A 144,179-nucleotide genomic window follows, 5' to 3' on the forward strand; every position below is an offset into this window, starting at 1 on the left:
AGACACCCTGCTGCGTCGTCAGACACGGGGCTTCGGTGTCGCGTTCGGGTCGGTAGGCTGCTAGGACACTGACCGCTACTGAGAATGTATGTAACGAGTTTTTAATAGAAGTTAAAGTAACTTATTCGACCGTGTTCAAATGCTGATCACCGGCTCGCCCTAAGACCCTCACGCCCACCCGCCATCATCCTGACCAGTCAAATACCTTATAGAAGGCTACTCTCAAGTGCTTATCTGTGGTTGTGTAGGTCATACCTCAAAGGATTGCACGAGTAATATCAGATGCAAGACTTGTGGGAAATTAGGCCATTTAATGCGAGACTGCCGACCTCAGAAACGGATTCGCAAAGTCGAATCGGCACAAGCGTGTCGAGAATCAGAGACGTCAAAAACAGTTAGATGTGAAAGTTGCAATTTATTTTGACACCGAAATCCCTGCAAGGAAGTGAAATCAGTTTTGTGTTTTGCGTGTCATAGGCCAGGACACATGGCTAGAGAATGTACTGAGAACTAAGGGGCACCTGTGAAAAGTAAGAAGCAGGGAAATGACCGGAAAGCATAAGATCACAGTCGCCTTATGCTGAACTAGGGAAGGTATTTAAAGTCGACTGTGACAGTAAAAATGACTTTGCACAATTAAAGTGCCCCTGGAGTACAGAAAGTCCGTTAAAATTGCTCCTAGATAATGGAGCTCAGATTAGTTAATTTAATATTAAGTACCTGCAATACCAGGTCGGGTATAGACCTGAGGAAAGTACACTCCTGGAAATTGAAATAAGAACACCGTGAATTCATTGTCCCAGGAAGGGGAAACTTTATTGACACATTCCTGGGGTCAGATAAATCACATGATCACACTGACAGAACCGCAGGCACATAGACACAGGCAACAGAGCATGCACAATGTCGGCACTAGTACATTGTATATCCACCTTTCGCAGCAATGCAGGCTGCTATTCTCCCATGGAGACGATCGTAGAGATGCTGGATGTAGTCCTGTGGAACGGCTTGCCATGCCATTTCCACCTGGCGCCTCAGTTGGACCAGCGTTCGTGCTGGACGTGCTGCACGACGCTTCATCCAGTCCCAAACATGCTCAATGGGGGACAGATCCAGAGATCTTGCTGGCCAGGGTAGTTGACTTACACCTTCTAGAGCACGTTGGGTGGCACGGGATACATGCGGACGTGCATTGTCCTGTTGGAACAGCAAATTCCCTTGCCGGTCTAGGAATGGTAGAACGATGGGTTCGATGACGGTTTGGATGTACCGTGCACTATTCAGTGTCCCCTCGACGATCACCAGAGGTGTACGGCCAGTGTAGGAGATCGCTCCCCACACCATGATGCCGAGTGTTGGCCCTGTGTGCCTCGGTCGTATGCAGTCCTGATTGTGGCGCTCACCTGCACGGCGCCAAACACGCATACGACCATCATTGGCACCAAGGCAGAAGCGACTCTCATCGCTGAAGATGACACGTCTCCATTCGTCCCTCCATTCACGCCTGTCGCGACACCACTGGAGGCGGGCTGCACGATGTTGGGGCGTGAGCGGAAGACGGCCTAACGGTGTGCGGGACCGTAGCCCAGCTTCATGGAGACGGTTGCGAATGGTCCTCGCCTATACCCCAGGAGCAACAGTGTCCCTAATTTGCTGGGAAGTGGCGGTGCGGTCCCCTACGGCACTGCGTAGGATCCTACGGTCTTGGCGTGCATCCGTGCGTCGCTGCGATCCGATCCCAGGTAGACGGGCACGTGCACCTTCCGCCTACCACTGGCGACAACATCGATGTACTGTGGACACCTCACGTCCCACATGTTGAGCAATTCGGCGGTACGTCCACCCGGCCTCCCGCATGCCCACTATACACCCTCGCTCAAAGTCCGTCAACTGCACATACGGTTCACTTCCACGCTGTCGCGGCATGCTACCAGTGTTAAAGACTGCGATGGAGCTCCGTATGCCACAGCAAACTGGCTGACACTGACGGCGGCGGTGCACTAATGCTGCGCAGCTAGCGCCATTCGACGGCCAACACCGCGGTTCCTGGTGTGTCCGCTGTGCCGTGCGTGTGATCATTGCTTGTACAGCCCTCTCGCAGCGTCCGGAGCAACTATGGTGGGTCTGACACACCGGTGTCAATGTGTTCTTTTTTCCATTTCCAGGAGTGTATAATGATTAAAGGTATTACGAACCCAGCCATGCACACGTATGGGACAGCAGTCTTAGATTTTGAAATAGATAGCGAGTTAAGAGTGAAACATAAGTTTCATCTGGTAAGAGGCGAATTGGATATTCCCTATGCTGTTTTAATTTGAAGAGACTTCTTTACGAAATATGGAGTAGCGACTGACACATTGGAACATTGTGGATTAAGGGCAGATCCGTTAAACTGTGTACGGAGAAGGAGACACCAAGTCCACGTACTCAAGAGCTGGGGCTTAAGGTGTCGTCAATGGAATATGAAACTACAGAGAGAGAATGCAGTACACAGGATACCGGTAGACAGAAGTGTTGCCGACAAGAAAGTGTCGTTAGACCTGCAATCCTTGAATGTGTGACCTATTCTTTCACAATTAGTGCATTGAGGTTGTCTGCAGTATTTTGCTATATGTCCCTGTCGATCGCACCTAAAACATCCTACTCCTGCTGAAAATATTCTTCGCTTCTCCTTGTATCTGTTGGCGGCGGCTTTCGAAGAAATAGGCGTTGCTACCAGGTACAAAGAGAAGCGAAATGTATTTTCAGCAGGAGTACCACGTTTTAGGTGCGATCGACAGAGACATATTGCAAAAAACTGCAGACAACCTCAATGCACTAATTGTTAAAGAATAGGTCACACATTCAAGGAATGCAGGTCTAAGAAAGTTTTTGGAAATAGAAATCAGTTAAACTCAAATGGGAATGTCGGAGCCGCCGCCGAGCGTTCCCAATAAAATTTCATGCCATCTGCTACCATACAGGATAAAGAGGCAAGAACACTGGTAGATACAGGCGCAAACGTATCAATAGTGAGTAATGAATGCATTGGAGAAAAGAAACATGACCCTCCAAGATATAGATTGAATGGGGTAGGAGGAGGTACAGGGAAGTCATTAGGATGTACATCATTGATTTCTATATTCACGGTGTACAATTTCAAGAAGAGGTAGAAGTGGTAATAAAGGTAACTGATAGGTACGACGCGATCCTAGGGCTGGATTTCCTGAATAAACATCACGCTAAAATCGACCTCAGACAGCAAACTGTAGAACTTATCGGAATAATGTTTCAGCTGGGTGACACCGCTGCAAAGGGCCCGCTGCCGCAACATTTCTCCAATCGGAAGGCGAAATCAACTACACTGCGTGCAACGTCCTTGAAGGTCGATTCGCGGAATGAGATACCATTTGACTCAGGAAAACTTTTCTGGATGACAGTTGACTCCGAGGTACCTACAGATATAATGTGTCTAATAGAGCCATTAGAGGAAAATGATGAATGAAATGTATCACATAGTTTTGTACGTAGAAGTGTTGTACGGGTTCAAGACGTCGAGGGAGAAAGAAAAGTACTGGTACATATTGACAATTTCGGAGTGGAGGACAAAGAGTTGCATAAGGGAATATTAGTAGCTACAGTCAGTACTTCTGAAGAAGAAGATTTCGTTTGGTCAGATATTACTGATGGTCAGAAACCAGACGCCTATAAAACCGTATTACGCCAGAGGATTGAGCATTTGAAAGGAAATGATAGAAACACGATAGAAGCAGTTTTAGTTGAGTTCCAAGATTTGTTGAATGCAGGAGGTCCAATGCCAGCAACAGATATCACACAGCATAGGATCCCAACAGGAAATAGCCCCCAGTTTATAGGAAGCCTTATAGAGTTCCGCATCACTTACAGCCAGTACTGGATGAATTTTTAGAACAGCATCTAAAAGATGGAATTATAGAATATTCTGATTCGCTTTATAATTCAAATATTGTAATTATTCCAAAGAAGTCTCCCGCCGATACGAAACGATATAGATTTTGTTATGACTACAGACACCTTAACAAACAAACTATCTCAGATGTTTATCCTCTTCCAAACATTACAGATATCAAAAATGGTTCAAATGGCTCTGAGCACTATGGGACTTAACATCTATGGTCATCAGTCCCCTAGAACTTAGAACTACTTAAACCTAACTAACCTAAGGACATCACACAACACTACAGATATCATTGACAGTTTGGGTAAACGTAAATACTTTTCAACAATCGATTTACGTAGCGGATATCATTAATTGGAAGTTGCACCTGAAGATAGGCATAAAACAGCATTTTCTACCCCTGGAGGCCACTGGCAATTTAAAAGAATGCCTTTCGGTTTGCAAAACGCACCAGCAACTTTTCAGAGACTACTCGATGGAGTATTGCGAAGACTTAAATCTCAGCAATGTTGTGTATATCTAGACGATATTAATGTATTCTACAAAGACATCAATTAACATGCCGTGAGTCTGCGTAACTCTTTTAAGAGACTTATAAAAGCTAAATTAACAGTAAGTATGAAAAAAATCTAGTTTGGCATTGACAGAGGTTACATACCTAGGGCATGCATTTAGTGAAAAAGGAATTAAAACAGATCCTCGATTAATTTCGGCAGTTAAGGACTTCCCAACACCACCACGCGGTAAGGAAGTACAAAGTTTCATTGGTCTCGCATCGTATTACCGAAAATATGTTCATAATTTTGCTAAAATTGCCCGACCCTTAACCCAATTATTGAAAAAGGGTGCAAAATTTCATTGGTCTGAATACTGTAAATCAGCATTTCAAACCCTAAAGATAAGTTAACACACAGTCCAGTATTGGCCTACCCAGATTATAACAAAGAATTTATTTTGTCCTATAACGCAAGTGGTCATTCAGTAGGAGCTGTTTTGAGTCAGAATATTAATAGCGCGGGACACCCCATAGGATACGCTTCGAGACAACTAACAACGGCAGAAAGAAATTATTCCACAAGGGAGAAAGAATTGTTAAGTGTTATTTATGGCATCAGACACTTTAAATGCTATTTATATGGTAGGAAATTCAAGGTTATTACAGACCACGCATCTTTAAAATGGTTGCTTGGGTTAAAGGATCCATCTAGTCGTCTCACCTGTTGGGCTCTATGTCTTTCCGAAATGGATTTCGAAGTTATCCATAAAGAGGCAAAAACTACACGAATGCAGATTACCTAAGTCGGAAAAAAACAGTTTTGGAAGTAACAGGCCGAGATAATGAGGACTGGAGAAAGGCACAAGATGAGGATACAGAATGCAAAAAATACGCAACTCAAAGACAATTTTGCTTTGAAGATGGTGTATTATGCCGTAAAACAAAACTTGGACCGCGAATTGTTGTTTCCCAACACCTTAGACAAGAAATAATGGCAGAGGCCCACGATCATATCCTTGCAGGACACAGTGGACAGCGGACAACCGAAAGACACGTAGCAAAGCGATTTTGGTGGCAAACCAGAAAGCAGGATGTTGCGCAGTACGTTCGTAATTGCATGGCGTGAGCAGAACGAGCTGAACTTTCTCGTTTAAAAATACCCTTACAGAGGCTTCCCGAGGCTTCATGCCCATTTCAAAACTGTGGATTAGATATTTAACGGATCATTCTATGAAACACCTGCTGGTAATAAGTATGTTCTTACGGTTATAGATCACATTTCACGCTACCTAGCTATTGCGACTCTCCCAGATCAGCAAGAAAAAACAGTTACCCAAGCCTTAGTTAACAACTGGATACTTAAATTTGGCGTACATAAAGCTATTATCACAGGTCAGGGATCTAATTTTATGTCTGAATTAATGAAACAGCTATGCCACTTACTAAAAATACTTAAATTACGCACAACTCCGTTACACCCTCAGTGCAACGGACGCACAGAAAGAGTTCATCGGACAATTGGCAAGATGCGTAGTTATTATATTAACGAACAACATTCTAACTGGGATGCGTATTTACCAATAATCGTGTCGGTATACAACGCCAAAACGCATGAAGCAACTGGCATGTCACCTTATGAAGTGGTCTATGGGAGAAAAATGCCGACCCCTTTTGATGTAATCAGGCAGAAAAACGGAAAATTGGGAGAAACAGTAAAATATTTCTGTCGAATGATGAAGGATGTATGGAAAAAGGTTCAAAAATCTAATACAAAGGCTTTGGAACGACAAGAAAGATTTGGTAATGCCAAAGGTAAATATCCAAATTACAAAATCGGTAAGTGGGTGATGCTGTCAACCCCATATATTGCGAAAGGAAAAACGAAGAAATTAGTAACAAACTACAGAGGTCCTTATCAAATTATTGAGATCACGTCACCAGTCAACGTTAAACTGCAACTGCCCACCCGAATTACTACTGTCCATGCAAGTCGTTGAAAACCTATTAAGGGCGCTCCAGATGTAATTCGTTCAACAATAGTGTCTGCTTTTACGAAGGGTGGAGGAATTGCCCGAAAAGGTAAAAGAGTGGCCACGCCAGCACAACATACAGACATGACACTATACAATCTTCGACCGAGGGTGCTAATGTCGTAGTTGAATCATAGTAGACTGTGGATCTCCTTTTAAATGCGTGTGCAATGTGTGAACCTCCCTTCATACTCCACTGCGCTGAGTTCCAGTGGACGGGCCTGGCCACCGTCACGCCCCCTCCTAGTAGACTGTGGATAGTATACAAATGTAATTAATTAATAAATGATAATAGTTTGTTTTTAAGAAAAAAAAGTAAAACCTAGGAACATGTAGCTCTTGTAGTTGACAATGTATTCCTTCTTTTCTTTGTTTTTGTTTTTACTAGGTTGGTAGGTCTATAACCATGTTGTTTGCTTTTTTCAGGGAACGCCTCTAGCATAATGGAAAACTACATTGTGACTGTACTGCTTATCATAATTGCATTATTGGCTAATACGAACAACGGACTACAGATCAACCAGTCGATGAGTGGTGTAATTTTTGTAAAACAGGGTACTGTAATTCTGACCAATCACAAGTGCAGTGTTTCATTAGAGTATAGTTTACGGGCCTAGCGTAATGAACTTAGGAACCTTGAATAAGAATCTGATACACTACATGAAAAGGCAGGTTCACCAGAGATATTTGAGGAAATAGCCAGTGAATTTAAAACACTACACTACTCATACGAACAATTGAGAAGACAGTTGCGTCAGTTACAAGATATACTTCCGCAGAACGTTGATGGGTGGACACAGAACGTAAACCCCTAAGGACCATTTTTGGTACAGCGGATATCGAAGATATTAATCCGTTAAATAATTCATTACAGAACGTAGAGGGTACCGCGGAATTAAATAGAGGCACTGTAGAATGGCACACAACAAGATTAAGCGGACTGGAGCAAACAGTTTTTGCTAATACCAAGGTCATCAGGAACCTCACCCAAGAATTAAACATTATCTTCTAGCTACTACTGCTGCACTGAATGAAGACTTGAAAGTCATACAAACAAGACTCGATATTGTGGATAAGAAACTTGCAGTAGGAAGATCGCTTAGGCTACTCACTGATCAAGTGATAGATGCACGGCTAGCAGCGGAGGAATTAAAAGGAAGCCATCCACTATGCAGTACAGGGACATTTGTCAGCCACGTTATTATCGCGGGTTACATTCATCTCATTATTAGTTAAAATTGAAAAACAATTGCCAGAATCACTAAAGTTAATATTTTATGCACATAATAAATATTTACCGCAGTATTACCACTTAGCTACAGTACTAGTGGACACACAGTGCAAGAATACGAGTTCCTATATCTTTCTCTTTTACAGATAAAATGGGTATATATGACTGTTACAGAGTACACTCATTTCCGGTAAAATGGGGCAAACTATACAAATTTGTACAGTTCCGAACACACCAAGTATTTTTAATCTCTCAAACAACCAATACCAGCATGGAAATGACAAATTCGGAATTAAATAGTTGCCTATACGAACACGTTATTATATGTCCAACTCGGGCAATCGAATTACATACCAATAGTTGTGAATCGCAATTAATTTTCGAACAATCTGACGCCACCAATTGTCCACGCGATATATTAACTACTACGTCATGTTTTTTCGAGCAAGTAGAAAATCACTGGTTATATGCAGTCATTAAACCAACTGATATTTTTGCGCAATGTTACGAGAACGGTGTAGCTACAACATTACAACATTTTGAACTTCATGGAAGCGGACAAATAATTAACGGCACGTTTTGTCCCATCTCAGGAGCGAATTTTCATTTACCTACAACAGTCACTGGTACAACTAATGTTAATTCATCCTTTCCTCTAATTTATTGGCCAGAAAACGCCATGCAAGCACTTCCTACACAAAAACTATCCTACCTCAATGACTCCCTTGCCAGTTCCCTACTGAAGTCATTAGATATGTTCATAGCAAGGCAAGGCAAAATGGATGCCAATATTATGATGCAACATGCCTTAAAGTTAAAAAGTGAACACAAAAACAAATTATAATGCTAGGAACGGGTATATTTGGAACCTTTGTGTTGATGTTTCTGCTTTGTACAGTTTTGTTTTATTTAAGACGAAAAAATAAGCCAAATAATAATACACCACTTCATCAAAGGTCAATCTCACATCCTATTGGATGGTTTCGAAGGGCGGTCTCACGGCACATGAAATTATGAACATGTATGCATTCATGCAACTGATTTTGGGACATTGTAGTATACTTTTGGCGATCCGGACTAATGATGAGAATGTCCAGTGTATATACTGTCTGGTTGCTGACCAAGCAACAGGGAACACATATATCCTGTAACACTCGAATTGACACCTCCGCTTGACAGTGAAGCAGAGCCTGCTACACAAGTAGCCAAGGAGAAAAGACAGAAAGTAGTGCAGCCGCGTATCTTGGAAACAGTTATGACCATCCCCTCCAATAGTTCAAGTACCCCGGCCTCATGGCGAAAGTCGCCCATGATTCGAAAGAAAAGCCTATCAAGGCATGTGCTCTCCTTTTGTTTTAAGAGACCATCTGTGTTATTATCTAATGTGAAAACTGGTGCAGCATAGTGAAGTGCTCCCCTAGTGTTAATCCCCTTTTAAATGGGTGTGCAATGTGTGAACCTCCCTTCATACTCCACTGCGCTGAGTTCCAGTGGACGGGCCTGGCCACCGTCACGCCCCCTCCTAGTCGGCAGCTTGTGCCCTGAACGCCAAGGACAACGCAACGCACTGTGTCGTGCCAGTCAGACTTGCGTGTAGCTTCAGTGGGGATACATATACGCTTCTAAATTCATTTAAGAAACAAAGACGTTTGTTGTGTACTGCTGATTCAAACTATTACCTTCCAATTTGTTTTATTCACACTTCTTAACTGATGTAATTTTGTTTTGATATTTAATAATATTTATTCCTCTTGTAAACATAATATTGTTGAAGTGTGTAAGCCCCTTTGTGACCCCTAAACGGTGTCCAAAGTCTCTACGCCCACCCATAGTTTAAGGTCCCAGTCATCTTCCGTGGGAACCTTTAACAAACAAATAATGTCTATTTTGTCTTCGCCATCTAAAATAGTCAACATTTAAATAAGTATCACGGTCGGCGAAATCACATACGCTTCCCACTTCTACGGAAGGGGGAGGAGTGTAAGGTTGAGCCAGATAGTAGCGGATTCTGTCTTTATTTTCTTTCAAAAGGTTTGTTTCATTTTCTTGTTACGGTCAAGCAATAGCCAGTAACTTCAGCTGCCTGTAATTTTCTCATCCCATGGTCTGGCAGCAGCAAGTCAGCACCGAGGTGGGAAATTTCGATCATGTGTCCCCCTCGTGTGCTGATGAGGTAATGCCGCTTAGACGGAGCTGACCTGGCCACGCTTCAGAACTTTCCATGCAACCCCCGCAGTTTTCTCGGCTCCTGCCCAAACTGAGCGGAGTAGATATAGTGGCCGTGATGGAGGTACCCTGCCGCCTGCCAGCCGAAAACGGTCTCTCTGCCGCTCGCCCAGAGGGTGTGAACATCATCTTCTCTTCCCGGTGCTGCGGCGCTGAGGACTTTGTTTCTGTAGCTGCCACACCATTTGGACTTGTCCAAATGGCAGCCACCACTTTTCTTTAACTTCCCCTAAGTCTGCAGCGAACTATGTTTCGCCCACCACTACATATTGGCTCACCCTCGCCTGACTTAAAGTGCCCGTTTGAATTCACGTCTGTTGGTTTTTTTGCCAATAAATGGCGTCATCTCAAGAAAAGGTGTCAGAACAGTTTCTTTCAACCCATTCACCCACCACCTTACCCACTCCTAACACAGCCGTTTCTGCACACAAGGAAAGTATGTATTTTCCTCAGGGGTTCATTACTTCACATGCGATCGGCAGGGACACATTGCGAAAAACTGTCGCCAACCACAGTGTACAAATTGTCAAAGGATGGACCATACGTATCATGAGAGTAGTAGAACAGGGAATTTTGCACACAGGGGTCCGTTAAACAGGAGCGGGAACCCTGGAACCACCACCAGGCATTCCCATGAAACTTCTATGCTATTAAAAGAAGCAAGCACTACGTCTTCAGGCCACGACTGGCCTACCGGGACCATCCGACCGCCGTGTCATCCTCAGGGAGGGATGCAGATAGGAGGGCAAGGAGTCAGCACACCGCTCTCCCGGTCGTTATGATGGTATTCTTGACCGAAGCCGCTACTATTCGGTCGAGTAGCTCCTCAATTGGCATCATGAGGCTGAGTGCACCCCGAAAAATGGCAACAGCGCATGGCGGCTGGATGGTCACCCATCCAAGTGCCGGCCACGCATAACAGCGCTTAACTTCGGTGATCGCACGGGAACCGGTGTACCCACTGCGGCAAGGCCGTTGCCTCTATGCTATTAGAGTGCATGCAAAGGCGGAGTGCCGGTTACCAGGCACTATTAATGGTATAACACGTAGACCGTTTGTTGCCACTGGGGCTCATATGTCCGTCATAAGCAAACAGTGCAATGAGGTTAGAAGATATGATCCTCCAAGATGTAAGTTAATTGCTATAGTCTGAGATGACATTCGTTAAGTAGGCTATACGTCAGAGAGATTTCACACTGAGCGCGTAAGATTCCCGGATGTTGTGGAAGTCGTATCAAGGGTGTGAGTTAATGAGCTTTCACTTAAGTATATGGCCGAAAGAGTCAACCCTCAGGAAGTGTGAAATGAATTCTATTGTCCAGGACCGTGTGCCACAAAGAGTGCAGATTCGCCACGGCACTGGGAAATTCACAGATATCTCTTGTGCTGAATGTGGCCTAAGCAGTGCGAGTGAGACAGACGAGACCCTACATCGTAGGGAAACCCAGTAGAAGCCGTTTGTGGCCAGGGAGATTTAGCAGTGTTAAATATGGTGGACCTAAGATCAGCCATAGAGGGAAACATTTATGAAAACTATTTAATTCTGCAGTAATTCAGGGAATGAAGCCACAGTAATTTTAATCTGTCATCCTCCATAAATTTTCATGGTGATCCAAATAAAACTTGGATATTGATCATAACTATAATAGTTCAAGATTAGTTGTTCAAGTGAAATTAACAAGTTTTGTAACAAAGAACTCAATGCAAAAATCTGAACGCTATGGTCGATCTTAACGATCGACATTTTATATAGAAGCGCATCATTAAAATGACAAATGTTGAAAATATCGACTCTCTAACGTTATTTGTTTAAAAAATATAGTAAATTTTAATTATCAGTGTTTTCAGTTTAGCATCAGATCATCATTTGCACCACACAAAACAAATTGAACGATGACAGCATGACACCTTATTGAATCATTAGGTAATAGAATATTTGTTGTAAAGTTTAGTGCATAATAGTTACTTTTGTTCTGTAAGGGAACGGTGAAGTAGACAAGCGATCATTCACCCTCCAGCGCTGTACACATATTTCCGTCACCGCTGATTCCGCATTTCCGGGTCGCTGTCTGCACGAGTCAGTTAGCAAAGCAGAATAAAAGAGGGTCTTTCTGTCGGCCGTGCGGCTGTTGTCATCAGACACCCTGCTGCGTCATCAGACACAGGGCTTCCCCGTCGCGTTCGGGTCGGTAGGCTGCGAGGACACTGACCACTTCTGAGTATGTATGTAACGAGTTTTTCATAAAAGTTAAAGGAAATTATTCGACCGTGTTCAAATGCTGATCACCGGCTCGCCCTAAGACCCTCACGCTCACCTGCCATCATCCTGACCGGTCAAATACCTTATATTTCTTTATTTATTTATCAGAAAGCACATCGGTGCACGCCCACTGGCCATGACTTTCAAAGTTAGGAAGGAAATTGTATTGGTTTTATGTAAAAGAATTTAGTACTTATTATGTAGTGGATATTAGTGTTACTTTATTTAGAATGTGAAAGTGGTCAAGGATTGATTATTTAAATATGTTAAAATGTGAAAGAATGTAGAATAAGCTGTAGCCAATCAGATGGACGGCTTGAGGAAAGAAAACTGCCCTAGTCAGTTGAGCGACGATGTTCAGCATGCGGGGGACGCGGCCGGAGAAGAGCGAAGAGACAGTTCTGGTCTAGACACCAAAGGGTAGAGTGCTTGTGGAGACGCAAAGGCGGGCGGTTGGTCTTCAGCTTGCTAGGAAGTGAAACGACTTAGAAAATTTCGCGTTGTATGCTACCGCGGGACTTTGAGCGGTAAGCAGCCGCTCGCCTGGTGTGAACTCGCGATGAGATGTGAATCATTGAACTGTGTCAAATGGATGGCTGCTAGAGTGTAACAGTAACTCTAAATACGTCCACTTTCGCTATTAGTTTGCTTTCTGAATAAACATTATTCTAAACAAATCGTAGGTGTGTGGCCAAAATCATTTATGGGTGGTTAATTTAGCTCTCGATATTTTTATTACTGTTGTTGTATGTTATATTATCTTTGAATAGTTCATACAATTTAGTAAATTTGCCATCAGCCAGACAATTTAACCAAAAGGTCACAAGCCTAATTTTGGACGTGTAATGCGACACGTGTTGTTCAACCCCTAGATGAGTTTGAGCCTAGACATTTCGTCGAAAGAGGAACCACATGTGAGTCCGAACATCTTTGGGAAGTTAGCTCGCAAGAGTAAGCGACGATTATGATTTCCTGAGTAAATGCAATGACATAATCAACCTCAGGCAGCAGATAGTGATGCTTAGCGGGACATTGTTTCGATGAGGGGATACAGCTGCCCTCTCCCCAAATAGAGGGAGTAGTGTCCTAGATGGTAAATTCACGGGATAAAATACCATTCGGTACAGTAAAGCTACTTTTGGTTGTCCACTATTCTGCTTTACCCGCAATCACACTATGCTTAGTGGAATTGTTAGAGGAAAATGATGAATTAGGCACAGCAAATTAGTTTGTGCATAGGAGTATAGTTCGTGCCACAAAACATGACGGAGTACAGAAGATAACGGTGCACACAGATAATTCTCGGACAGAGGACAAGGATTTGTGAACGGGAACGTTAATAGCTAACATAAGTGTCTAAGAGGAAGATGATTTTGATTAGTCAGAAGTAGACAATTGCGACAAATCATCTGCCTACAAAACTGCAATGCCCCAGCGGATATCACACTTAAAAGACAACTAACGGGACATGATAGAAGCAGTGTGGGACCAGTTTCAGGATCTTTTTACTACACGAGGACATCACACAAAATATGATTCCAGCAAGACATAACACCGCAATTTATAGAAGACAATGCAGAGTTCCCCACCAATTACAATTACACTCCTGGAAATGGAAAAAAGAACACATTGACACCGGTGTGTCAGACCGACCATACTTGCTCCGGACACTGCGAGAGGGCTGTACAAGCAATGATCACACGCACGGCACAACGGACACACCAGCAACCGCGGTGTTGGCCGTCGAATGGCGCTAGCTGCGCAGCATTTGTGTACCGCCACCGTCAGTGTCAGCCAGTTTGCCGTGGCATACGGAGCTCCATCGCAGTCTTTAACACTGGTAGCATGCCGCGACAGCGTGGAAGTGAACCGTATGTGCAGTTGACGGACTTTGAGCGAGGGTGTATAGTGGGCATGCGGGAGGCCGGGTGGACGTACCGCCGAATTGCTCAACATGTGGGACGTGAGGTGTCCACAGTACATCGATGTTGTCGCCAGTGGTAGGCGGAAGGTGCACGTGCCCGTCGACCTGGGACCGGACCGCAGCGACGCACGGATGCACGCCAAGACCGTAGGATCCTACGCAGTGCCGTAGGGGACCGCACCGCCACTTCCAGGAAATTAGGGACACTGTTGCTCCTGGGGTATCGGCGAGGACCATTCGCAACCGTCTCCATGAAGCTGGGCTACGGTCCCGCACACTGTTAGGCCGTCTTCCGCTCACGCCCCAACATCGTGCAGCCCGCCTCCAGTGGTGTCGCGACAGGCGTGAATGGAGGGACGAATGGAGACGTGTCGTCTTCAGCGATGAGAGTCGCTTCTGCCTTGGTGCCAATGATGGTCGTATGCGTGTTTGGTGCCGTGCAGGTGAGCGCCACAATCAGGACTGCATACGACCGAGGCACACAGGGCCAACACCCGGCATCATGGTGTGGGGAGCGATCTCCTACACTGGCCGTACACCTGTGGTGATCGTCGAGGGACACTGAATAGTGCACGGTACATCCAAACCGTCATCGAACCCATCGTTCTACCATTCCTAGACCGGCAAGGGAACTTGCTGTTCCAACAGGAGAATGCACGTCCGCATGTATCCCGTGCCACCCAACGTGCTCTAGAAGGTGTAAGTCAACTACCCTGGCCAGCAAGATCTCCGGATCTGTCTCCCATTGAGCATGTTTGGGACTGGATGAAGCGTCGTCTCAGGCGATCTGCACGTCCAGCACGAACGCTGGTCCAACTGAGGCGCCAGGTGGAAATGGCATGGCAAGCCGTTCCACAGGACTACATCCAGCATCTCTACGATCGTCTCCATGGGAGAATAGCAGCCTGCATTGCTGCGAAAGGTGGATATACACTGTACTAGTGCCGACATTGTGCATGCTCTGTTGCCTGTGTCTATGTGCCTGTGGTTCTGTCAATGTGATCATGTGATGTATCTGACCCCTGGAATGTGTCAATAAAGTTTCCCCTTCCTGGGACAATGAATTCACGGTGTTCTTATTTCAATTTCCAGGAGTGTATTACTTAATGAGCTCGTAGATCAGCGATTAAAGCATGTTATAATAGAGTGTTCTGACTCGCCATACAGCACTAATGTTGAAACTGTGCCAATGAAATTTGCTGATGGTGCTAAACGTTACTGTTGTGATTACATGAATTTAAGTAGCAAAACACTTTAGGATGTGCATCCATTACCGAATATCTCAGATGCCATTGTCCATGTCCGCAAAGGCGAATATTTCTCCACAATTGACTTGAGGAACAGGTACCATCAAATAGAAGTTGCACGAGAGGACAGACATAAAACAACAGTCTCTACCCCTTCAGGTCATTAGCAGTTCTTAAGGATGCCTTTCGGATTAAAAATTGCGAACAAAACATTCCAAAGATTGCTAGATATTGTATTACTTTGAGTAAAACCTTCACAATGCATGATATACCTTGATGATATAACCCTATTCGGAAAAGACATAAAGGAGCATGTGATTCGCTTCCGAGAAATTTTCCAACGTCTCAGGGATGCTAAATGAACATGAAATTTAGAAAACTCTAACTTTTCACTAAAGGATGTAACACAAAGCCATGTTATCAGCGTACACGGAATCAATACCGGTCCATGGCTAATAGCTGCAGTTAAAAGTTTTGCAACATCACACTCTATCAAGGAAGCACAGCAATTTCTAGTTCTCTCAAATTATTATTGAAAATTTGTGGAAGACTATGCAGAAATAGCATGACCTCACACACAGTTGTTAAAAAAAGGTATTAATTTCACTGGACAACAGAATGTGACACAGCATTTCAATCATTGCAATACAAATGAACAAATAGTCCTGTATTAATCTATTCCAGATGTCGGCAAAGAATTCATCCCATCCTGTGATGAATCTGGACATGCTATCAGAGCAGTTTTGAGTCAAACCATTTGTGGAGAACGTCCAGTTGCCTATACGTTCTGACAATTAAATATGACAGAAAAGACTGACTCAACAACGGAAAGGGAGTTACTGAGTGTCAACTATGGTACAAAATATTTCAGGTGCTATCTGTCTGGGAATAAATTCTAGGCAATCGAGGACCATGCTGCTGTCCAGTGGTTACTTGGGCTAAGAGCCCCATCAAGTCGTTTGATAAGTTGGTCCCTATGCGTTTCCGAAATGGATTTTGAAGTCATTCATAAGCTGTGGAAGAAACATTCCAACGCAGATTGTCTTAGTAGGAATTTAGAGGTAATTGAAGCAGTAGATTGAGATGCAGAAGAATGGCAAAAAGCACAGGCTTTATATGCAGATTGCAAAAGATATGGGACACGATGGCGGTTTCGCCTACAGGATGAGGTCCTGTGCTGAACAACTGGACTTGGACCGTGAATCGTGAAAGTCATGCAGGAGGCCCATGATCACATTCTTGCACATCATGGTGGTCACAGAACTGTGGAAAGAAGAAACTGTTGCCTAACGTTTCTGGTGGAAGGCACGAAAACATGATTTAGCAAAAAACTCAACATGCAAATTGCATAACATGCATCCAGTGAGCAGAGACTATTGCCATCAACTTATACCGTTACACTGACCCCAAGAAGAATCACACCCATTTTAAATAGTAGGAATGAACTTTAATGGTTCCGTTAATAAAACACCGGTTTGGAATAGTTGCATACTAACGATTGTAGATGATTTCCCAAGATATTTAACCATTGTGAGTCTCCCTGATCAACAAGTAAGCATCATTGCAGAGGCTGTGGTCAATAACTAGATCTTAAAATTCGGCGTATCACAAGCACTTACAACCGACCAAGGTATAACTTCATGCCGCACCTCACGAAACAAGTTTTCCATTTGCTGAAAGTACATAAATTGTGCACCACTCCATTACATCCACAACCAAATGAACAGGCAGAATTTGGCCACCGCACTGTAGGAAGATGCTTAGTTATTTATCAACGACCTGTACAACAACTGGGATAGTGTCATTTAATACTGTATAAATCCTTACAATGCCAAAACACACAGAAGAACGGGGGTGTCGCCTTATGAATTTGTTTATGGGAGGATGATGCCATTGGCATTCAATGTTATAAAGCTTGTCGTGATCAGCGAGTGCGCTACGTGCACGGATACCTGTACCTATTACATGTACCAACTGCGAATTTGAATATTACCACTTACACCCATGACCTTAAGTCTTGTCCACATACTAATTACTACATGTATCCTACTTTATCACTCAACACTAGAGTAAAGGGCTGTGAATGTACACTATTTCTAGAAGAAACTACCACCCCTTCTTGCCCTCGTGTTGTTCTGACAATACATGGACCTTGGTTCGCCCCGTGGCCAATAGTCTAATATATTCCATGCACCAACCAACTACAATATTTTTAACTTGTTACCACCCCTTGGCCATGTCTCAGATCTAACATATCACCTTAGCAGGCAGCGGTCTTTAACTTAATATTTTTTGTTTCATACAATTGCCCCAAGTATTAAATTTTCTTCTCATTTGATTTATACACATAACGTTAGTCTTAGGCCACTCCTGCTGTACCTTCATGAAGTACCAGTACCCTTACCACAATTGCACTACAATCTGTCGTTATCCAACACATATCGGAGACACCTCTTAGAGTCCATAAACGAACCCCTGGTCAAGGAGCATGGACAAATTACTCTTGACCGCACTACCGCGCACATTGCTGAATGGCACATTCCGATTTATTCCACTAGAGTGGTCATTCCAAGCGTTAATTCTGTGCATGTAGCTCAAATTATCACTGGTATCACTGTATGGATTTTTTATAAATATGGTTACTGTAAATCCCGCGAGCCACCACCACAGGATGTACCACACCCCCAGCCAAACGGTGAATGACGTCTGAACAGTCGCACTACGTCACACGCATGGCCCTCCCAATAAGATTGGTTTCAGAATCTTATATAAATGTCTATTCAAGTTTTATACAAATTTGTAACAAAAAATTTATGGAAAAGTAGTTTCCAGATGCCAGGACTTAAAGTAAACTGACTATTTGTAATGAAAATATTGGATACGATTTCTTCAAGTGCCAATTACGCCTCTTACAGGCTCATTCTGTTTTCGCATTATCACTTATTGTTAGTTTACCTCCTGTTTATTGTGAGTCACTTGAGCGTCCATTGAAACGATTCCCGCCTGCGAGTGTTGTAGTCACTGGTACTTGACACGCTCTCCTTCATCCAGGTGGCCCTTTAACCATCTCAACTCGATCCGTATTACGGCGTCCAGGTGACAATGCACATCATCTCAGGTGCAGCCCAGCAGGTCGCCGCCACCGACACCGACGGCTTTGCAAAGTCTGTAGAGAAAGGCATTATATTACCAGATACTTCCAGGTATGAACGACTCAAGTGGCAGCAATGGATAATCGTAATGTAATGTAAGAACACAAACTTTGTACCCCCTGCGCCTGTTGCATATTTCAAGATCAATTTTTTAAAATGAGAATTCGAACCCCCATTAGTTTTAAGATCTCTTTTTAAATAAAAAACACTAAATGTCGATCGTCATCCATGTAAGTCACAACAAAAACTTTTTGTATTTTGAATTGGTCGTTAAGAGTGATTAGTGTCAGCCAGTGTAAGAGTCAAAGACCCCTAACCAGCTCTCATGGGAAGGGGAAGGAATTGTACATGGTAACAGATAATAATGCAAAACATGTTTATGTTATTCTACTTCCAACGTATTGACTTAGCCTCGGGCAGTGGCGTGAGCAGTTACGTACTGTAGTCTACTCCGCAGTACTTTTGGCTGGCTCCCACGCTATTATGCTGAACTACGGACGCCACCACAGTATTGCTGAGTGAGAGACGCCAAGTTTCAGGCACAAATACCCCCAATGGGTACCCGTGAGGTACGAAACAACGGGTCGTTGTCTTGCCTGCCAGCTTATTTACCCTCTTGACTTATCCACCAGTCCTTCATGTATAGGGCGTAAAGGTCTTTCCGTGCCATGTGCCGTTTACTCCACGGACATTGACAGTCTTCGTGAAGATGTGTCCCGTAGTTGTAGTTGTTAGGAATAAAACCCATTTTTTCCCTGAATCTGGGTTTTCATCATTTTAGGTGTAGCAAAAACACCCCAGAAGACCAGCTGCTACCATCCTGACGCGTACATAACACAAGAATTGAAAAGCATCTCTAACGTATTACTGCAGCATAGAATACCATTTAAAAAAAAATACAAACCAGACTAGATATAGAGCATAAGACGATCTCAGTAGCGAGGTTGTATTATATTGTATTGTTTGGAACCGAAGACCTAGAAACGACTGAGAAGCTACGTCCCCACCGCAGCCGTCAGTGGTACACAATCCGACAACAGTTTACAGCAGTCCACTCACCCCACCGCCGCTCCACACAGAGCCCAGGGCTACTGTGCGGATTCGTGCCGGGCACCGGCATGCCTTCCCGCCCATAAAGCAGTGCGTTAGACCGACGGCTAACCGGGTGGAGTAGCGAGTTTACTTCGATTATTCATATACCGATATTAGTGAATGTACGGCTGACAGCAGAGGATCTAAAAGAAGCCATCCATCATGCAGTATTTGTCGCCAACTTTACTGTCGCTAACAAACTTTATATTCGTATTAATTCGGATCCATAAACAGTTACTGAAGTCACTACAATTAATCTTTCTTACAGATAAGGAACCCTTGCCGTAATACTGCCAATTAGCTAAGGTACTAGTGGACCCAGATGTCTCAATATTACGAACTCTTATTTCCTTCCTGGTGACTAGATAAACACATGTCTGTGATTGTAATACACTGCACTCCCGCCCATTGAAATGGGGCCAACTTAATGAATTTGTACAACGTCGAAAACGTCAAGTTTCCCTAATCTCCAAAACATCGAATGATATTGCAGTAATAACAGCTCCGGAAATAAGTAATTCCGGCTGATTATATGTCCATCATGTGTCACTGAAGTGAACACCGATAAATGTGAATCCTAGCTATTTTTTGAGCGAAAGAAAGTCTCAAATGTCCCGCGTGACATACTAACTACTACACCATATATTTTCAAGCCGGTAGGACACAAGCTTTACACAGTTAACCAGCCGCCCGATATCTTTGTACACTGTTTCGACAACGGTGCCGCTACTACAAACGAATGTGTTGAACTCCGTGGTAATGGTCTGACAGTTAATGGCATAGTATGTTCTCTCTCAGGCGTGAAATTGCACTTACCCTCAACCGTAATTGGTTCGACCATTGTCACGTTATCGTACCCATTAATTTACTGGCCAGAAACACCTATGCACCTATCAGCTCCTCAAAATTTGTCTTACCTAAACAACTCTCTTGGTTCCTCCATCCTGAGGTCATTAGATGCTCTTATCACTGCACAAGAAGACAAGATTCATGTCAACGCTCTGTGGTTGTTGTTGTTGTGGTCTTTAGTCCAGACACTGGTTTGATGCAGCTCTCCATGCTACTCTATCCTGTGCAAGCTTCTTCATCTCCCAGTACCTACTGCAGCCTACATTCTTCTGAATCTGCTTAGTGTATTCATCTCTTGGTCTCCGTCTACGATTTTCACCCTCCACGCTGCCCTCCAATACTAAATTGGTGATCACTCGATGTCTCAGAACATGTCCTACCAACCGATCCCTTCTTCTAGTCAAGTTGTGCCACAAGCTCCTCTTCTCCTCAATTCTATCCAATACCTCCTCATTAGTTATGTGATCTACCCATCTAATCTCCAGCATTCTTCTGTAGAACCACATTTCGAAAGCTTCTATTCTCTTCTTGTCTAAAGTATTTATCGTTCACGTTTCACTTCCATACATGGCTACACTCCATACAAATACTTTCAGAAACGACTTACTGACATTTAAATCTATACTCGATGTCAACGCTATGATGCAGCATATTGTACAGCTGAAAGAGGAAAACTAAACGTGAATTATGATATTGGGCACAGATATTTCTGGAACCTTCTTGTTCAGAATTACTCATTGTACTTCTTTCCTGTGTATCAGACGAAAACCTAAGACAACCGATGGTGTATCATTACATCAAATTCTGGTTGAATGGTTACAAAAATTCTGGGCATACACGTGTACTGCCGAAATATACATAGAGGTAATTTTGGCTTCCCACTTCATTGTGTTGTTACTGATCGTTATTCTACAATATTTCTAATATTACTTTTAGAATTTTTGTTAATGCTGATGCTTTGCAAGCAGTTACGGAATGAATTTATTATATAATTTCCTGAGAGACTGAGGTTTCCACTCTCTTTCTGCTTCTTGTTTGTTAGTTATTTGTAGATGGACACAGTAGAAAAATTCAAGGAAGCATTTATCATGGCAGGGAAGGAATGTAGGATGTATAATAATTATGTATAATAATTACGTGTTATTTATGGTTGTATATAATAATTATGTGATATTTGGGATTGTTATAGCAGACATCCGGCAGTAAGATAACTAAAGACTTATTGTACGTTAAGTGAACATTTTAGAGACTTTGAAACGTTAAACCACAATATTCGGAAGTGGCATCAGTCTGAAGCAAAGTAAGTGCTGTATCATGTGTGAGATACAGAGGCGAGCGTGTGTGCTATTTCTTATCCCAGTTCACTGCTAGTAGCGCCACGTCACCTTAACGCGTCTGCGCGTAGCGCGCAAGTATTGCACCACAATTGAGTATGAAAGTAAAAATCGAAATTAACGTTTAAAACTTTGTTAAAATATAGTTCAGTGTTATAATGTTCCAAATACCAAGTCGTTATGCTCTAAACTTCATAGTTTACGTAGAAATGCCGTTTTAAGAGAAAAATAATGTAGCTAGAAAGCCATAATTTGATTAGAAGGTCCAGTTAGAGCTCATAAATAAGTGGTGCAGGTTTCCAAAACCATAAAACAAAAATTAACACCGAAATCCACGTTCTTAGGAAAAATCAGACGCGCTAAATAATGGACAAAGAAACATGAAAATTTGTTTTATGCTTATTTCACCTCAAAAATAACAACTGAGAGGCCACGTTAAGCTAAGTCTTATAATTTTTGACTAATTGAGTAAAAACCAGTTTTCTAACTGAAGTATACCCAATTATTGTTGATTAAGTTCAAAATGTTTCAAATGGTTCTGAGCACTATGAGACTGAACATCTGAGGTCATCAGTCCCCTACAACGTAGAACTACTTAAACCTAACTAACCTAAGGACATCACACACATCCATGCCCGAGGCAGGATTGGAACCTGCGACCGTAGCGGTCGCGCGGTTCCAGACTGAAGCGCCTAGAACTGCTTGGCCACAACGGCCGGCTGTTGATTAAGTACCTGTGATTTTAACGGTAGGGAATTTTGGTTTAAGTGGGCGATAGAGCTATACCAAATTTGAGTGTTGTAGTATTAATATCTGCTGACGTAAGTTCTAGTAAAGATATGGTTAATAGGTAACGATCTATCGATAGTTCCACTATAAAAATTCTAGAAGGCAAAGTCTTCATTCTAGCGAGCTGAAACTTTTTGAGTGATTTCAAAGAACTTAACTGAATACAAATAAAAATTAAGAGGTTTCTTAAATAATTTGTAACTATATTATTAAAGTTAATGTGATGGGGAAAGTGGTCTTTCGGAGGCTGCTGCAGTATGCAGGTATCTGTAGACAACAGATGTTCTCTCGGCCGTCCGCTCCGGAGCTATATAAATACAGCTCGAGAGGCAGAGTTCACTGTCCTCGGTACCCCCGCCCCAAGGGCAGGGACCGCCAAATATCTGGGGGTCACCCTGGATAGGGCCGTCAACTGGTGACCCCACATTGAGGACATCCGGTGTAAGGCCTCAGACAGCTCTATCCTTTCATCAATCCGACTTGCTCCCTTCCCCAGCATCTTGGCGTCCTCCTTTACACGTCCCTGATCCGCCCCATCTTCGAATATGCTTTGGTTGTGTGGGGCAATGCCGCCCCTACACATCTCCACCATCTCCAGACGGTGCAGAACCGTGCTCTCCGGCTTGCCCTCCTCCTCCCGCACAGTTTCGCCATCCGCGAACTTCACTTGCTTGTTGGTATCCCCCTCCTTCACGACCGTGTATGCTCCTCTGCTGTTTCCTTTTACCACCACTCCCGCCAATCTGAGAATCCTCTCATCTCTTCCCTTGGCACCCGCCTCCATCGCCTGGCCACCACCCGATGGCCTGACCTCCTTGCCTACTGATCCGTGTTCGCCCCTTCTCCCCTCCCCTCCTCGCTCACCATGTTCCCTTCCTTTCTTTCTCCCCCCCCCCCCCCCCTTCCGGCTGCTTCACGCCTCTTCCACGTTCTTTCGTCCTTCTCCCCCTCCTCGTTCTAGTCCTCCACTCTCTCCATAGACCCTCCCCCCCCCCCCCAGGACCGCTCCCGTCCCACTTATTCGTTTCTACCACCCCTCCTTCTGCTCGTGTCTGCCTCACCGTCAGTTGTCAGCGACCAGCTAGGTTGGCCTTCGTTTTTCTGATCTTTCTTCTCCTCTCATTCTCTCTTCTGCATCTTCTCTCCAATCTCATTCAAAGACCTTCCTGTCAATTGAGTCATTCGTTTTCCTGCTTCTCTTACTGTCCCTTCTACTATCCTCTTTTCTTTCCACAAAAAAAAGAAATACCCACCACTGGGATCAGCCACATGAGGCCTTTCATTTTCCTCCACTTCTACTGTCTCTCTCTCACTCTCCTGTCATCTTTGGGTATTAAAAAAAGAAAGCATATGCACTCCGTCATGCCATTCCATACCGCCACAATTCCACTCGCCACACCGCCACGAGGAACGCGAAGCGCACCAGCGCTAGAATTTCCTACTCACGTCGAGGGTCCACCCTCGCCTGTGCAGCGTCAGCGTCAGCAGTAGTAAGGTTACGGACGATGAAGTCGCGCAACAGAAGGGTGCGACAACATCAGCAGTGAGGTGCTGAAGATGCTGCCGCCGAGCGCCGTGCGGCAGCTTACGAAGATCTTCAACTCCGTGCACGGGACTTGCAGCTCCCCTTCTGCGTGGAAACGTTGCAGAAGCTGTAGTTATCCCCAAGGCCGGAAAAGACCTGCGGCTGCCGCAAAACCACAGGCCTGTTGCACGGTGTTTCGAAGATCTCCGAGAGGCTGTATGTTAGGAGGTTAGGAGGCTGTAGCGACACGTCGGGGAGGAAGGCCTGCTCCCTGGCGAACAGTTCGGCTTCAGGAGGGGCCACTCCACGCAGCAGCAACTGCTTCGACTGGTAGAGCAGGCGATGGGGCGCTGGAACGTCGCGAGTATCTTGGGGCGGTACTCCTGGACGTTTCCAGAGCCTTCGACAGCGTGTGACACGACGGCCTTGTGTATAAACCACTTACACAAGGCCTACCGGTGTCGCACGCCCGCCTGCTCAAATCCTCCTTGACTGGGCGCACCTTCCACGTGCGCGCCGACGACGGGACGTCGACAGCACGCCCCATAGCATCTGGAGTACTGCAAGGGTCCGTCATCGGCCCCTTGCTCTACTCACTGTGCACCGCAGACATTCCGAGGAGGCAGGGCGTACACGTTGCGCTCTGCGCGGACGATATGGCGCTCTAGGGCAGAAGCATCAACGCCAGGCTGATGCGTCACCGCCTGCAATTGGCTTGCGACGTCCTCGGAGCTTGGGCCACCAAATGGCGGCTCAAGGTTAAAGCAGCCAAAAGTCAGGCAGTGATATTCGCCAGAAAGGAGATTCCTGCCGACCTCCAGCCACTCAGCATCATGGGAGGCTCTATCCCACGGTCGAACACCGGACGCTACCTAAGCGTCACTCTGGGCCGGCGCCTGACGTGGAAGGTGCACATCAGGGAAATAAGGGGTAAAGCGCTTGGCAGATTGCGCTTGTTGAACCCCTTACTCAACCCAGCGACGACCCTGCCCCCACACTGTGGCATAACTCTGCACCTGACAGTGTTAGAGTACGCTGCTGTGGTGTGGGGCAACGCGGACGACTCGTCCATCGAAAGCTGGAGACTGTACAGGACAAGGCGCTTAGGTTAGCGCTTCACCTGCCACGAGACTTCAGCACCGGAGAACTCCACAGAGTAGCGGGAGTCCCGCTGCTCAAACACCGATTCCAGCAGGCGGCGCATCGTTTTTACGCGGCCGCCCGGATGTCGGAAACGACCTTATACGCAGCTTGGGAAACCAAGTGCACTGGCGCCCGACGACCAGGTGGCCAGACCTGTTGCTGGAGTGAAGGCACGCCTCAACATGAGCCAGATGAAGTAAAAGAAGAAACGCAACCGTGACGAAGATTCCGACGAGAGAGCAACTTCCAACACACCAAGGCAGAAGTAGGAAAGGCGTGATCCGCTCATCCTACAACACACGGAGTACGAAGCTTCGTGAATTTGCGTAGCGTAGCAGTAGGAAGGTTCACTTCGCACTCAGCTTCGGTAAGATCCACGTCTGCCAAATGTCGGCTCGCCCTCTGCCTCGGATGACGTCATAGCCGAACTGTGTCAAAGCGCGTACTTTGCGGTAAAAACGGATAGTGAACTCGTGAGGACTGTACATCGTCCTGGGTCGCTTAGAATTCGCTAGAGTAACTGTTAGTGTACTGTTCGTGTGAATTACAAATCCGCTTGGATAGTGCTGACTTTATTTCCACTTTTATGGCGAGCATTAATTTGGAACATTTATTGCAAACTTTCATTGAGTAATTTTAGTCAGGGCGAAAGACAATCGGGTAGAAACATACCGTAGAGGTCACTTCTGAAGTGCTAAATGTGCTGTTATAATAGAAAGACTTGCTTTCAATTGCCAATAGTGAATTTCTAAGGGTTGTCTGCGAGAAACTTTACGTAATATAAATTTTGACTGGAAATTTATTCTTCTATTTAAAAGCATAGTCCTGATCCCGCAGAGAAATAGGAGACTAGAAACTTTTCTTTCAGTGAGCTGCACCAGAATGTGGCCGTGTAGACTGAAAACTAAGGTCAGTACGTTCTCCTTCGCATTCTGGCAGACCACAAAATTAGTTGCCAGGCTCGCGTGAATAAGACGGCATAATTAATAATTTTTACCCGCCGCCCCACAAGTCGAACGAGTAGGCCGATGACCAGCGGAGTTAGCGCAGCAGGAGCCATCACTTCGACAGATCAACGGCCGAGCAGATGTGCAGTGCTTCCAAGGAGAACAACGACCAACGCAGTTTGCATATCAGCTGCCAATGCTCCAGGAACTGTCATCATACTGAACTCATGTGCGTGACGTATCTGGCGATGCGGAGGGGGACTACAAGACAATGCCCGACCACGCCAGCGTAGATGTATGACAAGGGAAGCCAGCATGTATGTCGACATTGGTCACGTTTGTGCGCAACCTGTGCGGTACCGTTCTCGCTTCCCGCGCCCGGATTCCCGGGCTCCATTCCCGGCGGGGTCAGGGATTTTCTCTGCCTCGTGATGACTGGGTGTTGTGTGATGTCCTTAGGTTAGTTAGGGTTAAGTAGTTTTAGGTTCTAGGGGACTGATGACCATAGATGTTAAGTCCCATAGTACTCAGAGCCATTTGAACCATTTTTTGTGCGCAACCTGACAAACATAGGTCAGTGATTGTAGAGTCAGTCACCACCATAGAAACTTGGCAACGTTGGCAAAAACACTAGAAAAATACCTCCGACAAACGGGCATGAGGGTCCTTTGAGGGCAGGAAGAAGAGACGAAGCAATGTCGCGTGGACAGATGGGCTGATTGTTAACCAGCGAACGTTATACTTTGCTGCAACGACTTATCCACTATGCTGCTCGACAGAAGAGGATGTTGGTACCGCGCCAATCGGTCAGTTCAGAAGATGCCATCCGCGATGTTACCAAAAACCGTTCGTGTGGCACTTACCTAGGCGACCTCACGAAATGGGTCACCCGTGAGCCTAGAGTTTGATGAACTCTGCCAGAAGACGCCGAACTTGAGGGTCGCTGGTCCGATTCCGGGACGGAGCACTCCGCGACACGCCGTAGCCGCTTGATAATAACGCAATTAGTGAATTCGCAATTCGAAGACCGTGCTGCGGTCGCAGTGAGTCATAGGTACTGTAATGAATGGAAGAAGCCTGGCACTCTGCTGCAACACAAACCGTCGCCGCATTAGCGGTCACTAGAACTTGCACCGCTTCCGCTAGGAATTGATCGAGTTAATACACAAAGTATTACTCAGTTTATTTAAAGGGTCCTTTGCGTCAGCGAATGACTGATAGTGGAATCACCAATGATTCACTCACACCTCACTCAATGAGCCAAGGAAAGGATCAGTCCCACAGCTCACAAAACGTCGCTTTCTCTCTCGCCATCCCTGACAAAATAATGATCTTCGCTCCCCTTTGTCTCTGACGTTCAATATCTAGTTTCATAAAACACAGACCTGCTCCACAGATTTACGAGGGTGAGTCAAATGAAAACCTTAAATATTTTTTAAATATTATTTATTGTGCAGAAGTGTTACAAAGTAGTATCACTTTTCAACATAATCTCCCCCACGCTCAATGCAAGTCCTCCAGCACTTAAAAAGAGCATAAACTGCTTTAGAAAAAAAAATATTTTGGTAGTCTGCGCAACCACTCATGCACCGCGTGACATACATCTTCATCAGAACGGAACTTCTTTCCTCCCATTGCGTCTTGTGGTGGTCCAAACATATGGATATCACTTGGGGCAAGGTCTGGTGAGTATGGTGGATGAGGAAGACACTCAAAATGCATGTCTGTGATTCTTGCAACTGTTGTACGGGCGGTGTGGGGCCTTGCATTGTCGTGTTGCAAAAGGACACCTGCTGACAGCAGGCCGCAGATGATTTTTTAGGAGATCTGTGTATGATGCACTGGTGACAGTGGTCCCTCTAGGCATGTAATGCTCCAAAACGACACCTTTTTCGTCCCAAAAGGGAGTCAGCATAACCTTCCCTGCTGATAGGTCTGTTCGAAACCTCTTTGGTTTTGGTGATGAGGAATGGCGCCATTCCTTGCTCGCTCTCTTCGTTTCCGGTTGGTGGAAGTGAACCCAGCTTCCGTCCCCAGTAACGATTCTTGCAAGGAAGCCATCACCTTCTCGTTCAAAGCGCCTAAGAAGTTCATCACAAGTATCAACACGTCGTTCTTTCATTTCAGGAGTCAGCTGCCGTGGCATCCATTTTGCAAACACTTTGTGAAACTGGAGCAAATCATGCACAATGTAGTGTGCTGACCCTTGACTAATCTGTAAACATGCTGCCGTGTGCCGGCCGAAGTGGCCGTGCGGTTCTAGGCGTTGCAGTCTGGAACCGCGAGACAGGTTCAAATCCTGCCTTGGGCATGGATGTGTGTGATGTCCTTAGGTTAGCTAGGTTTAACTATTTCTAAGTTCTAGGGGACTAATGACCTCAGAAGTTGAGTCCCATAGAGTTCAGAACCATTCTTTTGCTGCGGTGTCATTCAGTGTCACTCGGCGGTTTTCCTTCACTATGGCTTCAACTGCTGCAGTGTTCTGTGGAGTCACAACTCGTTTGCCTGACTTGGACGAGAAGCATCTTCCACTAAATTCACACCATTTGCGAACTTCCCACTCCATTCGTAGACTTGCTGCTGTGATAAACATGCACCACCGTACTGAACCTTCATTCGTCGATGAATTTCAGTAGGTTTCACACCTCCACTACGCAAAAACCTAATAACAGAACGTTGTTCCTCCCTGGTGCAAGTCGCAAGTGAGGCGGTCATATTTATACTGATACTGCGACGGTATGTGTGCATATGCACTATGCTACCACCTACAGGCCATTCTGCGCGCTGTTTGTAGCACGCTTATCAACTTACAGGATAACGGCGCGAAATTTCGATTTGTTATTACAAATTTAAGGTTTTCATTTGACTCACCCTTTCAGTAACCCTTACTGAATGTTACAACGCACAGATAGTATTAGGAACGGAAAGCTGGTTGACAAAGGACGTTAACGACAAGGAAATCCTAACTTCGGATTGGAACACTTATTGCAAGAATAGGTTAGTCGCAAATGGTGGCGCCGTGTTTATTTGCAGTAAAAAATTCTATAAATTCTAACGAGGTTATCACGAATTCCAATTAAGAATTAATCTGGTTGAAGTTAAGTATCAAAGATCAGTAAAATATGGTGAGAGAAGCGCTCAATGACTTCGAAAGTAAAATTTTGTCAACCGATCCGTGTAAAAACCGTAAGAAGTTTTGGTCGTATGTAAAATCAGTAAGTGAGTCAAATTCTTCTATGAATTCACTCAGTGACCACACTGGCACCGAAACAGAAGATGATACAGAGAAGGCCGAAATACTGAATTCGGTCTTCGAAAATTATTTCACCGCGTAAGATCGTTACGACAGTCCCTTCTTTCAACCGTCGTAACAATGTCAAAATAGCTGGTATTGAGATAACGGATTGCCGACTAGTGAAACAACTACAGTCGCTTAGTAGTGGAAAGGCGTCAGGACCGGATGAAATACCTACAAGATTCTACAAAGATCATGTGAAAGAACTTGCTCCGCTTCTGGCAGTAATTTATCGTCGATTGCTTGAGCCACGAAGGGTACCTAGCGACAGGAAGAAAGCGCAGTTTATTCTCGTTTTTGAGAAGGGCCGTAGGACAGGTGCACACAATCATAGACCTGTATTGTAGATGTCAATTTGTTGTAGAATTATGGAACATGTTTTATGATCAAGAATTATGACGTTATTGGAGAAGGAAAATCTCCTCAATAAAAGTCAACATGGATTCCGCAAACAGAGACCTGCGAAACTCAGCTCGCTCTGTTCCTCCATGACATCCACAATGCCGTAGACAATGGCACTCAGGTTCCTGCCGTGTTCTGCGACTTCAGGAAGGCATTTGACACCGTCACTGCCGTTTAGTGAAAAAAAAGGACGAACGTACTGGGTATCGGTGCAGATTTGTGACTGGATTTAAGACTTCCTTGCAGACAGAACTCAACACGTCGCTCTTAAAGGAACAACATCGACAGGTAATTTCCGGTGTACCCCAAGGAAGTGTCCCACGCGGGGTAGCCGTGCGGTCTCAGGCGCCTTGCCACGGTCCGAGGGCTCCCCCTGTCGGAGGTTCGAGTCCTCCCTGTGGCATGGGTGTGTGTTATTGTCCTTGGCATAAGTTAAATTAAGTTAGATTAAGTAGTGCGTAAGCTTAGGGACTGATGACCTCAACAATTTGTTCCCATAAGACCTTACCACAAACTTCCAATTTTTTTATGTAAGTGTGATAGGACTGTTACTATTTACAAAACGTATAAATAATCTAGTAGAAATCATAAGATACCTATTAAGGCTGATCGCAGATGATGCGGTTGTCTACAACAAACTAGCAACAGCAGATATAGTAATGATTTTCAGAATGACCTCCAGAGAATTAATGAATGGTGCAGGCTCTGGCAGTTGACCCTGAACGTAAATAAGTGTAACATATTGCGTATACATAGGAAAAGAAATTCAATACTGTATATTTACACTATTGACGACACACCGCAGGAAACAGTATTTTCTGTAAAATGCCTAGGGGTAACCATCTGGAGGGACCTAGGAATCACAATATGAAACAAGTAGTGGAGAAAGCAGATGCCAGACTCAAATTCACAAGAATTATCTTAAAGAAATGTTACTCATCCACGATGAAATTGGCTTATCAGGCATTTGTTCGACACATTCTTCTGTATCGTTCACTTATCTGTGATCTCTACCAGATAGGATTGATAGAAGAGATAGAAGATCCAACGAAGAGCGGCATGTTTCGTCAAGGGATCGTTTAGTCGGCACGAGAGCGTTACAGATATGCTCTACAAACTCCACTGACAGATGTTACAAGAGCGGCCTTGTGCATCACCGAGAGATTTACTTTTGAAATTGGGAGAGAGCACTTTTCAGGTAGATTCGGACAACATATTACTTCCCCCTATATACGCATCGCTCAATGACCATGAGGAGAAAATTGGAGAAATTAGAGCCAATACAGAGACTTCCCACGCGCTATTCGCTGGGTTGAAGACATCAGTTAGTGGTACAGACGGTACCTTCTGCCACACTCCATTAGGTACCTTGAGGAGTATGATGTAGGTGGACTTCAGCAGCTGAATAATATTGAGATAAAGTGAATTTCCAAATGGGGTAAGACAATGGTATTGGCGGTATCAAGCGGAACGAGATATTATTTAGGCCTAACTCAATAGTAGTATGTAGAGTACTGATATGCAGTTGAAGTGCATGTATATTGCATAGAAAGATTTGCATAATTTTGGTAATTTCCAAAGATGATGTTATATTCATTAAGTCTTGGTGTACAGTGACTAATTAATATAGTATTGGATTCTTAAATTTTTCATATTGTTCAGCGGCTACGTTACGAATCTTTTGAGTGGTGGATAAGAGAGTATCTGCAGCGCCTTCAAGACGGACCTGTTGGCGTACAAGTATCTCGTGATTTTGCTTCGAAAGAGACGTGGTTTCTGTTGACCCAACGATCAGCATCAGTCGGTCAGAATACCGTACATTTATTTTCATTACGGTGCCATCTGATTTATACCAGACTCGTTTTGCGCGACCGCGTGGCACCGCATCTGCAAAGCTTCTTACTGATCGTGTGATGCAGTAGGTATCCGTTTCGCGTCGCACATGGTACGAAAGGTTTTGTTATGGCCTAGGCTGTGTAACGTTGATTCATAAGAGATTGAGCAGCTAGTAATTTGTTGCAAAGCTGTTTCTTCTTCCTTTAACGCCATTAGATTCAGACAGGCTACTATGGACATCTGAAGTGGAGTATACAATTAATTGTTAACTAGTTTGAACGTCATGCCTCACGGTGAGGGATGATGGACAATTCCGAAAGAGTGGGCTACCCATGGCATTACCATGGTATTAATAAGCACCATGAATACAACAAAGCACCGCACGATTTAGAGGGTGTAGTGATTAAAAATCTTTTGGCAAATACTGTAATCCGGGCCGGTTCTATAAAACAGCGGTACTGGCCGGACAACTAGGTACCTAAAACGCATCAATAAATACATAATCACAAAGTAGAAACAGTCCTTCTTTTATAAGATATATTCAATATAAGTGAGAACAATGCTGGTATGTAGTTACGTTGTAGAAATGGCAAGTGAGTAGTGTCTAGATAATTACTGATGTCGTCGATGCGACTGTTGTAACCAGCAAAAAGAATGTTTCAAGTCCCGGAGAGCAATGACACAAAGTGCTTGTCACAAGACAGTAACTTCACAAATTTCAGAGAATGAGAGCGTACTAGTTGAAGTTCGTAGCGTCCTCGCAAATAAGTGATTCAGCTAGAGAGGTGAAGGAACCAAGGCTTTCCTTGGTACCGAAGATATGTTGATCACAGCGTCAGCCATCGAACGAAGACACGTGTAAGTTGATGCCAGAAGAATGGTTCCTGGGCTGAGTAGCTCCGTCAGCAAAGCAATGTGTGTGCCGCTAGCGGTCTGCGATGACGATGAACGAAGATCAACTTGCACCTTGAATAGAAATTTTTTGTGACGAAGAATCTACATTATGTTCGTTCTCACCAATAATGGTTAAATGTATGGCGGTTGTTGTTGTAATAGTTGAGACTAGTTGCGTTTATCTTAATAAAACAATGTGTAGTAAATGAATGTGTAAGTTTATTAGTAGATAATTTTAAGTGTATGTACATCATAATCCTGTTATGAGCAACGAACTATCGGTGCCTCAGTCATTAAGGTCAGCGTGGCCTCATCAAGGATATGCGTTTCCTTTAGTATTGTTCCTCAAGGCAACCTAGACAGTTTGCCACAGATAACAGATGTTGTTAGATTTTTTCCGCTCCATATAGAGTTTGTCTTTGAAGCAGTTCCCACTCGAACAGTGGAAATGACTGCCAGTTGCTACTAGTTACTTCTGCTTGCAACATTAAGAGCCTGGTATTTCTACATTAAAGTTTTTGTCAGAGTCTGAGGAAACGTTTTCATAATAGTGCATATCTGAAGAGTAACAAAGACAATGAGACTTTAGTCATTTGGTAAACTGGGTTGACCAGATTACTCATACCAAGTTAGGTGTAGTTTAAAATGTGAGGCAATTCGTTAAAATTAGCGATCATTCAGTATTTGCTTGAACATGGAGATTGGGGACTTGTTATCGATCGAGCAGTGGCAATCATTTAAAGTGGATCCATAAAGGCACACAGTACGTATTAATGCTAAGTGTTTCTATATGAACATTATTTCGAAATGTGTTTCGATTTTGTTATGTGAGTATGAGGTTCATTGTAGTGTCGGAACTAAGTTGTTGTGGTGCACATTCGTTTGCTCATGGAATGGTAACAACACAATTGGTAAGTAGAAAGAAGTGATAGACTGTGTAATAGACGGTGTGAAATGATTAGTGATTCCGTTATTTGTTTGTATTTGCGAAGTGTACCGGCTCTGATCCCGCAGGGGGTAGAGTGATGGTGTAACCAACATGATAATGAGTATACCGATAATATGCGCCCAGTTCAAGGATCCTAACTGAATAACAGAGTGACTGCTCTAGTGTTATTATTACGAAAAAGAGGACAAGCGTAGGTTAGCTGCTGGGTAGAATCGAGAACACGGCTAAGGAAAACAGGCGAAAGCTAGACAAATAGATTTTAGTATCAAGTTACCCCTGACGAAGTCCGTCATCTAGCATCTAGTGCGACCTTGGCACGACAACAAAACAGGTAAGTATTTTGGTTTTCTAAGGATGGAGGAAACATTTTTTACTCTAAGCTATATGCTTATAAAACATATGGCAATAACAATGAGGTACGTGCATACACAACAAGTTACAACGAAACCATAGTTCATTATTACTTATCGATCCATTATGTCTGAATACAAAACTGGCGATATTAGGTAAATAACGTATGCTTCGATGTTTCGCGACTGAAGTTAACAGAGTAACAGTAGCATGTCAGAAAGTGACACATGTCAGAAAAGAGTAGCGAAAGAACAAATATGTTTGGGAACATCAGCAAGGAAAAAATGTGAGTCCCATCTAGTAACGCCATCCGGTCTGCCCACTGCAGAACTTTGGGCGCCGAGAACACCTAGCCACTAGTGTTATCAGCATAGTGTCGGAGTAGGAGGCAAGCAGTGGCTTCTCTAATCCGATATAGATAGGTGTGAGTTATCCGGTTTCTCTTCCTTTAAGCGAAGCTAGTGTGCCTGACTGGGCCGGCCGTTGTGGCCGAGCGGTTCTAGGCGCTTCAGTCTGGAACTGCGCGGCCGCTACGGTCGCAGGTTCGAATCCTGCCTCGGGCATGGATGTGTGTGATGTCCTTAGGTTAGTTAGATTTAAGTAGTTCTAAGTTCTAGGGGACTTGTGACTTCACATGTTGAGTCCTATAGTGCTCAAAGCCATTTGAACCATTTTTTTGCCTGACTGGCTCTTAGAGTGGCTTCTGGTATCTCGAGATTAGGTCTGATTGAAATAATATGGATACAGTCTGCAACAAGCGAGGAGTCATACATTGATATTAAATTGCTGGGAAACGATGCAACAGTACTGATACTGTCGGAGGGCTTAGTCCCGATTAATCCGACTAGTTCATCATTGACCAAAGAAAGAAGCACGGAATAAAGCTGGCAACACGGCAGAAGCGTAGGTGATAAAAGCGGGACGGTCAAAAAATTAACTACAGCGCCAATGTGGCCGTGGGCGCCTACTAGTCAACCCCAGCAGAACGGACGCACATATTCCACGTCTCACCAGTGGTGTGAAGGAACCCGGTGAACAGGTTGCTCCAAATTTACTCAGTCTAACGCGGAAACCGTCCAGTTCATATCTTGCATTAATTAACAGAACTACGGAGTGCTAAGTTACCGTTTGCTTGTGGGCACGGAAGCGATGCTACTTGTGCGTGATATTTAGTATGCCTTAGTTCAAGTGCGAGACAGAGCTTGTGGTATCAGCAAGGTGAACAAAAGTTCTAGGGGTGTGTTCCACAAATAACTACTGCAAATGCTTGTGGTATTCATCCTTTGTAATCCGAATGCTCATACAGAGCATCAAGTCGCGCACGAGAAACGTCCGTAATTTTCGGAACGAAGAGGTGTGAGTCTCTTTATGAGAACGGTAATGCACTACAATATTAAATGCAAGAGGGGTTAGGTACATGATGCTACGGTATTTCCCACAGATATCGCTTACAAATAAAGGTAGTTGCTATCACATGTACTAAATACATTTATTTCCAAAGGCTCGTGCTTAGCCACATGTAGCTGAATTGAAAAATTTACTCATGTTGACATCATAAAATTAAACACATCTTCAAATGGTTGTCAAGCTCAGAGAGAGAAGGGATAGACTGTCAAGCGAAATGTATGAACATCTTACATGAAATACACTCCTGGAAATTGAAATAAGAACACCGTGAATTCATTGTCCCAGGAAGGGGAAACTTTATTGACACATTCCTGGGGTCAGATACATCACATGATCACACTGACAGAACAACAGGCACATAGACACAGGCAACAGAGCATGCACAATGTCGGCACTAGTACAGTGTATATCCACCTTTCGCAGCAATGCAGGCTGCTATTCTCCCATGGAGACGATTGTAGAGATGCTGGATGTAGTCCTGTGGAACGTCTTGCCATGCCATTTCCACCTGGCGCCTCAGTTGGACCAGCGTTCGTGCTGGACGGGCAGACCGCGTGCGACGACGCTTCGTCCAGTCCCAAACAAGCTCAATGGGGGACAGACCCGGAGATCTTGCTGGCCAGGGTAGTTGACTTACACCTTCTAGAGCACGTTCGGTGGCACGGGATACATGCGGACGTGCACTGTCCTGTTGGAACAGCAAGTTCCCTTGCCGGTCTAGGAATGGTAGAACGATGGGTTCGATGACGGTTTGGATGTACCGTGCACTATTCAGTGTCCCCTCGACGATCACCAGAGGTGTACGGCCAGTGTAGGAGATCGCTCCCCACACCATGATGCCGGGTGTTGGCCCTGTGTGCGTCGGTCGTATGCAGTCCTGATTGTGGCGCTCACCTGCACGGCGCCAAACACGCATACGACTATCATTGGCACCAAGGCAGAAGCGACTCTCATCGCTGAAGACGACACGTCTCCATTCGTCCCTCCATTCACGCCTGTCGCGACACCACTGGAGGCGGGCTGCACGATGTTGGAGCGTGAGCGGAAGACGGCCTAACCGTGTGCGGGACCGTAGCCCAGCTTCATGGAGACGGTTGCGAATGGTCCTCGCCGATACCCCAGGAGCGACAGTGTCCCTAATTTGCTGGGAAGTGGCGGTGCGGTCCCCTACGGCACTGCGTAGGATCCTACGGTCTTGGCGTGCATCCGTGCGTCGCTGCGGTCCGGTCCCAGGTCGACGGGCACGTGCACCTTCCGCCGACCACCGGCGACAACATCGATGTACTGTGGAGACCTGACGCCCCACGTGTTGAGCAATTCGGCGGTACGTCCACCCGGCCTCCCGCATGCCCACTATACGCCCTCGCTCAAAGTCCGTCAACTGCACATACGGTTCACGTCCACGCTGTCGCGGCATGCTACCAGTGTTAAAGACTGCGATGGAGCTCCGTATGCCACGGAAAACTGGCTGACACTGACGGCGGCGGTGCACAAATGCTGCGCAGCTAGCGCCATTCGACGGCCAACACCGCGGTTCCTGGTGTGTCCGCTGTGCCGTGCGTGTGATCATTGCTTGTACCGCCCTCTCGCAGTGTCCGGAGCAAGTATGGTGGGTCTGACACACCGGTGTCAATGTGTTCTTTTTTCCATTTCCAGGAGTGTACAACACTTTAAGGCTGAATATATACTGGGTGTCCCAGCTATCTTGTCCACCCAAAATATCTCTGGAACAATAACAGCTATTGGAAAACGACTTTCACCGGTATGAATGTACGGCTGGGGCCCATGAATGTACATATTTGGAAACATTCTAAAACGATAGCAAATGTGTTTTTTAACACAAGCTCATGTTTTTTTAAATGGACCTCCTATATTTGTTCTTCAGCAATCCATAGCATGACAAAGCACATACACAATGGCGTTGATTGCATCGCAATATTGTCATTACATCCAGAGATATTAAGACGCGAAGTTGACGCGTGAAACACCCGACATGCGCTGCTAGCGCACGTCCTGAGACTCAGGCGTGGACCCCATGCTGCCCGTTATCGAGATGTGATTGACATGCGTAATCACACTTCCATATTTATCAAGAGGTCCGAAACGAATAATACGGTCTGCTGCCATGCTGCATTAACGTTGTACATTCCAGCAGGTATTTATCCCATTGGCTAGGGGTGATGCGGTTCGGTAACATATCTGTGTACCGCAACGTTAGTCACAAAGCTAATTTCGCTTATCGTTAATCCGTTACTAAAAAGGTAATGCCGTTCAACGTTAAAAATTTACTGTAGATCTAGCTCAAGTGACAGTTAATCATTCACTCGTAATAGTAAAATTCATGTAGATGGTTTTAGTGAAACGAGCAAGTGGATTAAAAGTTATACCGTTGTTTAGGTAAAAATATTTTGATTTGGGAAGTTCAGGTAGGACATAGAAGATAAATATAAACATAATTAACCAATTAGCTTTATTATCACATAATGTTATGTTTATCTAATGCGTTAAATGACAAATTGTTGCGAACAAATGTTTCTTAACAACACTGGGTAAAATGGCCCTTTGTAGAAACTTCCACTGTGATACCAGCACTACATACTAAACATAGCGTTCACATCTCATGCTCAAAGTGATGCCCATTGGCTTGCATAAATAGGGTCACTCTGTGGATGAAGGATGCCCTACTTCGTGCTACTGTTTCCTCTTTGATGGCTGTACAAGCATCAATAATGCGTTGCTTCATGTCCTCTGGTGTTGTTGGTTCATGTTGGTAAACAGCATCCTTCACTGCTCCCCAAAGAAAATAATCCAGCGGTGTAAGGTTCGGAGATCGGGCAGGCCACCTAACTCGGCCACCTCGTCCAATCCACCTACCAGGGAACTTACGGTTCAGAAGTCGCCGTGCTCGTAAGACGTTATGTGCAGGGCATCCGTCATGCTGATACCACATAACCATTCTCCGGTTCAGATGTACGGTGTCCAAGAGAACAGGAAGATTGTGTCGTATAAATCTGGAGTATTGTCTGCCATTTTGGATGCCATTTATATAGAAAGGTCCGATAATGGTATCTCCAGTAATCCCACACCAAACATTAACTTTCCACGGACGTTGATGCTCTACCTGACGGAGCCATTTTGGATTGTCTGCGGACCAATAATGCATATTCCTCATATTGACAATTCTTTTATTGGAGAATGATGCCTCGTCTGTAAAGAGAACATCTGCAAAAAATTTTGGATTAGTCAGAAGTTTTTGTTGAGCCCACCGACAAAATGTTACGCTATGGCGGAAGTCATTTCCATGAAGATCCTGGTGTAAATGAACATGGTAAGGATGAAATTTATGACGTTTAAGAATACGCTGTGCACTTGATTTCGACACACCAACTTCACGTTCAATTTGATGTGTGCTGATTTGAGGATTCACAGCTGTGGTAGCGAGCACAGCAACTTCAGCACGTTCATCTGTGTGTGTTCTAGGACGATGTCGAGGTCTTGAATTTAAGCTTCCCGTTTCACGTAGACGAGATGTGAGACGACCAAACATCCGGCGCGAGGGCGATGGCTTGTCAGGGAATCGTCTTCTGTACAGTCGTTCTGCCTGAACAGAATTTCGTCCACCTACAACAGGGTACAGTACAGGTATGTAGAGTAGGGTAGAAAACAGACATATTAACTTAATAATCATAACGTTCGCTAACAGTACTATCAACAAACAAGCAATCTCATAACGTATTTCCCGTCAACGTACATTCTCCATAGATCAACAGCACTTCTACATCTTCATGTGTGTACATTATACTGTACAGTATAAGTTCCACAACACAACGTTTATTCACCATGTGTACTACCTTCGTGCCGTCAATAGATTACTCTGATGCACGACTACACTGGCAAGCGGTGTACTGCACGCCAAAGCAACAACAAATGGGATGCTCGGAGGGTGGTGGAGTACAGGAGTTTGCATGGGTCGCAAATCATAAACAAAGCGAAGTGGTAACTGTGGCAGTAGTAGGAACTACGTTGGACACTTGACTAGGTAGAGCCAGGCCTTGCGCGACAGGCACAATGGGTCATATATCGCATTAGATAAACCTTATTTTGGGTGTGCAGGATAAATAAGACAACCTGACGTATGTACACCGATCGGTACTGGTTCATATTGTTTACGTAGATACGTAAAACGTGCAAGAGGGAAACCATTATGTGCTTATGAGAGTTGATGGCAGCAGACCGTATTATTCGTTTCGGACCTCTTGATAAGTATGGAGGTGTGATTACACATGTCAATCACATCGCGAATACGGGCAGCATGGGGTTCACGCCTGAGCCTCAGGACGTGCGCTAGCACCGCATGTTTCAAACGTCAACGTCGCGTCTTAATATCTCTGGATATAATGGGAATATTGCAATGGAATCAAAGCCATTGTGTATGTGCTTTGTCATGCTATGGATTGCTGAAGAACAAATACAGGAGATCCATTTGAAAAACATAAGTTTGTGTTAAAAAACACATATGCTTTCGTTTTAGAATGTTTCCAAATATGTACCTTCATGGGCCCCAGCCCTATATTCATACCTGTGAAAGTCGTTTTCCAATAGCTGTTATTGTTCCAGAGATATTTTGGGTGGACAAGATAGCTGGGACATCCCGTATATACAGGGTGGTCCACTGATAGTGACCGGCCAAATATCTCACGAAATAAGCATCAAACGAAAAAATAACAAAGAACAAACTTGTCTAGCTTGAAGGGGGAAACCAGAGGACGCTATGGTTGGCCCGCTAGATGGCGCTGCCATAGGTCAAACGGATATCAACTGTTTTTTTGTTTTAAATAGATGGCTGTGAGCGCTATGGGACTTAACTGCTTAGGTCATCAGTCCCCTAGAACGTAGAACAACTTAAACCTAACTAACCTAAGGACATCACACACATCCATGCCCAAGGCAGGATTCGAACCTGCGACCGTAGCGGTCGCGTGGTTCCAGAATGTAGCGCCTAGAACCGCTCGCCCACCACGGCCGGCGTTACTGAGATAAATAGAAGATTTTCGTAGACGGCGACTGCTGATTCTGTGGTGATGAACTTAGCTTGATGCATGTAGCTTGGTCGTCGGCGCAGTGTCTCTTGAATACATTACTTACAGCGTAATTCATTTGTTTCATAACGTCGTGGAGAATCTGATAGATGAAAAAATGTAATTGAGATTAAATTGGATGTTTGTATCAAAATTATTGTTCACATTAGTCTAGACGGTTACGTACGATGTTATTGTGGTTTGAATGTAGAGAGAGGAAATGTCATTTTCACTCAAAATCTGTAACTGCGTTATTTACGCTATTGAGGATTACAGAGTGGCTCGCTGCGGCGGGTCTGCTGTTCAGCGCCTGTCACCAGTGCTGTGCGAGATTCAGCAGGTCGGGTGTCTTTCTTGTGGCATGGTTGATTTAGGGGATCAGGTTACTCCATTTCAATTACAGCCATTAATGAATCACAAATTTTGTCTTGACTGAGTGAAACGTGACTGCATATTGTTAATATTAAGTGTGATTCACGTTGTGTGCAAAGTAATATTTCACGATCTTGGATTTCCATTAGAAATCACTGCTTGGCCTGAAATCTGTTCTAGACATCGATCTACCTGGAATTCTATTGCCTCTCTCTCACGTAACGAGAACTTTTCCTAAATTCATGCTGTGGTGGCGCCTGCTGAAACATGCATCTCCGTTAAACGTCTCGGCTACGGCCACAGATAGGACGACCAAATTTGCCAGCAATCAGTAACAGGTCTGGAATAATCCCGTTTATTCAAGGTCATTAGTATTAATATCCTAAGTTTGCAATCACACAGTGCAGTTAACGTGCGTGAGAGGTTTCCAATGTGCCTAGTTTTCCCCCGAAAGGGACTCAACATTTGCTTGCTATGCAGGAATTCTACCTAATTACCGGGGCGAGCATTGTACCTTGCATAACTGGTTTTGTTCAAGCTATTAGTCGAATGCGTAACTATTTATGCGACGAGTGAGTTTCATTTTCTATTTCCTGTTTTAAAATGTAATTGTTAAAGTACGATACAACTTACAAACTTGGTGAGAAGAATTCATCTTTCGATATTCGAGAAGTTATCTGAAGGTCGCACTTGTGCATCCTTGCAGGAGTCACCGCCTTAACGAAACACTATCCGTGTGGGCGAGGGGGTTTGTGTGATCCAATGAAGTGGAGGGCTATGACGGGGGTGGTGTAACTACCAGCAGGGCCTCCCAAGCCGGACAGGTCTCCATAGAGGATCCAGACAAAGTGTGTCTCACAACGTCCACAACGTCCCGTCTAGTGTCCTGTCCTATCCTATTCTGTTCTGTCCTATCCTATACATTCCCTTCCTTTCCTTTTCCTCCTTGTGATTGTGTGGCAGCAGACACAGTCCCCTAACGTGGACAGCGCAAGATCCTTAGAAACCAGGACAACGTTGATGCACATAGACCTTACTGCGAAGGGATGGATAGCGTTCTGTAGTCGTGGTGAAGACAAGCTATCTAAGGGGTTAGGCCCTGAAATAAAACCTAGGCAGGTGTCCAGGCCATGAGGTGGCAGCCCCACCAGGACACTCGGGGGCTGTGGGCTGATAACCCGCACCACCAAAAAACACGTATCACAGAAACTAAAAGGAGAAACAGCCGGATGGATCTTAAGGATATGACCTTTGGCCTGTAAAGGAAAACCCGTATCGGTTTTTGGAATGTAAGGACGTTGAGAGAGGCACGGAGGCTAAGACAGGTTGAAAAAGAGATGGAGAACTATCGACTAGATATATTGGGACTATGTGAAGTAAGGTGGCCAGAATCTAGGGAAATCCAAACACAAAATGGTGGAGTGTTGCTCTATGCGGGTCAGACAGGTGAGGACGCGATGCATAGGAATGGTGTAGGGATCTTACTGTCTAAAAGCAGCAAGAAGAGCTTACTGGAGTGGAAACCAGTCTCAGAACGGATAATAACCGCATGCTTTAAAACAAATGTACGATATGTCACTGTAATTCAATGCTATGCACCTACTGAAATAGCTAAAGGAGAATTAAAAGACGCATTTTATACAGAGTTTAACGGTGTCCTTAGACAAACAAATTCTAGGGACATAAAAATTTTAATGGGTGATTGAACGCAAAAGTTGGTTCAGAAAATGAAGGGCTTGAACATATCATTGGCGTGCATGGCATGGGGATCAGGAATGTAAATGGTGAACTGTTGATAAATACTTGCGCTGAACATGACCTAGTCATTGGAGGCACATTGTTTCCACATCGTAAGTGCCATAAGATAACGTGGGTTTCTCCAGACCACGTTACCGAAAATCAAATAGACCACATAGTCATAAGCCGCAAGTTCCGACACTCTCTGTTAGATGTCAGAAATAGAAGAGGGGCAGACGTTGGAAGTGATTACCACCTAGTTTTGGCGGATTTCAAACTGAAGATAGTGGCAAATAGAACCAAGCTCAATCGAAGGTGGAAGAAAATAGAGGTGGCAAGATTAAAAGACCAACAGATAAAAGAAACATTTGCCCTTGAACTACAAAACAGGTTCCACGTCCTCTCTGAAGAAAACTTTATGGAAGAGGGAATTGAAACATGCTGGTAAAAAATCAACAAGATGTCGAATGGACCGATCAGGATTGGCATCACATTCTCTTCACGGATGAGTGTGGCATATGCCTTCAACCAGACAATCGTCGGAGACGGGTTTGTAGACAACTCGGTCAGACACACTGTCCAGGGAGTACAGCGAGGTGGAGGTTCCCTGCTGCCTTGGAATAGCATTATGTGGGGCCGACGTACGCCGCTGGTGGTCATGGAAGGCGCCGTAACGGCTCTACGATACTTGAATGCCATCCTCCGAACGATAATGCAACCATATCGGCAGCATGTTGCCGAGGCATTCGTCTTTATGGACGACTATTCGCACCCCTTGTGGATGACTTCCTTCAGGATAACGATATCGCTTGTCTAGAGTGCCCAGCATGTTCTCCTGACATGAAATCTATCGAGCATGCCTGGGATAGATTGTAAAGGGCTGTTTATGGACGACCTGACCCACTAACCACTCTGAGGGATCTACGCCGAATCACCGTTGAGGAGTGGGACAATCTGGACCAACAGTGCCTTGCTGAACTTGTGGATACAGGCATGTATCAATGCAGGAGGACGTGCTACTGGGTATTATAGGTACCAGTATGTATAGCAATGTGGACAACCACCTCTGAAGGTCTCACTGTATGGTGGTGCAACATGCAATGTGTGGTTTTTACGAGCAATAAAAAGGGCGGAAATGATGTTTATGTTGATCTCCATTGCAGTTTTCTGTACAGGTTCCGGAACTATCGGAACCAAGGCGATGCAAACTTTTTTTATGTGTGTATTTCACTGGGGGCGAAGGTGGGTGGCAGAACGTGCCCCACGCTCGTTTCCTCGTTATTAGTACTCCTGGTTTGCGGACAACGATCCTGTTCGTGTGCGGCGGTATGGCTGTCTTACAACAGGAAGGACAACAGTGCTCAACCTTATGGTTGGACCTCCCCCATCTTCGCCAATTCGTATCATTAATGAACACATGTCGCTCTTTTCTGGCGCGCGCGGGGTGGATACAAATCTTCCCGCTTCCTCGCGTAATAGAGCAAGACTGACTGCTTCATGCAAGGATGTGGGGGTGGCTACCTTTGCCTCGCTCCCTATTTGTGGATTGATTCCACGTATGAATACACTGATTATTCACGCTTCAGCTTCTTGAATTAACACTTCGTTTCATGTATTGTCTCTTCCTATGGTGTATGTGCGAGAAGATACTGCCCTTGATTCTGTCCACAGATAGTTCAAAGACCTTCCCGCTTTTCTGTCTAAGGATGGACAACCGATCATGGTAATAGCCAATACCACACTTGTCGGAATAGCGGTCTGCTAACCCCTTTGCCGAGAATTCGAAAGTGGGTGTTTCCCACAAAGCGTCTACTGGGTCAACATTAAGTTCCCACGTCGCCCGAAAGCTTTAGCTTTGTGACATTTAGCAAAAAATGGTCTGGCCATGTGCATGTACATTCCACGTCTCTCAAGTTTTACAAAAAAGAACTTCAGAGGAACACAAACAAGGCAAATTAATTTAAGTTTTGTAAGAAAATATTGTATTGAATCAAAGATGAATTGATCGTGTAGTAGCGTCGCTGCTCAACAGTGATATCTGATTCAAGGTGTTATGGGTAATGTGTTAGAGTAACTTTAGGTCAAGGTATTGAGTGCTCTCAAGTCTAGAGACGCGTTGTATCAGACGTGTGCTGGATATATACTTACTCGCTACAGAAAGTAATTTTTTTTTTGCAAGATACTATGATGTAAAGAAAGCTGTTTTATTACTAACGCAATGCTCGTATTCATAAGTGTGTACCACGCACATCCGATGATTTTTAAAGCTGATTGTTAATGTATAATCAGTTAATTGAGTGTGTTAATTGTGAGTAATATTACTTTGCAAAGAGTCAAAATACAAGTTTTGAAGTTAGTGCCATGTCGTTACTCACCCCAAGTCAATACCAGTTCCCAGATCCATATCAAGAATTTATTGTCTCAGCCATATTAGATTTAATTAAAATGTATGCTAAGCAACGTCCTTGGATAACAGCTGTTTGCCAACTATGCAATTTGAAGTATTTAACAGAGAGCAGTGGGAAGAGCGTTACTACTGCACAGATAAAGGTAAGAGATTTTGTTATTTCACGGATAGCTTTCATTAAGCACAGGGACCATTATATTTAGATTTATCAAGTTTTGTTTTATTACCAGAGCCAATTACAAATCAATAGTGTTGCATCAGATTCAGTTTTTGTGTTACGTAAATTCCTGCAGTTATTGTTTGTTTTAAAGTTATTAACAGTTTACATTCTCGCAGCTAAATTAAATTTTCATCCTCGCATTCAGAAACGCTCAGTACAGGACCAAGCGCTTAAGCGACGAGATAAAACACGCGTTCACATGCCTTTCCCATTCCAACAGTTGTATTTCAGGCTACCTGTCAGTTACGTAATTTCAATCGTATTACAAACATACATCTTTCAAATGTTGTTACATTTTCGGCTCACTTTCGAGCAAAATAAGATACGAAAGTAACAGCTGGAAGCCTACTGGCGGAATCTGGTACTAGTTTTTCAAGTTCAACGTTTCGGGCTCTTGAAGAGCACGCAGTCGCTGCATTTTCTGCAGCTCTGGTTTAACGTTAAGCGTTCTTGTAGCTCTATTTTGTCAAGTGCCAGGGTGCTAACTGTCTGTTGCAATAAAGAAACGCTATCAGGCTCGTCCGTGGCCGCAGTTGCTGCATCGGGTGCCGATTCAGTCCTTTCTACTAGTTGGCAAGGACGTAATTCAGACATGGTTACAAAACTGGGACCGAGACCAAAAAATGGTTCAAATGGCTCCAATCACTATGAGACTTAACATCTGAGGTCATCAGTCCCCTAGACATAGAACTACACTACTGGCCATTAAAATTGCTACACCACGAAGATGACGTGCTATAGACGCGAAATTTAACCGACAGGAAAAAGATGCTGTGATATGCAAATGATTAGCTTTTCAGAGCACTCACACAAGGTTGGCGCCGGTGGCGATACCTACAACGTGCTGACATGACGAAAGTTTCCAACCGATTTCTCATGCAAAAACAGCAGTTGACCGGCGTTGCCTGGTGAAACGTTGTTGTGATGCCTCGTGTAAGGAGGAGAAATGCGTATCATCACCTTTCCGACTTTGATAAAGGTCGGGTTGTAGCCTATCGCGATTGCAGTTTATCGTATTGCGACGTTGCTGCTCTCGTTGGTCGCGATCCAATGACTGTTAGCAGAATATGGAATAGGTGGGTTCAGGAGGGTAATACGGGACTCCGTGCTGCATCCCAAGGGACTCGTAGCATTATGTAGCAGTCGATATGACAGGCATCTTATCCGCATGGTTGTAACGGATCGTGCAGCCACGTCTCGATGCCTGAGTCAACAGATGGGGACGTTTGAAAGACAACAACCATGTACGTGATCAGTTCGACGACGTTTGCAGTAGCATGGACTATCAGATCGGAGACCATGGCTGCGGTTACCCTTGAAGCTGCATCACAGACAGGAGCGCCTGCGGTGGTCTACTCAACGACGAACCTGGGTGCACGAATGGCAAAACATCATTTTTTCAGATGAATCTAGGTTCTGTTTACAGCATCATGATGGCTGCATCCGTGTTTGGTGACACCGCGGTGAACGCACATTGGAAGCGGGTATTCGTCATGGCCAAACTGGCGTATCACCCGGCGTAATGGTATGGGGTGCCACTTGTGTCACGTCTCGGTCACCTCTTGTTCGCATTGACGGCACTTTGAACAGTGGACGTTACATTTCAGATGTGTTACGACCCGTGGCCCTACCCTTCATTCGATCCCTGCGAAACCCTACATTTCAGCAGGACAATGCACGACCGCATGTTGCAGGTCCTGTAAGGGCCATTTTGGATACAAAAAATGTTCTCCTAATCTCTCACCAATTGAAAACGTCTGGTCAATGGTGGCCGAGCAACTGGCTCGTCACAATACGACAGTCACTACTCTTGATGAACTGTGGTATCGTGTTGAAGCTGCATGGGCAGCTGTACCTGTACACGCCATCCAAGCTCTGTTTGACTCAATGCCCAGGCGCATCAATGCCGTTACTACGGCCAGAGTTTATTGTTCTGGGTACTGATTTCTCAGGATCTATGCACCCAAATTGCGTGAAATTGTAGTCACATGTCAGTTCTAGTATAATATATTTGTCCAATGAATACACGTTTATCATCAGCATTTCTTCTTGGTGTAGCAATTTTAATGGCCAGTAGTGTATTTAATCCTAAATGACCTAAAGACATCACACATATACATACGGGGTTCGTACCTGCGATCGTATCATGATCGCGGTTCCGGACTGAAGCGCCTAGAACCGCACGGCCACAGCTGCCGGCAGACTGAGACTCAACAGGTGTAAACAAAAAGAGGTCTCGCTCTATTTTAGGTGATTGAAGATCCCTAGACGGTATTCGCCGGAGTTGTTAACTAGCAGAATGCATTGCAGCGACACTCACGCCACGCGACGGTGGGAGCGGCGTCGGCGTCGGTATCAGTATCAGGTGCGGCGGAGGCGGCGTCGGCGTCAGCAGCGACACGGCGCCATCGTAGGCGGCTACGAATGCGATGAAAGCATTGGAGGCGGGCCGGGGCGGCGCGCTGCGTCAGTCGAAGGGGTCAGCAGCTGCCTCTGCATGGATCGGGCGGCGGTGGAGCTCGGCTGGTAGCGCGCTCGGCGGTGTTACTTAGCCGTCCCGGCTAGCTGCTGTGGCAGGTGCGCTCAGCACGCAAACTTATGCATGAGCACTCCGGGCAAGCGTCCGGCGCAGCGGACGTGTAACCTGCGGCAAGGTATCACGTGGTACGTCTGTGTCGACCAGCTCATGTGAAAAAATGGTTCAAATGGCTCTGAGCACTATGGGACTTAACATCTGAGGTCATCAGTCCCCTAGAACTTAGAACTACTTAAACCTAACTAACCTAAGAACATCACACACATCCATGTCCGAGGCAGGATTCGACCGTAGCGGTCGCGCGGTTCCAGACTGAAGCGCCTAGGACCGCTCGGCCACTCCGGCCAGGAAAACTCACGTGAGAGGACAGGAATATGTCAGGGCGAACTAACGGTGGTGATCCCACTTCAGTGCACCACTTGTACGTGTCAGGATGGGTATCCAGGACTGATCCTGTTCACTCTATCTTATGGAATGAAGAAGAGAGTAGCCAAGGAATGGAGATCTATTCGGCTTCCCCTACTGTACGGGGTACATTTGCTCTATCGTCTGCTGCGACCGCGGAGGTGTACATAGTGGTGGAGAGTATTTCGCCCTCAATAGGAGAGGCAGGCGGACACATCCGTAGGGTAGGAAGGTTCGTAGACAGGAGAGCGGTCTGCTGCTGCGGGCACTGTCTTACCAGCCAACGGACACACTTCACGTGACCGATCTCTGCTCTCAGAGACCTCTCACTGACCTTAACTGCCCTGTGTCATTGGAAACTCAAGATATTAATGCCAACAACCTCGAATAAATGGAATTATTCTAGCTCTGTTTATTTACTCATTGCCGACAGATTTGACCATCCTATTTGTAACCGGAGCCGAGGCGATTTACAGTGATTCATGTTTTAGCAAGCATTTTCGAAACGTTCTCGCTACGTGAGAGAGAGGCAATAGAATGCACTATAGTGTAGTCAGATTTTGCCAGGTAGATCGGTATCTAAAACAGAATTTAGGCCAAACAGTGGTTTCTAATGGAAATGCAAAATCGTGAAGCTTGCTGTGCAGACGATGTGAATGATACTTAATATTAACAATATGCAGTAACGTCTCACTCAATCAAGAAACATTTGTCATTCGTTAATAGCTGTAACTGAAATTTGACAGCTTGATCCTCTGAAGCAACCATGCGTAACCAGTCTACTGAAATGTCATTCTTACTTGCATTTCGTCTCCCTTGGGTAACTTACGTTAAGGTAATTGCATGTTATTTGCACGCAGAATTAACGACGCTAAAGCCATGGGAAAGACACACGTTCTGCTGAGTCTTGCATGGCGCTGCTGACAGGCGCTCAGCAGCAGACCAGCCGATCCGAACGTAGCTTCGCTGCACTCCTCAACAGGGTACGCAACGCATTTAAAAACTTTTGAGTGAAAATGACATTTCGTTTGTCTACATTCAAACCGCAGTAACATCATCATACGTAACTATCTACACAAATGTGAACAATAAATTTGATACAAGCATCAAAGTTAACCTCAATTAATTTTATTTCATATATTAGATGCTACACGATGTTCTGAAACAAATAAATTACGCTATAAGCAGTTTATTTACGATATACTGCGCAAACGATCAACCTACACGCATCAAGGTAAGTTCATTATTCGAGAATCTGAGGCCGCAGTCTACGAGAATCTTCGACTTACTTCAGTAATTGACTGGACAGTGGAAGTAAGACAAAAACCACCGCAAACATCACTGACGAGTAAGCAATCAAGGATAACTTGGCAGCAAAGGCTACATAATGAAGAAAGCGGACGCACGGAATAAAAATACGCACAGACGACAAACACTGATGAGTAGACCACGCAGTTCTTAACGCACTTCAGAGATTCGGAAATTGCTAGGAATACGTAAGAAAGATCACGTCTTTCTTTTATACAACGAGAATAATATTGAAATATACGAACATAATAGACCATGAGACAAGCTGTTAGACACACACTGCTCCGCCTTGAAGTGTTGTATTACGTGTAATGTGTTCGTGCATTTCGCTTGACAGTTTACCCCTTTTCTCTGAGCTTGACTGTGATTTGAAGAAGTGTTTTAATTTTGTCACGTCAACATATGTGAATAATTTCAATGCCGATAGATATTGCTAAACACGAGCCTTTGGGAATTAACAAATGTAGTTAGTCCATGGGATAGCAATTTCGTTAATTTGTAAGTGATATCTAAAGGAAATGCCTAGCTTCAGAAACATATCTCTTCTTGGATTTAATACTGTAATGCATTACTGTTCTCATAAACAGACTTAAACATATTCGATCCGCAAATTACGGACGTTTCTCGTGCCTGACATGATACTCAATATGCGCATTCAGACGCATTTAATTTATATTTGGATTACGGTAATAATCTCCATCTTACGGATTACAACGGATGACTCTCTTAAGAACTGGCAGTAGTTACCTGTGTAACACAGCTATAGAAATTTTGTTCACCATGCCGATACCACAAGCTCTGTCTCGTAATTCAACTAAGGCATACTAAATATCGCGCACAAGTACCATCGCTTCCGCGCCCGTAAGCAAACGGGAACTTATCACTCCGTAGTTCTGTCAATCAATGCAAGATAGGCAGTGTACGGTTTCCGCATTAGACTGAGTAAGTTTGGAACAACTCTGATAACCGGGCTCCTTCATACCACTGGCGGGACGCCGAACGTGTGCGTCCGTTATGCTGGGATTGACCAGTGGGCGCCCACTGGCTCATTGTCACTGCAGTTAACTTTTGACCCTCCCGCTTTTATCACTTATCCTATTGCCGTGTTACCAGCTTTATTCCGTATTTCTTTCTTCGGTGGATGATGAACTAGCCGGACTAATCGGAAGTAAGCCCTCCGACAGTACGAAAACTAACGTATTCTTTCCCCGCCATTTTATATCGATGTATCGCTCCTCGCTCGTTGCACACAGTACCCATACTATTTCACTCAGACCTAATCGCGAGATAGCAACAGACACTATAACAGCACTAGCTCCGCTTAAAGGAAGAGAAAGAGGATAAGTCACGCCTATCTTTAACGAACAATATCGGGTTAGAGAGGCCAATGAACGCCCCTACTCTTTGTGCCGATAACACTAGGAGCTAGGTTTGCTCCGATCGCGACTAGTGCACCGGATGGCGCATCCAGCGTGGACAAATGTTTCTGCCTTGCTGATGTCCCCAAACATTATGGTTCATTCGCTACTCTTTTCTGACTTGTGTCACTTTCTGACATCCTGCTGTTACTCTGTTTACTTCAGTCATGAAACACTGAAGCATACGTTAGCTACCTAACATCTTTAGTTTCGTATTCAGACATAATGGATCGATAAGTAGTAATTAACTATGGTTACATTGTAACTAATTGTGTAGACACATTGCTAAGTGTGAATGCCAACCATATGTGTTATAAGCACATAGCTTGGGATACAAAATGTATCCTCGATCCTTAGCGGATCAAAATACATAGCTGTTTGGTTCTCCTCCCAAGAGCGTACCAGAGGACGGACTTCTTCAGGGGTAACCTGTACATTAAAATATATTTGTCTAGCTTTCACCTTTTTCTCATAGCCGTGGTCTCGAGTCTACCCAACATCTCACCTAAGCTTTCGTCTGCTTCTCTCAATTGTGAGCTGGCAACATCACCTAACCCGCACACAAATGCGGCCTGATGGTTCAAATGGTTCAAATGGCTCTGAGCACTATGGGACTCAATATCTTAGATCATAAGTTCCCTAGAACTTAGAACTACTTAAACCTAACTAACCTAAGGACATCACACACACACCCATGCCCGAGGCAGGATTGGAACCTGCGACAGTAGCAGTCCCGCGGTTCCGGACTGCAGCGCCAGAACCGCACGGCCACCGCGGCCGGCAGCCTGATGGTGACAGTTCTGCCCGTACATTATGATCTACAGACATACAGCCTCGTTCACAATTCACATTACAATTTTTATGCCCTACATTTTTCACTTATTACTGCACATGGCTGTTAAACGATTTCAGTCTAGTTTGTAATACTTATCGTAATAATAACACTAGAAATGCCAGTCTCTGATTCAGTAAAGATCTTTGAACTAGACGCGTATTATCGGCGTACTCATTATCATGTGTAATATACCATCATGATATGCCCTGAGGGAGCAGAGCCGGTATACTTTGCCAATATAAGCAAATAACTCAAATCATTCCACACCTTCTATTAAACTTATTTCTTCTTACCGATTGTGTTGTTACTATTCCACGCGAAAATGTAAGTGCACTACAGCAACTTCGTTCCGACTCTACAATGACCCTCTTACGCACATAACAAAATGAAAAGGCAGATGGTTCCTTAACATCGGAAGTCATCAGTCCCCTAGAATTTAGAACTACTTAAACCTAGCTAACCGAAGGATATCACACACATCCATGCCCGAGGCAGGATTCGAACCTGCGACGGTAGCAGCAGCGCGGTTCCGGACTGAAGCGCCTAGAACCGCAAGGCCACCGCGCCCGGCAAATGAAAAGGCATTTCGAAATAATGGTCACATAGAACCACTTAGCATTAATACGTTATGTGCGCCTGTATGGCCACACATACATGATTGTAGCAATCATGTACTCGATGGATAACAGACACTCACGTTCAAGCAAATGGTGAATGATTATTAATTTTAACGAATCCCCTCACATGTACAACTATACACAATACACGCCACAACACTTTACATTAACTTGTGTTTAACCCCTTATTTTAATATTAGCTTCTTATCGCCACAAGAGTCTGTCAAGTACTAACTCGCTCTCTCCTGAGTCCTTTTGAAATTTTCCTCAGGATATTCGTTCTTTCCAATCCTACCTACACCTCCTACATGTTTTGTAGAAGTCCCGTCAGATTTCCTTTGTAACAGCATATATAAATTTAGGTAAAGAAGCCATCTCAAAGTAATTAGTTTACACTTGAGTGTATGGGTCCGAAGTAACTTGTTACGAAACTGGCCATTCCAGTTTACCATATGACTATGGTCTCATAGTCTTTGTTATTCGACTATGCCGTGTAATCAAAACCCTTCCCCATACGCAGACGAAAATTCTGATGCTAAAATTCCACTCGTTTAGCTTTCATCAGGCGCTTTATGTTGCTAACAGAGGCAACTGGCCGCATTTGGCAGTCATTTCCACTGGTCTAGTGGTAAGTGCTTCAGATACAAATGCGATATAAAGTGAAAGAAAATCTAATAACATCTAGTTTCCGTGACAAACTGTCTACTTTGTTATGAGGAACAATACTCGTACTAAGGGAAACACATATGCTTGATCAAGCCTTGCTGACCTTAATGACAGTGGCACTGATACCTCGGCGCTAATAATATAATGATGTTGTACTAACACTTCGAATGATCCACTAGTAAACTTACACATAGTAAGCAATCTCAAAGTAATTACTTTACACTTGAGTGTATGGGTCCGAAGTAACTTGTTACGAAACTGGCCATTCCAGTTTACCATATGACTGTGGTCTCATAGTCTTTGTTATTCTTCGACTATGCCGTGTAATCAAAACCCTTCCCCATACGCAGACGAAAATTCTGATGCTAAAATTCCACTCGTTTAGCTTTCATCAGGCGCTTTATGTTGCTAACAGAGGCAACTGGCAGCATTTGGCAGTCATTTCCACTGGTCTAGTGGTAAGTGCTTCAGATACAAATGCGATAGTGAAAGAAAATCTAATAACATCTAGTTTCCGTGACAAACTGTCTACTTTGTTATGAGGAACAATACTAAGGGAAACACATATGCTTCCCGCGGTGGTCTAGCGGTTCTAGGCGCTCAGTCAGGAACCGCGCGGCTGCTACGGTCGCAGGTTCGAATCCTGCCTCGGGCATGGATGTGTGTGATGTCCTTAGGTTAGTTAGGTTTAAGTAGTTCTAAGTTCTAGGGGACTAATGACCTAAGATGTTAAGTCCCATAGTGCTCAGAGCCATTTTTTTTTGAAACACATATGCTTGATCAAGCCTTGCTGACCTTAATGACAGTGGCACTGATACCTCGTCGCTAATAATATAATGACGTTGTACTTACATTTCGAATGATCCACTAATAAACTTACACATAGTATGACGACAACTTACACATTCACTTGTTACACATTGCTTTGTTAATATAGACGCATTCTCCCAACTGTTATAACAACAATAGCTATACTATTAACTATTCTAGGTGTGAAAGGAAATAAAGTAGCTTCTTCGTCACATCTTATCTACGCAATATGCGACTTCATCATCGTTCATCGCGGTCGCAAACTGGTGACGGCACACACACACACATACACACCGTTACTTTGCTGACGGAGCCCCACAGCCCCAGCCATCACTGACGCTGTGATCAGCATATATTCGGAACTAAGGAATGCCTTTGTTCATTCATTTCTCGAGCCGAATCGCTTATTTGCGAGGACGCTACGAACTTCATCTATTATGCTCTCATACTTCGTACTTTGTGAAACTACCGTCTTGCGACAAGCACTTTGTTTCATTGCAGTCCGGGACTTGAAAGACTGTTTCCGCCATTGACAACAGTTGCATCGACGATATCAGTCATTATCTAGACTCTACTCACTTGCCGTAGCAGCATAGTAACTACATACCAGCATTATGGTCAGCTGCCAGTTTACTTGTGTGGAATATATCTGTATAATTAAGGGCCGTTTTATCTTCGTAGAAATCAGTGTATCGATGCATTTTAGGTACCCGACTGTTCAACCAATACTGCTGTTTTATAAAACCAACTAGAAATATCGTGTTTGCCAAGGGAGTTTTAATCACTACACCCTCCTAATCGTGAGACGCTGTGTCGTATTCGTACTGTTTATTAATGCTAAGTGTGCCCCACACATTCAGAACCATCCCTTATCTTCAGGAATAATGTTCGAATGCCTATTGTATACTCGGCATCAGGTGTCCATAGCGGCCGATCTGAATCTAATGGTTTTAAACTAGGAAGAAACAGCTTTGCAGCAAATTACTGACTACTTAATCACTCATGATTAAATGCTATGCAGCCTAGGCCATACCGAAACCTTTCGTACCTTAAGGGACATGAAACGGATACTTACTATATGACACGAACAAATAAGAAGGTGGCAAATGCTGCACCTCTCGGTCGCCCAGAACGAGCCTGATTTCAATGCAGGCGGCACCAGAATGAAAACAGTATTCGGTACCCCTGACCAGACTGATACTAATCGTTGAGAGAACGCTTCAAACCAAGCCAGGTCTCTTTTGAAGCAAAATCATGAGACTTTTGAACGGCCACAGGTCCTTCTTGAACACGTTGCAGATAGTCTCTTATCCACCACACTGCACATCTGTAACGTAGTCACCGAAACGAGTTCAACACATCGTGACTTAGGCGCTGTACACCATCACTTAATGTATGACTAGAACTGTGCAAATCTTACAATACAATAAAGATGCTCTTCAACCGGATATCCGTACTCTACACAATATTGTCCAGTTGAGCCTACAACAAAAACTCAGTCCATACTCACCACCCGCAAAGATGTTTTTGCGCACACTGAATGATATCTCATTCCACTTGATACCTCCGATGCATATGATTTAGACCATTTACCCCAATTGGGAATCCAATTTATCTCAATATTATTCAGATGCTCAAATACATTTGTCTTGTTCCACTAGCATACTCCATGCCCAGATATCATTACCAGTTACCTGCGCCAAATGCGAGAAATACGTTCTCTGGAAAACTAGTGATATTCTGATACTCAGTAAAGATTGTCAATCGCACACCACTATTCATTTTACTGAATTTCAGTCCTGTTCACATAACAGTTACTGCATGTGTCCTACATTGTCACTCATCATCATTCAAATGGTTCAAATGGCTCTAAGCACTATGGGACTTAACATCTGAGGTCATCAGTCCCCTAGACTCAGAACTACTTAAACATAACTAAACTAAGGACACCACACACATCCATGACCGAGGTAGGATTGGAACCTGCGACCGTATCAGCAGCGTGGTTCCAGACTGAAGCGCCTAGAACCGCTCGGCCACACTGGCAGGCAGTTTCATTATTCCCAGAAAGAGAGCCGTACTTCACCTTGCCCTCGTATTGTTCCTGGAGTGTACGAAGCGTGGTTCGCCCCCGTGCCCAACAGCTTATTGTATTCCGTACACCAGCCCACTACTGTATTTTCGATTTGTTAGCAACTCATTTCCATGTCCAGGACCTTTCAGATCGCTTTAGTGGGCAGTGGTTCTTTGTTCAATGTTTCTTCGTGTGACACAACCGCTCCTACTGTTATGCTCCCAGCACATTTAGTGTATACTCATAAAGTTAGCCTTAGGCCTTTCCTGCTGTACCTACCTGAAGTGCCAGTCCCCTTACCACAACTATTAAGTCTCTGACTTCATCGAACACGTCTCAGAATCACCTCTTTGAATCCACCATCGAACTCCTACCCAAGGAACATGGACAAATTTTTCTTGATAGTACTACCGCATACCTTGCCGAATGGCACACTCAAAATTATTCCAATCGAGTGGTCATTCACAACGCTACGTACGTGCCTTTAAATCTACTTGTCATTGGCTGTATTGTATGGACTTTATATAGGTATGGCTGCGGTAAAATACGTTAGGTAGCACCGCAGGTTCAACCAGATCCGCAACCAGCTGGTGAATACCTCCACGTCTACATCTGCATCTACATGGTTACTCTGCAATTCACACTTAACTGCCTGGAAGAGGGTTCATCGACCCATTTTCATACTACTTCTCTACCATTTCACTTTCGGATGGCACGTAAGAAAAAGGAACACCTAAATCTTTCCGTTTGAGCTCTGATTTCTCTTATTTTATTATGATAATCATATCTCCGGGATTAAAAATGTCACTTCATAGGCATGGCCCTCTTTTAAGTTAAGATATAAATTCTGTTTCTACTAATAAGCCCAGCTCTTCTGCACGTCTAATCAGACCAGATTTGTAAAGGGAAAGTCCACACTTATTTGTTAACTTCAAATATCAAGCGTTTCATAATTATTATGAGATATGTAGAGTTTCTTTTTTCGTTTCTAGTCGAACCCCCACTGATGTAACTCCTGTCCGCGAGTTTTGCAGTCTCTGGTAGCAGACCCACTTGCTGCACGTTAGATCTGACACCGGAACTTTATCACGGAGCCCGTGTGACAATGCGCCAGCTCAGTTACAGCCCGGATGACAACCGGCAGCATCGCACATCTGGGAAGTAACATTTGAAACAAAACTGTTGCGCAAGACGCTTCAAGAACTAATATTTGTGAACATGATTTGTTGCAATACTTTATTTTGTACCCCCAGCCCTTAGTAAGTTTTTATCATTCGATTTACAGCTCCACTAGTATAAGTCACCTTTTCCTAAAACATTAAATGTTGAAAAATTTCTTGATCGTCAAAATTGATGTAAATCAATTAACGACCCTCTACCGTCTCTCATGGAGCGGGGATGGGAATTGTGCAGCCAAAGTGGTGCTAAGGGTAAAGAAGAGTATTATTTTCTTTTTCAAATTTTGCAGTATTTTTCGCGTGCCTACCATTGCGCCGCAATGGCTGATGTAGGTTATGTAAGCAGCTCCGAAGCACCGAGGATGGATCCTAGCCTCGGTTTCGCTGAGCTAGGGACGCTATCAACGGATATGCTGGGCAAGCAACGCTTTCAGAAGGTTCAAAAGCAATCAGTTGGATAGCAGAGGTTGGTCAAGGAAGTGTGCGGGTTGGCCGGCGAGACAGTGGCTGCAGCAGAGGATCTCTCTTGTCTACCAGCCCTCCTACCCTGCACACCTGTTGGCCTGTTTCTCCATTCGAGGGCGAAATCCTCCCCACCACTATGCGCGGTGCCCTCTGTGGTCGTAGCAGACGATAGGCCAAATGTACCCCGTACAGTAGGAGAAGTAGAATAGATCTCTAGTGCTGGCAACTCTGTTTTCCATTGCATACGCTAGAGTGAACAGGATCAGTCCTGGATGCCTACTTACTCTCGTTAACTCATCTTGACATGTAAAATATGTTTTTTTATTGCTAGTTTCATTACTTTCAGTTGATGCCTGTTTTGTTCAAAAATGGTTCAAATGGCTCTAAGCACTATGGAACTGACATCTGAGGTCATGAGTCCCCTAGACTTAGAACTACTTAAACATAACTAAGGACATGACACTCATCCATGACCGAGGTAGAATTGGAACCTGAGACCGTAGCAGCAGCGCGCTTCGACACTGAAGCGTCTAGAAGCGCTCGGCCACAGTAGCCGGCCGCCTGTTTTGTAACTGTTACACCACTTTCTATGTGTTGCGTTCTTGTTCATCAGTGTCATGAGGACCGTGGAGCTTCCTATGTGCTACGCTGAATCAGTCTCTCACAGTATCATGTTTGAATACTGTTTTTTAGAATATAGTACATAATTTTATTTAGTAACAAATATCGTTCTCTGTATGATTTAGAGTTCTGTGCTACTGTGGAACTGTATTTTTTTAACCTTTCCATAAATGTAACTTGTAATTGAGTTGTTCCTTTTGCCAGTTTTGTTTAATTTTATGGGCTGTATTTTTTTATGGAGCCTCAGACGTATTTTCCTGAACTTTTACACGTTGACAGGCAATGATTAACATAGCTGTAGCAACGTCTTCACATTATGTAGTCCTGTTGTTCTGAGTTGCGTATGCTGATCGTTTTTACTTTTGGACTATCTACAACTGAATGAAACACCATTTTCGTGACATACACGTTTCGCGTTTATTCTTTGCAAGACTCTTCAGTGATACCACAAAAATATACTGAGTGGTTGGTAGTAACAATAGATCTTTGGAAATAACATTCGACAGTTGGCAACACCAACCGAAACATAACGTCAAAACAAGTGCTCAGCTCCTAGTGCTGTGAAGTGTGAAAAAGAAAATGTCAAAGGACAATTATAAGAAGAAGAAGATGAAGAAGCAGAACAGCGCCAAAAATGAAACAAAAACACAACATGTAGGACAACATCCACGAAGATCTTTAAATTATTACTACAATTTAGAAAAGTAAACTGCCAGAACTATTTGTAACGCCTATATATATCGTCACAAATTTTTAACTAAATAGTATAAACAAGAATATGCAAACACTCCAGGCCGCTGAAGATGTCTTGCAAGGAATAAAGGGGAACCCATAAGGCACGAAAATTGTGTTTCATTCAGCTGTAATTAGGTATTCCAAAAGTAAACAGTGTCAACAATCGTAATATTTTACGCAACTGAGGATGATAGGAATACAAAAAAACTTTTGTTTTGATTTACTCACACTCTCCGGGTTGCTCCATCGCAGCTTCATTATCTCTGAGTGACACGATATCCCCGTCATCATAATCATCGGACTCATCATGATGAGCTGTAAAATAACAAACAGTGTCGTTAAACATGTAATATAGACACCTTATGTAGTTACCTACTAATTTCAAGCACAGATGAGAGGGTCGTCATGAAACTCGGTGTGTATGTGCTATTGTTGCAATGGAGTAAAATAACAGCAAACCGAGGCATACATCTCTATGATGAAATCCGGTAATTTTCGGGATGCAAACATAAGAGTCTTGACTGAAACAGCAGAATCAACTCATAATTACATCCAATTAGGGGAATAATGCAGTGATGCAGCCATTTATGTGACATATTTTCGTCATCAAGCCCCATAGATGTAATTATGTACATAATGAAGTCTCGCCAGGTTTCAGCTCTGGGAAAACATATTATGTGTATGGAGCCTTTTTGACCACAACGTTATTCTAGCAACTGTATGGCGATAAAATGTAAAATATTTCCACAAAATTAATAATGACTTATTGTGAGACCCATGCACATTGTTAAAATTACACCTCCATCGTTTCATGCTGTAGCTAAGTTACGTATAAGTTGTAATTATGTTCTAGCTACGTGTTAAAAGTGAGCTGACATGTAGTGTGTGTTATTTTTTGGTTCTATATGTCTGAATTCGTAAGGGACCAAACTGATGAAGTCATAGGTCCCTAGACTTACACACTACTTAAACTAACTTAACGCTATGGACAACACACACAACCATGCCCGTGGGATGACTCGAACCTCAGGCGGTAAGGGCCGCACAGTTAGTGACATGGCGCCTCTAACCGCGCGGCCACTACGTTCGTTTTGGTTACAAAAATTATTTTAACACAAAATATTCACTTACTACGCACTACGTAACAGTACTGTCACTACACAGCGCAACAGAATTAGAGGATAATTATTTCGAAATCTCTTAATTCCCACGCTTAAGTGAGGCAAGTGCGTGGCGTCCCCGTGCCCATGTCCCGTGTCCCGTGCACTGCTACGTATCCCTCGGGCTCAGCGACGCTTCAAACTACGGTAGTTTATGTGACGTGAAGCGTGAGTTACTGATGTCACATGGACACCCCTTACTTAAACTCCTCTGCGATGGAGGTCAGAACCGCGAAGCCCAGAGATCAACCCTCGGTATTTACTTATGATTCGTCGAGGAAAACACTGCAGATACACCGCTGCTCAGAATCGGCAAGAAAGTGCCGCAAGGGGGGACATAAAGGTGTTATTGAAGCCACCCTTTCGTCTGCGGTGATGATCTCCATAGACAGTTCGTAGCGCAGTGAGCGAAAGAAAGGTGTTCTTCAAACTTTTCATATTGCTGGCATCCTCTGGCGTTAGTACCGTTCTCTAAGGACATTGTGGGGCTGACTCGAAAATGATCGAACCGCTTGGAGCGCAGCGCTACCGCAGTTTTTCGTTTAGTGCACACTTTTGAACCACTAGGGACAATTCAAAGGGATTAGACGAAATTTGAAAGTGATGTGAAGTAGCTACGGGTGCTTATTCCTTTGCGGAGCACCTATTTTTGCCCTCTTGCGGCATGAAAATGAGGGAGCGTGACATTGACTCATGCGTGAATAAACGGCAAAGGGTGTATCTAAGACCTTCTAGTACGGCAAAGGCCTCGGTTGCACCTGCTCACCTCTATTGAGACTTTTGAAAATGTACAAGTACGCTACTGACCATTAAAATTGCTACACCACGAAGATGACGTGCTACAGACGCGAAATTTAACCGACAGGGAGAAGATGCTGTGATACGCAAATGATTAGCTTTTCAGAGCATTCACACAAGGTTGGCACAGGTGGCAACACCTAGAACGTGCTGACATGAGGAAAGTCTCCAACCGATCTCTCATACACAAACAGCTGTTGATCGGCGTTGCCTGGTGAAATGTTGTTGTGATGCCTCGTGTAAGGAGGAGAAATGCGTACCATCACTTTCCGACTTTGATAAAGGTCGGATTGTAGCCTATCAAGCTTGCGGTTTATCGTATCGCGACATTGCTGTTCGCGTTTGTCGAGATCCTGTGACTGATAGCAGAATATGGAATCGGTGCGTTCAGGAGGGTAATACGAACGCCGTGCTGGATCCCAACGGCCTCGTATCACTAGCAGTCGAGATGACGGGCATCTTATCCGCATAGCTGTAACGGATCGTGCAGCCACGTCTCGATCCCTGAGTCAACAGATGGGGACGTTTGCAAGACAACAACCGTCTGCACGAACAGTTCGACGACGTTTGCAGCAGCATGGACTATCAGCTCGAAGACCATGGCTGCGGTTACCCTTGACGCTACATCACAGACAGGAGCGCCTGCGATGGTGTACTCAACGACGAACCTGGGTGCACGAATGGCAAAACGTCACTTTTTCGGATGAATCCAGGTTCTGCTTACAGCATCATGATGGTCTCATCCATGTTTGGCAACATCGCTGTGAGCGCATATTGGAAGCGGGTATTCGTCGTCGCCATACTGGCGTATCACCCGGCGTGATGGTATGGGGTACCATTGGTTACACGTCTCGGTCACCTGTTGTTCGCAGTGACGGCAATTTGAACAGGGACGTTACATTTGAGATGTGTTACGACCCGTGGCTCTACCCTTCATTCCGTCCCTGCGAAACCCTACATTTCAGCAGGATAATGCACGACCGCATGTTGCAGGTGCTGTACGGGCCTTTCTGGATACAGAAACTGTTCGACTGCTGCCCTGGCCAACACATTCTCCAGGTCTCTCATCAATTGAAAACCTCTGTTTAATGGTGGCCGAGCAACTGGCTCGTCGCAATACGCCAGTCACTACTCCTGATGAACTGTGGTATCGTGTTGAAGCTGCATGGGCAGCTGTACTTGTACACGCTATCCATGCTCTGTTTGACACAATGCCCAGGCGTATGAAGGCCAGAGGTGGTTGTTCTGGGCAATTATTTCTTAGGACCTATGCACCAAAATTGCGAGAAAATGTAATCACATGTCAGTTTAGTACAATATATTTGTCCAATGAATATTCGGTTTATCATCTGCATTTGTTTTTGGTGTAGCAATTTTAATGGCCAGTAGTGTGTATACTGAATCCGTGACAAGCGTAACAGGAGCCTGAAGATGGGCTACGCTACCGCTCTTTCGCGGCTACAATGGTGCTCTTGGGCCTGATAGTAGACAATATGGAACTGTAGAGTGTCAAAGGGGTTACGGGTCTGCAAGCACCTGGGACCTCGTGGTGTCAGTCTTTCGGACATGTCTGAAAGAAGAGACAAGGCGCATTCATACAACTGATTGCCTCGATGAGCAATGAATCCACAACTTTCAGTGTGGATGCACATTTACGTTCGACCTCCAGCGGGAATTTAAAATTAGGGAGCATGGAGTACGTAGCCAGAGACTGCGGGAGTGTGGATCAGCCTGGGACCGTGTCGGCATAGGTCACAAATTTGCGATAAACAGTGTATCTGGATGGCGCAGTGGTTAACGCAACTACCTGGCAAGCAGGAAATCCTGGAGTCGAGGCCCAGTCCGGCAAGCATTTTCACTCTCCATCGCTGTTTTTTCATAAGGTCAAGTTGCAGCGGGTATCATTAGTTCCTTCTCTTTTCTTTCCTCCACTCCCCTATCTTCAATTTACATAATTTAATCTTTATATTGTGTAATCTTTTATATAGTGCAGCTGTTGCCAGTATGCGAGCCATGGTGTGGGCTGAGAGAATGCTACAGGAAATCTGTTACTTTTTCTCGTTAGATGGGATGTGCAGGAATAACATGGTTGTGATGTGATTGGTCTGATCCACCATGTTCTTGTTCAAAGGTGGACCGTAACTTCGACGATGAGTATGCCAGCCCTCACAGTCCCAGCCAGTCCCTCATCGGACCACAGCTACATGCGAATGCCTCAGAAAACTGGGTATTGCAATGTTTGGCCAGCAGGCCAAATGGAAATCCACAATAAAGCCCCTACGAAACGCTCAGAGCTGATAACGCTGTCACAGTAGTACGTGGCATCAAAATATGGTTCAAATGGCTCTGAGCGCTATGGGACTTAACATCTATGGTCATCAGTGCCCTAGAACTTAGAACTACTTAAACCTAACTAACCTAAGGACATCACACAACACCCAGTCATCACGAGGCAGAGAAAATCCCTGACCCCCCCGGGAATCGAACCCGGGAAACACGAAAGCTACCGCAAGACCACGAGCTGCGGACAGTAGGCGGCATCTCCGTGTCTTAATCAGTAATTAGTCAACATCTGATGCAGTTCGCGCTCTTTATTTAGCAAGGCTGGCGACTACACGATACACGAACAACACTAATGCACTTTGGTGGCACTTGTACCTGCCACAGAAAATTGCGATCCTAAATTTTACATACCTGCCAATGGTATGTACGTGCACGAAGTTACGTTCAGTTTTGAACGTGCTTTCCGGGTGCTTAACTTTCTATTTTTAGGCACTATAGTTTATTACTGCCTAAACCACCAACCCAGTGAAAAAATCGTTTGTATAGGAAGTTACATAAAACGTCTACTGGGATCAGAGGGTAAGCCTCTGACTAGCGTTTTCGTTAAATAAATAATGTAGAAGATTAGGACAGAACCCGATATTCATTTTCATAAGAAACTACCAGTATTTCGACATAATCACCATCTCTTACGCTCAGATTTGGGTATCACAGAGAAGTAGGAGCAGCATTTGAAAATTTCAAATTAGGTTCGTCACGCTGGTGTTACGACGGGACAGAAGCAGACGCACGCGCAGACGCCGCTGTGGAGGGCCGGTCGTTAGTAATGTGAGTGTGGGCCACCGGTCGAGCGCACGGGAAGCCCACATGCACATCACAACGCCCGGCCCCCTCCTCGTCACCACCCCGCTGACCGCCAGCCACCGCGGACAGCAGACGACTCTCAGCAGCCTGGAAACTGAAAAACTCATCTTTCAACTTCACTCGGCAGACGTCTTCACTGCTCGGCAACTGTCTTCTCAGTCCCATGGAAGGCCTTAGTTTTAATTTCTTTCACGAGTACCAATAAAAATTGCGACCAGACTATACTGTCATGTTAGGCAGTACTTAAAAATAAGCACAATTACTTCATACAAACATATAATAGGGCAATTAGCCATAAAAGGAAGTAAAAGAAAATCACCTAATTTCTGAGGAAACATTTCTTAGATTATAGACACTAGTCTACTGATATGCTGCCATTTAGAAATAAAAACAGACATTTCTGTATAACACGCTCTCCCAATAAGAAAGACAAAAAAGTAAGACAGTAATATAACAAAATGTACTCTCAATTACGTAATTCCAACAGTGCGTTGGTGTCAGGTTCAGCAACTAAATACGTTTGTTATTTATTAATTGAGATCTCCGCCAGAGGTGTGAATAATATTTTTACTAGTGACTGATTTCGACATTTTCGCTCATTCTCAAAACATTATCCATATTTGAAGGTACAATGTTATTAACAAAACTGAAATACAGCTTTTACAAATACACTCCTGGAAATTGAAATAAGAACACCGTGAATTCATTGTCCCAGGAAGGGGAAACTTTATTGACACATTCCTGGGGTCAGATACATCACATGATCACACTGACAGAACCACAGGCACATAGACACAGGCAACAGAGCATGCACAATGTCGGCACTAGTACAGTGTATATCCAACTTTCGCAGCAATGCAGGCTGCTATTCTCCCATGGAGACGATCGTAGAGATGCTGGATGTAGTCCTGTGGAACGGCTTGCCATGCCATTTCCACCTGGCGCCTCAGTTGGACCAGCGTTCGTGCTGGACGTGCAGATCGCCTGAGACGACGCTTCATCCAGTCCCAAACATGCTCAATGGGGGACAGATCCGGAGATCTTGCTGGCCAGGGTAGTTGACTTACACCTTCTAGAGCACGTTGGGTGGCACGGGATACATGCGGACGTGCATTCTCCTGTTGGAACAGCAAGTTTCCTTGACGGTCTAGGAATGGTAGAACGATGGGTTCGATGACGGTTTGGATGTACCGTGCACTATTCAGTGTCCCTCGACGATCACCAGAGGTGTACGGCCAGTGTAGGAGATCGCTCCCCACACCATGATGCCGGGTGTTGGCCCTGTGTGCCTCGGTCGTATGCAGTCCTGATTGTGGCGCTCACCTGCACGGCGCCAAACACGCATACGACCATCATTGGCACCAAGGCAAAAGCGACTCTCATCGCTGAAGACGACACGTCTCCATTCGCCCCTCCATTCACGCCTGTCGCGACACCACTGGAGGCGGGCTGCACGATGTTGGGGCGTGAGCGGAAGACGGCCTAACGGTGTGCGGGACCGTAGCCCAGCTTCATGGAGACGCTTGCGAATGGTCCTCGCCAATACCCCAGGAGCAACAGTGTCCCTAATTTGCTGGGAAGTGGCGGTGCGGTCCCCTACGGCACTGCGTAGGATCCTACGGTCTTGGCGTGCATCCGTGCGTCGCTGCGGTCCGGTCCCAGGTCGACGGGCACGTGCACCTTCCACCGACCACTGGCGACAACATCGATGTACTGTGGAGACCTCACGCCCCACGTGTTGAGCAATTCGGCGGTACGTCCACCCGGCCTCCCGCATGCCCCACTATACGCCCTCGCTCAAAGTCCGTCAACTGCACATACGGTTCACGTCCACGCTGTCGCGGCATGCTACCAGTGTTAAAGACTGCGATGGAGCTCCGTATGCCACGGCAAACTGGCTGACACTGACGGCGGCGGTGCACAAATGCTGCGCAGCTAGCGCCATTCGACGGCCAACACCGCGGTTCCTGGTGTGTCCGCTGTGCCGTGCGTGTGATCATTGCTTGTACAGCCCTCTCGCAGTGTCCGGAGCAAGTATGGTGGGTCTGACATACCGGTGTCAATGTGTTCTTTTTTCCATTTTCAGGAGTGTACTTTGTGCACACAGATTCCAGCAGTCCAATAAATCTTTTATGACGTACCTGCATTTGTACCACTGTACATAATACACTCCTTTTTAGAAAAAAAACCAGAACATCTTGAACGACTAAAGATACAACGTTCATATTCACGGGACATGTTCATCAGTACGTTCTGCAAAAATTATTAGCATTTTAACGACATCGGTCCGCGAGTTTGAACGAGGGCGCATTATTGGCATGATAGAATGGGATGCATATGTCCGGGAAATTACTGCTAGTGTAGGGTGAAGTGTTTAGGCAGTGCAACACGTGTGTGCAGAATAGTTCAACCAGACCCCCCCCCCCCCCTCTCCCCGAGAAGATCGACACCACACATGAATATGGTATTGCGGGACAAATCTGCATTATCCTCGGCCTTGGCGTAGCAGTGGGACAGTGTAACACATCGTGGGTGACAGTCCGTTGCCGTTTATTACGGCATGGGTCACGTGCTCATCGTAACTTCTCCGCCTAACTTTGACGAATATGCAGAAATATGGTAGACGACAAAGGTGTAAGGAACCACGTCACTGGGGACAGTAATGGCATAAGATAGTGTTTTCTGACGAATACAGGTTCTGTTTGTTTGAACGTGATGGTCCCATTTTGGTTCACTACAGACAGAGGGAGCAGTATCACAGTGACTGCATTCGCACAAGACATCCAATGCCAACTGAAGGCCTTATCATGTGTGGTGATATTGGGTACAACCACAAATCACAGTTGGTGCTTGTACAGTGCACTGTGACCAATGCGAAGCATAGCCGTACCCTTCCTTCACAACACCCCAGACGCCATTTTTGCGCAAGAGAATGCACAACCACATCTTGCTGCAGGAACCCGTGCCTTCTTGGTGTCACATGGTGAAATGATGGGTGCAGTGCTGTGACCTAATGCCAGTCACCACCGATGAACTTTGGAACCAGATGAATGCAGCATGGATGGCTGTACCACAGGAAGCCATTCGCACCTTATACGCATCGTTGCCATCACGCATGGAACAAGTTATCAGGGCCTATGACGGACCCTGTGCCTACTAGGGAATATGACCCTTGCTTAACCGAGGAGACTGAAATGCTAATCATTTCTGCAGAACACACTAATGCACATTTCCTGTGAATATGAACGTCCTATATCTAGACTTTCAAGGTGTTCGGCTTGTTCTGAACATGAGTGCACATTTGTTTTCACATTCTATCAATAGAACATATGTTACTGGACTGTATTAGGATTGTCTTGATAAATTCAAAATACGATAGGTGTCTTTAGTTGTTTATGCATAAAAATTTGAAAGGCGTCTTCAATCCGAATTTAAATGCAATAGTTCTTTTGATATTTTTAAAAAGGATTCATGATTCAGCAAGTAGTTAGCTTATCTGAGATCTTTATCAATACCGCAGCTATGTATTTAGGTGTAACGTAATGATCCATGAGAAGCACAGGACATGCACAAATAATGAACAACTAAAGACCTCTGTCAAATTTTGATTTATAAACATCTAAAGATGACTATCAAATTTTGAATGTATCAAGACAATCGTGATTCAGTCAAATAACCTGAGTTATATTTACCTGCTGTAAAAACAAATGTATTATGTACAGGGAACATTACAAATGTAGGTATGTCATAAAAGATTTATTGCACTGCTTTAATGGCTGTGCACAAAATTTCATGTTTTGTTAATGACATTGTACCTTCTAATATAGATAATGGTTTGAGAATGAACTAAGATGTTCGACACTAGTCACTAATGAAGATATTATCTGCAACTCTGATGGGAACCTTAATTAATAAATTACAAAATATACTCTTGATCCCATCAGTCCCTTTTCATTGCTGTAATGACCACAACGAAACTAAAGTATGGAGAAAGATGCGTAAACACATATGAAATTAAAAATATCCTCCGTTGATGGTGGTCACCCGAGTGTGGAGGTTCTAATCCCTACCTCCAGAACACTGCAAAAAACAATTAATTCTCAAACACATGCAGGAAAAATTTTAACATGGTTCACAAGCATCTGGTAAAAATGAAAATTATCTCCTAAACTGATAGTTGTGTTTACTGATAGTGTATGTTTACAAAAATTACACATTATTGCACGCCTCTACCACAGGCATGACAAACAGAAATGGGCTATCAATCATAAGGGACCATCGACACCGATATTCTACATCTACATTTACATCTACATACATAGTCCGCAATCCACCATGCGGTGCGTGGCGGAGGGTACCTCGTACCACAGCTAGCATCTTCTCTCCCTGTTCCACTTCCAAACAGAACGAGGGAAAAATGACTGCCTATATGCCTCTGTACGAGTCCTAATCTCTCATATCTTTGTGGTCTTTCAGCGAAATGTAAGTTGGCGGCAGTAAAACTGTACTGCGGTCAGCCTCAAATACTGGTTCTCTAAATTTCCTCACTAGCGATTCACGAAAATAACGCCTCCTTTCCTCTAGAGACCCCCACCCGAGTTCCTGAAGCATTTCCGTAACACTCGCATGATGATCAAACCTACCAGTAACAAATCTAGCAGCACGCCTCTGAATTGCTTCTGTGTCCTCCATCAATCCGACCTGATAGGGATCCCAAACGCTCGTGCAGTACTCAAGTATAGGTGTATTAGTGTTTTATAAGCGGTCTCCTTTACATATGAACCACATCTTCCCAAAATTCTACCAATGAACCGAAGACGACTATCCGCCCTCCCCACAACTGCCATTACATGCTTGTCCCACTTCATATCGCTCTGCAATGTTACGCCCAAATATTTAATCGACGTTACTGTGTCAAGCGCTACACTACTAATGGAGTAGTCAAACATTACGGGATTCTTTTTCCTATTCATCTGCATTAATTTACATTTATCTATATTTAGAGTTAGCTGCCATACTTTACACCAATCACAAATCCTGTCCAAGTCCTCTTGTATACAACCTACAGTCACTCAATGACGACACCTTCCCGTACACCACGGGAAGTCCTTGGTACTGAGGTACAGCCTGCCGACCAGAAGCCTAACACCATCCGTTTCCATACCGGACTGACAAAATACGTGCGATGACATTTTTTCATCGTAATGGTCTCAAACAGCGTATTGAGTTAAAATCAACTTCGGCTAACAGCTGAAAACTACAGTGTTTGTTACAAAATAGAGGAATAGACTTTTAAAAGTATAATAATCCATCCATAGTGAAGTGATTACAGTGAGAACGTTAACTTTCATGACTGTTGACAGACAAGTTACCTTACATCGTTAAGTAAGTTGAAAAGCATTTAGGGAAAGGTTTATAAGGAGTCACATCACTTCTACGACGGTTTCGTTGCACGTGCATTAGTCCGGATGGAAGTAATTCAACACTAGCCTTCAAAAATCAACCTATTTGTCTCCGTTAATTTTTTCTGGATATGCAACCACATCGTCTTGTTTTAATGTTGGCCACTGTTTATGTTGCACTTTTAACAGGCCTTCACCAGAGAATGTAGAGGATGCCACAACACCATGCGTACAAGTGAAAGGTAACTATACAATCTCGAGAAATGCTACTTAAAACCACTGCCGCTTGAATTCTAGTTTTAGCTAATTAAGTGTGTGAAGTTTGTTGATATTGGTATTAGTTGTTTAGTAGTATTAATAAAACTTGTTGCCTTCTTAGTAAAGAGAGAATATCGATACCACTATTGTTAGTGCTACAAGTATTTCTAATGCTGTAATTGAACTTAGGTAACGTAGACGTTTAGTTTCTTTTTCAGTAACTGTAAAATTTTACCATGAGTGAGAAGTGTGGACTCTATCGTAGGTTTGTGAGTAGGTGTGGGAGTTGTTTAAAGTATTTTCATTGGGGGAGTGCAGTGGGGAAGCCAGTGGGCATTCTAGCGGGATCCTCTCCTGTGAATGCAGAATATGTAGTAGAAATAAGTTGATAGAGGAGCTAGCTCGTAAGACCTGTGCCCTTCAGGCGCAGTTATAATACTCAAAGGAGGAACTAGTAGGTTGAGGAGGCTGAAGGGTATTGGGGAATGGGAAATGGCAGTTGACAAGAAAGCAGCTAGGAGAAGGACGTATTCAGATAGTTTTACTTTGCGTATATGCAATAGATTTGACCAACGGTCAGAGTAGAGCGGAGAGGAGCCTCTTGTAGCTGTGGACGTAGGAAACATGCAGCAGTCGTCAGCAGTCAGGAGGCCTAAGTCTAGCAGAATGAAGATTCTGCTGCTAGGTACTTCACATGGTAGAGGTGTGGGCCAGCAGTTGCAGGAAGTGTTGGGGAATGAGTACCAGGCCACCTGCATCGTGAAGCCTAGTGCAGGGTTGGCTCAGGTGACTGACAGCATAGGGGAGTTACATAGAAATTTTACGAAACAGGATCAGGTAGTGATTGTGGGTGGATCAGGGAATAGTGTTGATAGGGGCGGGGAACATGATGTAGGAGGTGACCTGGTAAAGATAGCTGCTCAAACTGATGGCACAAACGAGCATTTCGTGCAACTGTTTCAGCGTCATAATCGGCCTCATCTTAATGCGGCTGTTAGGGGTGTCAACATGGGTCTGGAGAGGGCGCTGATGGCAGAAGGCATGAGTCACATTTCAGTGGTGCCAGTTCAGTCTATCAGTAGATCAGGTTTCACTAGGCATGGCCTGCACCTCAATAGGTATGGGACAGGGAGGCTGACAAAGCTTAGAGGTGACAGTGTAGTGGGTGGGGGTAGGATCATACATGGAAAAATTCCTGTAATAGTTCGTATTAGAGCAGCACCTTTTTTAGACTGAAGTCAGCTGATAGGTATACCTGCTTAAAGGAAGTCCCTCCAACTATGGAATCACCTTCAGAGGAAGTCAGGTATCCAAATAAAGAAGGAATTAGCATATTTTATCAAAATATAAAAGGTATCAGAGATGAAGTTAGTGATCTGCTCATAAATATTGACTCTAACATTATTGGTATATCGGAGCACCACATAAATAATTCAAAGGCTTCCTTTACCAGGATACAGATTAGCTGGCTGTTTTTCAAGGAGATCCTTGCGGAATGGGGGAGTGGCCGTGTCCGTAAAAAACAATATTCCGTTTCAGTCCATAGACGTGACACAGCACTGCACTGAACAGATACTTGAATATTGTACAGGGGCAGTTGAATTTAGTAAATTGCTCGATATCCTGGACGACATCATCCAAGTGTCCGGACCGTTCGCCGGATAGAGTTATTTAGGGAAACAGGAAGTGTTCAGCCACATGTGAAACGTCAACTACGACCTGCAACAAATGATGATGCCTAAGTAGGTGTTTTAGCTGCTGTCGCGGCTAATCCGCACATCAGTAGCAAACAAATTGCGCGAGAATCGGGAATCTCAAAAACGTCGGTGTTGAGAATGCTACATCAACATCGATTGCACCCGTAACATATTTCTATGCACCAGGAATTGCATGGAGACGACTTTGAACGTCATGTACAGTTCTGCCACTGGGCACAAGAGAAATTACGGGACGATGACAGATTCTTTGCACGCGTTTTATTTAGGAACGAAACGTTATTCACCAACAGCGGTAAAGTAAACCGGCATAATATGCACTATTGGGCAACGGAAAATCCACGATGGCTGCGATAAGTGGAACATCAGCGACCTTGGCGGGTTAACGTATGGTGCGGCATTATGGGAGGTAGGATAATTGGTCCCCATTTTATCGATGGCAATCTAAATTTTGCAATGTATGCTGATTTCCTACTTAATGTTCTACCGATGTTACGACAAGATGTATCACTGCATGACAGAATGGCGATGCACTTCCAACATGATGGATGTCCGGGACATAGCTCGCCTGCAGTTGAAGCGGTATTGAATAGCACATTTCATGGCAGGTGAATGGGTCGTCGAAGCACCATAGAATGGCCCGCACTTTCACCGGATCTGACGCCCCCGGATTTCTGTCTGTGGGGAAAGTTGAAGGATATTTGCTATCGTGATCCACCGACGACCCCTGACAACATGCGTCATCGCATTGTCAATGCATGTGCGAACATTACGGAAGACGAACTACTCGCTGTTGAGAGGAATGTCGTTATACGTATTGCCAAATGCATTGAGGTTGACGGACATAAATTTTGAGCATTTATTGCATTAATGTGGTATTTACAGGTAATCACGCTGTAACAGCATGCGTTCTCAGAAAAGATAATTTTACAAAGGTACATGTATAGCATTGGAACAACCGAATTAAATGTTCAAACGAACCTACGTTCAGTATTTTAATTTAAAAAACCTACCTGTTACCAACTGTTCGTCTAAAATTGTGAGCCGTATGTTTGTGACTATTACAGCGCCATCTATCACAAAGCGAAAAAAGTGGTCCAACTAAAACATTCATATTTCTTTACGTACTACACGAATATGTAATAAAAATGGGGGTTCCTATTTTGAAAAAAAAAAAAAACGCCATCTAGCGGGCCAACCATAGCGCCATCTGGTTTCCCCCTTCAAGCTAGACAAGTTTCGGTCTTTGCAGTTTTTTCATTTGTCCCTTATTTCGTGAGGTATTAGGCCCAGTCACGATCAGTGGACCACCCTGTATTTATATGTGTGTGTGCTGTTCTGAACCTATCTGGATGGAAGCTGACGCTGCACTTATAAGAAACAATATGTAACGTAAATCAAATATGAAACTACAAACCAGAGATATTAAAAGTGCGCACGTGAAAAGTTCACCCTATTTAGCTCTGCTGTGCTGTAATGCAGGATATGGATGGATACTGTGCCGTGGAATCCACTTCCATAGCACAGGTACATCGAAATCACCTAGGTCCGACCAGACTTATGGAAATCAAAACTAGAGCTAACTCGATAACATCCTAATATAGACACTTGAATAGTACAAACAGAATGAGCTATATTTAACTGATTTCTGAGAAAAGTAAGATGGTGCTGTACGTGACAAAGAGACGACGTGGATAATTAAATCCATGTGGCATTCGCGAAAATGTGTTATTGGTTTTTTTATGACCAGAAAATGCGGAGAAAATTCTATTTCTCTCTTTACCTTGTCCAGAGAAATGTCATTCTCAGATTATAAAAGATATTCATAGAGAATCAGTTTGTAGTTGTTCTATTTGGTTCGAGTGATCTAGACCGAGCGGGGTGGAGCTGTGGTTAGCACATTGGACTCGCTTTCGGGAAGACGACGGTTCGAACCTACGTCCGGCCATCCTGATTTAGGTTTTCCGCTTGAACTTACAAAGAAGGGCGCAAATGAAGAATACTATATTAAGACACTTGTCTGTCCTACTAGTTCCACGTCCTAGTCTTATAAAGTTCAGCCCCTACCTTATTCTGCCCCCGCACCTTCCACCGAAGTCTCTTATTCTACTCAACAATGCCGTTGATAGCTGAGCTACTTCTTTAATTGACCATCATTGAGAAATAAGTATAGACAACATCACGTTAATCACTTCTCTCGATATCTTTTTTCACCATCCTCGTGCGTTACAAACGCCAACAGAAACTACGAGCAAACAAAGAGCAACCAATTATTGATATTGCGTAAAGGTTAACCGAACGCGGTGGCGCTGTGGTAACAAGACAAGCAGTCGGAAACGAGTATGATCCATAACCCTCTGGTTATCCAAATTAAGTTTTTCAGTAGTTTCCGTAATTCATTGACAGCAATACCAGGATGATTCTTTCTAAAGCGTGCAGCCGACTCTCCATTTCATCTGACCCCGTATGAGCTTATGCTTCAACTGTAATGAGCTCGCTGTCGACGTGATGTTAAACGCTCGTCTTCTTTCCTTCCGCATTTAACGACCTCGGGAGCTACAGGATTTTAATCCTTAATCCTCCTTCGTTTCTTTTTTATTGATTTATGTTCATTTATTATCATGTTATTAATGACATTATGCCTTACCTCCTTAATAACTGTGGAATTATACTTGAAATTATGCGTAATGATCGGACGAAGAGCGAAAAAAGTTGCTGCTAGAGCGCCTTTAATGAGATGCTGTAACAGGAAAGAAGAAGAATGGCCAAAAATAAAGACAAAGTTCACTGTTGCGGTGCGTGAGTTTAAAAATTTATCCTGAATTGTAACTAGCGGTTTGGGCCGAAATACACCATCTTTCTATCTAAAAGACAAAAAAATGGTTCAAATGTTTCTGAGCAGTGTGGGACTTAACTTCTGAGGTCATCAGTCCCCTAGAACTTAGAACTACTTAAACCTAACTTAGAACTACTTAAACCTAACTGCCCGAGGCAGGATTCGAACCTGCGATCGTAGCGGTCGTGCGGTTCCAGACTGTAGCGCCTAGAACCTCTCGGTCACCTCGGCCACCTCGCCGGCGATCTGAAAGACAGTTTTGATGGTGGACACCAGCTGACGCGGATTATCATATCTAAGCATTACAAAAAAATGTACTTCATCTAGAGTGTCTCTCTTCATAATATTATAAAACAAGGGCTCTCTTTTTCTCCTATCGGCACAATGCTGTCTTTCTCTATTCTAAGAAGATCCTTGTTGTTATTTAACAAGCTTTCTCTAGATTTGACTGTAATACCGATTTTAACAGACAACTGATATAGTAGCTACTGAGAATTTGACATTTTGTCAGCATCTTGTATTTTACGCCTAAATTAACTGTGTCACATTCCGATGCCTTCCCGAAACCTCTTCGCTTTTCATTCCTTAGAAGAACATGCGTGTTGCGACATGGTACTGCACGTTTATAAACGCAAGTCGAGCATATTGTATGTAGCTCCCAAGAAACCTTTCACAAATGACGAACAACTTACGAATATTTAAAGTTTTTGTGGCTAGGACAGAGAACAGTCAGAAGAGAATATATTGAGAGAGACGGATGTGGTTGATTTTAATTTATCAAAGTGTGTAATAAAACTGAACGTAATTGGATATCTAATTCATTTTAATTCCTGCCCTTCAGAGACTGTTACATATATTTATTTATTTACAGTACGTCTGCGGCCATCACCTGGTATTGTACAATAGACCGTATCTTCTGGTTACAGTTATACTGCTACATTCACTACAGGTTAAATAATATCGCCCACAAGGCTAAAATACAAACAAAATATTGTTACTATTGTCACTGCTAGTATTACAACCATCAACATCGTTTATTACTACATGCTTACCTTCGCCGCGATTGTTATAAAAATGCGAGATCGTCTACAAATACTTCAGTGAGTGAATGGCGTGAGCTACGGACATGTGGATTCTGCAGGCTGTCAATGGTGCCGCCAGGAAGTAAGGTGTGGAATGCGCGTGCCGACACTGCAGAGCACTGGAGGAATGCCAACAGGCACTGATTCTGCAAATAGCTGCACGCAGCTGCAGCCGCCTGTGGCGGGCTACGACCTCGCAAGCGGCAGCCAAGCCTGGTCAAAACTTCTCTGAATTACCTTTGTGGGAGAGGGTTTGCGTAACAGTTGAGATATACTTGTGACTGGAGATGATTCCGCTAAAATTTAGTCCGTATTTTGATTAATTTGTAACTTAAGGCACATTACTATAGCGAGTCGTACAGACATTGAAACTAGGTCGTTGGGGCTGTTCAGGGTCAATTTAAAGGTTCAGAATGGCACTTTAGTGAAAACACTCATTCGGTACCTAACGATGCGTCTTAAATTCAGAGTTACTAAGCTATACTCAACATTCAAGAGGGAACTCAAAACATACATATTAGGGACGGTATAGCCACCATTCTTGTGCCCCTCCCATCTCTTTCTTTCTCCTCTCCATCACAGCTTCGAATTATACCGTTCTATTTCTCTTCCTCTAACCTATCTACCTCTTATATATCTCTTTCACCCCATTCTATCGTCTTATGTCTCTGCTCGATGAGAATAACTCACAAGCTGCAAGAACATAACGAGAAAATTCCCAACTAACAATGTGACTGACATTCAGAAAAGAAAAGTATGTTTACTTTCATATACATAGTCATTATTATTATTATTATTACTATTATTATTATTATTATTATTATTACTATTATTATTATTATTATTATTGATTGTTATAATTATTTTTTATTGTTATAATTATCATTGTACTACTGTTATAATATCTATTTTTTTCTTTAACATCAATACTGCATAATAGGCTATATGTCCTTAATGTTAAGTAGAAACTGTAACTCGTTCAGTCTGAGTATGCCTGGTTAGGTGTAAGAGAGGGCCTGAAGGCCCTAATCTTGCCAGGTAAAATAAATGCATAAATAAATAAATAATATCGTTTGATGGTAAACGGAGCTAGCGATTTCAAGATGCGAAACAAGAAAATTCAAGGTGTGTATAACGCCTGCTAATGTAAGAACTGGCATTGCTTAATAATCGGTTTTAAAAAGTTGGAGACGCGACGAAATTTGGATTGACCTACCGTTACGACTTTAAGATTACGCCGCGTCATGCTTCTAAAACAAACTTTAGGTATTACTTTCGATACGAAAACTATGTATTACTATTTTCCTATCATTATCACAGGTAGAGAGACGCTACAAGACTACAAGTCAGAAGGCTTGCGTACAAATTTTCATTGGTCTCTCAATGCGATAGATACCTATCGGCTCCCAGGTTCATTGCTTAGCATACATCATATGTGGTCTTAAAATAAAAGTATAACTTGTTTAGGTGTGTAAAATACCGTCTTACCATCCTAGAATAATCAATTAAATCTGAATTGCCCGCATCTCGTGGTCGTGCTGTAGGGTTCTCGCTTCCCACACCCGGGTTCCCGGGTTCGATTCCCGGCGGGGTCAGGGATTTTCTCTGCCTCGTGATGGCTGGGTGTTGTGTGATGTCCTTAGGTCAGTTAGGTTTAAGTACTTCTAAGATGTTAAGTCCCATAGTGCTCAGAGCCAAATCTGAATTTGATTTCTGACAGTCGTTAATAACAAAAGCTTCATTCTATTTTTATGGACATGTAGAATATGCTGTGTATAGGGCGAGCACAGCAACTGACTTTAGCGATTGTTTCGTAGATGCATGATCATGCCGGGCACTTTTCTGATGTGTAAAGTGTCCGCAACATCTCCTGATGGAGGAGGTAGGAGTTTCAGTAGCAAGTGCTGTATCCCATGGGATAGGAACCTGAAAATTGGGTGTGTTATTTTCAGATGTAGAATGATTAGAAACTGGAAACAAGTTGGAGTACTGATTTTGCTAGTTCTCGTGATGTACAAACATTTTCTTAAATTTATCTTCATTTTATTTACTTGCAGATTATGACATTAGAGCCGAAAAGACTTATTCAAATATAGTTACGTTTTTATTTATGCCAATTTCTGGTGATTTTCATCAAAATGTTAATTAATGAGTTACGAGCCGTCTTTTGACCTTGAGCTGTCGCATATTAAATTAATTGAACGGTAAGACAACAGCTATTGACGAGGTTAATTTCAAGGATGTTCTATTATTTCTTCGACTAAATATTCTGCTCTATATGTAGTTGGTGGCTGGACAGTGTGGTACAGCCGAGCTTACCGGAAGGTGAATACAATTACGTAATGCAAGGTCTTCCCGTGAGTGAGCGAGTGGAATTGCGACAGGGAGATAATCGCGTTATAAGAGAGGTGAACTACTGACAATTTTAGTTAGAATGGTTCAAATGGCTCTGAGCACTATGGGACTTAACATCTAAGGTCATCAGTCCCCTAGAACTTAGAACTACTGAAACTTAACTAATCTAAGTAGATCACACACATCCATGCTCGAGGCAGGATTCGAACCTGCAGCCGTAGCAGTCGCGCGGTTCCAGGCTGAAGCGCCTTGAACCGCCCGGCCACTGCAGCCGGCAGACAATTTTAGTGAAGCAAGTGTTTTTCAAAGACTTATTCGCGGATTTAAACATTGTTGTTGTCGAAATTGGAACACTCTGGTTGATATTCCAACTGTCATCGGTTTAGAATTGAATGAACAGTTGTTTTAACTCGGGAACTTTCTTTTAGTCTATGTTAGGTAACTGCGCTCATATGTATCTGTGCACGTGTGCTCTATTATAGACCGTGAAAAAGCATCGGAGACATTGTCGGAGAGGATTCGTGATCATCCCTAGACAGCAGAATTCTCGCAATATCTTCCCCAACGTCGTCTTGTATGGATTCGCTAATACAAACTTGAATAAAGTTTAAATACAATAACACTAATAATAAAAACAGAGATACGAAGTCTACAAGAAAGCATTCACAATATGCAGAGGTTTTGTTATTCAATTACGTGTGCAAATTAACATCAGAATGGGAACTCAGAAATGTTTCAATAAACCCTGAGACACAAGTCTTTGCATGGTCAAACCACCTGGAGAACTAAAATATTAACAGAGATTAGACCCACATGTAGCTTAAAATAGTATGTATGAGGAAAATTTTAGGCTATAACAATAGCTTCGTACAATTAAACGATGACGACGATGAATTATGGAAAAGTTGTCACGAAACCTGTTCAAGGTGATTGATGTTGACTTGGTGGCACATGTTCTGGGGCTCACTAGTATCAGATGGCCTATCGTGGCGAAGAATAAATACCACAAAGACACAAAAAGGATACACAAATCTTAGAACTAGATCTCTCGAACATAAGGAACGAGTCGATGAGTAAAGTGTAGAGTGTTAGAAACTGATATCTTTCCCATCATCAGTGGTGTACTGGGAGCAATAGCACATAAAATGAATATCCCTCTGCCAAGAATACTAGAATTTAGTGAAGACAGTAAAGCCGCGCGAGATTAGCCTAGCGGTCTGGGCGCTGCAGTCATGGGCTGTGCGGCTGGTTCCGGCGGAGGTTCGAGTCCTCCCTCGGGGATGGGTGTGTGTGTTTGTCCTTAGGATAATTTAGTCTAAGTAGTGTGTAAGCTTAGGGACTGATGACCTTAGCAGTTAAGTCCCATAAGATTTTGAGGCGTAGCGCCATATACCGATCCTGCCTTGGAGGCGGTTAAGTGGGAGATGTGTCTCAGAGCTGGATAGTGACAGATGGTGACGCGAGACTGGACGCGCACGTACTTTATGTATCAGCCGATAGAGAACATTATTGGATAGGGGGACTGTGATTTTAGTTTCGATTGTGACCACTAGAGTGCACTAAAGTAATAGAATATTTTTCATAAACTGTCCTAGTATTTTCATAAAGTGTTATTATGTCTTTTTGTGTATGTAAAATGTTATAAATGTGTTTTAGCAGTATGAATGATGCGTGAGTGTGGATTAAGGTTAATATGAAGATAATTGTTGAACGAGTTATGTAGTAGGATTTAGTGTGGGAACATTTGGAAGAAGTAAGGATATGGACAAAGAGGATTTTTGTAGAATAGTTTTGTAAAGTAAGTTTATGGTAAAGGGAAAGTTAATTCTGGTATAAATAACAATAGTAAATAACTTTATGCATAAGCAAAACGCGAGCATATTAGATAATTACGTCGGTAAAAAGTGCAAAAGTGAGGTTTACTATTTTGCGATTGGTTATGGATGAAAAGCGCAGACTGACGCGGGAGAATATTGGCTGTTAAGTAAACTGACCAATGGCAAAGCAATAATCTTCACGCGCCTTACTCTGTTGGTAGAGAAGACTTAGAGTATTGTAGAGAAGGGTGGGATCCTAGCCATGAAGCAGTTCGGACGTGTGTAGTAGGAGTTCCGATGGAAACGATAAGTTGCCCGATCTAGCAGTGTTTCATACATCGAAAGTGTGGTAAAGTGTTCCGATGGGCGTGTAGAAATTTCGGAATTTTTAAGTGAATGTTGTGACGAGATAAAACATATATTTCACGCGGCGTATTGAGCAGGTCGGTGGCTAAAAACTGCGACTGCATTAGGTACCGACAGACTTAATATTTGGCGAGCATTATCAATCACAGACAATCAGTATTTTTGTAGCTATTACATTTTCGGGAAGTGCAACACCATAAACTTGCTAACGTGAGTGAAAGGGATTGTGAGTGACTGTGTTAAGACTAGCACGGGCTTGACAGTGATACTTGTTCACCTAAGTTTCTGAATATATTAATTGAGGACAAAATTTCCAACCTTTCATTTCGTGTTTCTCCCGAAACGTAGACTAGTGACTTTAATTGCAGCCTGGTTCACGTCGAAGTACAGTAGGTTTCACTCGGCTTTCCTACTGATGATCTGCTGAGACAATGTTCACAGGTAGGGACAGGTACGTCGTAATGGGACAGAAAGAACCGCGCCGCAAAAGGACTTCTGTTTTAATCCAAACCCTTCTATTCTCATTTAGGCTCTACCGTTTTTATAGTTCATAGTTGGTGAAATATAAGAAGGTTCTTCAAACAACGCCAAAACTTACTCCTTCCGACATTTGTTTTTGAACTTTATGCATGCAGAAGTAAATTGATGAGGCATTAGTGAGTCCATAGGGTTATACGCCACTCTGACAGATGAACGCTATATTAGCACGGAGAAGACTAAACTGCATAGAGCACGATGGTGAACAGGGGCTAGTCGTTTTCTGCACTCTTAACAGCAGGCTAATTGCATGTCTTGGCGACAAAAATGGAAGGAAGGTGATATACTCGTACATCGTGTGAGGATTAATAAAATTAACTAACTGCGGGGATTAACTCCTGACTCGAAAGGAAAGAAAAAAAGAACCTACAAAAAGTGCCCGGAAAAGCATCTTTGTCGCGGTAGACGGCGCTTACGAGTGAAAGTTCTTCTGACCATCTGCCGTGTGTTCATTGTGTGCTGCAGGCAGTGTGATTGACGCAGCGTACTGTAAGCTACAGAAAAGTCCGGTATTCATGTCGGGAATTAGCTGAGGTGATGTTTGTGACAGCCAAGCAAATGGAAATGGTCGAGAGGCAGCACAGCTATACCACAACAAGCATCCTCAGACACACCACCCACATCACACAACATTTGAAGCGCTTTTGTGCGTTTGTGTGATCATGAGTCATTTCAGTGATACGAACGTGCAGGAGGCGGCGGACTGAGCGGACATCAGATTTGGAGGACGGGGCTCTATTGGAAAGAACCCGAACCTCCAAAAAGAACGCAAAAGCCCCATGATTGGCAAAGTTTCACAGAAGCTGAAAATGCTGGGTGAACGGCAATGCAACATGCTTTTAATTATTTCCAAAATGAAACTACGATTCGAAATCTGGGAGAAAACCTAAAGAGATTCTGGTCGTATGTTAAGTATTACTCAACCAGGCTATTACTGCACTTGACCGTTATCTGAAACACGCGGTGACGCTGCAGTAAATAAGTTCAGAGTGACGAAGGAAAAAGCATCGCACTATAAATGCTTTCAGGTTAGTTGTGCACATACTACCAAATCCGAATGCGCGCTGCCTCACGATAAGCTGATCGAAACGGCCTCACAATGATATTGTGGTCGATTAACACTCCAGCAGCACTACGTGAAACCAATGCCTATGTTACTGATGACACTATCACTAAAGCAGAATTACTAGACAGGGTTTCCAGAAATTCACTCACGAAAGAAGATGAGATAAGTATTCCAGAATTAAATCAAGAACAATTGTCAACATGAGAAACTTAGACGTAGATATACTCGGTGTAGCGAATCAGCTCAAATCACCTAATAAAGACAAGGCATCCAGGCAGCCTGTACACCTGTTAGATTCCCCTCAGAGTATGCTGACACAGGGGCTCCATACTTGGCAATCGTATAAAACCTCTCGTTAGTCTGACGATCCATACCAGAAGACCAGAAAGTTGCACAAGCTACACCAACACACAGAAAAGAAAACAGGAATAATTTGCTCAATTACAGTGTCAAATCACACTTGGGAAGCAAAATAACTGATGATGGTTGAAGTAGGGAGGCTATAAAATGTGGAATGGCAATGGCAAGAAAGGCATTTCTGAGTAAGAGATATTTGTTAACATCGAGTATAGCTATAAATGTCAGGATGTCCATTCTGAAAGCATTTGTATGGAGTGTATCCATGTATGGAACTGAAACATGGACGATGAACAGTTTATGAAAGAAGAGAATAGAAGCATTTGAAAAGTGGTGCTACAGAAGAATACTGAAGATTAGACGGGTAGATCATGAAATTAATGAGGAGGTACTGAATGGAATTGGGGAGCAGAGAAATTTGTGGAACAACCTGACTAGAAGATGCGATCGGTTTGCAGGACACATTAGGCCTTAAGGGATCACCAATTTAGTACTGGAGCGAAGCCTGTAGGGTAAAAATCCTAGAGGGAGATCAAGAGATGACTACAATAAGAAGATTCGGAAAGATATAGGTTAGAGTAGTTACTCGGAGATGACAAGGCTTGCACAGAATAGACTGGCATGGAGAGCTGCATCAAATCAGTCTTTGGAGTGAAGACCATAACAACATCACTAACATCGACTTGCAGTAGCACTTTGTAACATATTCTGGGTTCCAACGTTATGTATTACCTTGAAGAAAACGATTTATTGACAAATAGCCAACATGGATTCAGAAAATATCGTTCCTGTGAAACACAACTACCTCTTTATTCTCTCAAATAAACGAGTCTATCGACAGGGAATGTCAAACTGATTCCATATTTTTTGGTTCTCAGAAGACTTTTGACGCGTCCCTCATAAGCGACTTCTAATCAAATTGCGTCCCTACAGACTATCGCCTCGGTTGCGCGAATAGATTTGTGATTAATGTTGTCTGCTACGGAATTTCGCAGGACCTTGTTGGCTCCCCTGTCAATAGTATGAAAAAAAAATGAAGAAATCAACTTAAGTTATATTAACGGATTTTATAAAAAGGGTTAATCCTCATTGAACTGAAAAGTGAAGTAATAAATACAAATGTAGTTACCAAATAATGCGAAATAAACCGTTATGTTACTAAACATCTTTGATTCTAACAAAAACATTATGTGCATTTCCACTCTATGCTTGTTTTCATATTTTTAGGAATGCATTTAATGCCATGTCAGGATTAAACTGGTTGTTGAGTACCAGTTTGAAATTTCGATCAAGTTTGAGAAGAACAACTACATTAATATGTACGACTGTTAATCGTTTCGGAGTTCTGACGTATATTTGATACAAATGAGATATTCACACGCTAATGGCGTACATATGCTCCCGCATTTCCCGAAAAACCTCATAAAAACTAAAATTTAGCGTGGCTGAGCTTCAGTGTGTGATACTAAGCCTTCCTAGTTAGGAAACGTAAAATGAGCAATGTTATTTAATTTATGTTTCAAGACATATTTTACGAATTAAAAATTATGGTTTTGAAGACATTTGAAGTATCCACATACATTAATTTTAAAAACCTCTTCACCAATCAGAATAGTTAAAAATAACATTCCGTATTTCGCAGTCGGATGCTCTGGATAACACATATTTAACTTTGTCTGAAGATCGCCTTGGGTTGCAGTCAACGGCTTTCGAATTTAATGTTCTAACAACTTTTTCATCTCACAATGAATAATAAAACCATCAGCCGTCAGTTAGTAAGCAAGAAATAGAGGATAAAATGAACAATAAAGAGAAAGTTGGATTTTTTTACATTACGATATCAATCAAGGATACATCGATCTGTATCTACATGGTAATTCATATAGCAGGCAAGGAACAAAGTTATTACAGAACACTACATAGCCTGTACAATACATAAAAACACTGTTTGCTTCACTAACATTGAGATGAACAAGTTTTAGATGATAAAACGAGAAAATGGATTTTAAAAAAGACCTCTTGCTCAGCAAAAAATTGATCTAACAATGACTAGGCCTCTGAAAACGTACGTAGAGGGGAATAAGAAACAGAATTAGAGAAATAAGGTCTGGAGTGACTTCAATAAAGTAATTAAAAATTATAAATGTCCTTAAGTACGAGAAAAATAAGGAAGATAGCGTCCTCTGACGACGATGTCATTAGAGATGGATCGCAAGCTCGCGTTTGTGAAAGATAGGGTAGGGAATCGGTAATATCAGTTTCAAAGAAACTATGCCGGTATTTCCATTAATATTAGTGCGGAAACCAAGGAAAACTAATTATGAATCACTTAACCGAATTTAAACTGCCGTCTTTTCCAATGGAATTCCAGTGTCTGGCCACCGTAGCATCTCGCATTATCTTAAATACAAAAACCCATGAAGTAGTTTAATTGTAAAGGTGAAAGCAGCTCTAGACATTCTTTCACAGATAGCTTTTGAAAATTGCAATAGGAAACTAGCTCAACGACAAAGAAGAGCTGGTAAAATAGATTCCCAAAACCGGGGAATATTGATTTTGACTCGAACATCCGCTGTCTTATCGGCATACGAAGGCTTAGTCACCTGTGAGACAGGGATTGCTATAACTCTTAACGACGCATAAAATGGTCATAAATTCTTGACAGGAATGTAACAACATAATAAACCAATCGTAGCATTAGATTTTTGTGATAGGGAAGGCCAGTATTTAGGACCAAATGCGAAGAAGTGATTCAGTTTCTATAAAATAAGAAAAGAAAGTATTTTGAGTAGTTCTCCAACGATACCAATAAAATATTAATAACATCACTGAAATAGCAGTAGTAGATAAATTTCTGCAGTAGATCTTGTATTGGAATGGTCGATATTTTTACTTACTGGCACCTGTCACGTTTTCTTAAACGAGTTTTCACCTGTCTCCATTTTGCCCTTTCAACTGTGACAAAACAATACCTCGTTGTGGAGATTGTAGTATTTTTTTAACCGTGCGATCGTCACCAGAGTACTGCTTCACCATCCCTAAATTATAGTCAAAATTTTGCTCCTTTCTGATATACATACAGTTTTTTCTCAGAAACTTCTCCTCGTCTGTCCCGTTGCTTGCTTCCTCATTTTCTTTCATCTACTGCATTCTGGACATGACCTCTGCCATTACATTCTCATCCCCTCTTACATATATCATAGTGATGCAATTTTCTGTAAATACATAGCTGACCGTGTAAGTCACCTATGCCTCAACCTTCACCCTTTCAGGAAGCTCTTTGCCTTATGAATACTACACACGAAAATTGTAAGGACCAAAAGTGTGTCGGCCGAGGTGGCCGAGCGGTTCTAGGCGCTCAGTCTGGAACCACGAGACCGCTACGGTCGGAGGTTCGAATCTGCCTCGGGCATGGATGTGTGTGATGTCCTTAGGTTAGTTAGGTTTAAGTAGTTCTAAGTTCTAGGGGACTGATGACCACAGATGTTAAGTTCCATTATGCTCAGAGCCATTTGAATGAAAAGTGTAGTAAACAAATTTCAGGAAGCTGTTCGCTCCACATAGTGGCCAATGCTTCCAAACCAGAAATACTGTAATTATTTCGTTGGCTGTCAGCGACCACAAGCGAGTTCAGTGTTCTAATCCTCCTTCATCAGTACCATCTTGGAGGATCTCCACATCCCCTCCACCCACCCTGTCACCCTGCAGGCCATAATCGTACGTATAAGTAGCTGGTTATTTAGCTGCTCTTAGTAGCGCTATTTATTCTTGTTCAAGAGTTAGCGTATTTTCGATGGTTTGCATACATCATACTATCCTAACTCACTTATGAGTAGAAATAAGCACTAGCTGATTATTTATCTGCTTTTAGTAGTGGTATTTATTCTTGTTGTAAGAGTCAGCGTATTTTTCTATCGTTTCTGTTGAGTGAGTTCACTCTGTAGTGCAGTTTTCCACCGCAGAAGTCGCCATTGTCACTTTATTTACTTGATTGTGTGTCTGTTGCGACCAGCAAATACTCAGTAGATCTCCACCCCCCTAGAAGAGAGGGGAGGAGCAGCAGCAGCAGTAGCAGCTTATCGGCTGTATGAGCAGACTAGTGAACAGTAACTTACTCTAAATTCTTGCACATGTTTTAGTGCATATCTTGGTGTGAGGCAACTTTGTCGGGTAGCTCTCTGTCACCAGAAGCGCACTTTACCTAACTCCGTTTAAATCTCGTGTTAGTACACAGGGTATTGTTCAGTTCAATGCTTTAGAGTTTGCGTATTTATTTCCTGCGGCAATTTCTGTGTAAGCAGAGTTTCTAGTAAATACTAACTATTGATACAGCCATTTTCAGGAGATAAATTTATTTATGTTTTAAGACCTCCTGATCTTGCAGTCTTCGGCTATAGTGAGAACTATGCAGAGTAGATTTATGAACTTTGGAGTGGGACACTTAGTTAAGGTAAAGACCAAAGACAAATCCAACAGATTAAATACAGAAATAAAGAAAACCTGGGTCATTTATCATGGTCCATTCGAAGTGGAAGGTAAACCACATATAAAGCTTATGCATACCCCAGACTGGGGAAGTACTTAGTTCCTGGAACATGACGGAGCTGAAACCACTCTATAATAGATACGTACTTAGAAAGTATGGGATTCACGAATTGCCCATGGACTTTCTTCCTTTTTCGTAATCTGCAGCCTTTTGTTCTTTTACTGTCCTTCGAATCATCTGGGTGGTATTTCGGTTCTTCTTCTATCTCATAACGAAACAAGAGGGTATAAGCCATGATGATAACTGAAACTTAATATGACTTAACGTATTTGTTATGCCAGTAACATTGATTGATTGACTATAGATGGGAAAGTAAGAGGCATGCGAATGTAAAGCTATATCTTGTTTCGTATATTACAGAGGCGTTAGTGAATGTTTATGATAATTCGGAGCAACAAGTAGTTTGGTCATCCTATGATGACTATAGTCCGAAGCTATGCTGTTGCTTGTTAGACTCTTCTTGCTGGTTGCAAGGTTAGTGCATCGTGAGTTACATTTTTCAGATGTTCTTTACGTTTAACGAGGCAATGAAATGATAATTTATACTTAAATTCTAGAACAATACCACTAGTACATTACTTCTGCTGTCTTGGAACGTAATGGTTGGTTCAGTACGGCTTTACACTGGAAAATGGCACTGTGCGAAGGTGAGCAGATGACATCAAGGATAAGAATGTAGATTTAGATAAGAGCCAAAGCAGGGATATTACTTCCTTTTAACGATGCTAAAAGGTATGAAATACAGAGATATTTAGATTTTTGTGTATTGAAAGGAGAATTACATTATCAGTTTTGGTCTCCAGGACGCCACGAAACGGCTTCTGACAGTGATGTTGAATTCAAAGATTTAATAATGCATGATGAATGAGTTGAGTGCATGATATACCACGGTTCGTACCCGTATCGTTTTCTGCTGTGATTCATAGAAGCAGCTGTTGTATGTGGGTGTGACGCAATTTAGTACCAATGAAACGAAGCGACATAGTAGAAAAAGAAAAGTAGCAACTACCACACAGTCTGTTATTTTTTTACGCGAAGTTTTAGAAAGATGATTGTGTTATGTGTTTCATCTAGTCTACAGTAAATAAACGATCAAGTTCTGTATAATCTATTTCTCACTCAGTTCGTGTGGGGTTGTGAGTAGGCGATATGTTGCTAAAAACTCCGTGCGTCTATGCGTTAGGTCACAGCTGAACTGGAAGATTTAAATGTACCACAAAAACTAAGACAAGTGGATTTATAATAATGGGTATGTTTTACTATTTAACTCGTTAAGAATAAGTCGTTTGCAAGGAAGGCAAGCAGCGAATTGTGTATTACAAGCTGGTGTAATGAAGGGCTGCCTTTTACTACCAATGAACCCGGTTTTTGAAACGAAAAATATTACTGAAGCTGTAGCCAAACAATTGCAGCATACACAAGAGTTTCTTAGAGGGCCTTGTTGACCAGAGAAGGGCCATTCCTGGACTATCTTTACAGTAAACGTTACATACAAAATTCTTAAGGCTTTCGTGGCCGCCGGCTGCGATAGCCGAGCGGTTCTAGGCGCTCCAGTCCATAACCGCGCTGCTGCTGAGGTTGCAGGTTCGAATCCTGCCTCGGGCATGGATGTGTGCGATGTCCTTAGGTTTAAGTAGTTCTAAATATAGGAGACTGCTGACCTCAGATGTTGGGTCCCAAAGTGCTCAGAGCCATTTGAACGATTTTTTTTCCGTGGCCACTTGTTGACAAACTGCCAGTTGGCTTCTGTCTCGGGTTCTTCGACCGACGTTCGTCTGACGTTTCGCCATCACAGATGGTTGGGATTGTCAAAGTTTCACACTTCATTGCAGGTGAGGGGCTGAAGCGGAGTTTGCGGCCGCGGACTATATGTACCTGTCGCGCCAACGTCCAAGGGCTTCTCCGCGGTCATTTTCGGTGCAGTTCTCCTCTTGCTACCTGCACAGGTCGTTCACTGCAGCACAGGAAGCCAGGATCCATTCCCCTTCAGACTTTCTTCTTTCTCGTTGAAACTTTTCTCGTGTTTGTGTATATCTATGACATATCTGAACAAGCAGGTGTGATACTTCTTCTCCACAGCCAGAACTTCTGTGTGGGTGAATTTTGCTACTTGGTCGGTCTCTCACAGCGCGAGCTCTGAAACGGCCGATTTCTCCACCTTCCCCAACCTACAATGTCGCTTATATTCGGTAATCCCGGTGTTCACTGATAGTCCAGTCATTCCAACATAAACCTCTCTGCATGTGCATGGTATGCGGTATATTACCGACACTTCAAGTAGGTCCCATTTATTCTTTGCCAATATGAGACACCCTTTGATCTTCTTTGTCGGATTGTAAATAGTCCTTACGCCGTGTTTGGACAATATAAGGCCAATTCTGTCCGTCACTCTGGGAATGTATAGCAGAAAGGCCGCGCCTTACATTTCTTTTCATGATGTGTCTCTTCGCCCCGTTTTTGACTCTGTTATACTTCTAACACAACTTGTGGAGTACCCATTTCTCCCCCGAACACTTTCCAGGGCTTGCATTTCGCGTCTGAGGTGCTGCAGCTCACACATTCGTCTTGGTCTCGTTACGGGCGTATTAACGATGCCTCTTTTCTGGATCGGGCGGTGATTGGATAGTTTGTGCAGGTATCGGTCAGTGTGTGTCGGTTTTCGATAAACACTGCGTCCCAGGTTTTCACCATCCCTTGTGACTAGTACACGTAGAAATGGTAGTTTTTTGTCCTATCCTACTTCCATGGTAAATTTTATGTTGACATGGAGGCTGTTCAAGTGTCTTAGGAAGTCACCGAGCTATTGGCTCCACACGACGAAGGCATCATCGACATACCTGTACCACACCTTACGTTTACAGTGTCCCAAATCCAGTGCCTGTGCTTCGAAATGTTCCATGAAGAAGTTGGTCACCACTTGACTAAGAGGACTAACCATGGCTATGCCTTTCAGGTGTTTGTAAAAGTTTCTATACCACGTGAAACAGCTCGTCGTGAGACATACGTGAACGAGCTTTCTGATGTCTTGCCGGAAAATGGAATCGATGTTCTCCAAAGAGCCACTAAGTGGTACTTCCGTAAACAAAGGAACATCATCAAAGGTGACCAGGAATTCGTTTGGTACAAGTTTTAGATTTTTCGGCTTCTCAATTAAATGTCTTGAGAAATTTACGTATGTGTCAGTCTCCCCCACGTGTGGTTGGATCAGATACGCCAACTGTTTTGCCAGTTCGTACGTCGTATCCAGGAGCGCTAACAATCGGGCTTGGTGAAAATTATTCTTATGGATCTTTGGTAATAAATACAAGCGAGGTGTCAGGGCTTCTGTGTAGCGCAGGTTTCTCAGTCTGTAAGCCAGCAGAGAAGACGCCTTGATTAACCGATTCATATTCCGTGTGGGACGCTGCGTCGGATCTGCGGTTAGTTTTCGGTACGTCGTCGAATCTGATAGGTCTGGGATCTTCTTCTACACTCCTGGAAATTGAAATAAGAACACCGTGAATTCATTGTCCCAGGAAGGGGAAATTTTATTGACACATTCCTGGGGTCAGATACATCACATGATCACACTGACAGAACCACAGGCACATAGACACAGGCAACAGAGCATGCACAATGTCGGCACTAGTACAGTGTATATCCACCTTTCGCAGCAATGCAGGCTGCTATTCTCCCATGGAGACGATCGTAGAGATGCTGGATGTAGTCCTGTGGAACGGCTTGCCATGCCATTTCCACCTGGCGCCTCAGTTGGACCAGCGTTCGTGCTGGACGTGCAGACCGCGTGAGACGACGCTTCATCCAGTCCAAAACATGCTCAATGGGGGACAGATCCAGAGATCTTGCTGGCCAGGGTAGTTGACTTACATCTTCTAGAGCACGTTGGGTGGCACGGGATACATGCGGACGTGCATTGTCCTGTTGGAACAGCAAGTTCCCTTGCCGCTCTAGGAATGGTAGAACGATGGGTTCGATGACGGTTTGGATGTACCGTGCACTATTCAGTGTCCCCTCGACGATCACCAGAGGTGTACGGCCAGTGTAGGAGATCGCTCCCCACACCATGATGCCGGGTGTTGGCCCTGTGTGCCTCGGTCGTATGCACTCCTGATTGTGGCGCTCACCTGCACGGCGCCAAACACGCATACGACCATCATTGGCACCAAGGCAGAAGCGACTCTCATCGTTGAAGACGACACGTCTCCATTCGTCCCTCCATTCACGCCTGTCGCGACACCACTGGAGGCGGGCTGCACGATGTTGGGGCGTGAGCGGAAGACGGCCTAACGGTGTGCGGGACCGTAGCCCAGCTTCATGGAGACGGTTGCGAATGGTCCTCGCCGATACCCCAGGAGCAACAGTGTCCCTAATTTGCTGGGAAGTGGCGGTGCGGTCCCGTACGGCACTGCGTAGGATCCTACGGTCTTGGCGTGCATCCGTGCGTTACTGCGGTCCGGTCCCAGGTCGACGGGCACGTGCACCTTCCGCCGACCACTGGCGACAACATCGATGTACTGTGGAGACCTCACGCCCCACGTGTTGAGCAATTCGGCGGTACGTCCACCTGGCCTCCCGCATGCCCACTATACGCCCTCGCTCAAAGTCCGTCAACTGCACATACGGTTCACGTCCACGCTGTCGCAGAATGCTACCAGTGTTAAAGACTGCGATGGAGCTCCGTATGCCACGGCAAACTGGCTGACACTGACGGCGGCGGTGCACAAATGCTGCGCAGCTAGTGCCATTCGACGGCCAACACCGCGGTTCCTGGTGTGTCCGCTGTGCCGTGCGTGTGATCATTGCTTGTACAGCCCTCTCGCAGTGTCCGGAGCAAGTATGGTGGGTCTGACACACCGGTGTCAATGTGTTCTTTTTCCATTTCCAGGAGTGTAATAATCTTCGGTCTTCGCTGTGACGGTCGCATTTCCCTTACGGCAGGCAGTGCAACTATACTCTTGGCGGCGTTCAGATTCTTAATGGCTTGTACCTTTTCTTTCTTCAGGTTGCAAACTGGTGGTTTTGCTCAGCACAGTAGCCTGGCTCTTTCAGTGGGTATTTCCTCTGATCTTTCAAAAGGAAGGGTGCAGATGGCCGCTTCTGTATTAGCAATGATCTCCTCCATAGGTATGATTCTCGGGATGATAGCGAAATTAGCTCCTTTTTGAAGAATTGACTCTTCCTCTTCGGTCAATGGTCGTTCAGTGAGGTTGACCACTGTGCGTGACATGTCGGGAATCCCTTTGTCAGTCTGATTCCGGCATCTTTCAAACTTTATTTCCTGTCGCTCAATGCAGCGTTGGAGTTCATTCTGCGAGCTCGATCGTTGTGTGGAGCAATGGTGAGGAATTGCTCGGTGACTTCTAATACACCTGTACAGCCTCCATGCCAACGTAAAACTTGCCATGGAAGCAGGAAAGGACAAAAAACTACCGTTTCTAGATGTGCTGGTCACAAGGAGTGGTGAAACCCTGGGACACAGCGTGTATCGAAAACCAAAGCATATGGACAGATCCCTGCACAAACTATCAGAACACAACCCGAGCCAGAAAAGAAGCATGATTAATACGCTCGTAATGCGAGCATGGCGAATATGTGAGCCCTGGAAAATGTTCTGAGGAGCAATCAATATTCCACAAGTTATATTCGAAGTATAACGGAGTCAAATACTGGACGAAGAGACACATCAGAAAAAGATACGTCGGGTGCGGCCTTTCTGCTATACATTCCCAGAGTGACGGACAGGATTGGCCGTATATTGCCCACCAACCATCGCCAGCCGAGTAAACAATAACTGAAATTCTTTTCTGTAACACATGAACAGAATTGTTGTTTACATAAAACTAAGACTCTATAATGCATAATTAACTACTACAATCTGAAAAGAATAAATTCTTTTTATTCAAGTACCAGGTCTGTGAAGATTAGCTTCTGTCAATGACAGTACGACAACGGAAGGAACTGTACCAAGACAGGCCATCTTAAGACATTGCGTCACTTTCTACAGTGTATTCCTAACAATGGGACGTAAAACTTAAGTAACTTTATTCAAGTTAGCTATCTGGCTGCTAGGTTTTACCATTCGAACGTGGCATCTGTAATTTGTTGTATACTGTAACTCTGTGACTGTTTTCATTTTGTTGTTCTGGAAGTTAATTTGCTGGGAAGAGCTCAACGGAAATTCATAAATTTCCATTGTATCTGGAGTGAGATAGCAGTGTGAAAATATAGATTATCCGAATGAAATATTAGTTTGAATTGGTTACGAGTTTTCTCGCGAATCTGAAATCCCTTTTTTATGGTAATATCCAGTCGAATACTGCAATGTATCTGTTAATGGTAAGGATAACTGATTATAAATAGACGATTATTCAGCCTAGCAACCTACCGCGACTGATGTCATTGGCGATAAGAGCTTTTACATTCATAGTTTTATTCAGAAATTATTACAGGCACAAGCCGTCTTGTCGTAAGTACAATGTGAAAAAATTAAACGAAAAGGTGTATGAAAAATTCTTTATCTCCCACGAACAACTAATTGCGGCATCACTGAAGTGCACAGTGGTATTGATACTGACGCCATCCTCTTGAAGCTCTCCTTCTGTGTGGACTACGATCGACAGTTAAAACGAAAGAAGTATTAGGGCACTAATCGAGTGTGAGGGAAAAACTCTCATTATCGTCCCCGTTGCTTTTCGAGAATATCGTAACTATAAGCGATTTGATGTACCCACTTAAACGTAAGATTATTTCATATTCGTTGCTATACAAATAAAAACACTTATCTGTTGTTTTGTGAGACCTGCCCGTCGATTGATTTAACACTTTTTAATGAAGAAAGGTAAGTGGAAGTTATCTAGTGACTTTAATAAAATTTGTGCGCTTCACCCAATTTTCAGAAATTTAGCGTAGTCACAATAACAAAATTAATGTTCATGTCCAAATCAAGTAAATACAAATTTAATGACCAACGATGCACTGTTTTGTGTGGCTCGACGGAAAAGTGAGTATGTGTGAGGTTTAAAATTCGAGGATTCCAAGTTCAAACTTGTCCCTTTATAGGAGTGAATAATTTTCATTATTCTTAAGAGAGACACAACCAAAAACCCTTTTGGACAGAGAAAGAAGAAAATTAAAAAGGGGCTGTCGCTCCTAAGACGTCTACATATAGCTGGTTTGAGCTATGGTAACTATTTTTAGATGTGAACAATGCTAAGTTGCAACGTCCAGCCTAAGCCATAGGTCTCCCTGTAACAGTCTAGGGAAGCCAGTTCAAAGATTGGACGATTATTTTTATATTCGGTTTGTGGGGCGCTCAACTTCGGGATCATCAGCGTCCGCACAAGATCCCAATTTTGACACATTCCAATTTTTGTATACAGTAAAGTCTAACCACTGCCACGAATGATCATGGTGATGAAATGATGAAGACAACACAAACACCCAGTCCCCGGTCAGGGAAAATCCCCAACACGGCTGGGAATCGAACCCGGGAGCCTGTGATTTAGAGGCAGCGATGGTAGCCACTAGACCACGAGCTGCGGATAAAAAATGGACGCACTTTAATAGTACAATATATGTTAAAGCGCTGTGGTATGCAAACTAACCAGAAACATAGAAACCTTTTAGGGTATAATTATCAATAGCAGTTCAATTCATGAAGTTACGAATACAGGAATGAAACAAAATGAACAAATGTGAAGGACAGGTGTACGATGGAAGTCCATAAGATTTGTTAGAATATTACGCCGCAAAGCGGGATTTGTCAGTTCTCTGACACGGATTTAAAAAATACTGCTACAAGAAACGTACCTGTTCACAGTTTGACGTCTGTATGGGTGAGAGATCAATCGCACAATAGTATGGTGACTCGGTCGTTATGTCACAAGAGTGTTCTGTCCGTCATTATCAATGATAGCTTCGTTAGGCAGTAGCGTGGTCCGCGGTGGACGCGTAAGATCAATATCTCTGTAACAAGAAACCTTCAAAAAATATGTTCACAACACAATGCGATGAACTGAAAGATTCACATTCACGCTCACGAACATTGAGACAAAAATATAACCTGATCACTCACGTAGATTCATTTCCGGCGACGGCGTAGTGTGTGATGATGGATTTAGGACAGTATCTGTGAACAAACAAACATTTCATGAATGTATGCTGCATATTGAAATGTAATATGTAGGTATATGAGGGCGAATATTACCAGAAAAATACTTAAAATTCTGACAACCCACAACACATTTGAGGACAGAGGCAGATGAGTATAATGAGGGATCTATTTCTAACGAAATGCTAACTTAGAGTCTGCGAAAGTTTTAAACTAAATTAAATCACCAAATGAAACTATAGTGGTTCTGTAAGTGAGAATTTCACATGTGTGTTGCCGAATTATGTATGCGAAAAATGTTATGTTTACATGTTACCTATACGTAACAGACTTGATACGCGTAAATGGCCAGTTTTTCACAATCGATGGCATTTTGTAATATACCCAGACGGTACAAAAACGTCTTAAACGTAACGTTACAGAGGTTTGCATTCATTTGTATCACAACACTGAACAAGTGTAGTTGGCAATTTCTTAAAATGTCGATATATCGATTTTTTGATAACTCTTCTGAGTAATACAGTTGCTAACGACACTTTGGAGGCAAAATCTCCGAGGCAATCTCGGATTTCCGATACATAAAAGGTGTAGCGCTTGCTTGAAAAAAAGGGTTGTTAGCTTTGAATCATGAAGCTCTTAATATTTAAATTTGTTGTATGAGAGGTCTGTTTGGTTTTTGCAAAATACCTTTCAGCCATTTTACTAATTTTAACATAAAGGAAATTTATAGAACTGGCTAATTATATTAAATTTATATTAGTATTATAAAGAAGTGAAATAGTTCTTCTGACAACAAAATATTTTGAAAATCAGAAGAACTTCTGCTTCATATCTGTTTTACAGATAATTCACAATAATGATATTAAAAAGGGGTGTGAGGTTATCATACCTATTAACAAACAATTACCAGTTTATAATATTTACACACTAAATACATACAGACATAAAAACTATAAATATATTTTTTTCCTACGTATTTTCATAATATTTTTGCGCAAAATATTGGATGAAATTTTCATGTCATATAAAACTGTAAAGTTCTTTTCTTATCGGGTGCTTTTTTACTTATATTTGTAGCAGTTGAAATGTATTTAAATATGTCAAAAAATTGTTACTGCAGAACATTACGAAGACTAGCACCCTGGTTAACCTGGATATTTATGTATCTGCGAAGTGAGGAAGCACTTTTGACCTGCAGGGCATGGCAGGGTAATACGCGCGTCAGATTGATCGTGTAGGCGAAGTTGTGGTCGGTCTATGGAGGCTGAACGCTTGGTCAGTAGCATTAATTATGTCATGATCTTTGTATGGAGTTAGATGTGAACAGCTTTCTGTCTGTAACACGGAACAAGAATATGAATTTTGTAATGGTCTTTGTAATGAGTTAGTGGTACCCATATAATAGAAGACTGAACAGTGCTCTGTGATAATCAATTTCGCTAGAAATTCAGTCTATAATACTTTGCCATCCAGGATCCACCCCGTGGAGTAGTAAATAACTCGTGAGTTGTTTAGGGTATTCAATCTATAGCTTGTTAAGTATAATTTATGTCTTGTTTGAAAAAATAATTGTCGTTAGTACACTAAATAGAGCCAACATTCTCAATCAACTAAACAGAACCACCGGAGTTACATTTCAACTTTCTCATATGGATACCATTTTTATTACAAAATTATTTGATATATAGATTTATCACTACTATCTACAGGTATAAAAGCAGAGATTACGGTGTTTCCAACAATAATGAGAGTACCTGTGACTTCTGTTGCAGACTTGCTCATCCCTTTATTTACCTTCATGCAAGCAAAAACTATTTCTGTACCATGCTAACAACTGCGTGGAATCGTTGGGCAGGAACACAGCTGTTATTGTGGAATTTATGCCAGATTTCAGTTCGCGTTTTATTAGATTTCATCATACAGTACAGTAAGATCCACCGTGCTGTAAAAGAGAAAGCAGTTAAGAGTGGCACCACACCCAAATCCAGAAAGCGATAGATGATCACGAAGCACGAGAACGGTGGTGCGAGTAAGCGCCATGTTGTACTGGAATGGATAGGGGATGTGGTATTCACACTGAGAGCAAATACATAAGTTTATATGTTAATATTAACTATGTAAACATTTATATATACATCCAACTAGACTGACGACTTTATCTACACTGACAGCTACCTAACCGTAATTTCAATAAGCCCAAAGTCAAGCTCAAACGTTAGACACAATTTTCTATAATCTTGTCAGTCCTGACCGACTAAATCGACCAGTCAAAAATGCGCCCTGTGCAGGCAGGTGCGAAACAAAGAAGCTAGCTCACGGGGCGGTCAATAACGACCTTCCACACAGACATCATGTACTTAAAGCGACTGGATGTCTTGTGTTGTATAGTCAGCCTCCGGAAACGTTTATAGCCCAATCTTGGACTAGATATTGGAGAGGCAACATTTATGTGCTACAGAAGGATTGCATTTTCAAGTAAAAGCGATTAATGAACAAAAGTGCGTCGGAGAACGTTTGTATGTCATCACGGTTGCGTGTGGCTTCGAGTAGTCATTACAGTCGTGTGGAGATAATTTTATGTACTTACAATAGTGATCGAGAAGTGAAGATTTGACTGCACGAACTTAGATTCAAGTATTGCAGTTAGTGTGGCTCTAAAGACGGTTTCTTCATTATTTTTAATAAAAAGTAAGGTGGCATCCTTTTATTTCTAGACTTCCAGTAAAGTAGCTTTGAGATTTTCCCAGTTACCATTCCACCACGCGTGTTAGAATCTGCTACCAGCGGAAAAGAAATCCAGTCGGGACATCTAGACAGCTTTACAAGACACAAAATAAGCAAACCTTCTGATGCTGAGCTAGGACACTGTAAGAAGATTGCAGGACCTTCCCGTCACGAGTTGGTTAACATGTATCTCCACATGCAACAATTTTCGAGGAGCAACTTGCAATTTTGGCATGTCTGACGCAGTTAAGTGTCACGACAGGAACATTCCTTATATCTTATCCTAATTCGTTAATTAGTTAGGTAGTGAGGTACGCAAATGTGGTCGCCACACTAGGCACAGCTTTTGGCGGAAAACAGCCAATGAACCGTGAGTGATTGTTGTGATAGGAAGTATTCTGAGCAGTGAATATTATGTATCCTTTTAGGAAACTGTAAATAGTAGAATACATTTTGAACAGTGGTTTTTACATGTGAATTTTGGGGTTATCTACTGCACAGTATGCAGTTGGCATGGCAAGAAGTCCTTGAACAGTGAATATTGGATGTGAACTTCAAAAATAGCTAGTAAACAGTGAGTGGTCAATATGGAAATAAGAATTCTGAACAGTGAATATCACGTCTGTACTTTGTCAATTTCCATTGGACAATGAGTAACTGGTGCGGTATGAACTGTTCTGAGAGATTTAAATTACATAAGACAAACTTTATTCTGTTGAAAATACACTACTGGCCATTAAAACTGCTACACCAAGAAAAAATGCAGATGGTAAACGGATATTCGTTGGACAAATATATTATACTAGAACTGACATGTGATTACATTTTCACGCAATGTGGGTGCATATATCCTGAGAAATCAGTACCCAGAACAACCTCCTCTGGCCGTAATAGCGGCCTTGATACGCCTGGGCATTGAGTCAAACAGAGCTTGGATGGCGTGTAGAGGTACAGCTGCCCATGTATCTTCAACACGATACCACAGTTCATCAAGAGTAGTGACTGGCGTATTGTGATGAGCCAGTTGCTCGGCCACCATGACCAGACGTTTTCAGTTGGTCAGGGATCTGGAGAATGTGCTGGCCAGGACAGCAGTCGAACATTTTCTGTATCCAGAAAGACACGTACAAAACCTGCAACATGTGGTCGTACATTATCCTGCTTAAATGTAGGGTTTCGCAGGGCTGGAATGAAGGGTAGAGCCACGGGTCATAACACATCTGAAATGTAACGTCCACTGTCCAAAGTGCCGTCAATGCGAACAAGAGGTGACCGAGACGTGTAACCAGTGGCACCCCATACCATCACGCCGGGTGATACGCCAGTATGGCGATGACTAATACACGCTTCCAATATGCGTTCACCGCGATGTCGCCAAACGGGGATGCGACCATCATGATGCTGTAAACAGAACCTGGATTCATCCGAAAAAATGACGTTTTGCCATTCGTGCACCCCGGCTCGTCGTCGAGTACACCATCGCAGGCTCTCCTTTCTGTAATGCAGCGTCAAGCGTAACCGCAGCCATGGTCTCCGAGCTGATAGTCCATGCTGCTGCAAACGTCGTCGAACTGTTCGTGCAGATGGTTGTTTTCTTGCAAACGTCCCCATCTGTTGACTCGGGGATCGAGATGTGGCTGCACGATACGTTACAGCCATGCGGATAAGATGCCTGTCATCTCGACTGCTAGTGATACGAGACCGTTGGGATCCAGCACGGTGTTCCGTATTACCCTCCTGAACCCACCGATTCCATATTCTGCTAAAAGTCATTGGATCTCAACCAACGCGAGCAGCAATGTCGCGATGCGATAAACCGCAATCGCGATAGGCTACAATCCGACCTTTATCAAATTCGGAAACGTGATGGTACGCATTTCTCCTCCTTACACGAAGCATCACAACAACGTTTCACCAGGCAACGCCGGTCAACTGCTGTTTGTGTATGAGATATCGGTTGGAAACTTTCCTCATGTCAGCACGCTGTAGGTGTCACCACCGGCCCCGACCTTGTGTGAATGCTCTGAAAAGCTAATCATTTGCATATCACAGCATCTTCTTCCTGTCGGTTAAATTTCGCACCTGTAGCACGTCATCTTCGTGGTGTAGCAATTTTAATGGCCAGTAGTGTATAATATTTGGAGCAGCTTTTGATGTTAAACTGGTTTTGAAGGTTACGTTGTTATGGCCAGTGTCATCGAATATTCCTGCGTATGACATGTGGCAATGTTAACTACAGACAATGAAGGTTATTAAGGGACGTTGATTTTTGGCTGTAGTTGTGAAACATTGAGGAGTACTAGAAACTGTGATTTTATGTTTGTTGCCGCGATATTAATCTACGGACAGTGTGCGAACTGCAAGTGGAGCTGGGCGAGTGGAGCAGACGTGCTCATCAGGCGGCAAGCACGATTAAGAGGCGACGGCAGAGGCGCTTTACCGGCGACTGACGGTGATCCGGCCGACAAATCAAATCGGCGCCGCTGTGCCAACATGCTGGCATCGACGGTTCACGGCGCATGGTGGCTGCAGCTTGGAGTGCGCCAGGCGACAGCTGCTGTCGGCGACTGCCAGAGATACGGCCGAGTTAGCAGCTTTACGCGCTCAGCTTCGGCTTCGTGACAGTCGGGGGTAGCGCCTGACTTCGCAGTGATCATTATAAGTAGTGCCTAAAAAATTATTAAAAGAAAGAACTTTTATCTGGTTTTAAGGGATTTAATTTTACAACTTTAGGAATTATAAATTTTGTTTTCTAAATAATTGCTATTGTAAATCAGGCAAGATCAGCTTGTAACACCATAACTCTAGTGCTTTACAGATTTAGTTTGCTTTTGTTTTATTTAATGTTACATCATTGAGCTTCTGTAAATGTGTTTGTTTGAATCGATAATATAAAATATTATACTCCTTTCTTTGTAAGAACTTCGATGTCATGATATGATTCTATGCAATGTAGTGTATCTATCATTTAAATTCTTTGTCCCATTTGGAGGGAACAAAACGTACTGTATATAATTGTAATTTCTGTGTGAATAATTTTTTTTTGTAGAAATGTCAATATGTGCAAATATTCTGTTTTATTGAATGAATTTGGTTGCTGTTATGTAAACTGCTGATCCTCACTTAGGGTTCTTAGTTAGTTTGTATGTAAAAGGTGTTGTGGTTCCCTTCGGGAACGAAACTGTGTAGCGGGCGCAAATTGTGGTTGGCCTAGGTGGAAAAGGTGGAACAAGAGTCAGTCGGGACGAGCTACGAGTGGGGGACGAGCTACCAAACTGTTCATTACCATGTAAAAGATGCATATTGTGATGGTTCCGAGAGAGTTTTTTTTTCCAATGCCTCGGATGGGTGGATAAATAGCTGGAACTATTCTGGAATTTGTAACTATCATCGCCACCAGGAAATGACAGAGTCGAGCAATTCTATCTGCAAATCCACCTACCAACATGCAGTTGCCACCACATTGCGCAATCACTGTATCGGAATGCTATAATAATGTACAGTGAAGGATCAGCTCATCGGATGTTTTAGTGTGCACAAATATAGGGTAACTTATAACTGAATTTATGTACCTACCTTGATTTTTTCCTTATCATAACACCTCTCAGGTTCCTCTCCGTTTGAACTAAAGTGATTACCGAGTGTCCCTACTGAAATAACATTAAAGACCAGTGTTTTTGCTAATTAATGCCTCTTGAACATAGTAAAAAGAAAGTTAAAGTTAATATGGCAAGAGAGTGAGTTAAAGTTAATTATGCTTGCTGAAAATAATTTTACTAGTAAAACTGCTTAGCCCACATCTCGTGGTCGTGCGGTAGCGTTCTCGATTCCCGTCTGGGTCAGGGATTTTCTCTGCCTCATGACGGCTGGGTGTTGTGTGATGTCCTTAGGTTAGTTAGGTTTAAGTAGTTCTAAGTTCTAGGGGACTGATGACCATCGATGTTAAGTCCCATAGTGCTCAGAGCCATTTTTTTAAAACTGCTTATTAATGTATTGTTGCCAAGTTCAAATTAAGAGTTCTTAAGACTGAGGCTTATAAAGTTTTGCTTAGTAAATGATCACATTACTGCCTGTTGTAAATCGCAGAAGGTGAGTCAGTATCTTACATTGTTGTTGTTGTTGTCTTCAGTCCTGAGACTGGTTTGATGCAGCTCTCCATGCTACTCTATCCTGTGCAAGCTTCTTCATCTCCCAGTACCTACTGCAACCTACATCCTTCTGAATCTGCTTAGTGTATTCATCTCTTGGTCTCCCTCTACGATTTTTACCCTCCACGCTGTCCTCCAATGCTAAATTTGTGATCCCTTGATTCCTCAAAACATGTCCTACCAACCGATCCCTTCTTCTAGTCAAGTTGTGCCACAAACTTCTCTTCTCCCCAATCCTATTCAATACCTCCTCATTAGTTACGTGATCTACCCATCTAATCTTCAGCATTCTTCTGTAGCACCACATTTCGAAAGCTTCTATTCTCTTCTTGTCCAAACTAGTTATCGTCCATGTTTCACTTCCATACATGGCTACACTCCAAACAAATACTTTCAGAAACGACTTCCTGATACATAAATCTATATTCGATGTTAACAAATTTCTCTTCTTGAGAAACGCTTTCCTTGCCATTGCCAGTCTACATTTTATATCCTCTCTACTTCGACCATCATCAGTTATTTTACTTCCTAAATAGCAAAACTCCTTTACTACTTTAAGTGTCTCATTTCCTAATCTAATTCCCTCAGAATCACCCGATTTAATTTGACTACATTCCATTATCCTCGTTTTGCTTTTGTTGATGTTCATCTTATATCCTCTTTTCAAGACACTGTCCATTCCGTTCAACTGCTCTTCCAAGTCCTTTGCCGTCTCTGACAGAATTACAATGTCATCAGCGAACCTCAAAGTTTTTACTTCTTCTCCATGAATTTTAATACCTACTCCAAATTTTTCTTTTGTTTCCTCTACTGCTTGCTCAATATACAGATTGAATAACATCGGGGAGAGGCTACAACCCTGTCTCACTCCTTTCCCAACCACTGCTTCCCTTTCATGTCCCTCGAACCTTATAACTGCCATCTGGTTTCTGTACAAATTGTAAATAGCCTTTCGCTCCCTGTATTTTACCCCTGCCAACTTTAGAATTGGAAAGAGAGTATTCCAGTCAACATTGTCAAATGCTTTCTCTAAGTCTACAAATGCTAGAAACGTAGGTTTGCCTTTTCTTAATCTTTCTTCTAAGATAAGTCGTAAGGTCAGTATTGCCTCACGTGTTCCAACATTTCTACGGAATCCAAACTGATCTTCCCCGAGGTCCGCATCTACCAGTTTTTCCATTCGTCTGTAAAGAAGTCGTGTTAGTATTTTGCAGCTGTGACTTATTAAACTGATAGTTCGGTAATTTTCACATCTGTCAGCACCTGCTTTCTTTGTGATTGGAATTATTATATTCTTCTTGAAGTCTGAGTGTGTTTCACCAGTCTCATACATCTTGCTCACCAGCTGGTAGAGTTTTGTCAGGACTGGCTCTCCCAAGGCCGTCAGTAGTTCTAATGGAATGTTGTCTACTCCGGGCGCCTTGTTTCGACTCAGGTCTTTCAGTGCTCTGTCAAACTCTTCACGCGGTATCCTACCTCCCATTTCGTCTTCATCTACATCCTCTTCCATTTCCATAATATTGTCCTCAAGTACATCACCCTTGTATAAACCTTCTATATACTCCTTCCACCTTTCTGCCTTCCCTTCTTTGCTTAGAACTGGGTTGCCATCTGAGCTTTTCATATTCATACACGTGGTTCTCTTTTCTCCAAAGGTCTCTTTAATTTTCCTGTAGGCAGTATCTATCTTACCCCTAGTGAGATAAGCCTCTACATCCTTACATTTGTCCTCTAGCCATCCCTGCTTAGCCAATTTGCACTTCCTGTCGATCTCATTTTTGAGACCTTTGTATTCCTTTTTGCCTGCTTCATTTACTGCATTTTTATATTTTCTCCTTTCATCAATTAAATTCAATATTTCTTCTGTTACCCAAGGATTTCTAGCAGCCCTCGTCTTTTTACCTACTTTATCCTCTGCTGCCTTCACTACTTCATCCCTCAGAGCTACCCATTCCTCTTCTACTGTGTTTCTTTCCCCCATTGCTGTCAATTGTTCCCTTATGCTCTCCTTGAAACTCTGTACAACCTCTGGTTCTTTCAGCTTATCCAGATCCCATGTCCTTAAATTCCCACCTTTTTGTAGTTTCTTCAGTTTTAACCTACAGGTCATAACCAATAGATTGTGGTCAGAGTCCACATCTGCCCCTGGAAATGTCCTACAAATTAAAACCTGATTCCTAAATCTCTGTCTTACCATTATATAATCTATCTGATACCTTTTAGTGTCTCCAGGATTCTTCCATGTATACAACCTTCTTTTATGATTCTTGAACCAAGTGTTAGCTATGATTAAGTTATGCTCTGTGCAAAATTCTGACAGACGGCTTCCTCTTTCATTTCTTAGCCCCAATCCATAATCACCTACTATGTTTCCTTCTCTCCCTTTTCCTACTGATGAGTTCCAGTCACCCATGACTATTAAATTTTCGTCTCCCTTCACTACCTGAATAATTTCTTTTAGATCGTCATACATTTCATCAATTTCTTCATCATCTGCAGAGCTAGTTGGCATATAAACCTGTACTACTGTAGTAGGCATTGGCTTTGTGTCTATCTTGGCCACAATAACGCGTTCACTATGCTGTTTGTAGTAGCTTACCCGCACTCCTGTTTTTTTATTCATTATTAAACCTATTCCTGCATTACCCCTATTTGATTTTGTATTTATAACCCTGTATTCACCTGACCAAAAGTCTTGTTCCTCCTGCCACCGAACTTGACTAATTCCCACTATATCTAACTATAATCTATCCATTTCCCTTTTTAAATTTTCTAACCTACGTGCCCGATTCAGGGATCTGACATTCCACGCTCATACATATATGTTAATTTTGTCTCTCTTGTGTATTGGAAGTGCATATTAATAATAAAACAGGATCCACAGTTTGTCTATTGTGTTAATGCTAGGTAACAAGTAATGGGAAAACCTCTAATTATGAACAACATTATTTCTTTATTCAATTGATAGTGAGAAGCAACCTGTTAGTGGATTCCAATTAACTTTCATTTTAAATTGTAAAGTATTTAACTGAGAGATACTTAACCTATATCCAATTAATGATTCTGCAGTGAATAGTAACAATAACGTTATAAAGACCATTCAGTTTGTGTAAGCCCTGAAAGTAATAGTGTGTTTCGGTATCTGTTATAATTTTGCAAATAGTTTGTGCTGCTCTAACTGTTAGTTTCAATCTTACCGTAAACATATGTATGTGTCAAGAGATCACTGCACTCGCGTGTAACAAAGTACAGGTTGTGTTTATCCATTAAAGTTATTAATAACTATCTTCTTGAAAGAGAATGTTAATCATTCTCTTGCATAGTTAGGCTGGCGACCGTTTTCTTTATCCGTTGAACAGTGCAGATAGGCAAAATTTTGTTTGTTACTGTTAAAATATTTACGTAATTCTGACTTTCATTTCCGATAAGCCACCTCCGTTAGATAACAAAATTCCTCTCAGAGGGTAACACTGCTCTGTTGCTTTATACCATAACTGCTTTAATAAGATAGTTTTATTTCACGACCTGCTTCCAACTTTAAGGTTATGGTATAGCAGTAGCAGACAGACGGTAGTGTTATAAGCTCTAAATGTGGCGGCGCGGTACTTTCTGTGCGTTTAGGACGGACTTGCACCTACCTGTGAACAGTGTCTCAGCAGATCATCAGTAGGAAAGCCGAGTGAAACCTACTGTACTTCGACGTGAACCAGGCTGCAACATAAGTCGCTAATCTACGTTTCGTGAGAAAGTTTTCACGAAATGAAAGGTTGGAAATTTTTGTCCTTAATTAATATATTCCGAAACTTGGATGAACAATTATCACTGCCAAGCCCGTGCTAGTCTTAACACAGTCACTCACAACCCCTTTCACTCACGTTAGCAAGTTTATGATGTTGCATTTCCCGAAAACGTAATAGCTACAAAAATACTGATTGTTTTTAATTGATAATGCTCGCCAAATATTAAGTCTGTCGGTACCAAATGCAGTCACAGTTTTTAGCCAGCGACCTGCTCAATACTCCACGCAAATGAAAGGGTTTTTGCATAACTATGTTAGGATTAGCACAGGCCTGGCAGTGAACGTGTAATTCTCGACTTGAGAGTATATCAAAGTTTTGCCAGTATTTTCACCTTTAATTCAAAATTCAGACCTTTTCCTGGTCCTCAGAATAGTTACGTTGTATTCAGCCTGGTGCGAGTTGCAGTACTACAGGCTTGTACTCGGCTTTCCTACCGGCGATCTGCTGCAACAAGTTCACAGGTACGTGCAGGTAAAATGACAAAAGGAACCGCGCCGCCGCAACATTCAGTTTGGCATAATGGCCACTCATACCATCTCAAAAGAAGCCCTCGCATAGATATCAGATAAAATGAACTCCTTCAGTATTTTGTCGCTACATAAATTGGCTCTGAGGAACAAACAATATCAGTGTCAAGACTTTTGGCACTTCATCTACTTCGCAACTCATCCTCATAATACTTACTGTACTTTATGATCTGTCTTCCTCTCTTGCTGAACTATTTTCTAGTGTTAAAGGAACTTTCCTCAAACTGGTATGCTTCCTACCTGACTTGCTTATAAGAAAATCGTCTTTCCCATCTACATGTTATCAGCAAAATGTGGCCTTGTGTTTGAACCTGAATGAGCCCAGATTCAGCTGCCGTATTGCCAAGTATGTGCTTCACCACACATCCCTTCCCATTCTAGGTGTAGGCCGTGTCTACTGGAGCTGGACCTATGGACACACTCAGCTGTTACCATCGAAACGTGTACCTTGTCAGCAGTGATCACCCGCCTCTCACGTCCAACAATAACTCGCTTCACTGCTCTGTCCAGATGGGGTTAATCTAAGAATCGCAAAAACTGTACAAAGCGAATATTAGTGGTCCGGGTTTGAGTAGAAATCCCGTACACGCCATCGCCTTTATCATAAGCCCAGTCCCTGCTAAGACTGTTCCCAGCTCCTTCCTCAATCACTACTCGGTTCTCTTTTGTAACGTCCTTATACAAATCCCCTATGTCTATGTCACCTTATTGATCCCAGCAACTGGTTTAAAATGCTGGTGACTTGAAACTTTTTATCTGTTGTTTCGTACAACTGAGGCCCTACAATGCGCACATCACTACTGCTTTGCAGCAGAGTCCTCTTCTCAATTTCCGTATCTAATTTCTGCTACCTAACAACTTTGGGAATCTGTTGCATATTACTTGCTCCTAAAACTGCTGGAGACCCCTTTCTACATTAGTTTGTTAGCTGGCTAAGCCTATTATCAGTATTCAAAATGAAACTACCCGAGCGCGTTCTCTTCTTAATGGCTTTACTGCCAACTGCCATACTCCACTTTGCCATCGTCTCTCGCTGTTGCCTCTCCACTTTGCTCCACTACTTATGTATATCTACTACAGACGGGCAGCCGCAGGAAACGTCCTTGCTAGATTCCCCATCGGCTTTCCCGCTACCGTTATCCCCACGAAACCACTTGCTACACTAGGCAGCGATCACCTCACGACTTTCTAACCTTAGACAGTACGTGTTTCCTTTGGCAGGGCACGGCCGACTTCCTTCCCCAACCTTCCCTAATCCGATGAGACCGATGATCTCGCTGTTTGGTCTCTTTCCCCAAACAATCCAACCTAACAATTCGTGCAGTTTACAATCATATTCAGAGGTTACAATATCTGTAAACAAATACAATGAAATAACAGGAAACTCCACACCATAAACTACCAGTAAACTATCTTAATTCTCATACTAAAAACACGAAAGCTTCATAAGAACATGTAACGTAGCCTTTCTCAGTAATAGGGCAATAAGTGTGAACTACGTGATTACTTGCTATTCCAGTTATCTGCAAACAAAATAATAACTCAATGAATTAGTGTTGGCCTACCAATGAGCCAATTTAAAATGAAAGGCCTTCTGAGGCTCAGTTTTTCTGAAAGAAATTGATAAATACTTGAAGTAGTGAACTTATCTATCGGCGAGCTGCACGCCCTCTGATCTACAGGAGGAAGTAAATGCACACACAGACACACACTCCACGTAGTTTCTAACTCACACAAAATAGACAATGTGTTAAAACCGTTTACTAAGATAATTGTAGCGAAAATATCAAACAGAAACTGTTTGAGTTAGATATACATAATACCATATTAATGAAATATAATAGGAACGTTATGAACAGCTAGTAGCAGCTTTTAATGTCAAATAAAAGATCTTCTACTGTCCGGTGCTGTGGAAGGATGGGCCAATTTTATGGAAAGATCTCTCACAAAACCCAAAAGATTTCTGCTCATATAAGCTAGTCAGAAATTCATTCCTAGAGAAATCACTACAAGTATTATTTAATACCATGTAATTCCGCTTCCTGACTTGATAACCACCTGGATTTGACTAGGAAGGGAGTCCACAAAGATGTACAGGTACGTAGCATCCAGGCTGGGTCCGCTGAGAATATGATCACGCAATTCCACCAAAATGCAGCGGTGCTAATGTCGGCGAAAAAATTTGGAAATTTGTGGTAAGCACTATGGGACCAAACTGCTGAGGTCATGGGTCCCGCGGCTTACACAATAAGGAGGATTCGAATCTGCGACGGGGGAGCCATGGGAACCGTGACAAGACGCCCCTAAACCGCACAGCTACCCCGCGCGGCTAATGTCGGCGGTTTACACGCTATTGCAACATTTTCCACGGATTTTCTATGCAGTCCAAGTCTGGTGATTTTGCAGGCCGATGGAGGTGTAATAAGGTGTGGGAGTATTCAAAATGCCAGTCACATATTCATCTAGTACGATGAATTTTGCTGTTGTCATCTTATTCTGCCTGTGTAAGCAATAGCCTCTGGCGAGTTGACCGACTCCGAACGTTCATTGCGCGCGCCTTACGCCGCTATTTCATCTCGCTAACAGGTTGGGATGGACCTTCATTCACTGTCTGCGGCAGTTGCTGACGAGTTTGGAAGCGATTTTGACTCACAACCAGTGAGATGTGCCTCCTGTCCCTCTCAGTCACGATATTTTTCCGACCACAAATCTGACGTGTTTCATGGCCACGTGTGCAACGCGGCTGCTTGTAGACGCGTTGAACAGTCCGCCGCGAAACGCCAACAAATTCAGAACCTTCACACACCGTATGGCCATGGGCACAGCCAAACACAGTGGTTCCTTTTAGCCACTCTGTCACGACCTTACATGTACCATGTTTAAAAAAAATGCTACAAATGGCTCTGAGCACTATGGGACTTAACATCTATGGTCATCAGTCCCCTAGAACTTAGAACTACTTAAACCTAACTAACCTAAGGATAGTACACAACACCCAGCCATCACGAGGCAGAGAAAATCCCTGACCCCGCCGGGAATCGAACCCGGGAACCCGGGCGTGGGAAGCGAGAACGCTACCGCACGATCACGAGATGCGGGCTGTACCATGTTTATTTACAATGTTCACTTGCAGCTTAAAGGTCTCACTGATCGCTATTGCTCAAGTAGAGGCAGTGTGAATACGTGCGCGATTGAGAGCGTGACTAATTTTTTATCTAGCTAGATTATTAAGTCTGGTAATGGTGGCAAAGTTAGTGCGAATACAATGAACACTGATACGGGAAGAGAAACTGAGGGTGACATGCAAAAATCATGAATAGTTAACTCCACTTTCGAATGTTCATTTGTAATAGAAAACTCAGCAGCTCTGACTCTGCTTACATATTTCGCCATTACAACAACTCATGTAGATATTAGTATCATTATCATTCAGACACAACAGAACTCATTTAAATTTAAAATGGCTTGGAGGCCAGACGGAATCCCTCTTACATTGTACACATTTCTCAAACATACCTCCTTGTCCAACAGCTGTCAGAAAGTGCAGGTTATAACTGTCTGCTAGAAGGGTAGCACAAGTGATCAACAAAACCAGTGTCCAACATCACTGATATTAATCTGTTGTGGAATATTGGAACATATTCTGAGTTGGATAATAACATATCTCGAACATAATGACTTCCTTCATTCAAAACAACATCGAGTTCATAAATATCGATCACGCGATGCCTAAATTTGCTTTTCTCATGGTATTGTGAGGCCCACTTAGGAGCTGCTTGATTGAGAAATGCAACTGCTTTCACGAAAGGTGACAATGGCCGCGAGAGCGGAGTGCTTGCCACACGTCTCTCCATATCTGCATTCAGTGATGACTATCGGATGAGGATGACACGGCGGTACGTCGGTACCGTTGGACCTTCCGAGACCTTTTCGGACGGTGTTATTTAGCTGGTTAGTTAGTTAGTATTGACTTACGAAAAACAATACAACGCTTATTAGTAAACGTGCGACCAATAGAGGTATCAAACGCGATTTGTGATTGAACTAAGGATCTCCCAGGCTTTTTTCTTGTCTGGAGAGTCGCTGACAGGTGTACACGGCCCAGCCACATTACATTAGCGTCACAAAAGTCGCGGGATAGCGATATGCACATATGAAGATGGCTGTGGTATAGCATACATATAGTATAAATGGACAATGCATTGGCGAACCTGTCATTTGTACTCAGGTGATTCATGTGAAAAGGTTTCTGACATTATTATGGTCACACAACGGGAATTAACAGACTTTGAACTCGGAATGGTTGTTGGAGGTAGACGCATGGGACATTCCAGTTCGAAAATCGTTAGCGAATTCGATATTGTCAGATACATAGTGTCAAGAGTGTGCCGAGAATACCAAATTTCGGGCTTTACCTCTCGCCACGGACAACGCTGTGGCCGACGGTCTTCACTTATCCACCAGGAGCAGCGGCGTTTGCTTAGAGTTGTCAGTGCTACGAGACAAGCTACATTACTTGAAATTGCCGCCTGCCGCGGTGGCCGAGCGGTTCTAGGCGCTTCAGTCCGGAACCACGCGACTACTACTGTCGCAGGTTCGAATCCTGCTTTAGGCATGGATGTGTGTGATGTCCTTAGGTTAGCTAGGTTAAAGTAGTTCTAAGTTCTAGGGGACAGATGTTAGGTCCCATATTGCTCAGAACCATTTTTAGAAATTACCTCTGAAATCAATGTGAGATGTATGACGAACGTATCCACTAGAACAGTTTGACGAAATCTGGCGTTATTTGGTTATAGCAGTAGGCAATCTATGCGAGTGCCGTTGCTAACAGCAAGTAATCTCCTGCAGCGCCTCTCCTGGGATCGTGACCATATCGGTTGGTCCATAGACGATTGGAAAAACGTGGTGTTGCCAGACGAGTCCCGATTTCAGTTGGTAAGAATTGATGGTGGAGTCCGAGGGTGGCGCACACCCCACGAAGCCGTGAACCAAGGTTTTCAACATGGCACTGAGAAAGGTGGTGGTGGCTTCATAACCATGTGGGCAGTGTCTACATGGAACGGACTGGCTGTTCTGGTCCAATTCAAGCGATCATTGACTGGAGGAGACAACTTGCAGACGTTCATGAACTTCATGTTCCCAAACAACGATCGGATTTTTATAGACGACAAAGCGCCATGCCAAAGACAGACAACTGTTCGCTATTGGTTCGAAGAACGTTCTGGACAATACGAGCACATGATTCAGCCACCCAGATCGCCGACATTGATACAATCGAACATCTACGGGACATAATCAAGAGGTCAGTTAGTGCACAAGATCGTCAACCAGCAACACTTCCGCATTGTGGACGTCTATAGAGGAAGCATACTTCAATATTTCTACAAGGAACTTCCAACGACTTGTTGAGTCCGTACCACGTCGAGTTGCTGCCCTGCACCCGGCAAGATACCTACCTCCTTGTAATATGACCACCGTCTATGTTCGACGTCGACATGCACTAACCATTCACAGACGGCATTTGGTGGCCTTAACGGTGGGGAGTGGAAAACAGCGTAGAAGTCATCGTAATGCTGAAACGCTCCCATTCTGACTGCTCTTCATAGGCGACGAAAGCTTGAATTTGCGCGCCCGTATCGCAAGTGGATGTACACTGAATGGCGACGGGTGACCTATCACATGACTCACGTTCTGTGCGCGTACGGCGTGAAATTTCTCAAAGAACACCCTGCAGTATTCGTCATTCTGGAAGGCAAAATGGATCAGCAGAAGTATGCAACTATTCTTGGGGAGCATGTCCATCTCTATATGCAATTGGCGTATCCTCGACACAATAGCATGTACAAGGAAGACAACGCCACGTGTCACACAGGTCGCAGTGTATGGACGTTGTTCGAATCACGCTGAGTTTATCGTAGTCCCCTTCTATCGAACTCCTCTAATTTGAACCCAGTCGATAATCTGTGGGACCACCCCGATCGTGCTGTTCGTGCTATGGATTCTCAACCAAGATACCTAACGCCGCTGGCCACGGCTTTGGAGTCTACACACTCCACATCCCTGTCTGTATCTTACAAAACCTTACTGACTCTTTTCCTGTACGACTCGCAACAGTACGCACTGGTTATATAGGATTTTGACGGGTGCTCACATTAACGTGACTGGACAGTGTAGAAGTGACATCAGTCATGCACAGTCAGCAACATACAGCGTTAGATCCCCTGCTGCTGATGTATGTTATTTAGGTGGTGGACAATGTTAGGAGCCGGCCGGAGTGGCCGTGCGTTTCTAGGCGCTGCAGCCTGGAGCCGAGCGACCGCTACGGTCGCAGGTTCGAATCCTGCCTCGGGCTTGGATGTGTGTGATGTCCTTAGGTAAGTTAGGTTTAATTAGTTCTAACCTCTAGGCGACTGATGACCTCAGAAGTTAAGTCGCATAGTGCTCAGAGCCATTTGAACCATTTTGACAATGTTAGTAGTAACGTCAGACCATTTGCAGATGATGTAGCAGTTTATGATGAAGTATCATTTGCAAAATGCTGCTCAAATGACGAGTCAAATAATAACAGGCTCAGTCGTAGGTAAAACGGGTTGCGGGCTCCTCCTAATTGCTAGAGGCCGGCCGTTGTGACCGAGCGGTTCTAGGCGCTTCAGTCCGGAACCGCGCTGTTGCTACGGCCGCAGGTTCGAATGCTGCCTCGGGCATGGATGTGTGTGATGTCCTTAGGTTAGTTAGGGTTAACTAGTTCTAAGTCTATGGGGCTGATGACCTCAGATGTAAAGTCCAATAGTGCTTAGAGCCTAATTGCTACAACACTTGAAAAAACAGTCTGTGTGTGGGGCTCATACCAGATAGGATTAATATGGGATGTTGAGCGTACACAATGAAGGCGGTAGCGTGAATAGCCAGATGTTTATTTTAATGTAGAACAAGTGACTCAGAAATATCAGAGGCTTGAAGTCAGACGCCAGCTGCCTCGACGTATCGTATTAAGAAAGTTTCTAAAGCAGTATTAAGTGATGAGTTTACTCATACACTATATCTCCTAAGTACCGCTTTCGTATGGACTGAACAGTCTCAGAGGTATGTAATCAGTCATTCCTCCTGTGTTCCACACATGAGTGAAACGAGGAGAAACGCTAATATGGGGTACAATGGGAAGTACAGTTGTCTGCAGAGAATGCCGTTTTAGATTCAGAAGACGCAATATCACGACATACAGCTGGAGTCAGACCGTAGGTGCTTGTCACATGCGCCTCAATCCCCCTGACCGTTTAGCCCCTGGGACGTACCCTTGTTAAATGTTCATCGCGTCTACATCCCCCCTCCCCCATACAGAATTAATTTTCTCGACCAACAAAGTATTGATGACATGAATACACAGTACAATAAATTACTCGACTGTTCAGTACTAGACAGTGAGCTATCATACAACCCAGTACCACCTCTACGCTAGGGGGGAATAGAAGCACCACCTCACACATGTATCTTTGCTCGCCACATGTCGCAGGGCACAGAGGTTCGGATGGAAGCGAGGGCAGTATTACGGGGTAGCTTTTCTCAAAACTGCTAAGTAACTTAATTAATAACCCAAAATTAAGATTAGACAACCAAGTCAATTCAAATTACGAACACCGTATGAAAGTATGCATCCAACAGAAACAAACACCAGTGATTGTGAATTTGGTAAGTACTTCTTCATTTCATTTCTGTGGGGAAGTCTATGTCTAATTTGTTCTGTGTGCCGAGGCCGGTGGAGGACTGAGAGAACGTGAGGACTGCGGAGGAGAATAGCAAGTGAGTCATAATACTGTTTCTTGCTAAAAGGCAGAGTCCTTCGCAATATGCACTGGTTGATGGGGGCCGTTTGGAATGCAGATCTACGCGCCAGTGACGGCCGTACGAGGGGACTGAAAGCCAAATTTGAGAAACTGTAGACTCACATTGTGAGAAGCAGCGAAAGGAATGCTTTCTAAAAACATAGGGCTCTGAAAGTGGGTGGAAAAATATGAGACGATCAGAGAAATATGAATCTACTGAACTCAAAGGATGTTAGCATTAATTGATATGTAAGATTTGTGAGAGAGTCCAGGATTGTCTCACAATAATAATATTTTTTGAAGAGATGAAAACTTACACGTGTCTACGTCGTGCCGCTATCACTGACCTAAATGAATTTTTCATTTGAGAGCACTCAGGAAGTCGACAGCAATCTGCTAATGAAAACCGGTGCTGGCAGAACCAGCAAAATTTTTAGGTGGCGAGCATATATGGGACTTTGTCTTAGAACTCCAAAGAGGGAGGATCTCGCCTTCGTCTGTGCTTCCATCAGACAAATTGAGAGTTTGTCTTAGAGTCGATAACAGATGCTGGGGCTGAACTTGTAACTTTCAGCTACCACTGCTGCCGTTCTCTGGATTTATGTTTTAGAATGATGGTAAGTATGTGCCACATTTTCACACGATGAGACGAGTCAGGTGCGAAGTCATTTGTTTCGAGTTAGAGTTTTGCTTTTCTGGATCAATTCACACACTCCGCTAGTGAACTCAACATATGCTTAAGAAACGGAACCGGCGCTCATATGTACTTTTCTGGGTGTTTCCTTTAATCTGTTAGCTAATTCAGTATTCTTTCGCAGTTTACGAAAGCGTATATAATTCTACATCATTATTATCAGTTCCTTTTGTAGTCCACTCACTTGTGGCAAGGTTTTACCGTATATGTTTAATAATCCTTCGAACAATTGTGCGTTTAATATTTACTTCCATTATCTATTCGTTGTCTGTAGTCAAGTTCATGCGTCTTAGAACTAAACAGGATTTACTGCGACGTTTAGTTCCACTCCATAGTTAGATGAAACTGCTCAGTATTATATGTATACAAGTTAAGGTTCCCATATGTGAAGTTTAATTGGGACACCCCTTCTTAAATTCAGATGCCTCATATAATAATTTATTCCATGATTTTGTCTTAACATTTCACAGGATATTATAGGGAGCGGTCTGTTCCCTGCATAGGTCACTGGGTTCAGATTTTTATAGTATCACACGCGTTAGGTTAAAGCTGAACCGTAGTCTCACAACAGCACCACTGGATACTCGAAACGTAGCAGAGGGCGGGTACGTGCAGATAATACGGTACTAGTATGTCTGAAACACCATGGGGCGAGGTATGTTGCACAGCAGTGAAATTCGCGTGCGGGATAAGTTAACATGGAATGAAATGGGTATAAAATATTTCAACGTGGATTTTCGGAAATCGATATAAAATGAAGTGGAGAGCAAATACGGTTCTTCACCCGTGCTCAGGTGGGTAAAATCAGGAAATATGACAGGAAACGTGATAGAAAGAAGATCTGGAGTTGTCATTTCGTCTTACTCCAAAATGAAGAACGGAATCGTGGTAAATCTGTAACCAGTGATTTAGCAGCGAAAGTCGCGTGCGAGATAAGTTAACATGGAATGAAATGAGGATAAAATATTTCAACGTGGATTTTCGGAAATCGCTATAAAATGGAGTGGAGAGAGAATACGATTCTTCACCTGTACTCAGGTGGGTAAAATTAGGATATCTGATAGGAAACGCGAAAGAAAAATTATCTGCAGTTGTCATTTCGTCTTATCCAAAAATGAAGAACGGAATCGTGGTAAACCTGTAACCAGTGATTTGTGAAACAAAACAATAACTTTTAATGCTTGTGAATGTGCACTGAAGATACGTACAGCAGCTAAAAAAAGAGATTTCTTGTATGGAAATGAAGTGACTATGAATATCTCGATACTTGTTGCAATCTAGTTTGGGTACATCAAACAAAAATTGCCTGAATAAATTCATCTTTCTCGATGAAACATTAATCGTTGGCTTATACAGGATGTGCAAAATAAAGAGGCCCGGAGTATATTTACAAAATGACTGACGCGAGATTGACGTGTATTAATGAACATCACAGATTTTATTCGCTACAGAGCGCGTTTCGCTTCATTTTGCCTGTAAGATTTTTATTGGTCACATTTAGAAGGACTTCCAAAACATATCCAATCAAACTCTTGTACAACCACTTATGCACTGCATAACACTCTACCATGAATTTATCGTGAGATAATTTTGTGTTAAATTCAATTGGTCCCTAAAAACGTCTGCTCCTCTCACCCATTCAAACGCAATGACTGAGTGAGAGAGATGCTTATGCTCAGACACGTGACAGTAACCGAGTGGTGGACTGAAATCACGGTTTCCAGAATTTTCTGTGAAGGGCAGATTTCCTGTTCATTAAGAAGGGTCAGTTCCGCGTCAGTCTTATAAATATTTTCCGGGCCAGCTTTATTTTTCCGACTGTCAGTTTTGCGCCGTATCTGAGCACACGCAGCGTCGGTGACGGAGAAGGCGGAGGCGCGCGATGAGGGTACGAGCGCATCGCAGTGCCCGACACGCGAGCTGCTCGGGGCAGCACCGCAGCCCGATCGATGACACGCATCCATCCTATTCGCAAGAAACTAGGGTCAACATTCAACGTTCCGCACCACGCCTCCTTAAAATTCTGACGCGCTATTTACGACCGCTGAATATTCATTGGCAAGTCAAGCTATTGGTTAATATTCAAATTAATGCGCGAGGAATACCGCACGCAAAATAATTATTTCGTCGAAAAGTAGATTTTGGCAAAGGCCCACGCAGTGGATACGTAAAGGTAGAACCATTCCACATTCCTCAGTGTCGTTGATCGGAACATAAAATGTAACTGCATTAACTTTTTGGATCAAATTACTGCCTATAAACAAAATCCATCACATCTTCGCAAGTATTCAATTCACCGTCTTTATATGTTCTCATTGTTCTCGTTTACGTGTGGTTTACACGAGGTAGATGTTGACTTATCCGACGGTTATAACTTTTCTCCCTGTAAATGGAAGCCATTCTTGCCATCGTAAAATAACTAAGCTTGAAAATGAGGACAGTTTCATATATGGTATCTCTTCGTGAATAATGTGATTCCTGTTTCGTGTGTTTGTTAACGCTTTGTGTTCTGAACCTGTGGCAAAGAAAACATTTCGGTACTTGCAGGAACAAACGCTGATACGGGCTAAATTCACAGCCTTAACTGCCTCTTCTTTTATTCTTACATTCAAAAGTCATTGACATAAATTTGGTCTTGATAAAGATAATTTTTCTAGTTCAAATCACTGAGATTTACACTACCGAAATCAGTGAACTTTAGTTTTTAATATTAAGAATTTGATAGCTTACCGGTATAATTCTTGTCCATTAATAGCGGATAGTCAAGAAAGTAGTTGCTCTCTGAGAACTCATGGGTTGTAATCTATGTGGACGCGAGTATGAGTATAACAAGTCTGTTCGTGAATTGCGGTTTTGTTGTTTATTCCACGTATATTTTAATATACAACAGTAACTCGACCGAATTTGAGAGAGTGTTATATATGTTATCATGACAGTTATTAGCAACTATTGTGCTTCGAATTTCTTTATGTTCAAACATAGATAATCTCTAGCTGAATATTCATTGAAAAGAGTAACTGTTGTTCATTTGTTGGATAATGCGGGTTCTGATATTTATACTATTTCTCTTCTTATTATGAACTACCATAATGTAGCCTATGTTTAGTCTATAGACGGGTCTCCCACTTAGCTTCAAAAATGTAATTAATGACTTGGCAGAGTCCTTCATACATATGTTACCCGCAACATGTCTGAAAAACAATACCGAGACAATACCACCAGCTGCTATAATAACGATGTAGCGTTTTCAACCTGTCTTTCATAATATGGCTCCCAGATATTAAGCGTTGCGTCACACTTGTATAATATCACTGACGGAATTAACCATATTCATCCTAACGACCAGATAGGACCTAACGTTTCGGCAATAGCCTTCCCCGGCAGACGTAAACAGTGACAGAAGTTGGCGTGTACACTGGTCAGCAAGAAGCTTACAGATGTTAATAGAGTACTGGTGAACATATAATTGTATAGCTGTGGCTCGTTGTGGCATGCCTTTATAAAATGTTCAAATGCGTGTGAAATCTTATGGGACTTAACTGCTAAGGTCATCAGTCCCTAAGCTTACACACTACTTAACGTAAAGTATCCTAAGGACAAACACGCACACCCATGCCCGAGGAGGACTCGAACCTCCGCCGAGACCAGCCGCACAGTCCATGACTGAAGCCCCCAGACCGCTCGGCTACTCCCGCGCGGCTCCTTTCCTTAAAATGGTATTATATGTACAGAATAGGCTCCGCACTATTGCTGGGCTTAATACGCCCTCCTCATTTTGTTATATAACGGAGTGTAACAACATTACATTGTGTTTGAGGACACACTACCGTCTCCTACAGGATACAGGAACACCATTGATATAATATGCTGCAGCAAAGAGATGAATGCTACTTATCACACCAATAAAATGTGCAGGAAGTTCTTGTTAGCTTTGATACGCGGTCACAAAATACTTAATTATATCCATCCGCATTTGCTCTTTGTCTCCTTCTAGCATATTTGATCCAGTTTCTCCTACGATGACGATAACAGTACTTCCATATACCTATGCAAACCATGAAAGATGAAATGTGCATGATACATAAAGGTCAGTTGTTCAGTCAGTATTTTCAAAAATTAATACGTACAAGAAATATAAATTCGAGCTGTTCCAGTGTGTCCCTGACAAAATGGGATCGCGGCCACGACTGAGCACAGACTGGTATACAGTGGCCCAGCTCGCTTCAGATCCTAGACATGCTAGGAAAATGGATATAAAATCCTACAAAAAGTGTTCTTTTTAGATTTTTGGAATAGCTGGTTACGAACATGATGTCGAAATTACAAAATTCATAATGGTGGATCCAGTTTGGTGGATCAAAAATTATAAATTTAGCGGTTCCGAGTAGAACTTCTCGTATAAAGTATTTTGAAGTCGCTAATAACAAATTAGAATTCTAAATTGCCCTATTAAAGTATTTCATTCGGTATTTTATATTTTGCGGTCGAAATCGCCATCACATTTGACGCTTCCATCATTATCTTTATCAGAAGGATTCTACATCTACATCCATACTCCAGAAGTCATCTGACGGTGTGTGGCGGAGGGTACCTAGAGTACCTCTATCGGTTCTCCCTTCTATTCCAGTCTCGTATTGTTCGTGGAAAGAAGGGTTGTCGGTATGCCTCTGTGTGGGCTCTAATCTCTCTGATTTTATCCTAATGGTCTCTTCGCGAGATATACGTAGGAGGGAGCAATATACTGCTTGACTCCTCGGTGAAGGTATGTTCTCAAAACTTTAACAATAGCTCGTACCGAGCTACTGAGCGTCTCTCCTGCAGAGTCTTCCAATGGAGTTTATCTATCATCTCCGTTACTCTTTCGCGATTACTAAATGATCCTGTAACGAAGCGTGCTGCTCTCTGTCGGATCGTCTCTATCTCTTCTATCAACCCTATATGGTACTGATCCCACACTGTTGAGCAGTATTCAAGCAGTGGGGGAACAAGCGTACTGTAACCTACTTCCTTTGTTGTCGGATTGCATTTCCTTGGGATTCTTCCAATGAATCTCAGGCTGGCATCTGTTTTACCGACGATCAATTTTATATGATCATTCCATTTCAAATCAGTCCTAATGCGTACTCCCAGATAATTTGTGGAATTAACTGCTTTCAATTGCTGACCTGCTATATTGTAGCTAAATGACAAGCGATCTTTCTTTCTATGTATTCGGAGCACATTACACTTATCAACATTGAGATTCAATTGCCATTCCCTGCACCATGCGTCAATTCGTTGCAGATCCTCCTGCATTTCAGTACAATTTTCCATTGTTACAACCTCTCGATATACCACAGCATCATCCGCAAAAAGCCGCAGTGAACTTCCGATGTTATACACAAGGTCATTTATGTATATTGTGAATTATTTGCCGACCCTCAGCCGACGTGGCCCGGGAACGGAATCCATGGACCGCAATTTGCGCTCGAAACGTCGATGTTCATGTGTCCTGCAGTTCACATGTCGACGCGCAATTTGCTGCGTTCTTCATCGACACACGAGCGGAGTGATCCACCGTCCTGTCGGGTTGTCAACTGGGAGAAGATTCGAAAAGTAGATCTTTCATCTCAGATTGAGTCTGTTTGTCTTCCTCACTTGTCATTTTCTAGAACATCGCCACGAGTGAATTCGAAGATGCCAAAGCCGATGGAGTACCTCATGCATCATTTCCTCACGGGAATATTCGCGTGTGAAGTCTTCTGTGTGACGGTTATCCTTATTAAGACCTTCCTGCGCATCATTAGATACGAGACGAACTGGCAACGGAGCAGCTTTGATTCTGGCATGTCTTTGTACCAATACTGTGTAGATTGATGCTGGCATCGACTATTATTGCAGAATATTCTGCATTATTTGCACAAAAATTGCCCATTGCATGGTACAGCCGCGCTGTAGAGAGATGGCCGTCCACAAAAACGTTCAAATAAGCGCACGCAAATACGTTTGAACTCGGTAACAATAGTATTTAGGTAGTAGGAGAGCCATGCGAGGGGACCCGGTCCGTCTCCGACTGGGTTCGAGTTTTCTCCTCTTGGGGACTTAGTGTTGGGTTGTCATCATCATTTCATCCTCGTCGAGACACAGGTCACCGACTTGGCGTCAAATTAAAAGAGTTGCACCTACCCGACGGGGGGCCCTGGCTATATACAAAATGCCACCGCAGCATTGGACAAGCATGCGCAAGTTCAATCTACACAAGACTTCGTTGGACTAGAGTCGAAACGCTCACCTTATTTTATTTCTGTACTGCCAGGGTTCTAAAGTTTTCTTTTTTTTTAAACAAATTAGCAGCCCATACAGCCATCTCAACTGTGGAATGTCAGTTATGACGTAAGGACAACACAACACCCACTCCCCTAGCGGAGAATAGCTCCGACCCAGCCTGGAATCGAAACTAGGCCCTTTCGGGTAGCACTCTGCCACGCTAACCGCACAGCTGCTGTGGCGCACTTCAAACAGAGTTGGCCTACGCTGCGGCGTGGAAACGTTTTCCTAGGCAGTTGTAAACACAGGGGACTGCGAAAAGGGGATTTGCTTGAGTACAGACAGACCAACGTAAAAATGTTCCTATCGAAGCAAAAGAAATTCGAAATATTACCTGTTTATTTAAAACACTGACTGAAAAGTGGGGTAAAAGCTGCCTGATTCTACCTTCCTAAGCACTTTAAAAATTTTTCAAAAAATTTTGGCTTGCGAGCATATTCGCGCTTGTTTAACATGCTACTCACCTCAAACTCCCACAAGCTCCCATAACTGTAATTCTCTCACACCCACTAGTCCAAAGGATGCTCTGTTAGGAGCATTTTCCCGCTAGTTCCTTTCTTTCGCCTACAGCAGGAGGGCATGTAACTCACACGAAAAGAAATGTGTTGGACAGTAGAATTTAGATAGTTTACTTCTGCGAAATTTAAATAACACAAAACTAATTTTACACCTCATATCAGATTTTACGTATCATGACGAATACATGGATTAGCGACCACAAGGCAGTTGCTGATAGGCTGAAAGCGTAACACTCACAACGATCAAAAAGAGACCCAAAGTACAACTATGTGAAAAAGCTGATAAAAATGCTCTTAACGCCTTTTTAAGAAACAGTCTCCACTGTTTCCGATCTGATCACGTAATCGTAGAAAAGATGTGGAGTGATTTCAAAGAGATAGTATCGACAGCAGTTGAGAGATATATACCACATAAATTAATAAGTGGTGGTACTGATCCCCCATGGTACACAAAACGGGTCAGATCGCGGTTGCAGAAGCAACGAAAAAAGCACGGTAAATTTAAAATAACGTTTGCAGAAGTTTTGTAGAAGTTCGAAATATAGCGCGTGCTTCAATGCGATATCCTTTTAATACTTTACACAACGAAACACTGTCTCTGAATCTGGTACAAAACCCAAAGAGATTCTGGTCATATATAAAGCACACCAATGGCAAGAGGCAGTCAATACCTTCACTGTGCGATAACAACGGTGAAGTCAGATGCCACCAAAGCAGAGCTATTAAACACGGTTTTCCGAAACTCCTTCACCAAAGAAAACGCAGTAAATATTCCTGAATTCCAGTCAAGAACAACTGCTAAGATGAGAAACATAGCAAAGCAGCTTAAATCACTTAATAAAGGCAAGGCTTCCGGCCCAGAGTGTGTACCAGTCAGGCAGGTTCCTCTTTGAGTATGCAGGTGCAATAGCTCCACATTTAGCAATTATATACAACCGCTCGCTCATAGAACGTTCCGTACTTAAAGACTGGAAAACATAAGTAATATCCGGCGTTCCCCAAGGAAGTGTTATAGGCCCTCTGTTGTTCCTGATCTACATTAACGACATAGGAGACAATGTGATACGCCCTCTTAGATTATTTGCCCATGATGCTGTCATTTACCGTTTTGTAAAGTTGTCAGATGGCCAAAATGAATTGCAAAATGATTTAGATAAGATGTCTGTGTGGTGCGAAAAGTGGCAGTTGACCCTGAATAAAGAAAAGCGTGAAGTTATTCACATGAGTACTAAAAGAGATCCGCTAAATTTCGATTACGTGATAAGTCACACAAATCTGAAGGCTCCTAATTCAACTAAACACTTAGGGATTACAATTACAAATAACATAAGTTGGAACGATCACATAGATAATGTTGTGGGTAGAGCAAACCAAAGACTGCGATTCATTGGCCGAACACTTAAAAGGTGCAACAGATCTACTAAAGAGACTGCTTACACTACACTAGTACGCCCTATTCTGGAGTATTTCTGTGCGGTGTAGGATCCGCATCAGGTGGGACTCGTTTTGTATTATCGCGAAGTAGGCGAGATAGTGCCACAGACATGATTCGTGAATTGGAGTGGTAATCATTAAAACAAACGCGTTTTTCGTTGCGACGGGATCTTCCCATGAAATTTCAATCAACAGTTTTCTCCGCCGATTGCGAAAACATTCTGTTGGCACCCACCTACATAGGAAGAAAAGATCATCACGATAAAATAAGAGAAATCAGGGCTCGCACCGAAAAATTTAAGTGCTCGTTTTTCCTGCGCGCCGTTCGGGAGTGGAACGGTAGAATGACAGCTTGAAGATGGTTCATTGAACTCTGTGCCAGAGACTTTATTGTGAATAGCTGAGTAATCACGTAGATGTAGATGAACGTGAAAAAAAATTCCATGTGGTTCAGTTCTGCAACATGGGGTTCTCAGATGAAAGAGGAGACACTTTACAGTATATTTCTCAGTACTACGTCAGATTGTAAATTACCTTTCGCCTTACACCGGATGTTAACGTGCGTATTTTATGTGTACAAGTAGGGTAACTCTTGGCTTCAGTAGCTCGGAAACGAATATAGGTATAAAGATCGAGATCTTTGGAATAAATCGTAAAAATTAAAGCTATTTGTCTTGGATAGCTGTTTCTGAATCCGCGGCTGAATTTTTGTACACAAAAGAAAAACAGTTTTTGGTGTGTTTCTCCTTAATAAAAGAAATTTTTTTTGAAAACGGGAGAGGTTTCTTCTAGGTAAAAGCCTAGAGAATATACCGTTAGAATTTGAGCAACTTGCTGAGATTATTTGCTTTTTAGATATCGCCTCTATCTGTATTTTACATGCAGAAGTAGGATAAATGTGATCTCTGTATCTCGGAACCGGGTAAAGATATCAAGAAAATTTTCACGTTTTTGTTCAAGATCGGGATCTTAGGAAACGCATCGTAAAAATTTCTGCCACTTGTATAAATGCATGGTTTCATGGCGATATGAATTAATAAAATTTTCCCGGTCTTCCAGCAGGGTCAGGTAGTTAAAATCCCACGATCTTTCGACGTGGCCATGGCGACAAAGCAGTCATTCTTACCACTTCACAATGACTGAGGAGAGCTCGGTCGAAAGCTCGTGGGATTTTAATCACATGACGCTGCTGGAAGCCCGAGAAAATTTTATTAATTCAGCCACTTGCTGTGCATAGCCGTCTTGAAATCCTCGACTGGGTTTTGGTCCGCTTGTGAAGGCAAAAACACTCTTTTGGCAGATTTCCGAGAAATCGCCCATGACTTAACGGTTCCTCCATAAATTTCATCAGTTCCACTCTAGACCACATCAAATCCAAAAAGGAAAAACCGATTTGCTGCATTTGCCTAAGCAGGAAGAAGTGTGTTATATTCGTACTTTGACTCAATACTGAAGGATAGTGACACTAAGACGAGCCTACTGTTGGTATACAAACGGGCCCTAACCCAACGGCTGTTGAAAACACTTGACCCAACCTTTTTATCACCAATAGGACCCGAGACATGAGCATCGGAAAATCTCATTTTTAAGTGCGGCGTTTTGGAATACGATAGGTACGCATGCTGTCGTTTGCAAACCGATACCTTCATTAGGAAGTTTTGAGCAACTCTACTATAAAATTTGTATGTTCGTTCGTAGTTTGTTGCAGAAATAGTTGACTAGTTGTACAATAAGGTCAAGTCGAGAATTCCAGACTTACTCTGTCTGTAGCACGACTTCATTGCTATTGCTGTAACGGTGAAATGAAATTCGAAAGCAATTCAGTACATTTAACTAGGTTGCAGACAACAATCCTGCATTCGAAGAAATAATAACGACAATCCCTCCAGAGCGACAGGAAAAGACGAACCAGTGACATCTTCGTAATAAACGTTTAAAAATCAAGTGGAAGTCAAGTTGGGACGAGAAAACTCTGTGCAGCCTTAAGTACTCAGGAAAGGGACATAACACAGTTTAAGCAGACACGAAACAGACGAGACATTCACAGACACATGTAACGTCAGCGGTGAGGGAGGTAACAGAAAGAAAGGTAACGCAGAAAAATTAGAAAAATGTTTAGCGAAAAGTCGTTGGTACATAAAAGCGCTATGAATGGAAAAATACAGCCAATAAAATTCTTCTGGGTATGAGGACGCATTGTCAACTGTAAAATTCCTACGTTTCGGTGACTACTGCAAGACGCCTTCCTCAGGATGTACTGCAGTTAGCAGTAACTGCAGATAGGTGTGTACTGCAGTTAGCAGTGACTGCAGTTAGCAGTACACCCTGAGGAAGACGTCTTGCAATAGTCGCCGAACGCCGGAATTTTATAGTTGACAATGCGGCCTCAAATACAGAAGAATTTAATCGACTGTGACAACGGCTGCGGAAGCCTACGTTTACAACAGAAAAATAATTTAAATTGCATCACAAACCGAGATGAAATGTATTCAGAACGAAATGCGCGACAGGAACCAAACAGGACCGATAGTGAACTAAGAAGCAAGAAGGAAACAAATAGAAGAAGGGAAACTGTTTTACGAATTGGATAAATCCTGAAAAAAGAAAATGATGGCAAGAGACAGTAATGGCGGAAAAATACGAAAGGCGAAGGAGACTTGATATGCATGTAAAAACAGATCAAAACTGAAACTGATCAGTTTCTATATCCAAGCGCTGTGTTACGCCTGAGCATACAAAACTGAAGACTGTTTAGTACTAATTGGATAAATCATAAAAAAAAGAAAATGATGGCAAGAGGCAGCAATGGCGGACAAATACGAAAGGCGAAGGAGACTTGATATGGATGTAAAAACTGATCAAAACTGATACTGGTCAGTTTTTATATCCAAGCGCTATGTTACGCCGGAGTATACAAAACTGAAGACTGTTTAGTACTAAATATAAGAGCAAGGAATATTTTTAATTGTGAAGGTGAGACAAATGAAGTTCTAGGATAATCTAGGTTTGGAAACATCTTGAGAGTGGGCAGAATATGAGAATTCTAGTTTTTTCGAAGTGTCAGACTGCAAAATCGCCGCCGTTATATAAACAGCATTAATTCAAACGCGATAAAAAAAATAATAATAAAAACAGGCGCTGAGCGAATACTCATTAGAGCCGACAACGCGCTGTTACTGCAGCAGGGATCGACGACAAAATTACGGTGACATATGACGTGTTTCAGTTGGGAGTCTGTCATTAATGAGGTGCATTGTGCAACGCTGACTTGATTAGCTGCTTAGGGGGAGTAAGTTCGATCCCCAGTTTGACAACCGTGCAACGTTGGGCTTAACTAAATATAATTGTCGTAACGAATCACATTCAGGAAATCAAAACAAATAATCAATAGCCAATTTCGCAAATAATTTGATACAGGAAGTGATTTTAAGGGATTGTGTCACCCTGCGCCATGTGACATGACGCATCTGTTCATTTGCCAGCATAATACATGTCAGTAGCTTAAACTTTGCCAAGAGCTGTGTTACGCTGAGCCCACAAAACTGAAAACTGTGCAGTACTAAATACAAAAGGAGGGAAGATTTGTAATTGTGAAGATGATTAAAGTAGTTACACTTTCTGGAAATTTAAAATAAGCGCTCGCCATCTAAGAACACACACTAAAACCTCTGTCGTCTAGTTGTTACGTTTACAGACCCGAAGACCACTTGATGTGATGGGAAAAAATAAACGAGGGCTTGTGGCGTCATAGGAAGAATAGCGGAATTCAATAGCATAACAGTGGAATGGCCAGCTGTGTAAATGTGGTCGCACATTGTTTTGTTTGGTTCGTATGAAATTTAAGCAATTAATTTCTGATATTCTTTTATTGTGTTTAATCTGTTGGTAATCCGACAGAATTAGAGCGAAAATGTAATCGGTTTTAGGCTCTCAATAGGACAAAGCATGTGATTGCCTCTCTTGGGAAGTTCTTTCACTTCAGTGATCATTTGCATCAGGCAAGCGTGGGAGTCTATGATGCGTACAGCAAAGTACTCATATTTGCAAACTCGTGAGTCAACTCGTCAAGGTCCAGTTGGCGAGAGGACAGTCCAATTTTCTCGCAACATCCATCACACATGTTCAGCATAGTATCTGACCCTTAGATTATTTGCAGATGATGCTGTCATTTACCGTTTTGTAAAGTCATCAGGTGACAAAAACGAATTGCAAAATGATTTAGATAAGATATCTGTATGGGGAGAAAAGTGGCAATTAAACCGGAATACGTCTGAGGCGTCTTGTCACGGTCCGCGCGGTTACCCCCGTCGGAGGTTCGAGTCCTCCGTCGGGCATGGGTGTGTGTCGTCCTTAGCGTAAGTTAGTTTCAGTAAGATTAGATAGCGTGTAAGCTTAGGGACCGAAGTCCTCAGCAGTTTGGTCCCATAAGACCTTACCACAAATTTCCAAAATTTTACCCTGAATAAAGAAAAGGGTGAAGTTATTCACATGAATACTAAATGAAATCCGCTAAATTTCGATTACGCGATAAGTCACCCAAATCCGAAGGTTGTAAATTAAACTAAATAGTTAAGGATTACAATTACAAATAACATAAATTGGAACACCGGCCGTAGTGGCCGAGCGGTTCTAGGCGCTACAGTCTGGAACCGCGCGACCGCTACGGTCGCAGGTTCGAATCCTACCTCGGGCATGGATGCGCGTGATGTCCTAGTTCTACGTTCTAGGGGACTGATGACCATAGATGTTAAGTCCCATAGTGCTCAGAGCCATTTTAGATCACATAGGTAATGTTGTGGGTAGAGCAAACCAAAGAGAGCGATTCATTGGCAGAACACTTAAAAGATGCAACAGGTCTACTGAAGCTGCTTACACCACGGTTGTCCGCCATATTCTGGAGTATTGCTGTGCGGTGTGGGATCCGCATCAGTTGGGACTGACGAATGACATCGAAAAGTTCACAGAAGGGCGGCTCGTTTCGTATTATCGCGAAATAGGGGAGATTGTGCCACAGACATGATACGTGAACTGGAGTGGCAATCATTAAAGCAAAGGCGTTTTTCGTTGCGACGGGATCTTCTCATGAAATTTCAATCACCAGTTTTCTCCTCTGATTGCGAAAACATTTTGTTATCACTCGTCTACATAGGGAGAAATTATTATCACGATAACATAAGAGAACTCAGTGCTCGGACAGAAAAATTTAAGTGCTCGTTTTTCCCGCGCGCCGTTCGAGAGTGGAACGGTCGAGAGACACCTTGAAGGTTGTTCATTGGACCCTCTGCCAGGCACTTTATTGTGAGTAGCAGAGTTATCACGTAGATGTAGATGCAGATGTAAAACAATAGTAGTTCATTCTACTGCCAGTCAGGGTTTGCTAGTAACTTCATATGCCCTTCTGAGTTTTTTTTGGTACTGAATAGTAGTTTTTGTCAATACGAAGTGTTATTGTGAGGCAGTGTGTTTTGCTGCATTTATTGGTCCTTCTATGTTCTGCATAAGGCTTAGCTGTTGTGTTGTTTGCTAGGGCAAATTATTGTTTAAAATTGACAGTAACGGTGCTACAAAAGATTAGTTAGGGTATCAAGAGAGATTAGTCTTCTTAGGTGAAATATTTTTGCGCTTTGCCATAAAACTTGATACCGCATTGCATAATTAGGCTAGCGACAGCATGTCTATCTTATTACTGTTTACTTTCGTATTAGTAGAACGTAAGTTCGAAACCCGTTTACTTTGCTTTTACTGTTACACTTAACTCGCAATTACGATATTATAGTCCGGTTTCTTGTCATTAGGTACAGTCATAGTCAGTCTAAAAGCTTCACAGAAGGTTAACATTATCGGCGACTGCCAATTTGGTGAGGGCCGGAAGTGTTACACTACAGAGACGATGATTCCAGAAGCTTTCTTCATTTGGTTTTCTAAAACCGAACAAGAAAGCGATACAAAAATTGGTCATGCGGCAGTAGTAAGCCAAAGACTAAGCAGTCTCGACGGCTATCACTTACGCTATAGGAACAACTGACACTGCATGTGGTAGGCTGCTAGAATTTGCGAGTGCAATGGTCTGATTGGCTAACTTCAACGCTAATTAACTCGGAAACGTTGGAACGTATAGAATTGTTTCTTAGCGAATATGTCTCAGCTCTACCTACGGTGCAACACAACTTACAAGCTCTTGAGTCTGTTTCTGACCACCTTATATACGCTATTACGGGATCTGTAATTGACAATTTATTTAAAAAATCTAACAGCATAAAGTTGTGGAGGCTACAACCCTTCATGTTTTAAAACTGATTTCTCACGGCCAGAATTGTTTAGAATTTTGTTAACTATCAACCTGAAGCAGTTTCGCACGGCATTGCTCACTATGCAAAAAGCAATACAAAGTTACCTTCGTAGCGCGTATTGATCACAATGACCGTCATTACTTAAAATACTACTGTAGCGCCTAGAACCGCTCGGTCACCCCGGCCGGCTTTTGAATGGTTGTTGTTACTTTTGCAAGTGGCACCGAGGTTGATGCTGTAGTGGCAGTTTATACAGTAGAGGGTCAGTAGCAGTAGTACTGATTAGAGCAATAAGAAACTGACGGTATGACTAACAGTTACGTATCACATCAGCTGCCGTCATTGATGTGCCAAAATTTTACAACCAGACATTTACTGGAGGCAGTGCAGTCGCTGCCGTTCATAGCCTTTTCCGTAAAACACATAAGTACGCACAAGTTACCGTGAAATTGACTGTCTGCGGCTAAACATCGATTACATTATATTGGATTATGTTGACGGTAACCAAAGTGCCAGCACACGAGGAAAATTTAATATACTGTATGCATCACACCCTACAGTGTGGAGAATTTCAAGATGAGACAGTTTGTATGCATAGCACTACCACCCACTGCAGCTAATCTTTCTCCTGTCTGACCCTCCTGTGTCAGGTATTAATGGCGGTTCGAAGCCGCAGGTTTATGCGAGTCTGTGCTGTTCACAGAAGAACCGCCCTTCATCTGACAAGGGGTTTTCAACCGTATAAAATGAGCATACATGCTCCCCAAGCCACCGTATAGTGCGTGGCGGAGTGTACTCTGTACCTCTACTACTCATTTTCTGTTCCACTGGCAAATAAAGCGAGGGGAAGGGTCTATCTATAAGTCTCCGTACGAGCCCCAATTTGCCGTATCATATCTTCTACATCTACATCTGCATCTACACAGACACTTCGCAAGTCGACCACTCCCCGTTCCTACCACAGCTGTCACATGTTCGTTCCACCTCATACCGCTCTGCAACGTTACGCCCAAATATTTAAACGACTTGGCTGTGTCAAGCAGGACACTGGTAATACTGTATCTGAACATTACAGGTCTGATCTTCCTCCTCCTTGCAGTAACTTACAGTTTTTCACATTTAGGGACAGCTGCCATTAATCACACCAACTGGACATTTTGTCTAAGTCGTGTTGTATCCTCCTACAGTCACTCAACTTCGACACCCTACCGTAAACCACAGCATCATCAGCAAAAAACCGCAGATTGCTGCCCAAACGGTCCGCCAAATCATTTATGTATATAGAGAACAACAGCGGTCCTATCACACTTCCCTAGGGTGCACCTGACGGTACCTTGTCTCTGAAGAACACACGCCGTCGAGGACAACATAGTGGGTTATGACTCGAAATGTACGCTGGCGGCAGTAGAATCGTTCTGGAGTCAACCTGAAATGCTGGTTCCTGCTCCTCGGCAAGAACTTCGCTCTCCCTTCAGTGTTCCAATTTGAGTTATCGACTTACGTCCGTAAGACTTGCGTGTCGTGCGAACCTATCGGTAACAAATCTAGCACATCTCCCCTAAATTGCTTTGATGTCTTCATTTAATCTCACCTTGTATGGATCCAAGACGCTCGAACAGTACTCAACAATGGGTCGCACTAGTGTCCTATATGCGATCTCCTTCACAGTTGAACCACACTTTCCAAAATTCTCCCAATAACCCTGATCCGACCATTAGCCTTCCTTACTACAATCCTTACATGTTCACTCCATTTCATACTGCTTTACAACGTAACTCCAACATATTTAATGGACGTTACTGTGTCCAGCAGCACACTACTAATTCTGTATAGGGACACTTTAACTCACATGCGGTGTGAGACTTAAATTTAAAAAACTCGTTTTCCCTGAACGTTTGCGCAGACACTATTGGCGTATTGCTAACTGGTCCACACATACTTCATGAAGGCGTATCTGGACCTTTCTATGGATCCGTGTTGGAACACCCATGCAGCAGAAGAATTGTCGTTGGATTTACACAATGATCTGTGGGACACGCACAATTGCGCAAACATGTACTTGAGGTCCACAGAAAGCTAGGAGAGCAATGCGCGGTACCTAGGGCGATGATTTGGTGAGATCAGACAATAGATTTGCCATGAAGACCACCTGACCCAAACCTAATTGACATCTACACATAGGGCCACTTGAAGGCACATGCCTATACAGCTATAGTCGACAGTCTATATCTAGAGTATCTGTGGTGGTATATTTTTGACACTTGCCGTAGTCTTTGAGCAAATTCGTGTATGCTACAGTGTGTGCACCAGTCAATTCAGTTTTGTGTTGGTACTTTTATGGAGACGGCAAGTTCGGACTTAGCATACATAATGTAATCATGTGCATTCGAAGCAATATAAATAAAGCAATGGTATTGGAAAATTGTTATCCTTATTTTCGCCCAGCTCACATTGCTACCATGTAACAAGAGATTAAGTACCAGAACTTGGGCTAAACGGTCAATGGTATGAATCTGAGTCTACTAATAATCCTACAGATTTTTATGCCGCTTCTTAACATGTCGCGTAACTTTCTTCCAGTACAGCTTCACTGAATTTTAAGCATTTTCATTGGGCAAGTCCTGTTTAATGCAAAAAGGGTGGGTGTCTCAATAACACTGCGTTTTATAACAACGTGCCTGCGTGCGAATCACTGGAACCTTATTGACTGCGATATCCAGGTCGTCACTGACAACACATAGGATGTTAGCCACTTTTGTTGTGCCTAGCTTCCTGAAACATCGCTTCAGATTCTAAATTGTAAGCAAGTGTCTGTATGAAATTGGTTGACCCTCCGGCTGGACAGCGTGTTACAATGAAACACGGTATAGTTATCAAGTGACACAATTGACCACATGAACGACGTCATATTGAAAAATATGCATTTGTGTAAAATAGTCTACACGTCAAAAGACCTTAATCTCCAAACCTCTACTTGTACACTACATTTTAATAAGCGTGATAAATAGGTAATTATAAGAGTAGTTTCAGATCTACATAATCATGTTATCATCACACAGCCATTGACTGATCATAATCGATTTACGTTTAGTCGGTGACGTATCTTAAGGCCGAACAACTGAAAATAAATGCGCCCGTTTTTTCTGTATTAATTTTTTTCTCTGAAGAGACATCATCATACAAGCTGACACGTGACTTAGCGAAGACTCGTTGGGCTACTGTGATCGGCGCTAAGTGGAGGAGGTGCAAGACTTTACATCTCAGGAGGGAGCGTCTGCTGTTCACAGCATGCCTCATCAGGAAAATTCTTTACCTTAAAGGACAACGCAGCATTTGGAAACTAAATGAGGTGCCTATACTCCCTGGACGTCTTTATTATTTCTTGTTCCATATTACTACGCTAAAGGAGTTTTACTGTGTCCAGTAAGAAAAATATTAATGGTCTTTATTTATTAACAGACTTTCGAGGAACTTTGAAACAATTTAATATGTAGTAATATTTACTTAAACGAGCCCCTTTTACTTAAAGATACTCTATTATCGGACTCGGAAAATATTTTCCTATACGTTTAATACAAGCTTATACTAATATTTCTGAAGTGGCTGCTATCAGTGATGTATTACCACGTCTTACATAGATAATTTGTTAAGCCAGTGATAAAACTATGTTGAACTTTATAACAACCTTGCTTGTGTATACTCTATGATCGACAGACTTAAGAAGGATGAAATCGTCATTTGTTCCGATAGTGTGTTTGCTCAATGATCTCTGTGCTTTCACTGTGTTAACTGATTTGTTTTGCCGGCCGTTGTGACCGAGCGGTTCTAGGCGCTTCAATCCGGAACCGCGCTGCTGCTACGGTCGCAGGTTCGAATCCTGCCTCGGGCATGGATGTGTGTGATGTCCTTAGGTTAGTTAGGTTTAAGTAGTTCTAAGTTATAGGGGACTGATGACCTCAGATGTTGAGTCCCTTAGTGCTAAGAGCCATTTGAACCATTATTTCTGGTTTGTTTTTCACTCGAATGAAATCTGCACTCAGGTGACAAAAGTCATGGGATAGCGATATTCACATATAGAGATGGCGGTAGTAATGCGTACCCAGTGCATAAAAGGGAATTCATTGGCGGAGCTGTCATTTGCACTCGCGTAATTCATGTGAAAATGTTTCCGATGTGACTATGGCCGCACTAAGGGAATCGACATACTTGGAACGCGAAATGATAGTTACAGCTAGACGCATTGGACGTTCCATTTCGTAAATCGTTAGCGGAATAAATGTTCCAAGATCATAATGTCAGGAGTGTGTCAAGAACACAAAAACTCAGGCATTACCTCTCAGCACGGACAACACCTTGGAATATTACCTTCAGTTAACCGCCGAGAGCAGAGGAGTTGGCGTGGAATTGTCAGTGCTAACAGACAAGCAACACTGCGTGAAATAGCCGGATAAAGGAATGTGGGACGTACGACGAACGTATCCGTTAGGACACTGCGGCGAAATGTGGCATTAACGGGGTATGAAAGCAGACGTCCGTCGCGTGGGCCTTTCCTAGGAGTACGAGATCGTCTGCTGCGCCCTCTAACCTCGTCGGTTAGACCCTAGACGAGTGGAAAACAACAGCCTGGACAGATGAGTTCCGAGTTCAGTTAGTAACAGCTGATGGTAGGGTTTAAGTGTAGTGCAGACTCCACGAAACCCAAGCTGTCAACAAGGCACTGTGGAAGCTGGTGGTGGCTTCATAAAGAGAAAAGAAAGTAAGCAGAATTCAGATGCCAGATTCTAGGTAGTGGAAAAATCTGTTACGTCCACAAGTAATTGTGGATACTAAATATTGAAATACAAAAATTACGACGGACCATGAGTCGTTTATTGAACTTACATGGTACAGTATTTCTTGTAAGGCATTATAGATAAACTGAAAACTGTATTTTATCACACAGATGTATCAGTGTGATTTCCCAGCCGAAATCGTGTGCAAGGAACGTGAAATGCGGCTGAAAATGATTTTGTTGCTTTACCTCGAATATATTGTAGGGAGTAACGCTTCCAAATACATTCACACGTGTGTCATACCGTGTACGTAACAAGAAGGGCCTGTAATGCCTTCATGAAAGGTACTTAAATGCTTCTATGTTTCTCTAGACCTGAAAAAAACTGTGTGTAGATCCGAGAGTTTGAGAAGAAAAAGTAAGATAGCTCCCTTTTAGACCTCCCGTTAGTTTGAGTTTAAGACAACTTACTGTAAAGTGAATTTTGTCACACGTTAAGCAATTACAATGAACCGGATGGGGATATCAAATATTTCGAAGTTTACACGAGGTTAATTTTTAGTTTTAAGCGAAAATGCAGGATAACGCTCCACTAGTTAGAAACTAGACTACGTTACAGTCATCGAATATTTCATTTGCATTACAAACAGGGCAGGAATAGTTATAGAGTATGGAATTCTGAAAGTAATTTCCTTAAGTGAACATAGTAGATCAAGAACGAAGCCCAGTTTCTTAGTCAGTTATGCCACAAGTATTTTGTTGGAAAGGACTTCCTGTGTATAATGCTGATGAAATATATGGTACCCTAATTATTGAGCACAACAAAAAGTAATGATCTGATGAATGGAGCACGTCGGCACCACACTTTTGTCAGAATGCACATCACTTTAATATAAAACAATTTACGATGCATACTAACACTAATGATAATTGTACAGAAAGATGGAAAAAGCAAAACGTGTTGTGCAATAGAAAATAGAGGTCGTGTTCTGCTTCACGTCACAGTCCATTTGCGTTAGAACCTGGTTAAAAAATGGCGTCATTTTTCGAACGATACCTTTCTGAGATCCTTTTGGTAAGTAAAATCTGTCGCGCTGAATATGGTTCAAGATTAAAGGTGCCGTAAATACATAGGTAACTGGAAACTGAGCACTTGCTCACAAAGGTAATGATAGAGAAAAGAGATGCTAGTAAGCTTGGAGGAACACCCACAGTCCAAGTCTGTATTAATTTCAGTCTTCTAATTGAACGAGATTTCATTTATTGTGTGGTTACCTCAGAACACGTAAATGAGTGTCAAAATGATTCCTTCTCTAAGATCCTAGGCGGGCATTTTTTATATTTTTGTCTGTCTTTAATCATCTCACTGTAGAAGAGAATTGGTGTTCACGTTGGCTACATGGTCATTAAAACTGAGCGCGAGCTTGGTTTGACTAGGACGGAAAAGGAAATGGGTTGTGTATGTTAGCGAGACCCATTCTGCAATTCATGACGAGTGACTTAAGGAAACCAAGGGAAAAAAAATGTGTGTGAAATCTTACGGGACTTAAATGCTAAGGTCATCAGTCCCTAAGCGTACACACTACTTAACCTTAGTTATCCTCAGGACAAACACACACACCCATGCCCGAGGGAGGACTCGAACCTCCGCCTTAGACCGTTCGACTAATCCTGTGCGGTGGAAACCAAGGAAAAAACAATTTTAGATCACCGCACGAGAACTTGAGCTCTGAAACTCGTTATTTCTAATGTATTGCACCATTTCAACAGATCTCTCTGCTGAGAAGGCGTTAAGCTCTAGTCTATTGTTTTCCAGTGCGCCCAATGCATTAAACTACATCATCAGGTTTTCATGTGGCGTAAGAGCAATTTTTATAGCGACCATGCGTAATTTTATACACTATTTGTGTGCATTTTTGTTGTCAGATCCTGACATGGATACCAGTTTCGGAAACTTGCATCAACTGCTAGCATCTTAAATCTCATCTAGTTTTATACCATTCATTAACAGGTAGCAGTCCAACTGTTTGGTCCCCATAACTGGCTAGTAGCGTGGGATTGTTGTCATAAAATACAAGTGTCATACTACACGTAGTAAATTGAAAGGTAAATTTGGTCATGTTTTGACAGCTTTTGCTGGTTAGCGGTAAATTTTCTAAGAAAAAATAAATGTAACTCGGATTAATTCGTCCTTCATAAATGCTTGGTAGTACTTTCTTGCCCGGTCTCGTCCTCGACAGGAAAAGCACACACAATGCGCCGTAAGCTATTGAGTATCCCCCTATTTTTTTAGAAAATAAAACTGTAGATTGAAAGTTTTATCCTTCAAAGAAAATTTCGTGCCTGATCTGTGACATATTTCGTGAAGACCTCTGTTTCTGGTTCTTCGATTGATACACAATCTAACGGCTCTTTAGCGTGAATGACTGGCATTCTGAGAACATTTACATCTCAAGGTAATATAATTATACTCTATTTTTATAAATCCACAATTTTGTCTTAGGTATCCGCATATCAGCAACGCCTCACGAGTTCGTTGCGGAGGTTATTGAGATCCAGAAGCTGTAATTCATTCTGAAGGCTATTCTTATCGACACTCGTAGGTGATGGATCTTTAAGGGTTTCGTCTGTCTCGTAAGAACATATGCAACTATCAGCTTGTAAATTTTAAATCTGGGGAGTGTGCTTGAGTTCCACTGCACGTCAAAACGTGACATCAAGTTTGAAACGTAACAGAGCACGAGTAAATGGAAAAAAAACCTCTCTCTTTATGGATTTCTGTTCTAAACTACATAACCTTAAGGATGGTATCTGACTGGTTCAAAACTGGTTATAAATTAATCACCAGACCACAATTTGAAGAGCAGCGGGGAAAATTAGCGTAGAGTCACTTGTGTTCCGTAGCCAACAACACGTTGCTCTCTCCTTGTATAATACATTTCTATCAAGTATTACATAGATATCATGGAAATATATTGAGATGATAGAAGTCAAGGGATACCTGCTATATCGTATCGGACCTCCTTTTGCCCGGTGTAGTGCAGAAACCGGACGTGGCATGTATTCAACAAGTCGTAGAAAGTCCGCTTCGAAAATGTTGAGACATGCTTTCTCTATAGCCGTCCATAATTGCGAAAGTGTTGCCGATGCAGGATTCTGTGCACGAACTGACCTCCCGATTGTGTCCCATAGACGTTAGATGCGATTCGTGTCGGACGATCTGTGCAGCCAAATCATTCGCCCATTTCCAGTCAATGATCCATGTAATCGTAGCCCATACTGTAATGGAGCCAGCACCTTCACTCTGTGTTGTTCACAACTTGGGTCCATGGCTTCGTGGGGTCTGTGCCACACTCTACTCCTACCATCAACTCTTCCTAATGAAATCGGGACTCATTTGACCAAGCCACGGCTTTCCAGTCGTCAAGGGTCAGACTGTTATGGTCAAGAGCCGAGGAGAGCAAATGCAGGCGATGCCGCCCTGTTAGCAACGGTACTCGCGTAGTTCGTGTGTTGCCATTACCAAATAACGCCAAATTTCACCGTACTGTACTAACGGATACGTTCGTCGTATGTCCCAGATTGATTTCATCTGTTATTTCAAGCAGTATTACTTGTCTTTTAGCACTGCGAACTGTACGCAAACGCCGCTGTTCCCGGTGGTTAATTGAAGACCGTCGGCCACTGCGTTGTCCGTATTGAGAGGAAATGTCAGAAATTTGGTATTCTCGGCACACTCTGGAAATATGGAATTCGCTGACGATTTCCGAACTGGAATGTCTCATGCATCCAGTTCCAACTAACATTCCGCATTCCACGTTCAAAGTCTCTTAATTCCCACTGTGCGGCCATAGTCAAGTCGGAAATCCTTTTACATAAATCACCTGAGTACAAATGACAGCTCCACCAATGTACTGCCATTTTGTACCAAGTGTACACAGTATTACCACCATCTGTACACAGATCAGCCAGAACATTATCACCATCGACCTGCTATCGATTTAAACCCGTCCAGGCGGCAGCAGCGTCGCCGGCTCTGAGAGATTTATTGTAGTCTGTGTTACCTGATATCTCTAGGTTGTGGGCAAAGTTTTATAAAAATATCAATAATATTAAACTGAAGCGACAAAGAAACTAGTATAGGCATGTGTATTCAAATACAGATATCTGTAAACAGGCAGACTACGGCGCTGCGGTGGGCAACGCCTATATAAGACAACAAGAGTCTGGCGCAATTGTTAAATCGGTTAGTACTGCTACAACGGCAGGATATCAAAACTGAAGTGAGTTTGAACGTCGTGGTATAGTCGGCATACGAGCGATGGGACGCAGCATCTCCGAGGTAGCGATGAAGTATTGATTATCCCGCAAGACCATTTCACGACTGTACCGTGAATGTCAAATTTCTGACGTCACTGTGGCCGGAAAAAGATCCTGCTAGAACGGGACCAACGACGACTGAAGAGATCGTTCAACGCGACGAAAGTGCAACCCTTCTGCAAATTGCTGCAGCTTTCTATGCTGGGCCATCAGTAAGTGTCAGCGTGCAAACCATTCAACTAAACATCACCGATATGGGCTTTCGTAGCCTAACGCCCACTCGTGTACCCTTGATGGCTGCACGACACAAAGCTTTAGTCCTCGCCTGGACTCGTCAACACCGACATTGGCCTGTTGATGACTGGAAACATGTTGCCTGGTCGGACGAGTATCGCTTCAAATTGTATCGAGCGGATGGAAGTGTACAGGTATGGAGACAACCTCATGAATCCATGGACTCTGCATGCCAGCAGTGGACTGTTCAAGCTGGTAGAGGCTCTGTAATGGTTGTAATGGTGTGGGGCGTGTGGAGTTTGAGTGATATGGGACCCCTGATAAAGATATATAGTACTCTGACACGTGACACATACGTAAGTGTCCTGTCTGATCACTGCATCTATTCATGTCCATTGTACATTCCGACGGATATGGGAATTCCAACAGGGCAATGCCACACCCAACACGTCCAGAATTTCTACAGAGTGGCTCCAGGAACACTCTTCTGAGTTTAAAGACTTCCGCTGGCCACCAAACTCCCTAGACATGAACAGTATTGAGCATATCTGGGATGCCTTGCAATGTGTTGTCCAGCAGAGATTTCCACCCTTCGCACACTTATACGGATTTATGAACGGCCCTCCCGGATTCATAGCGTCGGTGGCCTCCAGCACTGCATCAGACATTAGTCGAGTCTATGCCACTTCGTGTTGCAGCACTTCAGCGAGCTCGGCAACGGCCCTACACTACATTAGGCAGGTGTAACAGTTTCTTTGGTTCTTCAGTGTATTAGTGTACTCTTATTTTCTGGTGAGTTTGAGAGACCAAATAAAGATTTAGATTTGAGGCATGGTTTTGTTCATTTTCGTTTTATATTGTAGTATGAGTAATTTGAATATCCTTTTTGTGATGTATACCTAGAAGCACTGCATAAAAATTAAGGGGAAAGCGATATACGAACGAAGATGCGTGCTATTGATGTTAAACCAACTTAAGTTAAATGGCAAAGCCAAGCCGACAAAGAGTTTATCAGAGATGGCACACTAGCTTTGAAAGGACAAGAATGCGAGAGAAAACCAGCCGTTTCCCTTGAAATGTACATTTTTGTGGTGCATGGAATATCATTTTTATATAAAAATGATGGTCGTATTAATATTGTCGAGCTATGGGGCAATGTCTGCACAAAATTCTTGGTATCGGCGTTGCTCGATGTAGGAACACCACAGGAAACCTCAGCCTGACAAGAGGAAAATGTGGCCTGTCTTAAGTATATTGTACAGGGACATGTCCTGAGTTCATGGCTAGTGGCTAGTTACCGAGAAAATCGAACTTTTTATACGTTGCACATGCATTCATAAAGTTTACTATGGGCGACAGAGCAAACGCAGAGGCTAAGGTTCACGGCTACAGCGCTTGCGGTATGATTTCAAACACTGCACGACTGTCTTCTTTCTTTCTTCGGTTTGACATTACTGAATATCATTAAATAGTATATGTCATTATCGCCGTACTAATTTCATTACTAGATCAGTAATACAGCACATAGTCTTTAAAAGTGTATTCCCTCTGTGGTTTGTAGTTAAAATTGCAAATATTTGAACAGCTCTAAAGAGTTCACAACGATGGACAAAGTATAAACAGCTGCAGAAGAATTCCAGATACAAACTAAGATGCTCATCCCAAGTTTTGACCTCGATTATGTGATTAAATCTGCTACCAGTACCAATCGATGTGCCGGACGGGCTGGCCGAGCGGTTCTAGGCGCCACAGTCTGGAACCGAGAGACCGCTACGGTCGTAGGTTCGAATCCTGCCTCGGGCATGGATGTGTTTCATGTACTTAAGTTAGTTAGGTTTAAGTAGTTTTAAGTTATAGGGGACTCATGACCTCAAAAGTTAAGTCCCATAGTGCTCAGAGCCATTTTTTTGTGAAAGAAAATCACACCTCCACTGTAAATATTATCCCACCCAAATATACTCCACTTTGATAACGCTTTTATGGTTGTTTTTATTGGCAGGTTAAAATTTTCACGGATACAATTCAGAATACCCCCGAATTGCTAAAGACTAATAGAGAGGCCTCCTAGAGGGGAGATTCCATCAACATAAATTTTTAATTTTGCTTGAGTTTAGTGCATCTGCTTTCACAGGAATGATCAAATATGTGTGGTTCGCGTCGAAGTTGATCGAAGGAAGAGCTATCATTTAAAATTTAAAAGGAATGTTTTTTCCGACATCTGTTCTAAAAACATACGTGTGCCTGTAAGACAGTGCTTTCCATAATGTGCGTGGCGCTCTATGAATATGTGGTTTCGGTTACTTCTACGACTAATACTATCCGGAATTCTGTTCTAGCACAAAAAGCGATGCAAGCGATAGCGAATAAGACTCTTTTGTGATATATTGTGTAACAAACGAAATACACGTTAGAGGAAATCTTGCTATAATTATTGATTTATTAATGAAATTAGCACAGCAAAAATTACTACGGTGAAACTTTAAAAAAAAAAAGAACGAAAACAGTCGTGGAATGTCTAAAATCATACCGCAAGCGTGGTAACCGTGAACCTAGCCCCTGCCATACGCTCGCTCTGTCCATGTCGACTATAGTAAACGAAAATGACTACCGTATTTTTAAATAAATTTGCATGACATATACTACATAATTATATTCTCTACGATGAAATTGATGGGGAAACGGAAAAGAAAGAAAAATGTACAGGGGCCAGGTTGAAACCCCATATCGCGTGAATAGTGGTCGTCAGCTTTGACGAAAGATGCCTCACATTACAGATGTAGGAGGTACGCATAAAACTTTAACACTGATTTCTTCTGGAACCAGGTGCCGTCGCAATCATAGCTTTTAGACAGATACTAAGGACAGGCCCCTCTATAACATACCTCATCAAAATCCGTGATTAAAAGGTGTGAGTGGCTGGTGTTGATTGGAACTCTTTTTGTGCCCAAAGGAGAGTTTATTGCCCTAATTGCTGCGCTGTGATGATTGCTGGATTCAGCTACTCTATTCGATGGTATAGTATGCGCAGACAACAAAAAAACCAGTAACCTTTCTCACAAAACATGGTGGGCAGATAGACAACTGATATTTCAAGACGACTGCGAGATTCGGCTGTACTCACGACAACAATATAATTAATTAATACACAAGGCAACTTTACCTACTCACCTGAAAAAAAGCATGATTTGTAAACATGCAACGTAACCGAATCGATAATTTATAACATACGTCGAAATATAGAAAGTCTGGAAGTGTGGTTTTTCTATAGCAGCTCTGCAATGCGTCTCCTGAAATGTGTGCACATGCTTGCGTTGACCATTGTACATTGTCTGTAAAACGAGGCCTGGAGCCATTCCTGATGACGATAATTGTATTTTAAAATTCAATATTCATAGCCGAAACACCAATGAAGCAACACAGTTTCGTCCACTTAATGAGACCAACTTTTAATATACATTTTCAGATAAACTTGGTGACATGTTTCCTGCTGTAACTGCACAATGTAGCTAGTGAAAGAAAGAAAGGAGGGTTGGAGTTAACAGCTCGCTAAATATGGAATCATAAATGACAGTGTACAGCCTCAGATGGGTGAGACTGAGTGTAGTATTATTTGTAAGGAACCATCTGATCATTCGCCAACGGCCGTGCCGCAGTGTTAACACCAGTTTCCGTCAGACACCGTAATTAAGCGCTTTCGGGTTTGGCTAGAACTGGAATGGGTGATCGTCCGGGTCTTCCGGGTGCTGTTGGCAGGCAGGGTGCGCTCAGCCTTTGTGAGGACAGTTGAGGAGATACTCAACTGAGAAGTAGCGGCCCTAGTCACGAAAAGTGACAACGCCCAGGAGAGTGGTGTGGCATCCAGTGATGCCTGGGGCAGAGAGTGACACGGCGATCGATCGATGCCTTTGGGCCTTCCGAAGCCTGTCCAGACGGACTTGGAGTTATCTGAGTATTCGCGAAATATTGATATGGGACCCACAGAAAACCTAAATTTCTATTAACGGAATAGCATTATCATAACGATTTAATCGAGCAAATAATTATTTTAAACCATTATCAGTTACCTAATGTTGTGACCCACTGTCTTTTAACGCTCGGTTAGATGTTAATCACTTTTAGTCTAAAGTTGGCTGATGCCACAATTACATTACCCATATTCATACTGCCGAAGCATGGTTTATTCCATTTTAGTATAGTTACGCTAGGCGCAATTATCCCAAAGGCAACGAAATAAACCGCATCCAGAGAAGAATGTATGAACATGCGTAACGTTAATAGACTTTCCTACATACTATGTTTTGCTAGTAATGTAAGATTCTAAGTAAAATTTGTTTGAATATCGGCACTGTTAATTGTTTGGTGCAAGGATTAAGATTTTAAACATATCGCTGGCGTTGTATGTACTAATCACACATATCTGAAGCATAACCTGCCTACAGTTGTACAAATGGTGGTCCGACTGATTGGTAAAAATGGAAAGGAAACTGTTTGGTGGCTAACGTTAATACTGGAATCACTTCAGGGCTCCTGAAATACTCAAATCTGGGAAATGTCGTTACTTCTCTGGCTATTAATTACAATATTTTTAATTAGGTGTTGACAAATATCTAAATATATATGCTGTTAAGATCATTCACGAGATCTGTTAGAGTAACGAATACGGACTGAATTTAGTCCTGGATTCTAAGCACAGACGATACCATCAGTCGTGTGTTGTTGACATGGCACAGTGCTTCAGATACCCGATTGGTATTGGACTGTTGCAGTGTTCAAGTATACGTCTGGACATCAAATATACATTTTTGTGGCAGATAATAGGATTGCCGAGATGCTTCAGATTAAAAAAGTCTAGTAGTATTGCCCCTCTAATGCTGCAAATATATTACAATCATCAAATGTCACGCCCAATGGACGTTAACTTACTGATATTCTTCTTTCTTCATTAAAATTTCATTTCAGTATTGTTGTTATGACAGTATTTACTGTGTTTCCTATTATGTTTTCGCCAGACACGTTCGTCCGTAGTTTCCATAAACGTTTAACTGTCCGATTTATCTCTGCATTTGTATACTTCTAATATAAATTGTACGTTTGAAATACAAAAAAAAAACCATATATAATGTCGTCTGCACAAGTTTTCTAAAGAGGTAACTTTTAAATCAAGAGCGATTCTGATGAAGTGTTACACCACATTTTTATTATACGCTATAATTTTTGATATATCCTTTGGAAATCATTACACTAAGAGGAGGATACAAGATTTCTCTCACAAAACGATATCCTTGCACAGGGTGGTCAGAAACAACAGAATAGCTTGTAATGGTGTTGCATGATGGGTTGTGGGGTGAAATAACTGTTAAGAACGAAAATCAATGCGTTGGGTCCTTTCCGAGTTAATTAGCATCGAAGTTAGCCAATCAGACCGTTGTGCGTGCAAATTCAAGCGGCGTTCCAGATATAATTAGTGTCAATTATTCGCAAAGCGTAGATGATAGCATAAGAAACTGCCCAGACATTTTCTCGTTTTAGATCCTCACTACTATCTCATGTCCAGTTTTTGTAACGCTCTCTTTTTTGGTTTTAGGAAAGCAAATACAGCACAAGTTCGGCGACACCATCTCTGGCAGACCGCTTGAATTTGCACGCGCAACGGCCTGATTGGCTAAATTTAATGCTAATTAACTCGGGAACGGCGCAACGCATCGAAATTTTTTCTTATCAGTCATTTCATGGCGCAACGTACTTTGCAACCCACTTACAAGCTTTTCAGACTGTTTCTGACGACCCTGTATAAAAGCTGATATCATGATTGAAATATTGTGAAATACAGTTGCAAGTCAGCGATACCTCCTTTTGTTCGTGCATTATTGTTTAAACTTGAGCACTGTGGATAAATTAATGAGAGTCACGCCGTATTCTACACAAGAAGTTAGAAATTTTCTAATTTAAACGAATACTGAGCAGAGTGTGATTTACATTTCTTTGTGGTATTCGAAATAATCTTGTAATTGGGAATAGTTTCTATATCTACGTCTATACTGCGCAAGCCACCTTACAGTATGCAGCAGAGGGTATTTTGTGTATCACTGTCACTTCTCTCTTTTCATCTTCCAGTAGTCGCGGAGAATTGGCTGGAAGAGCGATTGCTAGTAAGCCCCAGTATGAGCTAATTTTACTTTCGTGGTCCTTTCGCGATGTATACATAGGAGGAATCAATGCAGGGTGTTACAAAAAGGTACGGCTAAACTTTCAGGAAACATTCCT

The 144,179-nt window shown here is 43.0% G+C and overlaps 1 pseudogene; it reads right to left on the reverse strand.

Moving 5' to 3' along the window:
* Positions 1-119,456: 119,456 nt before the first annotated feature.
* On the reverse strand, positions 119,457-119,608 carry LOC126300008 (5.8S ribosomal RNA; annotated as a pseudogene).
* Positions 119,609-144,179: the final 24,571 nt, after the last annotated feature.

The sequence above is a fragment of the Schistocerca gregaria genome, chromosome X (genome assembly GCF_023897955.1).
Source record: "Schistocerca gregaria isolate iqSchGreg1 chromosome X, iqSchGreg1.2, whole genome shotgun sequence".
Classification (NCBI taxonomy): domain Eukaryota; kingdom Metazoa; phylum Arthropoda; class Insecta; order Orthoptera; family Acrididae; genus Schistocerca; species Schistocerca gregaria.